Source organism: Dipodomys spectabilis, unplaced genomic scaffold (genome assembly GCF_019054845.1).
Source record: "Dipodomys spectabilis isolate Male_0828 unplaced genomic scaffold, ASM1905484v1 ptg000365l, whole genome shotgun sequence".
In the NCBI taxonomy this organism is placed as follows: Eukaryota; Metazoa; Chordata; class Mammalia; order Rodentia; family Heteromyidae; genus Dipodomys; species Dipodomys spectabilis.
In genome coordinates, this window is record NW_024871042.1 from 7,996,913 (window position 1) to 8,140,100 (window position 143,188).

At 41.9% G+C, this 143,188-nt stretch overlaps 6 protein-coding genes and 1 pseudogene across 9 annotated transcripts; 6 read left to right on the forward strand and 1 right to left on the reverse strand.

Moving 5' to 3' along the window:
- The first annotated feature begins 2,857 nt into the window (after window positions 1-2,857).
- On the forward strand, window positions 2,858-7,214 carry Nxt1 (nuclear transport factor 2 like export factor 1). 2 transcript variants are annotated; one of them, XM_042666447.1, is made up of 3 exons: window positions 3,110-3,206; window positions 5,851-5,956; window positions 6,452-7,214. In XM_042666447.1, exon 3 carries the CDS (start codon window positions 6,494-6,496, stop codon window positions 6,914-6,916), a length of 423 nt encoding a protein of 140 aa, XP_042522381.1. In that variant the 5' UTR covers window positions 3,110-3,206; window positions 5,851-5,956; window positions 6,452-6,493; the 3' UTR covers window positions 6,917-7,214. The 2 variants fall into 2 exon arrangements, with proteins under 2 accessions (XP_042522380.1, XP_042522381.1); XM_042666446.1 differs by lacking the exon at window positions 5,851-5,956 and having other exon boundaries at window positions 2,858-3,207; window positions 6,456-7,214.
- An 8,386-nt stretch (window positions 7,215-15,600) lies between these two features.
- LOC122096105 lies at window positions 15,601-16,385 on the forward strand (annotated as a pseudogene).
- Window positions 16,386-22,320: 5,935 nt separating this feature from the next.
- Window positions 22,321-33,314, forward strand: Gzf1 (GDNF inducible zinc finger protein 1). 2 transcript variants are annotated; one of them, XM_042666484.1, is made up of 6 exons: window positions 22,321-22,363; window positions 24,318-25,744; window positions 27,466-27,560; window positions 29,114-29,281; window positions 30,530-30,687; window positions 31,189-33,314. In XM_042666484.1, exons 2-6 carry the CDS (start codon window positions 24,339-24,341, stop codon window positions 31,528-31,530), a joined length of 2,169 nt encoding a protein of 722 aa, XP_042522418.1. In that variant the 5' UTR covers window positions 22,321-22,363; window positions 24,318-24,338; the 3' UTR covers window positions 31,531-33,314. The 2 variants fall into 2 exon arrangements, with proteins under 2 accessions (XP_042522418.1, XP_042522419.1); XM_042666485.1 differs by lacking the exon at window positions 22,321-22,363 and adding an exon at window positions 24,128-24,183.
- A 4,308-nt stretch (window positions 33,315-37,622) lies between these two features.
- Napb (NSF attachment protein beta) lies at window positions 37,623-76,838 on the reverse strand. Of its 2 annotated transcripts, XM_042666486.1 has the most exons (11): window positions 76,714-76,838; window positions 61,628-61,707; window positions 57,035-57,151; window positions 54,580-54,626; window positions 54,355-54,432; window positions 48,250-48,305; window positions 47,993-48,077; window positions 40,120-40,224; window positions 38,891-38,959; window positions 38,471-38,521; window positions 37,623-37,873 (listed from the first exon to the last, which is right to left on the reverse strand). In XM_042666486.1, the coding sequence occupies exons 1-11, from the start codon at window positions 76,809-76,811 to the stop codon at window positions 37,763-37,765; spliced, it is 897 nt and encodes a 298-aa protein (XP_042522420.1). In that variant the 5' UTR covers window positions 76,812-76,838; the 3' UTR covers window positions 37,623-37,762. The 2 variants fall into 2 exon arrangements, with proteins under 2 accessions (XP_042522420.1, XP_042522422.1); XM_042666488.1 differs by lacking the exons at window positions 54,580-54,626; window positions 61,628-61,707; window positions 76,714-76,838 and having other exon boundaries at window positions 57,035-57,112.
- Window positions 76,839-97,181: 20,343 nt separating this feature from the next.
- Window positions 97,182-101,322, forward strand: LOC122096005 (cystatin-12-like). Its single transcript, XM_042666363.1, has 3 exons — window positions 97,182-97,385; window positions 100,152-100,262; window positions 101,242-101,322. Exons 1-3 carry the CDS (start codon window positions 97,191-97,193, stop codon window positions 101,320-101,322), a joined length of 387 nt encoding a protein of 128 aa, XP_042522297.1. The 5' UTR covers window positions 97,182-97,190.
- Window positions 101,323-106,919: 5,597 nt separating this feature from the next.
- Window positions 106,920-113,869, forward strand: LOC122096034 (cystatin-8-like). Its single transcript, XM_042666425.1, has 3 exons — window positions 106,920-107,150; window positions 110,524-110,637; window positions 113,786-113,869. The coding sequence occupies exons 1-3, from the start codon at window positions 106,920-106,922 to the stop codon at window positions 113,867-113,869; spliced, it is 429 nt and encodes a 142-aa protein (XP_042522359.1).
- Window positions 113,870-125,008: 11,139 nt separating this feature from the next.
- On the forward strand, window positions 125,009-132,724 carry LOC122096123 (cystatin-13-like). Its single transcript, XM_042666537.1, has 3 exons — window positions 125,009-125,236; window positions 131,068-131,181; window positions 132,641-132,724. Exons 1-3 carry the CDS (start codon window positions 125,009-125,011, stop codon window positions 132,722-132,724), a joined length of 426 nt encoding a protein of 141 aa, XP_042522471.1.
- The last annotated feature ends 10,464 nt before the right edge of the window (window positions 132,725-143,188 follow it).

Here is a 143,188-nt window from a genome sequence, read left to right on the forward strand (position 1 = left end):
CCCTTTAAAGGTGACAAGTCGGGCTGGGAGGGTGGCTCAGTGGTAGAGCACTTGCCTTGCATGCTCGAGGCCCTGGGTTTGATTCCTCAGCACCACATAAGCAAAAAGAAAAAAGCCAGAAGTGGCGCTGTGGCTCAAGTGGTAGAGCACTAGCCTTGAGCTGAAGAGCTGAGGGACAGCGCCCAGGCCCAGAGTTCAGGCCCCACGACCGGACCCAAAAAAAAAATAAATAAATAAATAAAGGTGACAAGTGACTGTAATGGTGCCACTACATATCCAGAAGGGAAGAGAGAAAAGGTTTTTTTCCCAGAATCTGCTAGCAGACACCTTCTCTGGATTCTGTGGCCTGAGCCTCCCACCACCTTCAATTATGCTCAGGGTCTACATTCCTAGTAGTAAGTCCCAGATCTAGTGGTACCTCTAGTCTACTCAAACTCAAAGGCAAAAGAGAGAATAAATCCCAGAATTTCTTCCAAAAGAAGGCTTACTTCTGCTATAACTTTACAGAGCAATGATTTGAACTCAGACTTTTGATTTGTTCAGACAAGATTTATTGAGCCTTTGTTGTGGCCAGATACAATTTTAGTTACTGGGGGAAAAAATCTGAAAGTTACCTGCCCTCCTACCCGTTCTGCTGTGGCTCTGTGGCCTGTCATGGTTACAGTCTTACTTCCTTACAGTCCTAGGAGCTGGATAAATGATCTCTTAACCAGCTTTTCTAGATGTGAACTGACTCTGTGACTTTCAATCTGATTATCTAATTTGTCTGTCAGCTTCCTTCTCTATACAAATCAGGATAACAATACATTGCCAAAGAGTTATGAGAAAGAACTGGAAAGAGGATGGGACACATTTAAAACAGGACAACATTCAGACTATTGAATGCTGGAGTAAGTGTGCAGTAAGTCAACCATCATTCTAATTTTCTGTCCATTGATGCTTTCATTTGGATTTTAGACAGGAAATCCTAATATCACTCCCCTAGGGGTTACCTATTTTGGTGTGACCACTGATCCAAAGACACTCATTCTCCCTTTCAACTTAGCCTTCAATTAATTTTTTAAAATACATTAATTGTACAAGGGAGACTTGCTTGTGACATTTCTACAAATGTATACAATATATCTTCACCACTTCTATCACTCTCCATTACCCCACTCCCTTATTAAAAGTTTTAAGAGTTCCATTTTCATACATGTAAATTAACTATTTCCATGTTATTCATCCTTCTGCCTACTGTTAGTATTTATCCCTACCCACCTCCATCAGATTCTTTTTACCTTTCTATTTGTCGGTGGTGGGGCTTGAACTCTGGGCCTGGGCGCTGTTCCTCAGTCCTTCAGCTCAAAGTGAGCTCTCTACCACTTGAGCCACAGTTCCACTCCTAGTTTTCTGGTGGTTAATTGGAGATAAGAGCCCAGGCTGGCTTTGAACCACGATCCTCAGATCTCAGCCGCCTGAGTAGCTAGGATTATAGGCGTGAGCCACCAGAGCACAGCTGTTTTACCTTCTTTTCACTCATTTTTTTTCCTCAGTGTATATAAACTAAATCAAGGGGTTTCAATATGGTATTTCAGATGTATATATTCTGCCTAAAAATACTCTCTCAATTACTTTCTCCTCCCTGGCCTGTGTGTGTGTGTGTGTGTGTGTGTGTGTGTGTGTGTGTGTGTGTGTGAACTCAGGGCCTGGGCACTGTTCCTAGCTTCTTTTGCTCAAGGCTAGCCCTGCTCTACCACTTTGAGCAACAACTCTACTTACAGGTTGGTGTTTTGTTTTTGTTTTGTTTTGTTGATTAGTTGGATAGAATAATCTCAATGGCTTTCTTTCTTGGGTTGGCTTTCTGAGATTCTCATATATTAGCCTACTGAGCAACTAAGATTACAGGCAGAGCCACTGGCACCCACCTACTTGACTGGAGTGGGAAGTAGCCCATATTTAACAACCTGAGTGGTTTCTTAAATTGTCCTGTAGTCTCAGAACAAGGGTTCTCAATGTCAATAAAGTAGAGGTTTGGAAACTAGGATGTAGCTTAATAGTAGACCACTTGGCTAACACTGGGTTCGATTCTCTGCACCGTAAAGAAGGAAGGGAAGGAGAGAGGATGAAGGGAAGTTAAGCTATTTTACTTAATCAGCCATTCCCACAGTGCTCTTCCAGCTCAAACCAGCAGATGAACTTTGTGTTGAAGAAGCTATGTTGTTCTTCCTTTAATTTACATTTCAGTTTCCTGAATCTCCACACTAAATGGTTCTATCTAATTTAACATAGAGTAAAACTTTACCCCAGTTCCAGTTTCCCTCTTCCCCGCCCCCACCCCCACCCCCCCCAGCCGATTAGGATGTCAACTCTAAACCGCTGAAACTAAAAAGGGGTGTGATCAGCTCTGGTGCTAAACCAGGTAGATTTCCAAAAGGTCCCCGCGGGCTTTGATCTGCGGGCGGATTCAACATTGCTGTGGCCCCACGTCTGCCTGAGAGCCTTAGTTGTACGGTGCGGTCGGCAGTGAAGGCGTCAAGCCAAGAAGTTTCACGAATCATCGCTGGAATCAATCCCACACAGGTGATTGGAGAAGGCAGAAAACACCCTGCCACACCCCAGCACACCTTCTCCAGCTTTCTTCAGCAAGCTCCCCACCCCCTCCCCACCTCTGCTGAAAGCCGACCCTACTCTCAGTTCCGGGGGCGGACTCTGGGATATTTCACCCAATCAGAAATAGGTTTGAACCGCTTCGACCAATGAAAACTCGAGTATGGATTTGCTGGCGTCGTCTGAGAAAGAGCCTGCCCCGGAAGCCACTTCTTCCCTCCAGCCACACTTGGGCGGAGCTAGCTTTTGTCCCTCCGTCCCACTGGCAGATCAAGCTGCCCATTACCGGGAGGCGGGAGCGGCCGGGACGCTCGAGTCGGCACCGGTGCGTGGCAGGCCGCGCGCGGGAACCTGCGGACCGCACCGCGGTAACGTTCGTTCCCCGCCGCTGGGATCTGGGCTCCTCGGGCGGAGCCTCCTGGGAGGAAGAGGAGGGAAGAAAAAAACGCTCTTCCCGAGCCCCGGCCCAAGGCGAGCGGTGAAAGGTGCTGAAGCGTCGGTAGGCCCACTCGGTGACCTTCGGGGGCTGGTCCCCCTGAAGAGCCGCGGCCCGCGCGGGGGGCGCCCGGACGCGAGTGGCCGCGGCTGGCGCCGATCCCCGGGGACGTTACGGCGCAGGTAGGTTACCGCCCGGGCTTGGGGTATCGGGGGGCGGGGCGCCCCCTCCCGCGGAGACCGGCAGAGCGACCCCCGCAGCCCACTCCCACGGAAATCCGTTCGCCGCCCCTCCATTGTCAGTTAAGACTGGGTTCTGTCCGTCCGTCCGTCCCCCCTGCCCCCCCCCCTCCCTCTCAGCAGTTGTAGGTGAGGTTTTTTTTTCTTTCTCTCCCCCTGTTCGAAACGCTGGCGGTGCGTTTGCCCGGCCGGGAGGAGTAGAACACTTCGGGGACCGGAAGACGGCCGGGGAGAGCGTGCTCCCGACCCGCGTCGGGCTAGTTCATGACTCGAGGCTGGAAACGATGGCCTGAGCTACTGTTGCAGCTTCTCTGGCCCCGCTTCAAAGAAGTTAACGACTGGGATCAGAGAGATCTTTTACATTGTTTCGGCCTTTAGTTACCCCCCCCCCCCCCACTCCCCTACTTTTCGGATTTCCCAGCTGGCCAGGTGTGGTAGGTACCTGGAGAACCTGAAGCCGGCCTCTTCATCTGCGGGTGGCAGATCGTTGGGTTGGATTGTATTAGGGAAAGGGAAATGAATGGGAGCTGGAAGGCGAGGGGGGTGTCAGAAATCGGGTGGAGAGGGAAAGACGAGCATATTAGGGAGAAGAGTGATTTACAGGGCTTATAGCTGGAGACATTAATGGTTGCCCCTGGGAGGAAATGTTTAATGAAGTACCCTGGAGTTTTCACATTGGTTCTCCAAAGCGCAGGAACTTATTTTAAAAAAAAAAAACATACAAGAGCAGTGGGATCTTAACAAAAATTTTAAGGCCCCTCTGTGGCCACGGAAATGATAAATCGGGAGTGTGCCAGTATGCCTTTTCTTGCTTCTAAAATTCTGATAGTACTACCCCACTACCCTTTCTCATCCATTTGTGACAAATGAGGGAAGTACAGTGCTTCAATACAGTCCCAAGTGTTTGCTGAGACCTCACTGAGGTCCTTGGGGAAAGAAAGAAAAAGACTGGATCTTAATTGATAAACATAGCTATAATAATAAAAAACATTATTTTTGTTGGCTTAACTTAAAGTTTATCAGGTCTTCTCATTCATTCATTCCTACTCCTCAGATTATCCATATAACTGGCACCATGTTTTCAGGGTTCTAATATAAAACATTATCTTTAGTCCAAAACAACTGTTCTACTTATTTCTGCACTAATTATTGGAACTATTAGATTGTTTATTCAACCAGTAGAACAAATATTACAGTAAACCACAGTTTAACTCAGTAAGTTGGAGGAGCAACCTTAGTTATTTCTTCAGTAAGTATTTGAGGGTTGTTTTTTTGTTTTTTGTTTTTTTTCTTGCATTTATTATGTAGCTGGGTATTCACATTTTTCAAAAGCACTCTACTCACTGAAATGTGTGATTTATGTTTGGGTATGTTAGAAGCACCTAACAGCTGACTTTGCCCTACCTTAGACAGTTTCTAGGCCCGCTCTCTTCCAGCTCTTTACCCTAAGAGTACATGACCTAACCCTTGTAGAAAATTCTTTCATAAACTCATATTAAGAAAAAAAAGTTGGCTAGTCACCAGTGGCTCAGGCCTGTAATCTACCTAGGAGACTGAGATCTGAGGATCACAGTTGGAAGCCAGCCCAGAAAGTCCCTGAGATTCTTATCTTCAATTGACCTTTAAAAAACAGGAAGTATATCTGTGGGTCATAGTGGTAGAGCATTAGCCTTGAGTAAAATAGCTCTGGGACAGCACCTACACACCCTGAGTTAAAGCTTCAACCAACAAAAAGAAAAAAGAAAAGTTAATCACTGTTTTAAATTTCTAAATCGGGGCTGGGAACGTGGTTCAGTGGTAGAGTGCTTGCCTTGCATAGGCCCTAGGTTTGATTCCTCAGCACCACATAAGCAGAAAAAAAAAAAAAGCCAGAAGTGGCGCTGTGGCTCAAGTGGTAGAGCACTTGCCTTGAGCTGAAGAGCTGAGGGACAGCGCCCAGGCCCAGAGTTCAAACCCCACGTCCGGACCCAAAAAAAAAAATCTAAATCTATACATCTGCTCTTTTGTAATACCCACCCTCATATTTTGTGCCAGTATTGAGGCTTGAACTTGGGACTGGCTTCTGTCCCTTGGCTTTTTTGCTTAAGGCTATCTACCACTTGGGCCACAGCTCTGTTTTTTTGGTGTTTAATGGAGTCAGAAGATAGACTTCAATGCCATGGCTGGCTTCAAATCTGTCTCTTCTAAGTAGCTATGATTACAAGCATGAGCCACAAGTACCTGGCTCAACAGGGTTGTTTTTTAAGTAGATTATTTTAATTGTAGGGGAAAAAATAATTAGTTGTACTTTTAAGGAAGAAACAGATGTTAGTATTTATGCTTCCAAACTTTTTTTAAAAAAGAAAATGTGACATTTCAGACACATAAAATTCATGTGTCTCCCTCCAACTTCCAAGAGATCTTTGAATTCTAGGTTGTGTTTCTTTTGTGCTTCTTTGTGGCTACACTGCACTTCACCTGGGGTGCCTTATAGTGCCACAGAAGCTAGGCATTCTCCCTTCTGATTCCACACATTCTTAGGTTTGCTTCTTTAGCTTATGTGGATTTGTAACCATCATTTAAATACTCCCCTCACGGTGTTTGTTCGCCTGCCTTCCTAGCTGGGCGTGGTGGCGTTCAGGAAGCTGAGACATCTTTACCCACCCAATCCTTGTGGGTGTGCCATGCTAATCTTTCCCAGACTCACCTAGAGACAGACAGGTCTATGCTGTTTCTCTGTTTGACCTTTGTTTTTTGCAGTTTGGTCCTCTACTCTTACCCAGGACTAAAACAACTGTCTGAAGGCAGTTGTACCTATTCCAAGTTTCCAGGAACTTGGGTCAAATATCCTGGGACTTTCAAAAGTCATAGTAGCCAGGTGGGATGGTTTCAAAGCCAGCCTGGGCAGAAAAGTCTGGGAGATTCTTATCTCTTGTTAGCCATATGTTTAATTAAAAAAAAAAATGCCATAGTATTGTAAGCATGTAGGTCTCATGCTTTTTAGCACTTGATATATACTGTCCCATTTTATTCTATCACAGCTGCTATAGTAAGGTAGTACCATTATACAATGAGCAAACTGAGGCTTAGTGGGGTCAATTTGAATTTAAAGCCATCTGTCTGTGGTTTGTCACCAACAGAAATGGAAGATGGTTAGGGCAGAATGTACTTGAGCACTCACACATGATCTCTTCACCCTTCCTACTTCACAGCCTCTGAGTCCCCCAGGGGCCACCTCCCACAACTTGAGATGGCATCTGTGGACTTCAAGACCTATGTGGACCAGGCCTGCAGAGCTGCTGAAGAGTTTGTCAATGTCTACTACACCACCATGGACAAGAGGCGACGGCTCCTGTCCCGCCTGTACATGGGCACAGCCACCTTGGTGTGGAATGGGAATGCTGTTTCAGGACAAGAATCCTTGAGTGAATTTTTTGAAATGTTGCCTTCTAGTGAGTTCCAAATTAATGTCGTAGACTGCCAGCCTGTTCATGATGAAGCCACACCAAGCCAAACCACAGTCCTTGTGGTGATCTGTGGAACAGTGAAGTTTGAGGGCAACAAACAACGGGACTTCAACCAGAACTTCATCCTTACTGCCCAGGCCTCACCCAGCAACACAGTGTGGAAGATAGCCAGTGACTGCTTCCGGTTCCAGGACTGGGCCAGCTAGTAGGGGCAGAAGGCCTCTTGGCTTCAGTGACAGCTCTGTAGAGAAATTTGTCTCAAATCTCAGGATGTGATAAACACAAGTTCAGTTCTGTCTCTGCAGCAACACTGCAGTCCACACTGTGCTGAAGTTGAATTTCGTGTGTGTGGTATGTGTGTGTGGATCCTAGCACCCCTTTTCCTGAGTATATACTCATTTGTCATAGTTGCCTTTTAAAAGTAGTAAACTTTTTCTATTTTTCTACTTATCCAGTAGAGACATTGATTTGGAAATTCTGACAAATAAAAAGTATACAAATGTTGTTCTGTTCGTTTGCTTGATATGTTCAGCTAGGTTTGGAGAAGGGAGAAGGAAGATTAAAGGCAGAATGTACACTAGACAGCACCTGCAGAACTTAGGTCTTAAGCTGAGCTCTTTACCTCCTGTACTTGTGCATATACAGGTGACATAGAGCTCTGTATCTATGCAACTTCTATATCTATGAAACGTCTAAAAAGAAAATAATAGCATTGCTTTTAAGAAACATCAAAGTTAGGATGGACATTTGAGTTCAAAGTTCCTCTTCTGACCCTAAAAGCTAACTCTAATTGTCAAAGACAGAATGGAAAACACTGGATTCCACCAGTAGGTAACATCTCACCTTCTTCCTCAGTTAAGGTTTGTTGTTTGTTTGTTTGTTTCTTGTAATAAGCTAGTTTGGGGGTAGATTATAAGAATATTGAAATAGAGAACTGAAAAGCTGGCAATGTCCTGATGTCCCTCCCCTTCTAAACCTACTATTTTGAGAGACAGAACCCCTACCTTAAAGACTTGGTTTTCTAGTCCAATATACAGCTTTTTTGTATTTTTGCTGGCACCATGGTTTAAACTTGGTACTTGATCAACTTGCTTGTGTGGCTGGTACTCTACCAATTTGAGCTATGCCTCCAGGTTGGCTTTTTTGCTGGTTAATTAAAGATGGAATCTCCTGGACTTTCCTACCCAGGATAGCTTTGAACTTCAGTCCTTGGAATCTCAGTCCCTAGAGTAGCTAGGACTACAGGCAGGAGCCACTGGCATCCAGCTATAGCTAGATTTGACATGATCAATCATGTCAATAAAGTTTAAGGACAAAACTAGTTGGAATTTTGTTTTTACCCTGCTGCCTGGAAGCAGTTACAGTGGCTAGACCACCACCCTGGCTCCATCTTGGGCTATAAGAACAGCTTAGCTGCATTCTCCAGATTCATGTTAAGCTAGGTCTGGTACCTTTGTGATGATGGAGCTGCCAAAATAGCTCTAGATTACATACCCTGAAACTTTCCAAATGAGAAATGAATCTGATCTTAACTATCAGCTGTGGCTATATGTCATGGACTGTAACAATACTTCTAAATGAGGAAAAGAGATTTGTAAGAAAGGCAGAGTGGTTTATTACATGGCACCCTGGGGAACCCAGGAGGCTTAGGTGTCTTCCTGGCACTTTAAGAATTTCCTAATTAGGAGATATTGAATAGGCAAATTAAGTATAATCTGTGCCCCCTACCAGTGTTTCAGTCAATTCTGGGACTGGTTCCAGAATATACTGCCTTGTGTTTAGGGTAGTCTTAGTTGATGTTCACATAAAATGAGAAGATGCCCCATTGCCCTATCATTAAGCAAGACTTGACTGTAAATGTAGTTTTAAAGCTCCATCTAGAGAGTGGTCAGACAAGTCCTACAGATTTGTACATAACAAGCTGACTTAGCCATTCAGCAGAGAAGCTAGTAACATGAGATTCCAAATCAACATGCAGACTGTCTTGAGACTTATCTTGAGAACACAACACTATCCCACAGTAAGACACCATGGAAAAAGTGGAGTAAGGTAGGAAGGTTATGATTTGAGGGAGAAGCTGTTCTACTTTTAAGTCTCAAATGCCCCAACCCCACCCTAAGAGTGAGATAGATCACCATTTTTTTTCTCACCTAGGCCTGGTGATGTCAGAGAAGCCCCTGAGACAGCACAGTCACATTGTCCCTAGAAGCTTCTAAATAACAGGTCCTTAAACTCACTCCAAAAGTTCCAAATAAGAACAGAATGAGTGTGCATCATCTGAGTAAGGAACAGATGAAATTCTGAATCTTCCTAAATTCCTGGTACTTGAAATATCTGAATTTAACAAGTCTCACAAGTACTCCTTAGCTTTGCTCAATATCCATTTCACATCTCACCCCACTCCCATTTCTCTTCTGCTAGAATCCTAAAACACTCTGCTTCAGCTTTGTCCTTGCCCCAGACTCCAGACCTTGTCTCTCTACCCTGACCAGTTTTGCCTCTTTTTCCTCCTGCACCTCAGCCTTCCCCTGCCAGCCTCTGACCTGCCCTTGAGCTGACCAGCAGTGGGGAATTGGAGTAGTGGACTTGAAAAAATAAGGAGAGAGGAGGCTGCCTTCTCTTTTTCTTATTTACATGATCTGTTTGTTGTTGGTTTGAAGCGGGTAAGCAAGTGTTGTAATGTCATGGCCAAACTCAATCCTAGATCCTGCTGTTACTTGTATTTTGCTTTCATAAAGACATGAGATGTCTAACAGGCTTCCTTACAGGGAAAGTGCTGAAGCAAGCTCATTGTTGAGTCCTTGTCTGCAAGTGCCAGATATGGGGTTCCAAACACAGCACAGAAAAAAAAAAGTGCTTGCTGAAAGCATTCTTTAAACAGTATGATAAAAATTAAGGGCTGGGAATGTGGCTTTGTGGCAGCATGCCATGTGCCTAGCATGCACGAAGCCCTGGGTTCCATTCCTCAGTACCACATAAACAGAAACGGCTGGAAGTGGTGCCTGTGGCTCAAGTGGTAGAGGACTAGCCTTGAGCAAATGAAGCTCAAGGACGGTGATTAGGCCCTGAGGTCAAGCCTCATGACTGGGGGAAAAAAAAAAAGCAAGATTAATCTCCAGGAACCACTTTCTCGTACCTCACCAAGGCCGCATTTCTTGGTTGGGCCCTGTCTCTGGGGTGTCTGGTGTCTCCTATGGGCAAGGGTCTGTCCTCCCATGCCCTGCTGGATCTCTATTTGCATCTCCTCAAGGAAGAGTAATGCCTCCACTTTCCTTTCTGTTAATGGGTACTATTTGTACTTTATTAGACATTTACTCATTTTAAATTTCCTCCCTCCTTTCCTTTTATCACTCCCTGTTTTCACTTTCATCTATTTTTAGAGAATCTTACTATGGCCTCAAACTCTTTTTTTTTTTTTCTTTTTTCTTTTGGTCCGTTTGTGGGGCCGGAACTCTGGGCCTGGGCACTATCCCTCAGCTCTTCAGCTCAAGGCTAGCGCTCTACCACTTGAGCCACAGCACCACTTCCGGCTTTTTTTTTCTTTTTGCTTATGTGAATCAAACCCGGGGCCTCATGCATGCAAAGCAAGCACTCTACCACTGAGCCACTTTCCTAGCCCTGGCCTCAAACTCTTGATTCTCCAGCCTTACTTAGCCTCCAGAGTGCTGGGATTACAGATATATTCCACCTAGCCCAACATTTTATTGACTTTTCAAAGAGCAGTTTTAGCATTAACTTTTCTCTACTGTTGTTTTTTTCTCTTTCTGTTCTCTTTGTCATTTCCTTCATGCTTGTTTGGAGGTTGTATTTTTCTTCTTAATATCTTCAAGTAGATATGTAGATAACTGATTTGAATTCTTGTATTACAAGTATTTAATAATAAGCATTCTTCTATATAATCATGACTGAACTTCAGGGCTAACAGATATGGAAACAGAAGCAACTTCACATAGCTGAGTCACATGGCCAAAGGCCAAAATACCAGAAGTGGAGCTGTGGCTTAAATGGTAGAGCACTAGCCTTGTGCAAAATAGCTCAACAACAGTGTCACAGGCTCTGAATTCAAACCCTACAGCCAATACCAAAAAAGGTAATTAATTTACCATTTAGACCAATACTTAACATCCATAAATCATAAAAGGCATAACAAAATGGAAAATTTGGAAAAGGACTTAAACATGCACAGAAATAGCCCCCCATTGTCAAATAGGTGTCCTCCCTGACTTCATTTTCACGGTGTATAATACAAACAACTGCAGAAAATGCTGTGATGATTGTACTATAATCCTACACACCGCAGGTTTTCAGGGGATCAAACCCATCTCTAGGATGGACTGTATTACCCTTGCAACATTAGCTGTTTGAGGGACCTGCAATCATCCAACAGAACTAAAGAGCAGAGGGAGAAGATTGGATTCTTGGTGGATTTGGTGCAGAGATGGGAAAGATAACAGTTTAAACTACCCTGGGCAAAAAATGTTAGACAACACTTTCCCACTCCCATTTTAGTCAACAAGCTAGGCATGGTAGTTCACATCTGTAATCCCTGAAACACAAGAGGCATAGATAGGATGGGCAGTGACTGAGGCTAGCCCAATTCAATTAATTTACTGAAAATTAATTGAAGCATCCAATTCAGGTATGTGGCTTAAATGGTACTATATCTGCCAGCAAGAAGCTCTGGGTTTAAAACCCAGTACCATCAGAAAGCAAAAATGGCCCACCTTTAATATGCTCTGAATATAAACGATCTTTAAGGTTCACTGATCATCAGAAAAACATGTAAATTCCTTGTAGATTAACACGAACACCATCCCAAGAACTGTTCAATGTGTTCTCTACTATTTGAATCATATTACACGAGGAAGCTGATTTATAACTTTTAAAAAGTTTCAAACCATGCACCGGTGGCTCACACAGATAATCCTAGCTACTCAGGCGGCTGAGATCTGAGGATCTCAGTTCAAAGCCAGCACGGGCAGGAAAGTCGGTGAGACTCATCCCCAATGAACCACCAGAAAACCGGAAGTAGTGCTGTAGCTTAAGAGGTAGAGCGCTCACTTTAAGCTGAAGAGCTCAGTGACAGTGTCCAGGCCCAGAGTTCAAACCCCACTACTGACCAAAGAGGGAAAAAAAAAAAGGTTTCAATAGGCTTACTATGTATGTACAAACTTTCTGGAAGCAAAAAGACAGCTGTCTTAAGAGGCTGGCTTTAATGATTTTAATGTGGGGACAAGGCATTTGCTACCGGAATACCTTCACTTTATAGGGTGCACATCTTGCTTTTTCCAAGACAATTTCAAGAAAGAACGTAGAATGTACTTTAAGAATCAAAGGAAGAACACTCAGGTTGCATGAGGGAAAGAGAGCTGCCGAAAATGCCCAGTGGACGTTTCCAGGTAGATGTTTTACTAAACACATTAGACTCTCACAAAGATATATTCATCTTAAAATTGTTATCACAAGCTTGTGAAAAATGGTTTATCTTAAAACTGTGGTAATCTGCCCAGACTTAAGGTAGCTAAAGATATGTGACAAACTCAAGCTATTGACCTGATCCTTAGGTCGCCCTATTCTTTTTTTTGCATGTATTTATTGTTATTGCAACGGTGATATACAGAGGGGTTACGATTTCGTAAGTCCAATAAAATGTACATTTCTTTTTGAACAATGTCCCCAGTTCCCTCGCTCTTTCCCAGTGTTTTTCCCTCCCGTCCCCACCCACAAGTTGGATAGTTCATTTTCAACATTAGTGGCTAGTGCGTATTACAGCTGCATTGGTTCACCCTTTGTCCCACCATTGCTCTAAATAGTCTTAACTGGACCCGCTGGAATGAGGCCTAGCTTGCGGCGTTTTGGAGCATCAGAATCACACACGAGGGGAAGTGTCCCAAAAGGACCCTCCGGTGTTCCTCTACCGGAGACACTGCCCACCGCCGGCGCTCTCTCCCTCGCCGGGGCGCACGGTGAGCACCTCGGAAGATCTACTCTCCTCGGCAGAATTCCGCTTCCCTCATGTTCTTCCCCTTGCCCGGGCCGCCCGCGACCGCGACTCACACTCCCAAAGCAGCTTCAAACAGCCTGAGCACAGTTCCGGCGGCCGCGCCACCCGCGCCGCCAAGGAGTGGCTACGTCATAGCACACGTCATCACGCGGCGACTACCCAGCACCAATTGAAACACTCTATGGGTTTTTTTAGGAAAACGCGGCGCAAGCACCACGTGATTCCCAAGGCCCAGCTCCGCCTTCGGTTTCCAAGGAGATCTAAACAGCGAGCGGAGCTCCACGACAACCAATGGGCGGAGACTGTGGCTGTACCTGTGGTCTCGCGAGAGCCCGTAAGGGACGTGGCCTGGCCCATTGGATGTTGAGGGCTGGGGCGGAGCCTCGGATGGCGCTGGTTGAGCAGAGGTTTAGATCAATCAAGGGTTGCATGTGCCCGGTGTTGGGTGGGCAGGGCCCTGTGAGCGTCGGGCTTCGGGGCTGTGCGAGCTTCCAAATGTGTCCTCAGTAAGAATTCAGTACGGTGCTTTCAAGCCTGTTTCTGTAGCGTTAGTTGTTGTTCAAATCAGATCGGAACTCACGTGGGATAGCTATAGTAGGGTGAGCATTTCCGCAAGCTATTAAATGCTGTTACGCTTTTAAGAATTACTCTTTAAACAGCTTGCTGGAGCTGGGCGCTGGCTGAGACCTCTGAGGATCGCGGTTCGAAGCCAGCCCGGGAAAGCAAAGTCCACGAGACTCTCCAGTAAACTATTCAAAGAAAAAAACAAAAAACACAGAAGTGTAGCACGCTAGCCTTGAGCGAAAAAGCTCAGGGACAGCGCCCAGGGCTGGAGTTCAAGCCCCACGGCCGACCAAAAAACAAACAAAACCCGAACAGGCTCTGTTGGGGAGAGCAGGTACCAGGGACAGTGGGTGGGCCAGCGAGAAAGGGTGAGTGAGACTGAATATCATGTCAATACTTTATATGCATATATGAAAATAAAACATTGAAACCTGAAAAAAATTACTGTGTATGGATAGACCCTCTGTGAGTGTGTAGATTTCTTTCTCAAAGTTTCACTAAGAAAAGTGCATTGCAGTGAGTATGCTTATATAATTTTATACACACACATATGCACATATATGTATTTGGTATACATATGTATATGTATGCATATTTATACTATATATATAGTATATATAGTATATGCATATATTTGGGGTTTATTTCCACTTGCCTCTGAGATTGCTTTTCTTCTGAATGCTTTGCAGCATCAGGCATTGTTTAACGTTTTGGTCAGTTCTATGGATGCTGTTTTGTCACTTTTGTTTGCTTGTTTTTTGTGCTGATCTTGGTGCTTGAACTCAGGACCTAGATGCTGTCCCTGTGCTTTTTTTTTTTTTTTTTTTTTGGTCCAGTCGTGGGGCCTGAACTCTGCCTGGGTGCTGTCCCTCAGCTCTTCAGCTCAAGGCTAGCGCTCTACCACTTGAGCCACAGCGCCACTTCCGGCTTTTTTCTTTTTGCTTATGTGGTGCTGAGGAATCGAACCCAGGGCCTCATGCATGCAAGGCAAGCGCTCTACCACTGAGCCACCTTCCCAGCCCCTGTCCCTGTGCTTTTGAGCTCAAGGCTACCACTTGAGCCAGAGCTCCATGTCTGCCGTTTAGGTAGTTCATTTTAGATTAAATTGGAGTTTCATGGGCTTTCTTGCCTGGGCTGGCACCACCAGTGCCTGACTATTGTTTTTATAGTGTTCTGTGTTCAGTAAAGTTTTCCATTCCTGCTCTAAGAGGAATACTATTTTTATTTATAATTTTTTCTTATTGATTTACTGAGGCTCCTTGAAAACAATATATTTGCCACCTTGGAAACTGCTAGTATTTTTAAATCTCTAGTACTTATAAAGGTAATAGAATATAAAATTTATGACAGTCATATGCTATTTCTTCTTTAGGTCAAGCATGAAGATGCCAATGGCTCATGCCTATAATCCTAGCTACTCAGGAAGCTGAGATCTGAGGATCACAGTTTGAAGCTAGCCCTGGCAGAAAAGTCCATGAGATTCTTAATCTCCAATTAACCAACAAAAAACCATTGGTGGATCTGTGGCTTATGTGGTAGAGTGCTATCTTTGAGTGAAAAAGCTAAGGGACAGCACCTAAGTCCTGAGTTCAAGCCCACTACTGGTATATGTGCACAAAAAAGTAAAGAAGTCCATTCCACACTAAATGAACTAAGATGAGCATAATTCTCAGCCTAACCTTTTTCAAGTATCTTGTTTTTATTTCCCTCTCTCCTTCCTTTCCTCTCTCCCTCCCTTCCTTCCTTCCTTTTGTTTGTTGCAGTACTGAAATTTAAACTTGGGCCTCATGGTCTCACTCAAACTTTCTTTCTTATGGCTGGCACTCTACCACTTGACCCATGCCTCCAGCCTGTATTTTGCTTTAATAGGAGATGGAATCTTACAAACTTCTCTAGCCAGACTGGCTTCAAATTTCTGTCCTCCAGGTTTTAGCATCCTGAATAGCCAACAGGGACCCACACTTAGGACATTTGTAATACTTCTTATGCTCTTTGGAAGCTCAGATGTGGTCCTTGATACTTATTGTAAGACTACATTGTGACAAGGTTTTTGTTTTGTTCTGTTTTTGTTGAACTCTGGGCCTGGGCGCTGTCCCTGAGCTCTTCATCTCAAGGCTAGCACTCTACCACTTGAGCTACAGTGCCACTTCCAGTTTTCTGGTGGTTAATTAGAGATAAGAGTCTCATGGACTTTCCTGCTGGGGCTGGCTTTGAACTGTGATCCTCAGATCTCAGCCTCCATTTGTTTTTTGTTTTTTTACAAAGTTCTATGTTACTGATTCTGGTTTAAAGGACTGTGTCTTTTTCTATTCCTATACAGCTATGGCTGGTGGTCCCAGGAAACATCCAAAGCAAGCATCAACCCCAAAGCATTGGATGTTGGACAAGTTGTCTGGTGTGTTTGCTTCTTGTCTGTCCACCAGGCCTCACAGGCTGAAAGAATATCTGCCTCTCATTGTTTTCCTAAGGAACAGACTTAAGCATGCGCTGACAGCAAATGTAGTAAAAAAGCTTTGCCTGCAGCACTTCATTAAGATTGATGGCAAAATCAGAACTGATATAACCTACCCTGTGGGTTTTATGGATGTCATCAGCATCCACAAGATAGGAGAGAATTTCACGTTTGATGTATGACACCAAAGGTCACTTTGCTGTTCATCAAATTACACCTGAGGAGACCAAATACAAGCTGTGCAAAGTGAGAAAGGTCTTTGTGGGTGTGAAAGGAATCCCTCACCTATTGACCCATGATGTCCACACCATTTGCAACTCTGATTCTCTTATTAAGGAAAAGGACACAGTTCAGATTGATTTGGAGACTGGCAAGATAACTTATTTCATCAAGTTTGACACTGATAACCTGTGTATGGTGACTGGAGGTGCTAACTTGGGGAAAATTAGTATGATCACTAACATAGAGAGACATCCTTGATGTGGGTTATGTGAAAGATGCCAATGACAAAAGCTTTGCCACCCGGCTTTCCTACATTTTTGTTATTGGCAATGGCAACAAACCTTGGATTTCTCTTCCCCAAGGAAAAGGAATACACCTTACCATTGCCAAAAACAGAGACAAGAGGCTGGCAGCTAAACAGGGTAGTGAGTGAAATGACTCTAGGTAATATATTGGAAAACATAAATTAAGTGATTTGACTAAAGATAATCTAGCAGGAATAAAAGAAATCTTTGTGGCCATATTAAATTACCCCAAAGTAATGCTCAGAAATGAGAGTATTTTTGCATTTGTACCTTTTAATAGAATCTAAATTCTTCCCAAAACAGTGTCATTTGTTAATATGTCTCTTTATTTCCTCACCAATTATAATACAGGTTTTTCTTGCATATATTTTACTTAAGTTTATTTGGAAGGCTGAAGCCTATCTCAAAAGGAAAAGTAATTCTATTTTGATAAATAAAATATTGTGCAACATCTGAGGGAAGCTAGGAGGAGGGCACAGAACCAGAGGGAAACGGGAAAATGTACAGCAAAGGGGCCAATTAGCTGCACATTGATGAAAATGAACGAAGCAACTCAAATGCAGTGATGGGATTGAGGGAATGAGAGGGAGGGAAAGAGGGAACAGCTTACACTAAGCAAGAGGGAAGAAATGCATGTATCACCCAATGTGGAAGTAATAGTTGTATTGTCAAAGCTCATAGAATTCATAGACCATGATAATGACAGTTTTTCTTGTGAAGGTTGGAATGTGTGATTTTAAGTATCACTGTCCAACAATACTGTGAAATTTATGTAATCACTTAATCTCAATAAAAACTATTTAAAAATTGCCTGTGTGTATGAATCCTGTGCTTTACCATGTTGTAGTACAATGGTGAGATGTGGAAAAACTGCCAACCTGTCCATTGCTGGTGGAATGTAGAAGACGCAGCTTCTATTCTTTATTTTGTTGTTTGGTAGTGGTGCTTGAACTCTGAGCCTGGGCACTGTCCCTGAGCTCTTCAGCTCAAAGCTAGCACTTTACCACAGATCCCCTTTGATCTCACACCTGGTACATTTAATCATTTTTGCGGTAACTTTTATCAATCTCAAGGTTTGTCTGCTTATTAACTTTGGTCATTAATGGCATAGACATTTGAACATCCTGTTTTATTGAAAAAAAAATAAAGCATGAGTTGTATCAGATGTTCCTTTAAAGTCAGGTATCCATTCTTTTTTTTTTTTCCTCTATCAAATGTGGTTTTTATTCAACTGACAAGCACTTTTCTACAGCTGCACTTGTGGAACATCACATGGCAAAAACAGGTTGTTTTTTTCTCTAAGCTTTTTTTCCCCTTTTTTAAACCTTATTAAAAATGAGATTGGTCCTAAAAATATAGAAAGAAAGAAATTTAAATTCACAAAAAACTGTACATTATCAAAAAGTCACTAAAACACCACATTTGGTTATATAAAAAGTCAGTCCCTTTTGTTGTAAAAGGAACATTGAAACTTGGTGTTGATGGTGTGGTTTTTTAAGCTGTTACCAGACTAATGGGGAGGGAAACAGAGGGACTGGGTGTGGCCTGTCCTTTTACCTTAACCTGCCTTCCTTAACAAATACACAATATGGAAAATCCACCTAAAAGGTATCCATTCTTGAGATATGAATTCATCATTGCTAATACTTTTTATGCTTAGAGGAGTCAGTTTTAGAAGTGTTTTTCTTTCTGAACAAATATCTTTAAGATACTTTTTCTCAGTCCCAGGACATAGTATTTATTTGGACACCCTACCCCGTTTAATTCCTTTGACTAAATGTAGCTTATCAAGGGAGTATGAGGCTTAGAGACTGCCTGAATACTTTAATCAAGTTTTTAATACAGTGCTAATCTCTGATTCATTTTCCCTGATCTATTTCTGCCTCAAGATGACTAAAGAAAATGAGGGGCATACCTGTGACAGAATAATGAACCTTTAAAGGGAATAACATTCTGATACATGCTATAGCATAGATAAACCTTGAAAATAAATGGTATAAGTCAGACACAAGAGGACATGTGTTATTGTTTTATTGATGGTGCCTAAAATCAATGAATTAACAGATATAGAAAGCAAAAGCATCAGGCACTGGAGTGATGAATAGAGAATGGTTGTTTAATGCATACAGTTTCTGTTGTAGATTCTAAAAAAAACAAGTTCTAGAATTGGCACGCAGGATAGCTGTACAACATTGTGAGTGTTTTTGTTTTTTTTTTTAACGTGTTTTTTGTTGTTTTTTGTTTGTTTGTTTGTTTTTAGTTGGTCGGGGCTTGTAATCTGGGCTTGGGCCCTGTCCCTGCACTCTTCAGCTCAAGGCAAGTGCTCTACTGCTTGAGTTTAATGTGATTTTTTTACATGGGACTTGAACTCTGGGCCTTCAGCTCAAGGCTAGCACTTTACCGCTTGAGCCACAGTACCACTTCCAGTTTTCTGAGTGGTTTATTGGAGATGAGAATCTCATGGACTTTCCTGCCCGGGCTGGCATTGAACTGCAGTTCTCAGATCTCAGCCTCTTGAATAGCTTGAATTATAGGCATGAGCCACCAGCACCCAGCTGTGAATGTTTTTAGTGCTATACTTGCTATACATGGTCAAAAATTGTTAATCTTTCTGGGTATGGTGTTAGACTCCTGTAATCCCAGCACTTGGAGGAAGAGACTTAGAGGGAGGCCATGATTGATTACATCATGAGACCTATCCTTAAAAAACAAAACCAATACAACAGTAAGTTAAATTGGTAAATGCCCTTATATATATTTTTCCATAATTTTAAATTAGGCAAGAACCATCATAAGGTATCTTGAGAAGGTTTCTAAGGATAGTATCTGCAGTTTTAAAATATGTAAGAGGCAAATGGCCTTTTCTAGATCCTTCCATCTTTACTGCTTAGTTCTCTTGCCACATGGAGGACATGCACCTGTCACCAGAAGGCTGAAAACATGCTGCCTCCATTCAGAGTTCTTGGCAGGCAGGAGAGGAACCATGTGAGCAGATGTAGGACAGGTAAGACCAGGGAAGAAGCTGGTGTCAGCCATAGTTCACCTTCTTTCAAAACTGTCTGGCATATCAAACCAAAATCTTTTTGAAAACAAGATGTAAGATACCAGTGAAAGATCTGTGTCAAAATCAACTCCTGCTGACTCAGCTTTGCCACTAGGAAAGAGTATGTTAGTCATCACACGCAGGGGTTGGCAACAATGTGGTCCCCTGAGACAGTACATTGCTTCGAATTTGGAGATTGTATAGGTTAAGAAGTAAGCTCATCTGAAGGGGTAGTGAACTTAGTTCTAGATGTAGCATTTTCCAAATATTCCAATCTCTAATTGATGATCTCTGGAGGCCTGTGGAAAGTTGCATTTTTGTCTTTGGATGAGGGGTGGGGGGGTAATTTTTTTGTACTGGTCTCAGGGCCCAGGCACTGTCCCTAAACTTTTTTTTTGCTCTAGGCTAGGGTTCTGTCATTTGAGCTACAGCTCTACTTCTGGCTTCTTAGTGGCTAATTGTCTTTGAACCACAATCCTCAAATCTCAGCCTCCTGGTGTTGGATTACAGTTGTGAGCCACAGGTTCCTGGATGTTTCTTTTTTATTAATAAAAAACCAACAACTGAAAAACATTCTTATTAATTGACATACGGTGCTGGAATTGAACCCAAAGTGTCACATATGCAAGGCAAGCACTCTACTACTGACCCCTCAACCCCACCGCCCCAATATGTTCTTTAGCATTAGGAAAATGAAACAAATTTGATAGGAATTTTACTTGTTTAGTGTGTCTGGACTTGATGTGTCCAGGTTGAGGAGGAAATGCCCATTTGCAACCTTGTAGTTGTTTCTAAATTGACCTTTAGGTTTTCCATATCCCATATCATCAAATATGGAAGCAATGAGAGGTAAGGCTGTTAATAAGATAGATCAACTTGGGCAGAAAGGTGCAACTGACAGCAGGCTGAAGTTGCGTGGCCATTGTCTAGTTTTCAGGAAACTTGTTTCATATAGGGAAGCTAGCAGCCCAACAGCCCTGGGGACCCTATGGAGAAGAAAGAAGAATGGTCATGTATTCATTCATTTCATCATGCATTTATATGGGCTCAATCCTGGTCAAAGTGCTGGAGTTGACTTTCCTAGAGAGTAGATAATTGAATGAAGACTGAGGCTATATGCAGGTATTAATTACAGAACAGAGGGGAACAGAATGGGATGTTCAAATGGTCTGTGGTAAGGAGCATGTGGCCAATGCCAGATGAAAGTCAAGATCAAATGGTATAATCAGGCAAGTACTGGCCAGATCTGTCCAGCTTTTGCAAAAGCCACCATTACATCTAGCCCCACCCCATTTATTCTTCAAACACACTTCTCCACAATCACTTTTGGATGTATGAAACCAAAGACATGCTTCTTAATCAGAATTCCTATTTCATTCCATATATATTACTCTATCTGCTAAGAAACAGCTCCTTTGTCTAATTGGAGAGATGTTTTGTTGTGGGCAAAATCAGTGGTCTAGGAGTTCAAATCTAGGTTCTGTGCTTTCTAGGATTCTCTTTGCGAGAATCCTCTCTATTAAACCTCTGTATGCTTCTGTTTTCTCATCTATAAAAGACAGATACTGCTCCCTTTTAGAGTTTTGAGAAATGAGTGACACCAGTAACATTATAAGCATGGGGCCTCATTCACTGTAAGGCAGAAACATGTTGTTCTTGTTTTCTTTTTCATTATCCCACACTAAATTAGTTTGGAGATAGTGACAGGAAGGGGATAAGCTTACAGGAAGGCCTTGGATTGCTCCTGGATTGTAGGAAGCAAACAGATCTTTCTTGAGTCTAGAAAAAATACTTGGGACTCAACAAATGGAGAATGGTGCAAACTGCCAGTAAGGCTTCAAGGCATAAAAACAGAGCAGGCAGGAGATAAAGAGCCCAAAGATGTGAGCTTATTTGAGGCATTTGAAGATTTTTTTTTTTGTCATCCATCAGGGGCCTGGAAACCAGTCCCCCATAAATATTGAGAAATGACTGCACCTATAAATCATTTACCTAACAGAGGACTTTTAATCTAAAATGAGAACTACAACTCAATAATAAGACAAAACATAATCCAATTTTAAAATGAGCAAAGGGGCCAGGAGTGACTGCTCATGTTTGCAACCCCACCTGCTAGAGAGGCAGAGGTCAGGAGGGTCACGGTTTAGGGCCAGCCAGGCAGACCTCATCTCAATAAACGGGTCATGGTGGTGTGTGGATGTAACCCCACCAATTCAGGAGGCACAACAGGTAGGAGGCTTGTGGTCTAGGATGTCCCTTCCCATCTCCCCTAACACCCTCCCCCTTTCCCCAGACGCTATTCGAAAATTAAAGCAAAAAAGGGCTGGAGAAGTGGCTCAAGTGGCAGAAGGCCCCAGCATTCTGAGTTCAAGCCCTAGTACTTCAACAAGAAGACAAAAGGAGTAGGATACAAAGGGCTTGTGAGTTCACTCCCCACGGGAGATGTACAGATAACTAGTAAACGAAGGAAGTTAATGAGGCAGATCACTTTTGGGAAAGGCGCACCCAAGTAAAGGCTAGTGCAGGCAGACGGTTTCGGGCCCACGAGGCTAGAGAAGCGGGAAGTTGTGTGCAAGGCTGAGTGTGGGGTAAGGTTCAGGTCCCGGGGCGCCAGGGCCTCCGCCGAGGAGGCGCCGCAGCAGAGCAGCGCCAGGTCGCAGTGCCCCAGCCACGGGATCCACGCCAGGCCGCGTCCCGAGTCACTGCGGTTATGTGTCACGTCCCCGATTAGCCCCGCCCCGCTCTGCTGGCGCCGTGGCTGCCTTCAGCGCAGGCTCAAGCTTCGGCTCTCCGCAGGTGACGTGTCAGGCGCTCCAGTCAGACGCCCCGCCTAGCTTACGTCAGATCACGTAACTTGTCCGGACAGCTTCTGCAGCTGGACGTGCGCGCGCAGCCCCCCCCTTCACCCTGGAGGAGGTGGGGCCCGCAGGGGGCGGGGCTGTGCCCGCGGGGGCCAATAAGCGGCGCTCGCGCTGGACTTCTCCCCGCCCCCACCAGGCCGGCTGTTCCAGTGGGCCTGGTCCAGCGGATGGTGGCGAAGGTGGCGGGGGTACCGGCAGCGAGGTGAGCGCGCTGTGGGCTGGACCCTGCTGGCTTCTTTCTTCACCGCCGCCTCCGGACTGGCCGGTGTGGTCGGCTGTCCGGAGGAACGGCGAATTGGGGGTTGGGGGGGGTGGATGCAGTAGAAGCAAGGCTGGGGATCGCCCGGGCTGAAGTCCAGGCCGGATCATGCGGTCCCGGATGCCTGCGTTAGGGAGGAGGTTTGACCCTGGTTGCAGTGATTTGTTCTTCCTCCCTGCGGTCCTTCAGGGTGCTGCGGGGGGTCGGGGCGCCGGGGGCTGCGGGGTGGCGGCGGCGGCGGCTGACTCGGGGCGGGCGTAGCGTGGTCAGCGCGGCGACCCAGGCTTTAAGCCCAGCAGGAGGACCAGGCTTTCTCTGCGGAGGGCGGGAGTTGCGGAGAACCGGGTCTTCTGGGGGAGGGGCCTGGCCCGTGCACCCCGGGACTCTGGGGGCTGCCCGCTGACCCCGAGAGGCAGCCAGAATGCTAATGAACTGCAATGGGACACACACTGCCGGCACCAGGCCTCGGGTAACCTCTGCTGTGACCTGTTACCTGCTCTTTCAGGCAAGAGGCAAACTAGGAAACCGTGCTGAAAACTCACTTTGTGAATTGAGAAGTCGCTGCCAGGCCACCTGTAAGGACTTAACGCCCTCTCCCAGGACTGATGGCAGAGAACTGGGGAAGTCGGGACTGGCGATTTAGGGCTTAAGGCTGAGGGAGCCATCTGTAGCCTTTTGTTGCCAGGCTGCTGTGGGATCACTGAGAGGCTGTTGGCTCCCCGCCCCCGCCCCCACGGTGTCCTTTGATTTGGGCTTCCTCAGTGTTAGGTTTACTAGGGAGTGAGTCTCCTTCAGGCGACATTGCTCTGGCCCCCTAGGTGCTCGTTCTCCATCTGCATGCCAAAGAGGCCATGTTTGGGGGCTAGTGGGATCAGAAATGGGTGGGGTTAAGTTTTCAGAGATGTTGAATCCAAAGTCATGTCTAAAATCGGGATGGTGGGTAGCAGTGTTTGGGATGGTGGAGGAACCAAAGCTAGACTTGCTAGAGGAAGGCAGGTTCTGGGAACTGAAAGTCAGGATGAATCTTGAGGGGGAAAACTGGTTCTCAGGAAAAGCACAGGAACGAAGCGGGGGTGGGGCATGTGTGTGTGTGAGATGGAGCCCAAGAGAGGAGGTCTTAGGATGCATGGAGACTGCCTGCTGTAAAAGTAGCTCTGGGCATATGCCAAGCAGAGGTATACTGAGCCCAAAGAGTCTCACCAGGCTCAAGCTTCAGTCCTTACAAACTGCTTGTAGTTCCTCTTTTCCTGTGTGTAGGAAGCCAGCAAGTTTCAGGCACAGTCGTACTCACTGAGGTGCTGCACTCTAATTGAATCCTCACAGTAACCTGTGAGCCTTCGACAGAGGTGGAAGCCAAGGTCCAAAGAGGTTGAACTTGTAAAAGTTATGGGACCACCATGCATTATTTCAGTAGAATAACTAATTCGAATTATAATGTGTTTAGAATTATGATGGATATGGGAAGGTTTCCTCCTTGAGGGGACAAAGTTTTATCTGTTTATTTCAGTGACAGAAGTGATTAAGTTTTATTCCCAGACAGTGGCAGCTATTTGTGTTTCATTTTCATTATCTGGTTTCCTGATCAAAGAATGAGATAGTAATGTTGCCATAAGTGTTTGAGTCAGTGACCTGGATAAGCAAATGACTGCTTTAATGTATTTTACTAGTCATTTATATTTATCACTGGGGAAAATCTTGCCAATTTGGATGCAAATGTCATATGAATATTCAGGAACTTTCAGAAACCTGCTAAGAAGTGGAATGTGATTTGAACCTTTCAATGAGAAAATCTAGGTTGTTAATCCCTTGAAGAACTGAAATAAGTTTAACAGTTTCTAGCTCTGTTACTCCTGTGGTTGTGAATGCGTGAAACAACACTTGTTTTTGTTTTTTAAAGCTGTTCGGGGGAAGAAGAAAGATGGAAAGTGGTGCAGTTCTGCTGGAATCAAAGTCCTCGCCTTATAACCTTCTGCATGAAATGCATGAGCTGCGCCTTCTGGGCCACCTGTGTGACGTCACAGTCAGTGTTGAGTATCAGGGCGTCCGGGAAGACTTCATGGCCCACAAAGCAGTATTGGCAGCCACCAGCAAGTTTTTTAAGGAGATGTTCCTTAATGAGAAGACTGTAGTTGGTACCAGGACTAATGTCTACTTAAATGAAGTGCAAGTTGTTGACTTTGCTTCATTTCTGGAGTTTGTCTACACTGCCAAGGTACAAGTAGAAGAGGATCGGGTGCAGCGGATGCTGGAAATGGCTGAAAAGCTGAAGTGTTTGGACCTATCAGAAACATGTTTTCAGTTAAAGAAGCAGATGCTAGAGTCAGTTCTCTTAGAATTGCAGAATTTCTCAGAGTCTCAGGAGGCAGAGGTGAATAGTGGCCCCCAGGTCACTGTTGCCCTGGGCTCTAGGACAAATGCTGTCACAGCCAGGGACTATGCTCACTCCACTGGCCTTATAGATCCCACAGATTACCCAGTGGAGAAAGTCAGCAACGGCCAACCCCCAGATATGCCACCCAGGAAGGCCAAGGAGAAACTTGAGAAGAAGAAGGAGGTGGCTAAGCCCCCCTACCCCAAAATCAGAAGGGCTAGTGGAAGGCTGGCTGGAAGGAAGGTATTTGTGGAAATCCCTAAGAAGAAATACACAAGACGCCTCAGAGAGCAGCAGAAAAGTGCTGAAGAGGAAGTGGAGGACTACAGGTGTCCCCAGGACCAAAGCGCAGACCCTGTGGGCGTGGAGATGGGGCCTGTGGTACAAAACGAGGGTTGCAGTGCTGGCGAGGAGGTGGAGGAAGTGCTGCCCACAGCCTCAGGGGAAGGGGAAGAGGAAGAGGAACGAGATGGGGAGAGAGAAGGGGAGGACGGGGAGGGGGAGGAGGAGGAGGAGGAGGAGAAGAAGAAGAGCAACTTCCAGTGCACCAGCTGCCAGAAGGCGTTCCTGTACGAGAAGAGCTTCCTGAAGCACATCAAGCACCATCACGGCGTGGCCACCGAAGTGGCCTACCGCTGCGAAACCTGCGGCCAGACCTTCGCCAACCGCTGCAACCTCAAGAGCCACCAGCGCCACGTGCACAGCAGCGAGCGCCACTTCCCCTGCGACCTGTGCGGGAAGAAGTTCAAGCGCAAGAAGGACGTGAAGCGGCACGTGGTGCAGGTGCACGAGGGCGGCGGCGAGCGGCACCGCTGCGGCCAGTGCGGCAAGGGGCTGAGCTCCAAGACGGCGCTGCGCCTGCACGAGCGCACGCACACCGGCGACCGGCCCTACGGCTGCACCGAGTGCGGCGCCAAGTTCTCGCAGCCGTCGGCGCTCAAGACCCACATGAGGTACCCGGCACCAGGGCAGGGGCCGGGCGGGGGGGGGGGGGGGGGGGGCGCTGGTGTCTGTGCCGAGAGACTCAAACCGTTCTGGACTTTGAGGTCGGGACCAGTGCTGGTTCGTTTCGGGTTTCCTCTAGGGCCCGGGAGGCTGGTTTTTAGGTAGCTTTGGAGGTCGGGGTTTAAAGAGATGGCTCCCCCAACTTCCCAGAAGTGTCTGTGGCCACGGAGGCCGTTGCCCCTCCTGGCTGACGCATCCAGGCCCAGAGGCCGGGACACCCAGCAGAGTTGCCCAGAAATCGCACTGTGAGCTCGCATAGGTGGCAGGCAACACAGTAGCTACGAGAGAGGCTCTCCATCTTTGGGGAAGAGTTGGGGCTACTTACCCTACCTCTTCATTGACAACCTGCCCCTCTGGCCACTGGTACCCACCGGTCCATAGTTCACTGTGATGACACTCCTGGTTTCAGGAGGTCCCCGGTGTTAACCTTTTAGTTCTGAAGGTTGTGACGATTGTGAAGTGGGTAAGTCTAATCTCCACAGTCACAACAGATCATGTTTTCTGTTCATTTACTTTAAATTGCTCCATAGTTCTCTTATAGACGTGGGAATTCCAGGCAAGCACCTGAGTTTTTCTATTCTTCTAGGTCTGCCTTTAAATTTAGGCTAGCCTTCAAGGAGGTAGCATGGTGTTCATCATCATCTTTTAGTATGGGGAAGTTTAAGATACTTGTTCAGGAAGCTGGGTGCAAATGACTCATGCCTGTAATCCTAAACTACTCAGGAGGCTGAGATCAGGAAGATTGAAATGTGAAGCCAGTCTGGACAGAAAAGTTCATGAAACTCCATCTCCAAAATAATAAGCAAAGAGCTAGGCTGGAGGTGATCACTAGTTAGGTCAGAAAGCTGAGCAAGCATGAGGCTCCCAGTTCAAACTTTTGTGCTGGCAAAAACTAATCAATCAATCAACCAATCCAATCAAAGCCACGTGCTGCTGGCTTACACCTAAAATCCTAATTACTTGGGAGGCTGAGATCTAAGGATTCTAGTTCAAAGCCAGCCCAGGCAGACAAATCCTTGAGACTATTTCCAATTAATCATCCAAAAAAAAAATATCAGAAGTGAAACTGAGGCTCAAATGGTAGAAAGCTAGCCTCAAGTGAATAAGCTAAACAAGAAAGCAGGGCCTTGAGTTCAAGCCCCACCCTCAGCACACACACATAGGCACACATCTGACTAACTTGTTTAGTCAAGCTTGGCTTGATGGCCTCATCACGCTGGTTGTGATTAAAATGCTACTCCTCAGAAACCAAGTTCTTTCAGCATTTTGAGATTTTGAAAATAGCCGTCTTTTCCATACTGGTTAAGTCATATTGTGGAATGATGTAAAATATTTGATCATGTGGTACTTTGTCAGCAAGTTCCTGACTTTTCTAAATGAGGAAGCTTTATAAATATTAGTGTTTCCTACTATTTAGAAGGAATATTCAAAGGCATAGTCTCTTATCTTTGCCTATTCAACAGCATAAATATGGCTCAGGTGTGTAGATGATTACACATTATCTTGCACAGAAACTCATTTTGGGGGGGATAGAGATCATAGACTCTTCAGCTGTTCTGTTGGTTATTTTCATCGGGAGTAAATGAATTTTTGTAGAACAGAGTGGAAATTTTATTGCCAAAATTAGCTTTGAAATACACCCTAAATTATGTGAATGTTGTACTTTCAGAATTCATACAGGGGAAAAACCTTTTGTCTGTGATGAATGTGGTGCAAGATTCACTCAGAACCATATGCTGATTTATCATAAAAGGTGCCACACAGGTAAATACCTACACTGTTGTCATTCAGTGTCTTCCCTAGCTGTAGAAGGAAAATGTCATTGGCTAATTTAGAAGTTGGCGTCTGCTGAGGTGATGAAGGTTCAAGTCATGTTGTAGCTTTTCCATCTAATAAGAACTGATGGTAAGTCCTCCTGCTGCTCACAGTGTCACGGCCTCTACCCCACAGTACAACTGGATCTGACAAATGGATCTTAGGTGTACAGCTGTGGGAAATACTTTGTACCATTTTTAGCTTGAAAGTACATTTCCAACAATCTGCCTTAAATAAAATCTATATGTTATTAGTGATCTTCTTGCTATTTTTAATAAGATAGAATTGGAGACATCACAAGAAGTGACTCAGTAAACTGATAAAAATCTACCTCCTGGCTCATGACCTAGTCAGAGGAAGGACTGAATGTATACATTCAGTAGATGATGAATTTTAAAATGTACAACTAAGTATAGTTAATTCTAATTGTACTGAAAATCTTCTCATAAAATCCAGAAGAAAATAAATTATTTATGATAAATTATCATATTAATGATAGTGATGGAATTAGCTTCCTTCTTTCCACATTTTTGGTGACATGATCCTATCTATAATGGGGAAAATTGTTTGAGTTGGCTTGATTTTGGTTCAGCACAATAAGCTGAGCCAAAACAAAGCCAATTTAAGTTTTCATGTGCACTAATGATCAGAATCTGTAAATTGTAGTTATCCTAAACCAGTTTTTCCTCTAAGAACTATTTCAATGGCCTCAAGTTCAAATGCAAGGGAGAGCTGAGTTATTTAATGATGTGAATATCTAGACTGCAGAATGAGTAGAATTTGTGTTTAATGGAAGTTGCAGTTAGGGACAATGTAGTATTTTAAAGGACGGCATTAGAATTGGTCATTTGATGAAAATATTTATGATTTTACTACTCAATACTTTTAATTTTTTCTAAATCATAGGTATGTCTCTTAAGTAGATGTGTTCTGGTTGTGAGAACAGAGGACTTAAACTTCAAAAGGATAGTATTTAAGATTGTTCTTTGCCTTGTCCTACAGTTGAGTTGGAGCTGCTACTCTTGAAGTTATCTATAATAATCCATTTAATCTTCTTTCCAAGAGGGACTTCAATTCTGATAAAGATCTACAGAAGCAATTTAAAAATAATCCAAGTCTTCCAAAGAGAAGTGAAATTATTTTCTTGTTTGAAATGACTAAAGTTCTCAAATGTGAGCTGGCTGACTGTAGTCCAAGAGAACGTTTTACACTAACTTTCAGCAAAAAGCAAGCATCTTGCTTGATAGTTTTAATTAGAAAGATCATATCCTCCCTATCAAGGGTGTTACGAATGTGGATCTACCCTTCCCAAGTGTTTTGTATTCTTTTTTATTTATTTATTTTTTTGTCGGTTGTGGAGCTTGAACTCTGGGCCTGAGGGCTGTCCCTGCGCTCTTCAGCTCAAGGCTAGCACTCTACCACTTGAGTTACAGCACCACTTCCTTCCCAAGTGTTTTTTAATGCTTGTCTTGCTTTTAATTCTATTTCATCTTTTCTTGTAGGTGAAAGGCCTTTTATGTGTGAAACGTGTGGCAAGAGTTTTGCTTCTAAGGAGTATTTAAAACACCACAATAGAATCCATACTGGATCAAAACCCTTTAAATGTGAAGTATGTTTCAGGACTTTTGCTCAGCGGAATTCTCTTTATCAGCACATTAAAGTCCATACAGGTATGGCTACAGTGTCCTCAGGAAGACAGTCCTAAAAGTATTTGGAAGCATGTGGAGAAAAATGGCCAAACTTTGTATGCCACTATGGTATTTTTTTTTTAACTTTGAGTTTCTAGTTTATTGTTCTGAGAGCCTGCAGAATAGAAGTACTTGTGTACATATGGAGGACAGCTACATCCCTTTGGGGTGTGGAGTTTTCTTCCTTCCTTCCTTTTTCTTTTTTCCTTCCTTCCTTCCTTCTTTCCTTCCTTCCTTCCTTCCTTTTTCTTTCTTTCTCTGTCTCTTTCTTTCTGTCTTTCTTTCCTTCCTTCCTTCCTTCCTTTTTCTTTCTCTCTTTCTGTCTCTTTCTTTCTGTCTTTCTTTCTTTCCTTCCTTCCTTCCTTCCTTTCTTCCTTTCTTTCTTTCTTTCTTTTTCTTTCTTTCTTTCTCTCTCTGTCTCTCTCTCTCTCTCTCTCTGTCATGGGGCTTGAACTTAGGGCCTGGCTAGTCCCTTTTGTGCTCATGGCTAGTGCTTTACAACTTTGAGCCACTGCTCCATTTCTGGTTTTCTGTTGATTAATTGGTTTCATAAACCTGGCTTTGAACCATGATCCTCATATCTCAGTCTCTTGAGTAGTTTGGACTATAGGTGTGAGCCCCTAGAGCCCAGCTGGTATGTATAGTTTTTTTTGAAACGGTCAGATGACATTGTCTGTCATGTGTACATTTAATGTGTATATGAATTCAAATTTTTCTCTTCCTTCATCCTTCCCTCCCTCCCCTCCCCTTCCCTCCCTCCCTCCTTAGTTCCTTCCTCCCTCTCTTGTCTACTTTTCCTCTTTTAAATTATTTTTTTGTTTTCCAGTACTGAGGCTTAAACTCAGGGCCTGGGTATTCTGTAGCTTTTTTACACAAGACTGGTGCTCTAGCTCTGAGCCACAGCTATACTTCTAAGGATTCAAATTTCTTAACTCTATGTTACTTATAAGCATACATGCACACATGCACTGAGTTACTATGTGACTTGGAATTTTTACTCCATTATTGTGGTAAACATATCAACTGCAAAATTTTGGCTTGCTGTTGGTGTAGGTGTAAATGCTTGGCATCTTGGGATAGCTTGATTCTTCCCATCAAGTTGGCCTTGGAGTTGTTCCCAACACAGCCTCCCCTAGGTGGGAGTGCTAAGACTTTCCAGGAGTTTGTACTCTGACTTAATACCGTGAGCTGAAGACATCACCTACCTGTTTTCTTCTCTTCCTGCCTCAGGAGAACGGCCCTATTGTTGTGACCAGTGTGGGAAGCAGTTCACCCAGCTCAATGCCCTCCAGCGCCACCATCGCATCCACACAGGAGAAAAGCCATTCATGTGCAATGCATGTGGAAGGACGTTTACTGACAAGTCCACTCTCCGGCGGCATACCTCAGTGAGTGATGGAGGCCTGTGTGAGAAGGAAGTTTGAAACCCTGCTGGTCCTTAGATACATGACCCTGAGCAGCCAGAAATGCCTGTCATCATTAGAGGAAGCAGCAGCTGTTTTCTCCTCAGGCATTCTCTATAGTCCCTCTACCCAGTGAATAAAGTGAAGGTCCCAGGCCAGCAAAGTCCCTGTTAGACACCTTCTAACAGTGGCAGTGGTAATCAGATGTTTGACAATTAACAGAAAGGGCTTTCACTGCAGTAGTACCAAAATTAAGTTGGAGAGAGACTTTTTTGGGGGTGGGGTTTAGTCTTACAACGTAGCACAGTCTGGCCTCAAACTCAGTCTTCCTGCCTCTGCCTCCTGAGTGCTACACTAACAGGTGTGTGCCACCATGTCTGGCTCCAGAGAGACTTATTTTACAAGCTGTACTTGTTATTAAATATAGGTAAATTGCGAGAGTTACAGAGACAATTATGGTGACTTGTATTTGTGTTTGATTTGTAGATACACGATAAGAATACTCCATGGAAGTCTTTCCTTGTTATTGTAGATGGCTCACCCAAGAATGATGAAGAGCACAAGACGGAGCAGCCTGATGAAGAATATGCATCCCCCAAACTTTCGGATAAATTGCTGTCTTTTGCAGAAAATGGCCATTTTCACAACCTGGCCACGGTCCAAGGTGGTGTACCCCCTGTGCATGAAAATAGTTCTGCAGACACCGCCTGCAAGGCAGACGACTCCCAGGACACACTGCTCGCCACCACCATCAGTGAGCTCAGTGAACTGACTCCACAGACAGACTCTCTGCCCACACAACTTCACACTTTGACCAACATGGAATGAAAGCTTGCAGTTGTGTACCAAGATTGTGTGTGATAGCGATATTCTGGGTAATTCGAGATTAGCTGAGACAAAGAACTGTGTGCAGAGAGGTGGGCAAGGATGACCACGTACAGATGTTCCTAAACTCCACTCACTTGCATGGCTTTATCACACCACTTTTAAAGCTTTCCTGTAAAATTTCTGATCTGCATGATCTCAGCTACACTTTTTATCAGCAAACAGGGCAGTTAACATAAGCTCACTTAGTGCTGCTGTAGGCTGTGTGCATCAATCATTCTAATGCTCGATTCTCTTGATATTTAACCACTGCTTGTCTTAACTGCAGAGTACAGAGCATTGACCCAGCTCATGAAATTGCTGTTAATGGTCTTCCTGGTCTTGCCCTGCCTTATACTTCCATGAGTGTTTACTTCTTTGATCCTCTAAGGTATTTTTCTAGTAAGCTGAAATTAGACTGGGTCTACCAATTTTCAGCAATTTCTTCCTTGTGAGTCGAATCATATCAGCTTTGCTCTGGAGACCCTTGAGTGGGACCGAAGAAATGGATTATTGCAGTCATTCCTCCCTACCCCCATTTATAGACACTAAAAAAGGAATGACAACTTGAACTCTTATGAGGCATAGTATCTCTACTCACAGCACCTGTGTAGCTGGGGAGTTTGTCATAAAACCACCTTTTGAATTGAAATGTGGTTGTTCAGTTTCATTCCTAAAAATCAGATTAGGTAAAAGCTGTCCTACCAAAGAGTCTAGTAAAATTATAGTATTTCTTTTCTTTTTCTTTTTTTATTTTTTTTGCAAAAGACCTGAGAAATGACAAGGTATTAGCATACTTGGGTAGTCATTTTATTCAGAAGTAGCAAAAAGAGGTGACTGGTAAACTTTAGATTTATTAGTATTTTTGCTAGTTTTATCTCTTGAATTCTCTAATTTCCAGAAACTCGAGACTTGTTCATGTCCACACTGAATGGTTGAAAGTCTAGTAATTGCCACAATCTTCTTTGGGAGCATGTAAGAATCTTTAGAAGGGACCAGAAGCCTCAGCACACTCATCTCTGACTTTGCCTTAATAAGTGGATCATAAAGAACCAGTTACTTTGTCTTAAATGCTCCTTTGGCTATACCACACTGGACTTAATTATTGCTCAAAATAATTCACAATGAAAAAAATTCAATTTTACTTGTTCTTCCTGGCGTTTGGTTCCAAGGCCTTGGTGTGGCTGTGCACTTGTGCAATGCTCTGATTCATGTGTAACCCTTCAACAGACCAATTTTAGAAAAGCGCCTTAAAGGGAGAATTCTTTGCTAGTTACTTTTTTCCCTCTTTTTAATTTATTAAATATTCTGTGAGACACTTTGATTTTTTAAGAGGAAGGTACCTTATCTTTAAATTCCAGGATGAAGACATGGCCACACTGAGACAAACTGAGGTAACTTTGACATTTAAGAGACTAGAGAAGCCACTACCAGGTGTTTTGGGCACTGATGTTTCACACCTGCTCTTGAAGGTCATAGGACTCTGAATTATGACCTTGTCATTGAATCCTATTTGTGTTTACAGAACAAAACAATAGTGATGGTCACACTACCATTTGAATCTTGGTACAAGTGAACCTTCCCAGCAAATGATGTACTGTTTTATGGAATAAAGTCATCTTGGTGAGAGAGAATTAAAACAAAATTATTTTGTTATTTACTAGAATTTTTGTCTTGAACTTGTTTCTTTAGAAGTTCTACATAAAATTGTTTAATGTGTTAATAAATGTCTGCTTTGTCAAAGTAAATCTGTAAGTCTGTTTACATTATTATTATTATTTTATTATTTTGTAGGACATGGGGCTTGAACTCTGGGCTTGGGTGCTGCCCCTATGCTCTTCAGCTCAAGGTGAACACTCTACCGCTTGAGCCACAGTGCCACTTCTGGTTTTCTAGTGGTTTATTGGAGATAAGAGTCTCACGGAGTTTCCTGTCTGTGCTGGCTTTGAACCATGATCCTTAGATCTCAGCCTAGCTAGGATTACAACCATAAGCCACTGTAATTTATTTAGTTTGTTTACACTATTATTAACAGAGCTGAAGAAAGATGATTCTTTGTTGGAATAAGCATAATGTGCTGAATAACATGGATAATCAACTGTAAAAGCAAGGTCTGTGAGTCTTTACAGAATGCAGTACAAGGTATGATTTACCAGCTTGGATTCCACAGAAGTCTCCAGCAGGGGGAAATAGGAGAGGGCAAACAGCCCAGCTCAGGCACAGCAGTCTGGAAGCCATGCTAAAAGGTATAAGTGTAAGTGTGCCCCCTGCCCTTCTCTTCACTATAATACCAGCAGGCACTAGGCCATGTCAACTATATATATTCTCTGGCTCTTTCCAAGAGGGTAAGGTTATCTGCAAGAGCAGAGAAGCCAATGAACTTTGTAAAACACTGACTGCAGAGGAGTTTGTGAGATGCCTTTTTAGTTTCTTTGAAGTAGTCATGCTGAATGTAAGGCCACCCTGAGCATGTGGGTCCCAATCATGAAATAATGGTGCCTAGATCAATATCCTGCTTCTTGCAGGACATCAACAAAGATCACCAAAGAGTTGGCCTGGTGGTGTTCTAACCACTTTGTTAATACACCAAAGTGCTCTGGTGATTTTGCTGTTGCTAAGTATCCAAAACAAATGAAGGAGAGTTTCAGTTTTAATCTGTTCAATGTTATTCCTTGTCACACTTTTTGGGAACCAAAGGAGTGCTTGTCTATCTAACCATACTCAATGGTACTCATTATATTGGAAGTGATTTTCTAGCTGGAGGAGGGCTCCCATAGCAAAGGACCTTTGTTCACATACAACTGGACAGGAGCAAACAAGAATGAGAGGCCACACAGGACAATCCAGCACACTCTGGCAATCTACATAGGCTTCTTATCAAGACATACAATGGCAGGGTTTGATTTCTCTCTGAAAAGAGACAGTTCAGTAATTAGACCTTCAATGACTAAAAAAGTACCTTCATTTTTGGATTGGGATAGTCTGTGCTGCCATTCATGTTTGAATTTTCTAAAGTAGTCTGAATACATATTTTCATCAGAATCAATGCTCTGACAAGATATATCCAAACTACCTCCCCATGTAGGTCCTCTTCCTAGAACCCAAGTGGTTCATGGCTTGATGCTTCCCAGGGCATTGACTATCCCTGGGCAGACCCCAGAGAGTAAAATGTCCACATACCTAATATTCCTTACTTTCAGCCTTAGGGGTTACTGGCCTCCCAACAAATCAACCACCTTTCAGCAGGCACTCCTCCATCTAACTTGCAAGTGACAGCAGAGTGCAAAAGGTTCCAAGGCTGAAATGAGTGAATTTGGCAGTTACCATGCACACTCAGCAGACTGCAGCAACAAAAAGCACCAGGGTTTCCTCTAAATCTCTGCCTACATGACCACTGTAGTGCCCTCAAATTCCCACGGCACATGATGCCTAGAGAACTGCAATGTCACTAACTGAAGATCAGGTGAACAACCTCAAGGAAGCTACATTTGCTCTGTGTCAATTAGGCAAGACTAGCCAAAAGATTACTCACAATGTTCACTTTATTTACTGTACAAGTTCACATAAAACATTCTGCTAAGGTAGAATTAATGTTATAAGGTTAGTTTCCTTGGGACTTGGCAGGGCAGGAAGCCTGCTACTGGTTGTAGTTCACACTGCGGCGGCAGCGGCAGGTCATAGGGCATGCTGTGCTGCCAGGTCCTCCAAAGTCACAAAGGCTTGCATTAGGGGGTTTAATTGTATAATACCAGAGGAAACAATAAATCACAAGGGCTGGTGCATATACTTTGGTTATAATGACACTACCACACATGGTCACAATTGTGCAAAAATACTGTTTTCAGATCATTAAATAAAAAAGGAATTCACATAAGCTATAAAAATGTTGCCACAAAAAGCAAAGCTTTCCTGTAAGAAATTTTAACTGACCTCAATAGTGAACCCCAGATTTGCTAAAGTACAAGAAATATAATATAAATGTTGATTATATTTGGTTCATATATAACATTCTACCAATCTTTGAAGCTTACCTCCTAGATATCTTGAAATACAGCACTGTCCATCTGCTGAGGGGGAGGGAAGAGATGAGTTTATACTTTTGTCTGGGCTTTTTTTCCTCATCCATTATCTTCTTGCCATTATAATTACTTTTACTTTGTACTTAAATTGTACTTTGATCTAGGGTCTTACTATATACTCTAGGCTATCTTTGTACCGATGATCCTTGTGTATCAGCTTCCTAAGTGCCAAAAAACCATTAGTTTTTAACCCAAGGACCAATCTCAGCTTTTATTTCAATAAAAGCATGGAAGTCTGACTGACATAGCAAAATGGCAATAATATTACTTAAAAAACAAAACAAAACCAAACCCACACCCCTTCTTCAGACACACAGAAGTCTGTTAGGGAACCATGATAAAAGGCAAACAGACTTGCCCTAAAAGATACCATGTAGTTTTTACTTCAGATAGTCAGAACAGAAGATTATTTGTGTGTGTGTGCACATGCATGTGTGTGAGCATGTGTGTGTGTATGTGTGTGCCAGTACTAGGGCTTGAACTCAGGGCCTGGGCACTGCCCTCTACTTTCTTTATTCAACACTAGTGCTTTACCATTTGAGTTTACAACTCCACTTGTGGCTTTTTGGTGGTTAACTGAAGATAAAAGTCTCATGGACTTTCCTTCCCAGGCTGGCTTCAAACTACTATGCTTAGTTCTCAGCCTCCTGAACAGCTAGGATTATAGGCATGAGCTACCAGCAATTGGCTTGAACATTACATCACAGTGCAAACAAATTTGGTGAACTAGTGGTGACAGCACACTGGCTAGCTAGTTTTCAAATGTCTTGTTTTTACAAATATGTATAGCTAGTGGTATAATATAGTAAGTAAAACTCATTTTAAAATATGATATTTTAGTAAGAGTCAGGAGGGATCAATTGGGCTCCATTTAAAAACTAACCTTCAGTGATGTCTGGCTTTCAATTAAGAAGGCCAAAACTTTGAAGGGAAATGGAACCCTCAGCAGATTCCCGGGCTTAACCCCTTTACCCTACCAGTTAAACTGACATCACTGAGATGCTTGCTTCTCCAAGGTCTCCGGCACACTACTGTTATACCTTGACTGGGCCAGTGAGTGCTCACCACATCTGATACACCTCTAACATCTGCCCTCCCAGGGTCTTTTCACTTTGTTTCCTTCTATTGTCCTTTACCCCAGATGAACTTGACTTTCTTACTAGTCCTCAAACCATCTTCACTCAGCCCTTAACCTGACACTGCATGACAATATCCTACAGATTCTAATCCACAGCCTTCCAAAAGTAAAGACTACATTCCAGTGCTACTTACCACCAGACACAACAGAAATTTTCATTATCTGTCACTAACGACAGCAGTACAATTTAGAAAGGACTGAAAGTTACATTGGGACATGCCAAACACTGTGGTGCCAATATAAAGGGATTTCCACTCTAACTCCAAATGGAAACTTTCTCTAGGAAAGGGAAAGTTCTGCTCCTTGCAAATCTTACCTGTGTGTGTTTACATACAAATCAATGCAATCCATTTTGACATTCATCAACAAAAGAAGCACATACTGCCAGGAAGCTTGTTTTCCTCAAAATGCAAGTTATTCTAATGGATCCCAACAGTTCTCAAATTTCCATGTACACGTGAACATGGAGAATAGTACAAAAAGCAAGCAAATTTGTCACTAGCACCATCAAAATAATCACAGAAGAACAAAAATAATTTCCAATGAAATTCTACACTCATAGTTGGCAATCACTCTGAACTAAACACACACACTTAAAGAATATATCCAGATGCCAATGTACAGGGTCTCTGCAAAGCATCTATGAAAAATAATGGGTCAAGATTTAGAATTCAAGAGGAAGAACATTGAAAAAAAAAGTGGCAACATTAAACATGGGCTATTTCAGTATCAGAAGAACAAGGATATGATTTGAAAGTACTCAGAAAACTCTGGGGACTCTGATAAGCCTGACAAACGTCCCTTTCAACTGCTTCACAGTGACACAGATGTGGTGCACACGCACTTGGACAGTACATGGGTTGTGTGGCTCATATGCAACAAAATTAAGCCATTAAATGGGCATCTCATAAAGATCCAGTGGCCCTAAGACAAAACTAAAGAGACATTATTAGCTGCATGCCACAAGGACAGAAACATTTCACTTTAAGTCTCCATCTCCTTCTCCATCCCCTTGGATGGACTTTTTGATACGAAGCAACATGGTGGTTAGCCACTGATCCAACCGTGATATTGAGTCAAATTCCTTCACCTAATAAGGGAAAGAGGAACAAATTATATTCCAAGGAAATATATTATAACAAGAAACAACAGTGACCCCAACTGTGTGAAATATTTTACAGCAATATCCATCAAATTCTTGATTAGAAATTATTTAGACCTATCTTTATGCCTGTCTTCTTTAAAAATTTCTGCTTTTCATGATCTGCTGACTATTTTGATGTTAGTTGTGATGGGTTTCTGTGCTTTTAATATCATTCTATAAGTTAAAAGTGCACAACAAAAATTCAGTTCTGTTATGACAATTAAAATTTGCATCTAGTGAGGCAGAGGAAATTCAATACAGCATAAGACTAGGAAGGAATATGGAAAACTACAATGTACTGAATATGGTAAGATATAATGGAACAATTAGGAGGCAGGAAGCAGAAATCCTTATACATTTTAATAAAAAGCTACTCTGATTTGATATCTAAAACATGACCCTGAATGGAAAATACAACTGAATGACACAATGCTATGCCAGAATAACTAAATGTTTAGGATTTACCCTGTGAGAAAATGAAAGAAGTTTCTGAAACTTAAGCCTTGGAAAAAAATATAACATATCCCAGAAAGTTTAACTTACTGCTTCAGTGTAAGCTTCACTGTTCTGTTCTTCATGAGCTTCTAGAAGTTTCTGCAGCATTAAAAAAAAAAAGAAAAAATATTTTGATTAAGGCCAAAGAGTTATGTCTGAGTGAATTCTTTAAACATAGAGACAGCCTAGTATCACGTTAATTGATATTGCTAAGTATCTCATAAAACTGGGGAAAAATTCACATTATCCTACTCAAGGGTCTACTGTTCGTACTAGTATTTCTGAACTGCCTGTTCAAAACATGGTGCTCATGTCCCTGACCCTTTTGGCCTTTGAACACCTACAACAAACAAGCAGACAAAGACTGGATCCCCTCAGTTGGCAGACCCATTGATTAAAACACACTGTATAACCACTGAGGCGTGGTCACCTGATAGGCATTTTTCTTTGAAGTTCAATTCTACTTACTTTCAGTAATTTACATTCTCTTGAATCAGTAAATGCTGGAAACATTTCCTCATACTTCTCAAGAGCAAGCTGAGGAAGGAACACAACTAGTCAACATCATATTTAACTATAAGAGGAAATGAAAATATTCAACTTTCTATTAACTTCAGAATACATATCACTATCTGTAAGTGTTTAAGTATGCTACTAAACTCAATGGCAGGACCAACACATTTTTGAACATTTAATTTCAATTAAGAAGAAATTTCTAAACTGATTTTTAGAATCAGATTCTAAAGATGTCATCTGAAGATGACACTGCAAATAAAATTTAGTTCTTAAAAAGCCATTGCCATATAGCTGTAATTTATCTGTTAAATGGAGAAACTCTTCCCTAATATCAAACTCTTCCCAAATATCAAATAAATCAAAGCATTCTAAAACACTTTTCTTTTGGACTTAGTTTTTTTATTTTTTTATGGCTTTTTAGACACTGGCAACACCAAAGCTTCCCAGTGCCCAGAAACTTGTCTTCCAACTACAATCTAGCTATGCTGCCAAGGTTTTTTTTCTTTTAAATTAAAACAAAGAAGGTATTAGTCTAGCCAGGCAAAGTGATACATGTCTATAATCCCAGCACTGGGAGGTTCAGGCAAGAGGATATGTTTAAAGCCAACCTGGGATACAAAGAGACCCTCTGAAAGACTCTGTAGAGAGACAATACAAAACAAAAACAAAACAAAATAATTATTGTACCTTTCCTGCCCTCTCTTAGTTTGCTAACATCTTTAAAGCAACTACTAAAGGAAAAATCTGTAGTTATTACAAAATTCCAACTGGGACATGTCACATTTTTTTAATGTTTCCAGTTCTGACACTACCATGTATATGAATGACATCAAGAATGACCAAACGAGCAGGGCACTTGTAGCTCATGCCTGTTATCCTAGTTACTCAGGAGGCTGAGATCTGATGATCATGGTTCAAAGGCAGCCTAGGCAGAAGAGTCCATGAAACCCTTATCTCCAATAAACTAGTCAGAAAAAGCCCAAAGTGGCACTGTGGCTCAAGTGGTAGAGTGCTAGCCTTGAGCATAAAGAGGTTCAGGGACAGTGCCTAGGCCCTGGCTCTGGGATCAGGAGAAGGAGGAGGAGGAGAAGGAGAAGGAGGGGGAGGAGGAATGACAAAACATGTATTTGTGATATTTGTTCTTAAGATGTACACCAGAAAATGAGCACAGGCCTCCTTACCTTGGCATTCAACTCATCTACTATGAAGTGACACAGGGCTGCTTTGAAGAAGTAATCCTTTGCACTGTACTTCAACAAAGGATTATCCATAGTGTTAGCCCCCACCTAGGTATAGAAAAGAGTTAAGTTGAAAAACATATTAGGCAAAATAATTCCCTGCTCATTCATTACCCTTTAGAAAATACTTACTTACACTTGCATTGGGTCAGCTATGGAATATATTCTTTTAACTCAATACCATGTATCAAGTGGAAGCCTGTTAAAAATGATTCCGAAAACCTGCTTCCAGGAAGAGGGAGAAGGTATATTTTCCTCCTCCTTGCTAAATACAGGGGAAAGTTCTGCTCATCATATTCAAAGCAAACCTCTGTGAAAGGTAAACAGATGGGGTCAACCAATGAGAAGCCTGAGAAACAGGGAAAACATGATGGTGAGGGCTACTGGGCTTCCCTTCTTTCTTCTTCCTCCTCCCTCCCTCTTCTTCCTTCTTCTCTCCTCCTCCTTCTTTTATTGCCTAGTTTTTCTTTGTTCTTTTTAATTTTGTTCAGTTTCATTTAAAAAAAATTATCTGTAAGTAGTTGTACAAAGGGGTTTCAATTTAAGATAACAATATCTTCTTTATCCTTTCTAAATTCCTCATACAGAATTAGTGACACAGAATGCTAGCGGGCATGGATCAGAAGAGATAAGGCAAAAGTTTGTTCTCTCTAGCCAAAGGACCGGGAAAGGGGCAGAGTAGCAAGAGCAGTGCTTAGACAATTAACAGCTCTACTCCAGCCCAGGGAATGCTAGGTCTTTCCATTTCCCAGCTAGAGTGGCAACAGAAAGCTACCAAGGGTGAAGATTTCCATTACCAAATGGTTACAATCACTACTCTAACATGGTGTTAGCAGAGACTTGACAGGGAGTAGAGATACCACCCACCTCTGCTCATGAGGGTCTAGTGGGAAGCCTGAACTTCTAACTTTACCAGCATTCCCACTGCCCCCACTCCATTCCCTAGGCAGAGGGGAATCAAAGGATTCTAGCTGAATAAGAAGTTTAAATAAGGTATCAAGCCTTCTAATAATAGGACAATGCTGTTTTCAAGTGAAAACCATTTGTAATACTAAAAACAAGGCAGATTTGAAGCAGAATACAAAGAGACAATAGACGATTTGCAAATAACAGAAATGTTAGAAACCTAATAAAGATTTTTAAAGAAGCCCTCATGACCAAATGCTTCAGCAGAAATTACAAAAATGTCTTAAAGGAAGAAAGGAAGAAGGAAGAAGGGAGAAGGAAGAAAGAAGCAAGCAAGCAAAGAAGGAGGGAAAGAAGGAAGGAAGGAAGGAAGGAAGGAAGGAAGGAAGGAAGGAAGGAAGGAAGGAAAGGAGGGAAGGCAGGCAGGCAAGCATCAGGACTGCTATATTTTGCAATGGTGACATATTTGACTACAATGAATAAAACTCTAGGTTAGGTTACCCACACCAAAAAAGAAAAAGAAAGAAGAAAAAAAAAAGAAAAATATCAACAAAGAAAAAAATGTCACAGGAAAATACCCTAGAAGATATCAAGCAAACATGGAGATTACAGAACTAAAGTTCACAATAACTAACGTACATAAACTGGCTGAGTTCAATGGCAGAATGGATTGGTAAAGGGAAGGGATCAAAGAATTGCAAGGCAGAAGAACAGAAATCAGACTGAACAACAAAGAAAAAAGACAAAATAAATAAGCAAATAGAGCACTGTGTGCCCATGCAACTAAGACAAGGTATAACATTTGTGTTTGAGTCCTAGAAAGACAGGTCAAAGAGAGAAAGGCTAAAAAGTACTTGAAGAAATTATCACCAAAAACTTCTCAAATTTGGCAGGAAACATAAACCTACAGGTTGCAACAGGATAAAAGCCAAGGCATTCATCCTGAACCATATTATAATTAAGGAAAACATCAGAAAAGCTTCAGAAAAATACTAGCCTATGTGGGAAAAGAAATCTAGGTATCAATAGATTGCTCATCATAGACCAAGGAAGCTACAGACTGCACATGTTCAAAATATGTAGAAAAAACTATTAATCCAGAGTTCTACATCCAGTGAAAGGATGTTTCAGAAATGAAAAGGAAGTCAAGATACTCCCAGATAAAAACAAGAAAATGTGTTGCCAGGAGACTTACCCTTAAACAATGACAAAAGTATGTTCTCTAAATAGTAAAGAAACAATTTTAAAAGAAGAGTCCCTAGAACAGCAGGAGCAAAGGAAAAATAGTAAGCTAAACAATGTAGAGCTGAGGCCCAGAGTTCAGACCCTACGACTGGTAAAAAAATAAAAATAAATAAAAAAAGTAATACAGCAGACTTTCCTTCTCTTGAATTTGTAAAACTATGTTCCATGGTTAAAGCAAAATTCTATCACAGACAGTTGTGGTTCTAAATGTATACACAGGAAATATTTAAGATAATTATATATTGAAGAAGGGTAATTAGAGAACTTAAAATGAGTCAGCAGTTCTGTATTTCGCTGGAACTGATTAAAATGGTGATATCATTAGTCTGTCATCAGCTATGTAAACATAATATCCTCGAACACTGAAAAGAGCTATTCAAAGAAATACATTCCAAAGCACCACATCAAGCCAAGTAACCCCTCAAGAAGCCAGGAAAAAGAAAACAGAGAAACAAACAAACCAAAATCCAGCAAAGGTAGAAAGCAAAACATACAACAGCAGAATTAAACTCTAACACATCAGTAATTACATGTATCAGAAATCAGCTAGTTGGAATCCCCATTTTTGGCCAGACAGAAACTGTATGTAGACAGGAGAAAGTCCTCCAGTTATTCTAGGCCCTAATAGATGTTTGCAAGCCGCAGCAATGGGTGACAGCAGGCAATAACGGACAGCCCAAAGCCTTTGACACCTAGGGCAGGGCTTGACTTCTGGGTCTCTGGGTTTGGTTCTGAGGTTCAAAGTGTTATATATCTCTTGACGTTGTGTCTACTTCACTTGGAGGAAGGCTCTTCATCCTGCTGCTGCTGCAACCTCCCCCATTTTCCTCTGCAGCACCCTACATGCAGGCCCTGCCAGCCACCACCTGCCTAAAGTTACATGTTGAAGATCCCCGATGCTCCAGAAGTCCCCTTGCTGCCACTCTTGCCAACACAAACTGATTCTAGTGTTACCAGCTATTGGCCCAATGCCCTTCCTGCCTATGGCTCTCACTGCCCTGCAGATGCTGCTGCTGCTCTTCTCTTCATCTTCCTGGCTCAGCTGCTCTACAAGTGATGAGACTCAGAAGTGTAGACAAGGCGGGCCACTCAAGAGAAGGCTACTGGATCTGCTGCAGCAACACCAGGGGCCAGTTACCAGAGGGTGTCTTTTAGATGTTCACAACCAGCATATAAGGCCAGAAGGGATGTCTGCACCAAGCATGGCAGTCCCTTCATGCAAATGTCCGTATCATTCTTAGATCTTCTTTTGGGCCACCAGGAAGTTAATCCCTCTGGTTTGGGTAGGAATAGCTCTGAAGATTGTGGTGGCAGAAAGTCCAGTTCAAGGTACTTGCTGGGCAGTGTGGTTTGGGTGCTAGCATGATGACAGTCCAGCTGCCTGGCTGGCTCAGGGTAGCCAGGGACTTGGGGAAAGGGTCTAATGGTTGTTAGTGAGATAGTTAAATCTCCCCATCTCCTAACATTCAACATTTAGCACATTTAAATGAAAAATAAACTTTCAAGAGGGTGTTTACATAAACCATTAACAGTATTATAATAGTATTTAGCTGTACTCTAGCAATGTGTAACTCCTGCCTGTTCTCCAAGAGACAAGTGGGTTCCTTCTATCTGTTAAATTCATGTATAATCTAAATTCACTGGTTAAAAGGGACATTGATAGGATAGATTTTATTATTATTTATTTATTTTCCCAGTCCTGGGGCTTGAGCTCAGGGACTGGACACTGTCCCTGAGCTTCTTTTTCTCAAGGTTAGCACTCTACCACTGAGCCACAGCACCACTTCTGGCTTTTTCTGTTATATGCTACTGAGGAATCGAACTCAGGGCTTCATGCATGCTAGGCAAGCACTCTACCACTAAGCCACATTCCCAGCCCCAGATAGATTTTAAAATATAATCAACTGTAAGAAACTCAGGAAGTTTTCTTCAACTATGATATAGGCAGACTTAAAAAAGATAGAAAGATATACATATATATACATATATAAACATTAATCAAAAGAAAGTACAAGAGACCAGTAAGTAGATAACTTCAAAGCAAACACAATTATCAAACACCATGAGGTATATTAAGTAATATTAAAAAGGTCAACAGACTAAGAGCAGTGTTCTAGTGCTATAACATATGAGAAGCAAAGACTGACAGAATGAAAGAAAAGATGAACAAGCTACAATGACAGCTGGAAACTTCAAAATACAGCTCTTATAGTGAGGACTAGACAGGAAATAAGCAAGAATATAGAACCCAATATTCTATAACACAACAGCTCGAAGCAACATCGAAGAGAACAGACCAACACAAAGCATTGGTGGCTTATGCCTGTAATCCTAGCTACTCAAGAGGCTAAGATCTGAGGATCATGTCTGAAGTCAGTTGAGGCAGGATATTCTTAATTCCAATTAACCATCAAAATAGCTGGAAGTGGAGCTGTGGTTAAAGTGGTAGAGTGCTAGCTTTGAGCAAAAAAGCTCAGGGACAGTGCCCAGGATCTGACTTCAAGTCTCAGGACCTGGACAACCACAGCCACAACAACAAACCAGACCACCCTACAATAGCAGTACCTCAAAACACATACCAACACAGACTATATTCTGAACCATAAAATAACCCTGAACAAATCTGTAAGACAGTTACTAGTCAAAATTTATTCTGGATGTATTCTAGATAAGATTAACATCAGAATCAGCAGAATGCATAAAGCAGATTATACTCCCTAAAGTAGATGGTTCTACTTAATCTACTGACTACATAAAACAGAGGGTAAGTAAAGAACAATTCAGCTGGGTGCCAGTGGCTCATACCTGTGATCCTAGCTACTCAGGAGGCTGAGATCTGAGGATTGCGGCTCAAAGACAGCCCGAGCAGGAAACTCCATGAGACTCTATTTTTCTTTTTTTTGGGGGGGGGAGGGTCTGGTCATGGGGCCTAAACTCTGGGTCTGGGCGCTGTCCCTCAGCTCTTCAGCTCAAGGCTAGCACTCTACCACTTGAGCCACAGCGCCACTTCCGGCTTTTTTTTTTTCCTTCTGCTTATGTGGTGCTGAGGAATCGAACCCAGGGCGGTAAGCATGCAAGGCAAGCACTCTACCACTGAGCCAACTTCCCAGCCCTCCATGAGACTCTTATCTCCAATTAACCACCAGAAGACCAAAAGTGGTGCTGTGGCTCAAGTGGTAGAATGCTCACCTTGAGCTGAAGAGCTCAGGGACAGTGCCCAGGCTCAGAGTTCAAGCCCCATGACCAACAGCAACAACAAAAAGAACAATTAATATTCAATGCCTGACTGGCCTAGAGTTGAAACACTGGTCTTCTCCTGCTTTTGGACTTAGACACAGACTTGGACTGGAACTAACACCATCTGATCTTGATCCTTAGCTTGCTGACTCAAGACAATGGGCCTCATCAGCCTCCACCAAGAGAGTCAACTCCTTATACTCATCTTTCCCTCTCCTTTCTCTATGCACTGTGCACATGCATGCACACATACATCCGTATTGGCTCTGTTTCTCTAGAAAACCCTAATAAACTCTTTTTTAAAAACTAGTATACGGTAATCAGTCAGGAGCAGATATCATTGTGACATTTCCATGCATGTTTACACTGTATTTCAATCAACTTTCTCCTATCTTATCACTCTTCCTTATCCCCTCCTTTCTAAAACAATTGCAATAGGTTTTATTTTTCTATTTTCAGACAGGCAACCAATCTACTTGGACTACTGCCCCACCTTTAGTATACTCTTTAACTACACATTCAGAAGTACTATTAAAATGCAAGATGACTTCTTTGGAGAGATTAGCAAACTGATTTGAAAATCTGTGTGGAAATGTTAAGATAAAGTCTAGCTCAAACAATCTTGAGAAAAAAGAAAAAATTGTAAGTAAGTTCTTGATGTCACCATTTCTATAAAGATACAATGACAAAAAGTACAAAGATAATCAGACCAATGGAGTAGAAAACCTGGAAACAAGCCCTTATAGGTTGGGTTTCAGTAAGGAGCTCAGGACCATTCAGCAGAAAATAGTCTATTCAACAAACAAAGTGAGGTAAACTGGGTTTCTACATGCAAGAGAATGAAGCTGTATGCTTATCTAATATGCACATAAATAAAATAATTCAAAATGTAATAAAGACAAGCCTAAGAGCTAACACTAAAAAGCTCATAGAATAAATCATAGGGCGAGAGTTTTATAACATTTGATTTGGCCGTTTTCTTGGATATCACACCAAAGGCAAAGAAAACAGATGATAAAAACAAACTGGACTTCAGGAAACTTAAAAATGTTTGTCAGGCAAAGGACATGATAATAGAATATAAAGGAAACCCAAAGAATGTGAGGAATTATTTCCAAATCACTTATCTGATAAGGGACTAATATTAAAGATAAAGCAATCTTAAAACTCAACACTGAAAAACAACTCAATTAGAAACTAAGAGAGGACTCATTACCAAAAGCGTGAAAAAGACAACCTATGCAAAGAGAAAATATTTGCCAATAATAAATCTGATAGGGGTTAATATCCAGAATATATAGAAAGTGCCTACAGTTCTACAACAAAAAGAGAAAAACCAATTAAAAGATTGGCAGACACCGGGCGCCGGTGGCTCATGCCTGTAATCCTAGCTACTCAGGAGGCTGAGATCTGAGGATCGAGGTTCAAAGCCAGTCCAGGCAGGGAAATCCGTGAAACTCTTATTTCCAATAAACTACCAGAAAACCGGAAGTGGCACTGTAGCTCAAGTGGTAGAGCGCTCGCCTTGAGCTGAAGAGCTGAGGGATAGCGCTCAGGCCCAGAGTTCAAGCCCCACAACCAAAAAAAAAAAAAAAAAAAAGATTGGCAGAGGACTTGGATGGGTATTTCTCTAAAGAAGAAGAAACTGATCCATAAATACATGAAAAGATGTATCACTAATCATTGAGAAATCCAAACCAAAACTGCAATGACAACACTTCACGCTCATTAATATCAAATTAATATGAAATTAATATAAAAAATAAAGCAAGTGTTGGTGAGGATGTACAGAAACTGGAGGATTGTATATGGCTTGTAGAAATGCTAAATGATGCAGCACGGGAGTATAATGGTTCCTTAAAACAGCAATACGGGGCTTCCCACATAGGCCCAGCAGTTACAATTCCATCCCAAAGCATAGAATAATGAGAACAGAAAACGCATCCTTATAAAAATCTAAATGCAAATGTTCCTAATAGTATTCTTTATAGCTCTAAATGTCATCAATTTATGATGAATATATGATGGGTATTATTTGAAAAGCAACAAAGTACTGATACACTCACAGTACTAATGAACCTTGAAAATGTCACATTAAAGAATCCAATCACACAGGACACATGTTGCATGATTTCACATATATTTAAGGTTTAGGAATGGGAAAATCCACAGAGACAGAAAACAGGTTGGTTTTCAGGGTCTGGGAGGAAAGGGGAATGGAGCAGTGGGCTTTTGTGGGGAGTGATGAAAATGTCGTAGAATTAGGTAGTGGACATGACTTAATGAATATAATAACGGCCACTGAGCTTACTCACTAGAAAGATGAACTACATGAAGTGTGTATTCTCTCAATTAAAAAAAGTTAAATAAAGCACTGAACATGAAAGAACCATCTGGTTTCTAGCTGAGGGGATAGCAGTACCCTCACCTGCTCGTAGATTTCAATGGCTTTCTGGTACTGCTCCAGTTGTGCGGCGTAGGCTGCCACCTTCAGCAGACACTTGTTAGCTGAGCTAAAATTAAGGACCAGAGCAGAGTAAGCAACAACCCACATGAAAAATAAGAGACGACTGTTCATGGATCCCAGGTACATGAGGATATTTGCATTTGGTACAAAAACAGATGACTTGTCTTTTATCACCATACTAAAACTCATTTATTAATATTAAAAACATGAATACTTGCCTGTTAGACTCTTCTCCTTTGTAATAATCAGCAGATTGTTCATAATGTGCAATAGCCTGAAAATAAATACACTTCATTCACAAACAGTTCATTTGAAGAGCTGCATTTAAAACTATGTTTATAGCCCAGTGTGGTTGTTCAAGCCTATAATTCTAACTATTTGGGAGATGGAGGAAGGAGGTTTTCCTTTAAGGCTGCCCTCAAAGACCAAGACCCTATCTGAAAAACAAACTAAACAAAAGCAAAAGGATGAGACATGGATCAAACAGTAAAGCTCTTGCCTAGTGAGTATGAGGCTTGGAGTTCAATCCTCAGTCAGTACTGTCAAAATAAGCCATTACATTTGTGCAGCTATTTCTTTATTTCTTTTTCTTTTTTTTTTTTTTCGGTTGGTTGTGGGGCTTGAACTCAGGGCCTGGGTGCTTTCCCTGTGCTCTTCAGCTCAAGGCAAGCACTCTACTGCTTGAGCCACAGCGCCACTTCTGGTTTTCTAGAGGTTTATTGGAGGTAAAATTCTCATGGAGTTTCCTATCCGGGCTGGCTTTGAACTGTGATCCTAAGATCTCAGCCTCCTGAGTAGCTAGGATTACAGTGTGAGTCACTGGTGCCCAGCTCTTTATTTTTTTGTCGGTCATAGGGCCTGAACTTTGGGCCTGGATACTGTCCCTCAGCTCTTCAGCTCAAGGCCACCGCTCTACCACTTGAGCCACTTCTGGCTTTTTCTGTTTATGTGTTGCTGAGGAATCGAACCCAGGGCCTCATGCATGCAAGGCAAGCACTCTACCACTGAGCCACCTTCCCAGTCCATGTGTATATATTTCTTCTAGAACTCAACCCTATTCTAGCAGTCATCTTCCACAACTTGGCCTACTTTATTTAGTAAATACAGGGAAAGCATATACCTCTGTAAACCTATAGTGCTAGAATGCTCCCTATTAATCAAATTTTTTTTTTCTTCCCCACAGCAAACACCCAGTTATACCATCTTCCTAGCCTCCACTGTGGTAAAGGTGGTCAGGTGGCTAGTTCTTTTTCATGGAATATAAACAGCCATTTTCAGGCTGGGGATACACACACATCTTACTCTACACTATTCTTCAGATTTCTGACGATTCCCATAAGCTAGAATGGCAATAACCAACTCTAGTGTAATATTGGAAGTCACAGATTTCTAAATAATCTCAGCCTGCCTTCTAAATAACCTCAAAGGTCAGAATGTAACCTAATCCTAGTGTACCTACCACTATAAATGCACAACAGCTACACCAGATGGTATTTCAGAAAGGAGTGAAGCACTGCTAGACCTGCAGCACTGACTGCTCTCAAAACCACAGAGGTTCAGGGAAACCAAGCAATAGGACAAGGTAGAACACATAGCTGCTGGAGCTGGAACTGTGCAAAGCAGCTGAGAAGAGCTGCATGAGTATATTTCTGTTTCCAGCTACATTTTATGGGGAATGAATGCTGGAAGGGATTAGCTGGTTTGCAAGCAGGTATGAAAGGCAATAGGCCACATCTAGAGATAAGGGTCTCATAAAATTGGAAAAAAACAGTGACTGCTATATCCCACATGGGAAGAGGTAAGTAAGTCTGCAAATGCTTTACGCCAGAAATCTGGAAAACTTCTGCAACAGGTCAGATAATAAGTATCTTGGATCTTGTGAGTCAAATCATCTCTGTGGCAGTGCAGTCCCCGATAGTATGGCCATGAACACAAAAATGATTATGGCTGCATATAAGGATACTTTATTCTTGAACAATGACATTTCAATTTCACATTATTATTATTATTATTATTGCTTATGTGGTGCTGAGGAATCGAACCCAGGGCCTCATGCATGCAAGGCAAGCGCTCTACCACTGAGCCACCTTCCCAGCCTTCACATTATTTTTATGTGTCACAAAATGCTTTTTCTCTAAGTGAAAAAAAACAATGCAAAAACTATTCTTAGCTTGCAGGCACAAAGATACAAGGTTGGTAGGCCCTTGCTTTAAATTACAGAAGTTTCTCAATAAGCCCCAGAGAGAGCTAGCAGCATACAAAGATCAGATTAAAGGTACTAGGCACAGGCTCAAGAAAACAGTAAATAAAAGGCTTGGAAACTATGTCAGAATACCATTTAGGGCTTTGTTTCCTGCCACAAGGAATGGACTAGAAGCAAATAAGGGTTGGCCTGTAGACAGTACATAGACAGTAGCAATAGCCACCAGAGCAGCACCATCTCTGACGTCACAGGAAGAAGGCAGAAGAGCCTTCTGTAGTGCGGAGTACCTACACCATTCAACTTTGCACACTTTTATAAAAAAAATAAAAAACAACGGACATGTTTACTGTTTTGGAAAGATCGGGTTCACTTAAGTCTATCCTAATTAATATGCAAATTATTTTTACCTGACAATGTGCATCTTCTCCTACTGAAACGCAGGCTCTATAAGGGCAGATTCCAGAACTGCTGCTCACCACTACAGCCCTGAGCCTAGTTTATAATGCCTAGCATAGGGTAGGTGCTGAGTGAATAAACATAAACAACACCACAAATGAAAAGCCCCCTACTGAACTACTGCCAATATTTTGATTAATTTGGAATGTTAGGAAAAAATGCTTTTCAATGTATTGATGGTTACTTAAGAAACAACAACAAAAAACCCTTCTTGGGGCTAAAGATGTACCTCAGTGGTAGAGTATACTTATTAACATACACAAGTCCCTGCTCTCCCCACCACAAAACAACCCCTTCTTTGAACTGTTCTCCTGCTCTGAAGTATGTAGTATAGTTTCCCATTGTAATCAAACACAGTAAAATTTTTGAAAAGCAAAACATAACAAAAAATCATTCTGTAGAGTAAATGATTATAAAACCTCTTCTGGAAGAGGTTAAATGTCCAATGGACTCTTAACAGGAGGTGAAATCTTCCAGGCACAAGCAGGCGAATGCTCTGCTCTACCTGCTGTCTCTGCTTCTGATGCTTTCATGCTTAAGAGTCCGCTATGTAGGTGAAATAGCCTCAAAGACCCCTTCCATGGGAACAGTGCTTTTAGAACAAATGCTCTGAGACAGGATCTAATGGTCAGCCTGTCATATATGTCTAACCTAGCTTTAGTAGACAGTTTTAAATTATGCTCTTCAACAGCTGAAAAGAAAATTGAGTCAGAGCTCCCCTGGATCATTTAAAAACACCATCTAAAGAGGATTCATATGGCTGGGTTTACCATTTTACCTCATGAAATTAAAAGTAGAAACTGAGTTCATGAAATGTCACACTTTACTGACCAATAGCTTAACTCTGAATCAGGGAATAAGCTCTGGGTAGTATTAATAGAGAGTCAATCTATTTGTAATAAATCAGATACAAGGTAACTTGGTGAAAGTGATTTTTCAAACATAAGCTTCATATACCATTGATCGCATTTTTTTTGGAAGAAGGAAAGAGATGGCAATGATGTTTGTAAATAATGCAGGAGCCCAAAATAAGGAAACATAATGAGCTAACCCAAGTGTATATGTATAGTAATATGCTTGAAAAAAATTTTTGAGGCTGGTTTTACTGTATAGTCAGGCTGACCTCGAACTCCAAATCTTCCTTCCTCTACTTTTTGAGTGCTAATATTACAGGCATGTACTGCCACTTCAGGTCCATGCTTTCTAAAACTTTAACAGAACAGACCACAGGAGTGAAAATAGTGCCACCTACTGGCAAAGCATAGAATGGCAGAAACATGAGGGGTATTTTATTTTATTTTATTTTATTTTTTGGGTCTGGTGGTGGGGCCTGAACTCTGGGCCTGGGAGCTGTCCCTCAGCTCTTAAGCTCAAGGCTAGCGCTCTACCACTTGAGCCACAGTGCCACTTCCGGCTTTTTTTTTTTTTTTTGCTTATGTGGTGCTGAGGAATCGAACCCAAGGCCTCAGGCATGCAAGGCAAGCGCTCTACCACTGAGCCACCTTCCCAGCCCACATGAGGGGTATTTTATTTTATTTTATTTATTTATTTTTTGTGTGAGGGGTATTTTAGAAGCTGCTTTGACAAATCAAAGGGAAAAAACATTGTGTTACAGATAATTATACTCTGGTGGCAGAAATGACATGACACTGAGGGGTCTGGACCCAAGTGCTCTTCTGATTGTCATGAACTAGAAAACTAATCCAGGAAGACATTGGTGCAGTGTTTGTCTCTGAAAGACTCACTCAACCTCAATAAAGGTACATGCCCATCACAGGCACTCTGACCAAGCAAAGACCCCAGACACACCAACTCGGTATCCTTGTGTTCCATCACTAGGCCCACACCAGAGAACAACTGAGGGTTCTGCTCCAGGCTCCTTTACCTTTACTCGGGATCCACAGATAACCCCAGAGGTTATCTCAGGTTATCTCAGAGGCACATGCCAGGGCACGGGTCACGGTCTCCTCAGCAAGACATGACATGGCAATGGGACAGGGACAAACATTGAGTAGGGTGTGATGAGTAGGAGCACGTTTTGTGCTGAATAACAAAAGGTGGTGGTCAGCATGTCAAAAGGGCCTCCATGTTAACCATGGGGCTCCAGACTTAGTGCTGCCTCAAATATGAAATGGGGATGTGGTCTGCTTATTCAGTTGCAATTTATTTAGGGCCCCCTATCTTCTGGGACCTTAGTACCTATCAGAGAAATGGGGGCAAATCTCTCTACTGACACAGGCACCACATCCAGCAGAGGGCAAGGGACACAAATACTAGGAACAATGAGCAAGTATATACTAACATATGATAAAAGGTGACACATGTTGCATGATTAGAGAAAAAATGAGTGAGGTATTCATGTGTGGTGGAGAAATAATCCTGTGGGTTATGAATTTAACTGTACAGCCCTTATAGGCCTCAGGGAAAAGGTGATACAATGAAGAGAAACATGGAAAAGTCAGCCACTGGGACTTGGAGGTTGTGAAGTTAGCCATACGGACATGTAAGGTGGCTGAGTGGGCAGAGAGACAGATGGATGTGTGGTGCACACCTGTAACCCCAGCACTTGGGAGGCAGAGGCAGAAGGATTTCAAATTCTAGGGCAGCCTTGATCACATAGTGAGAGTCTATCTCAAAAACAAACAAACAAAGGTCCTGGGGGGTGGATGTTGGGGATTTAAGCTCAGTGGAAGAGCACTTGCCTGGCAAGGCCCAAGTTTGATCCTCAGCTCTAGTGGAGGGGCAGGAGCCCATCTCGCATGTGTACAAAGCAGCAAAGAAGCCATGGTGGCAGGAACAAGGGACAGCAAGGAAAACTGATATACAGAGATGCATGAGGAGCATAGACAGGGCGGGAGGAGCAATCCAGTGGGGTGACAAAGGCTGATTACATGGCTCCTTCTGCTCCTGTGAGCAAAGGTGGTGCTAATAAGAGCTGGAAGCAATGCAGAAACTGCATCTTCACAGGATTCACAAAGTTCATGCTGGTTTCTCAGTTACAGAAGGGCTTGGCATGGGCAGGGGGAACGGAAGTGAGGAGACCAGGTAGGAGGCTCCTATGGTGATGTAGTGAAGCTGGAACTGAGAAGTGCTGAGACTGAAGAGCAGGAGGACAGCCCACAGAAACTGCTCACCTGTTGGATGAAGAGTGGGGAAAAGACATGGTAGCCTGGCATTTGAGGGGGAAGATTGAGGTGGGTATGGCACTTGAGCTCTTACCCCAAGGCCTTGAGATGACAGTTGGACCTAAGTGGAAAGGTGAGCAGGTGGGTGGGTTTCACCGGGAGTTTGGAGCAAATCTGGGCTGCAGACAGACTTGCATTTCGCTGGCACACAGACAGAAAAGCAGCACCGCCAGAGGTGCTTCACCGTCTTCCCAGAGCCTCAAGAGACCTTCACTACATGACTGAAAATTACTTTGGTCATACTAATGTTCTGATATGAATTAGTGTACAAACAGTGGCTGAATTTGGTTAAGTCTCAACAGCTATCTTGTCTTAAACACTCATTCCAGCAAAGCACCCCTACTACCCAGCCAGCCACTCCCAGAAGTCTCAGGAGACCCCCATGATACTGCAAGCATTCAATCACTGAAGACAGGGAAGGCCCCTGGAGTCTTCCTTCCACTTTCTTTGCCACTTGCAGAGCTGTGTCCCACACTTACCTTCTCGATGTCCACGAGCTCAGTCTCATAGATCTCAGCAATAGTGATGTGGTGCTTCGCTGCAATTGTAAACCTTCCCTAGGAGGAAAAATCCAGAGTCAGACATATGTTTTACCTATGTGAATGCCAAGCAGAGTTTTGAAACAGAAAAACAATCAAACATAATGACTCTAAGCCATGTTAGGGATTCCACCCCATAGCCACTCAAGCAAAGCAACATCTTACCATGTCTGTGTAAATGTCGATGGCTGCATTTAAGCAGTTGATAGCCTCTGAAGCGTAGGCATTTAAGAAAAACAATGAAAAATCCATTCAGTCAAAGAGGGTTCAGGTGAGCCTGTCTTCTTGGCTGTTATTAGAGGGTAATGAGGTACAATTTGGGTAGGAGGATGGGCAGGTCAGTTAATAAAGCAAACACAAATCATGCACAAGTCCAAGTTCATGAGCATGGCTTTGTTCCTAGCAGCTAAAGGCTGATTTAAGGAAATGTGGCTGGAGTATTAATTGGCTCAGTGCTCTTAACCTTAAAGTGAAAACTGCATCCAAGGAGGCAGACTGTGTTACAAAGACAACAAGACTATGGGGATTGTCACCAACACTGATACACCATGTCTGCTAATACATGAAGTAAATGTATTGTTCATTAATGTCATGTGAATATATATTAATTTTAGAAGATGGTGTTGCTTAATAAGAAAGGCCAGTTCAATCGATTCTACCATTTACGTGGCTGCAATCAATAGAGATGCTTGTTTAGACAGCTCAGACACGTTCAAAGGTGCTAACTTGTGGTATACTAATGTATCCAAAAAAAGGAAGAAAAAAAATCTAATAAATGATCATGTTAATTAATCACATTAATTTCCTGAAACAGTAAGCCAAGAAATTTCCTGTCACCAAGTAGGTATTTATACTGCTGGCCTATGACGGACAGCTCCAAGTTAATTGCTTTTGGTTTGAAAGAGGCACAATGAGGCAAAGCTTTACTTAAGAATTAGAAAGATATCTACAACAATAACAATTAAAAGCAATTTCCCTTTAAACTATATAAACTACATGAATTCACTGTTACACCTTTAAAAATACAGGGAAAAAAAACACCCCAGAGTAAACATGATTTGCCTCTAACTCTACAGACACACGGTTAAATGTAGGAATCGGTTTTTCTTTCTATGTTTTGGATGCATTTCTATGTGTACATACTTGTTTTCTGAAATTGTAATCATTCAGTCTTATGGGGTTCTTTAATAACCTTGGGAACATTTTATTAAGTCATGAAGGGCCTTTGAAACCAGGGATTTTTTTTAAAGACAAGGTCTTGCTGTAGAGTCCAAGCTGTCCACTGTCCTGCTTGTTTCCTGAATGTTGGGATAATAGGTGGCACCTCTACCTGAGGCTTGCAGGCAGGGATTTTACTGCCCGCGTCATGTTCTAAAATACTGATCCACTACAACCATACCATTCTACATCTCCTTCTCACACGGACTATATCATTTATCACTTTAGGAAAAAAAAACTGTGATTAATCTTTATATAAAAGCCCTCGAAATACCGTATTTCTGTATGACTTATTCATAAAAATTGGGACTTACGTGTTAAACAAAATGAGCTAGAAGCAAACAAAAATAGAAAGAAAAATAGGAGACTCAAACGTATTCATGTATAAATGCGAGAAAAAGATATGAATACTTTTAATTGCAAAGTAAAATTACCTAATGAAAACAATGATAGTTCTAAATTTTCACCACTTTACATATCTAATTTTATTTTTTTCTCCTTAAGATACTTTAGAAAAATACTTCTTAAAAGTGAGGACAGGCAGGATGACTTAAACCTGTAATCTCAGCTATATGAAAGTGGAAACCAGAAAGATCACCGGTTCAAGGCTAGCCTGGGCAAACATTTGTTGAGATCTTGTATCAATAAGCTGGGCGTGGTAACATATACCTGTGACCCCAACTATGCAGAGACTGTAGATGGGACTGTCTCAGTCTGGGTAAGGAGTTGGGGGAAGCAAGACTTTTCCTGAGAAATAAAGCAAAAAACACTGGGGACATAGATCAAGCGAGACAGCACCTGCCTAGCAAATGTGAGGCCATGAGTTCCAACCCTAATACCACCAAAATAAAACAAAGCAAGATCAAAATGAGTGCTAGGTGCCTAAGGCATGTTTTTAACAAGTAGATATTACCATTTCCCACTAAGTAGGTCTTAAAATTCAATGAGTATTTAGGAGGAAGGGAACACTAGAATTTTCTTGTTAGTACAGGAATATATTTCATAAAATTGAAATACAGGAGCCAGGTGTGGCTGTCATACCAACTTGGGAGGTAGAGGCAAGAAGACCACAACTCCCAAGATCAGCCTGGGCTACAAAGTAAGACTTTGTCTTAAAAAACAATAGATATAAGAAGTCTTAGATAAAATTAAAGGTAATTTACACAAAGTTCTCTATAATTCAACAGAAAATTGAACTTAAGAAAATGGTGTTGACAACTAAACAGCCAAGATCAAATAAAGCATTTTCCTAAAAGCCCCCAAAGTTCCTAAAGTTCTCTATTTTACCAAAATACAAAACTCTCATTTACTAGGACTCAAATGGACCACACGCATTGATCGACCTTAACTCTGAAGAGAACACTGGCTAGTCAATTACACAGAGAGGGAGGTGTTGCCCTACCTTGAGGGTCTGCTTTCTTGTAGGCATTTCCGGCATCCACAAAGCTGGTAGCAGAGTCATGTTTGCTCTGAAGCTGCATGTGGAGCTTGGCGGCTTGACAAAATGCATTTCCTGCAGCTGAAGAAGAGGCCACAGTTAAACCCAGAGGAGTAAGTCTCCTGAAGAACAGGCCTGGCTTGAAGACTGGCCCTGACTAAAAAGCTAACAGTTCCCTGAGATAGAGCAGTCTAGTAGGAGGTTTCTGCAAACATGGCCAAGTGCATATGCTTTTCCATCAGTCCCACAGGGCTTGTCAATGGCCCTAGACACCCTTTTCTGGTCCACCGTTCAATGTCAGTTCTATCCCATATTCATAAAACAAATATCCAAATTTGTTTCCAGCTATAAATAATTAAAGGAAGGCAAAACATTGAAGCCAAGGATACTTGTTTATACTTTCAAACCTGAGTATCCACAGGACCTATTTGTCATCATTGAAGAAGCTGATCTGTACTGGATAAAAGCATAATTAAGAATGTCACAGAACTGCCAAGCATGGTGAGATACACCTATAATTCCGATACTTGGTAGGCTGAGTCAGGAGAAAGGAAAGCAAATTAAGAGATCTTCCTCAGCTACATAGTGAGGCCCTGTCTTAAAAAAGAAAGAAAGAAAAAAAGGAAGTTCCTAAACCTTAAGGCTTATTTTTATTTTATTTGAGCTCAAGGTCTGGGAGCTGTCTCTGAGATTCTTTTTACTAAGGCTAGCACTCTTGCACTTGAGCCATACCTGTTTTTAGTGGCTAACTGGAGATGAGTCTCAACAGACTTTTCTTGCCCTGGCTGGCTTGGAACCATCATCCTCACAGCTTCAATCCACCATCCTCAGATCTCAATCTCCTGAGTAGGACTGCAGGATTGCAGGATTGAGACAACAGGGCCTGGCTTAGGTCTTTTGTTTTTGTTTAATTGTTGTTATGGTTTGGATATCTAGTAACACTCCCCCTTCAACCCTCACAAAAGACTCTTGTATTAAAGGGCTGGTTCACACCTTGTGATGCTATTTTGAAAGGTTATGGAAATTTCAAAAGTAAAACTTTTGACCAGAGGAAGCTGGTCCTAGGGGGCTCTATCAGGGAAACCTTCTCTCTCTCCCTTTCTCTGCTTCTTGACTGCTAGGTGGTAATGAACCTCCTCTTCCACATGTTCCTGCCACCATCATGTACAGGGTCAGGCAATCATGAAATCAATAATCTCTTCCCTTGTTAGGCTGTTCTCTCTGTATTTTGTTCACAGCCCTCACTAGCATGAACATGAAGTGGCACCCACTGCTATGCTAAACTTTTGCTTTAAATTTATTTGTAAAAAATATAACATCTGGGGCTGGGAAGGTGACTCAGTGGTAGAGCGCTTGCCTTGCATGCATGAGGCCCTGGGTTCGATTCCTCAGCACCACATAAGCAGAAAAAAAAAAAGCCAGAAGTGGCACTGTGGCTCAAGTGGTAGAGCGCTAGCCTTTAGCTTAAGAGCTGAGGGACAGCGCCCCAGGCCCAGAGTTCAGGCCCCATGACTAGAAACCCCCCCCCCCCCCAAATAACATCTAATTTAGTTTAAGCTTCAGCTGTGCTCTTTTTGTGGTTCCCATCTTCTTCCCCAGGGATGAGCACTAGCTCCTTTCCCTTAGGTTGAGTTTCTGAACTTTAACTGTTCCCACACTCTGCACAAAAAACTCTGGAGCCAGGCTATCAGGTTCCATTCTTGCTCTCTGCCTCAGGTTCTGTGAGAAGGAAGCAGAGAGCAAGCTAGCCCTGAATCTGCTGGCACCTTGACTATAGAGTTTTTAGCTTCCAGAATGGTGAGCAATGCGTTTCTGGTTCCCATCAACTACTAGGCTTTCATAGCAGTAGGATAGGACCAAGAGACACTCAAAACTGGAACTGGAGAACCCCTGCTGGCCACTGGAAAATCTGAGGGACAACTGGTCCTGAGGAGGGACCAAGACTACTGCCAGGATAGGGATGGGCAGGAACCTGGGTACTTAAGGCAACAGCTAACTACTAAGTGGTAGTTTGGCAGTATGCTAGCTGTAGAGTAGCTTTGAGGGACTCTACTTCAGAAGGATGTGGTACTGGCTTAGACTCCTAAGTGCTTAGAAGGGTCACAGATAGATAGATAGATAGATAGATAGATAGATAGATAGATAGATAGATAGATAAATATTTGTTATTGTAAAGGTGATGTACAGAGGGGTTACAGTTACATAAGTCAGGTAATGAGTACATTTCTTTTTGAATAGTGTCACCCTCCCTTATTTTCTCTGTTTTTCTCTCTCCCACAAGTTGCGTAGTTCATTTTCAACATAGTATCACTGCTGCATTTGTTCATCCTTTGTCCCACCATTTCTTTGCTCCCTTCCTAACCGTCCCCAAAACAGATAAATTTACATATAAGACAAAAGGTACAGAAATAAAAAACAGTGACAAAGGAGAAAAGAAAAAAACAACAAGAAGCAAAATAACATAAAACCTCTTCATTTCAAACATCATTTTATGTGATCATATGCCCATAGCTATTGAACCTTTGTGATTCTTTCCTAAGAAAATCCTCCTTTGGTCTCCTCGTGTGAAAGTCTAAAGTCCTGTATAATTTATCATGGCCCAGTATATTTTTCTGTCTTTTACTATCCAATGCATTTACTTGTAGATTTGGTAAGGAAATGGAAAGACTTGGAAAAAATTATATTAAGCAAAGTAAGCCAGACCCAAAGAAACATAGGATGCATGGTTTTCCTCACTTGTTTTAATGAGAAAGTGCTAAGAAGGGTCTTTCTCAGGAACTGGTTTTAGACATTGTTATTCATGCAGCTTTATCCTTGGTTCATTCCCACATCTTGTCATGTTTAAAACATCACCACTTCATTACAACTTGCCTACTTATTCTCCTGCCAGGATTTCATTTTTGGTGCTTTATGTTTATGATCCCAGAGCCCATCCTTTCCTTGCTAAATGCAATATTACCATAGGCCAGGGAGAGCACTTGAACTATACATTTTGTGCAACAGCTTTTTCAAACCAGTTGCTGGCTTACTTTTCACTCTAAGCACTCATTCCAGTCATTACCAACAAGTGCCATCTTAATATCCTCAGACCCGGAAATGTCTTTAAAGGAATACATTAAACTCAATGGCCCCTGGAAGTCACCCAACTTCTCAGGCTAAAGTTCCTTAATGTGAAAATTGATCGAATGCTGGTAAGAATTAAAACCATTAGCTCAATCACAAGGTAACTTCAAAACCATAAAGAGCTGTAATGGTGTTAGGATCATCACCACTGCACCATAGTATAGAGCGAGAAGGACCTTTCAAATTCATCCTGTTGAAAGCATTTTCTCCTTTGAAATAACTTTTAAAGTGTGTCTGTCTTAAAGGCAAATGAGGAAACAGTTTACAGAGAAGTCAGGGGAGACACCCCCATCACCTGGAAGCTGTGAGCAGAACTAGATTCACATCCCTAGTTCTGGTCTAATATTGTCTCCATTTTTACTTACTGGGTCATGAAGTCTCTTTTTTGGGTAAGAGGCATTTATTATTTTTTTGCAAATCAATGTCAAAAAGGCATTTTCTGAGAAAATAACTAATGAAGTCAGGCATGGTGATACACACTTGTAATCCTAGCACCTTGGGTGGCTGTGGCAGAAAAATGGTTGAGTTCCAGGCCGGTCTGAGCTGAATAGTGAGATTCTTTCTCAAAATTAATAAAATAATCAATAATAAAATAATCTGCAGGAGCTGATGTAACAATTCCCTCAGGGTGTCAGCTCTCATGATCTCTCAAGCTCTTATCTCAGAAGTAGGGAAGGGTTAGCAATTTTCAACTGATATTTAAAGAAAATCAGGCATTTCTATGTTTTCCTAGTAGTTTGAGTTTTAAGACTGTAAGGTTCGACAGAAAGGAAACCACCAAATGGCTCAGGCAGAAAAGAGTTTATTGGGGGTGGGGAGAGAGCAGACTTCGGGCCTGCACAAGATGGAGGCACATAGAGACAGAGGGAAAGGAAAAAGAAAAAGAGGGGACTCATGTTGAGCTGGATTATATAGGGAAAGGTGGGAGGTGGGGCCACAGCAGATGGGGAAGTGATCTCAGAGCCTGGGAAACCTCTCACTGCCCCAGGGTGGCGTGACCAGGGCAGTTCAGGAAATGACCTCAGCGGATGAGGAAGAGACCTCAGAGCCTGGGATCCTTCGCTGACACACAGTCAGGTGATAGACAGTCAGGTGATTACTGGCTTTAGGCAGGTGAAGAGGAAAGGGAAGGGGCTGTTCTCCAGGGCAAACCTAACAAAAACAACTTCCATTCCTTGTGGCACTGTATTTATCTGACAACGTCAGTAAGAAGCAAAGCTTATTCTCCCTAATTCCAAGTAATTTTAGCTTATTACTTGTGAGTCTAATGCCTTAGGGACTGCTCAATTCTTTTCTATCATCCTGCAATTGAAAGATACCTGTCACCAGGGCCACCACTCTCATTCTTAAGGGCAACACAAATGTTATTTCTTCCTACAAACTGACTTTAACATATCTGTCAGAAAAGCAAACAAGTAAAACCTTTGTACATACCACTCCAGTTCTTAGCCATCTTGAACATATTTGCAGCTCTGGTATACATTTCACAAGCCTCTTCTATTCGTGTGTTTCCTCTACAAAAAAATTAAAACATGAGGTTATATTTTATTACAACAACCACCCATATTCTCCATCTTCTGGGTGCTGGTGGCTCATGACTGTAATGAGATCTAAGGATCACAGTTTGAAGCTAGCCTAGGCAGGAAAGTCTTTGGGACTACTATCACTACTACACTACCAAGAAAGCCAGAAGTAGAGCTGTGGGCTCAAGTGGTAGAGCACTAGCCTTGAGCAAAATAATCTTAAGGACAGCACTCAGGCCTTGAGATCCAAGCCCCAGCACTGATACAAACAAAAACAAAACCAAAATAATAATAAATGGTTTTTGGTAGTACTGGGGTAGTACTGGGACTTGATTCAGGAAAATAATGAACATTTAGTGAATACTTACTTGCTATATGTCAGAAAAATGGGAAATACTATTACTGTCTCCATATTCCAGATGAGAAAACTGAAGTATATAAAACTGAAGTCACCAACTACAACCACATAGTATAGCTACCATAGAAATGGGACTATAATATTCATCTGGCTAAGTTGGGAGTTCTCTTCCTTATAAGTTATATATATATATAAACTAAGTTTTTGGTCCAGGTAATTAGAAGTTTATTTCTCAAAGGAGGTTGAATTTGAAGGACAAAGATGCCTTTACCTTGTTTTTCAAGAGTTTACCACTATCTCTGTTCAGACTTAAAAATAAAACCTGAAGGCTAGTCATGGTGATACATACCTGCAACCCCAAGCTTCTAGAGAAAGAGGCAGGAGGGTAAGGAATACAAGCTTAGTTTAGATTAATATTGAATTCAAAAGCCAGACACTGGTTGCTCATGCCTGTAATCCTAACTACTTGGGAAGCTGAGATCTGAGAACTGAGGTTCAAAGCCAGCCCAGGAAGGACCATGAGACTCATCTCCAGTTAACCACCAAAAAACAGGAAGTGGAGCTGTGGCTCAAAGTGGTAGAATGCTAACCTTGAGCAGAAAAACTCACGGACAGAGCCCAGGCCCTGAGTTCAAGCCCATAACGATAATAAATTCAAGGCCAGCCTAAGCTAAATAGTAAGACCCTGTCTCAAAACAATAAAATAAAAACAAAACAAAAATCAAAGCCTGAATCCAGAGCATCTGGTAGAGTGTCATACTATTCTACTTCGGTGTTATGTCAGCTCTGGCCAGGGCAAGCCTTTGCCTCAACATAGGTGGGTGTTTAGAGTGCAGCCCTTACTCAGTACAGAACAGGGCACCAATTGCTAAATGAATACAAGTAGTCCTGGAAAGGACAGTGAAATTCTACAGGGGGCAGCTGATTCCACTGAAGGACAGCTATAAATGCTCAGTTGTGAGAACCTGAAAATCCAAGCTGTGAGACCCCAAAAGGATTGGGAGTTTGGAATGCCTTCTCCCAATACACACTTGGAATGCTAAATTTTCTGGGAAAGGTCAATCAGTCCAGGCTTAACGGGAACTCAGATTCCACCCTAAACTGTGTGTGAGCCTAAGGGTAGACTTAGGTTTATGCAAATTGTCCCTTGTTTACTGTTTGGCTCCCCTTCCCAGAACATACCACTTGTATATAAACTACTGTCACAAGTTGAAGTTTGTACTTTACTTCCTTGCCTGAGACCAATAAAAACCTTGGTTAATGGAATTCTGGGATCTGTTATCATCAGAAGGCTACCTGTCCCCTGGTTCCCAAACCTCAATTCCTAGGTACAGTCTCCATTATTGTATTGGTTCCTGTTATGGTGGATTAAGGAGCAAATGTGGGTTGCAACACTCAAACACTCAATTCATACACAAAACCCTTGGGTTTTGAAGACTTTCCTGAAGACTTTCCTAAAGACTTCCCTAATGCAAGATTGCCTTTTCTAAGCCAAGGTCTGTCTACAAAAGGCATTTTATCTATGATGTCTATTAACACTATAAATATAGAATAAGAGGAAAATCGATGGGGCTGGGAAGGTGGCTCAGTGGTAGAGTGCTTGCCTTGCATGCACCAGGCCCTGGGTTTGATTCCTCAGCACCACATAAGCAAAAAGAAAAAAGCAAGAAGTGGCGCTGTGGCTCAAGTGGTAGAGCGCTAGCCTTGAGCTGAAGAGCTGAGGGACAGCACCCAGGCCCAGAGTTTAGGCCCCACAACCGGAACCCCTCCCCCGCCAAAAGAGGAAAATCAAGACCTGGGAGAGACTTCATTATGTGTAGTTCACATAATGAGGAATTCAGAATAGATCATGGACTCAAGGACTCAGAAACAGGGAGACTTCACACAATATGAATGTGAATGAGTGCAAATACCTGTTCCAGGAACTGGATAAAGCTGAGCTGCAGCAAGGGGTATACAGTTACTTCTATGTCAATGAAAGCTATGCACAGTTGAGGCTGGGCACAAAGTTAGGCCCAGGTGTGAGTGGGGCTCAAGGTTTGACCCTCAGAGAGCCCTTTAATTTCTCCTCTCAGATTTGTGTATGTAAATTATGGATATCATCTATACTTTGGGTTTTTATGAGGATCAAAAGAAATCACCCATCGATAACTGCTGTGTTAATTGATGCAGAGTAGGTCCTCATTCAGGACAATTACTATAATTAGATTCACGCACAGAAAGCATAAAACTCATGTTGAAACTTAATTATAATGCAACAAAGTTGGAAGGTGGGGCCTAATGAAAGGGATTTGGACTTGTGGGAGTAGATTTTCTCTCTCTTTCCTCTGCCACTGGACAATACACATTCTCCCTTCAGACTTGTCATGTGAAGACTCAGCAGCAAGACTCAGATACCAGGTGCCAGTGCTTTGATCTTGCACTTTTCAGCCTCCATAATTCTAAGAAACTTGTTCTTTGTAAATTCGGGTCTCAGGTATTCTCTCACAGTAGCAAGAAGGAGAATAATATATCCAGACCTGAAAGAGTATTGAGGGAGCATGGAGGGGTAATAATAGCTAAAAGGACATTGTTTCTGTCTGGGGTGAAGATGTTGTAAAATTGTTGTGATAGTTGCGCAGCTCTAAATATACAAAAAAAAAAATCACTGAATTATAATTTGGTGATTTATATGGAATATATATATATATATATATTTATATAATGAATTATCTGTCTGTCTGTCCCTAAAGAGCTGTTGCCTCCACCCATTAAAAAAACAAAACAGCGGGGTGCTAGTGGCTCACGCCTGTAATCCTAGCTACTCAGGAGGCTGAGATCTGAGGATCCCGGTTCAAAGCCAGGGCAGGAAAGTCCATGAAACGCTTATCTCCAATAAACCACTAGAAAACCAGAAGTGATGCTGGCTCAAGCAGTAGAGCACTTGCCTTTAGCTGAAGAGCACAGGGACAGCACCCAAGCCCAGAATTCAAGCCCCACGACCAACCAAAAAACAAAATAAAACAAAACAAGCAAAAACAAAAATAACAAACCTTTGGGGGTTTTGTTACAGTGAATGACAGAATGGCAAGAAGTCATACCAAAAAAGGAAGCTGAAGAAAGTAGAGCCTTAATCTTATACACCTTTTCTCTTCTTTAAATTTACATTTTTACCACACAATTTGCAAATAGGCTTCCCCAGTGGAAAATTCTTAGCATGTGAAGCTTCTTGATTATAGACACATATCCCTGGATCTAACAAGGGTTGTCTACTTTCATGGGTCTTGTTTTTCTAAAATGTACCAAGAATTTTAAACTGTAATTACAATGCAATTATTCTTATTAAAGGTTGCTAAATAAAGCTAGTTTAATTAAAATGTACTTCATCCTATTATTTTCAGAGATATAGACATAGCTAAGAATAAGAAAACTCCTATATTTCCATATGTCATACCATTTTCAGTATAACAATCATAAAAGGCACTATCTCTATTTAACAGAAAAGAAAATGGGATCTGGAGGTCAATGGCTTATTCTTGTCACCCAGCCTAGGAGAGTGGTACAGCTGACTCCTGACTTCTTTAGTGATCTTTATAAACACTGAAAAAACCCCAGCTAGACCAAGAGACTGCACCTCCTTGAAACAACACCACAAATACTCTCATTTATAAAATTCTAAAAACTCCTTTGCTATAAAGAGAACACAACTGTAAAACTTCATGAAAAATTACATTTCAGAAATCATACCAAATGCTTACCTGTATATAAAAGTTAATCGTCACGTTTTAAGGATATTCAGAATTCACATTTAAATTATTCAAATGATTGCTAACCAGAGTTTTCAATAGAGACAGAAGTTTCTTGAACACAGAAATCAGATTCTGTGATATTATGTAATAAAGTAATACAATAAAGTACATGTCACTAAGCTGATAGAGCTAAATTCCTATTTTTTGGTTATTATGGAATTCAGGACCTTGAACAGCCAAATGCTTTCTCTACTATAAAATAAAATACTGGCCAGCTGGTAAAAGAACTGCTACCACTCTTTGGCCCAAGCTGGACAAACTGTCTCACTGCTAGCAGCAAGGTGAAATCCCTCTTCCTGACCAAGAAAAAATTTGTTGATGTCAATATGTGCCAGAAAACACTAGGAAGAGATTATATTGCCCACAGGAAGGTTAGAATGCTGCAGCAAGAATATCAAACCTCAGGGATGGAAGAAGTCCAAGACAGCACACCCAACGCTACCATATCCACTGAGGTCAAAATGCAACACATCCAAACATCAGAAACCAACGAATCCTCACACAATCTGAATCTTGATTTGCTCAATCCTGAATAATCACTGCTTTGGAGCATTGCACCACACTAGCAATGATAATACAGACTATTTTAAACTGTAGGTGGGAGGAGGGAGGTATCAAAGTAGACATGTGGGAATTAATGGCACACACATCCTGAGATACAGCTGAAAGAGGTGACAAATACTAGGGCAGAAATAAAGTGCCTTAAAATTACAAGATATTATAGTAGCATTATCTCCAAAAGTTACAGTGACAGTGACAGTGTTGTAAAGATGTACATGCAGAACTGGGGGTGGGGTGGGAGAGGAGGAATCCAATTCTATCATCAGAATATTCTTATGAAGTTTCAAGCCATATCAATGGACTGGAAAATAAGTCTCACTATTGTTAGTGCTTAAGTCCATGGTGTGCATCTCACACACAGGGCAGTGCTGCCACTGCTGCCTTTACTGTTTCTTTTCTTTCCTCCTCCTTCCTCTCCTCTTTCCCCTCCTCTTCCCCTCCTCCTCCTCCTTCTACCCGCTCTTTCTCCCCCCCTAATCCATCTCCTCATTATTTACCAGCACTATCTCCTAGTCATTAACTTGATCAGAGAAAACATAATACACAATTAATATAGCAAAGCAGTGTGACAGTTAAAAAAACTATCATATCAATAATATTTTAGGTCTCTTCACAAAACGAAACTCAACTTTGTTCTCAATATGAGAGATTAACTAAAATAAATCTATTCTGAAAGGCTTAAAATAGAGATAGTTTAGGGCTGGGAAGGTGGGTCAGTGGTAGAGCACTTGCCTTCCATGCATGAGGCCCTGGGTTCGATTCCTCAGCACTACATAAGCAAAAAGAAAAAAGCCAGAAGTGGTGCTATGGCTCAAGTAGTAGAGTGCTACCCTTGAGCTGAAGAGCTGAGGGACAGCGCCCAGGCCCAGAGTTCAGGCCCCACAACCGGACAAAAAAAAAAAAAAAAAAGATAGTTTAAAGAATAGCAAATACATAAACCAATAAATGCTAATTTGTCACTACCACAAACAACCCTGACATCTCCAAAAAGTTTCTCTTGCTAATTTTTACCTGATACTGCAGACTAGTTCTTTCTCCAAGTGTCATCATTCACTCTTCTGAAATGGAAACTCTCTCTGGGATGGCTAGTCTCCGTTCCTTTCCCTCCCCTCTTCCTTCCCCTGCGGCCCCCCCCACCCCACTTCTCTCTCTCCCTTTCTTACTGAGGCTTGAATTGAGGGTCTCAGGCTCTTTTTGCTTGAGGCTGAAGTTGTATGACTTGATACAACTTCCACATGCCCACTTCCAGCATTTTGCGTGTTAATCAGAAATAATGCATCTCACAGATGTTTTAGTTAATTAATTAATTAATTAGTTTTTGGCCTGGGCTGGCTTCAAACTACGGTCCTCAGATCTCAGACTCCTCAGTAGCTGGGATTATAATATGTGTCACCAGCACTAGGCCCTCTTATTTCTTACAGAGGGAATACAGCCATGGAAACAGCAGGGGAGGGTCACTACACTTTTGTCTAATGGAAGCACGTGTCCCTTTCACTTGTACTTCCTCAATGTTAGCCATGTGGCCACCACAGGCTCAATAGGGGGCTGTGGAACACAGGCACAGGCACTGGCTAAATGTTTAATCCCCTTACATAATACAGTTCTAAAGCAGACACACAAACAACAAGTAAGAAGGGATTGCTATCCTAGAATCAAACAAAGTAGAATTTGGGCTCTAAGTACTCAATATGTTAAACAAGTATATTTTATAGTACAAAAGATAAAATTCATAATGAAATTATATAGGTATAAATATCTATGTACCAAAAACACAGCAGAAACCTTTTGAAAACAGAAACTATAAGAGATGTAAGAAGGTAGAAACACAGTTAAAAGAGACATTAATGGGCCCCTCTTGTTGTTCAAAGCAGATCAAGTGGATAAACAAAGAAATACAGACACAATATAATCAGTGATTACATTTTATAAATACTACCAAACCCTGTTAAGAAAATACCTACTTTCTTCTAAAGTATATATGGGCAAAGAAAATCTCAAATTCCCTGATTATAAGGAAAAGTAGAAATTAAAACATAAAAAAGGAGATTTTTGCCTATGAAGCTGATGAAGTTTCAGAACATTTTCCTGAACTCTTGGATCAAAAGGAAAACAAGCCCAAGCCAGATGTGATGACTCAGGCCTGTAATCCTAGCTACTCAGGAGGCTGAGATCTAAGAACTGATCTTCAAAGCCAGGTTGGGCAAGGAAAGTCCATAAGACTATTATCTCCAATTAGCCACCAGAAAACCTGAAGTGCTGCTGTGGCTCAAAGTGGTAAAGGGCTAGTCTTGAGCAAAAAAGAGCTCAGGAACCCACAAATGATTTTTCCCCCCAAAAAAGGAAAATGAGCTAAAATAAAATCCCTGTCTATATGTCAAGAGCCACAGTGAGCCGTTAAAACAGCTTTAAAATTTATCATCTTAAATATTTGGTTTATACAAATAAAAATGGAAATAACAAACTACCCACTCCTCCCCCAAGAAGCCAGAGGGAAAAACAAAAGGAAAGTGAAAAGAAAACAATAAAAGTAAAAGTAGAGATTAATTAAGTAAAAACAGAAAGCAGAACAACTAATAAACCAAATTCTGGTTGTTAAAGAAAATGAAAAGAATCAAGGGAAAAGGAGAAAGTATAGATACAAACCATGAAGGAGGTAACTACAGAAACAAACAATTTTGTACAGGCCATAAAAGACTGTTTTGTGCAACTCTACAAACAAAAATTTTTAAACTTGGCTGAAATTAATAACCTCCTAGGAAGATAAATTTTACCAAATACTGGCTTCAGTACAAATAGAAAATTTAAACACTCCAAATTCTGAAGAGAAAGTTATCAAAGGAAGACACACCAAAAATTTCCAAAACTTTACCATAAGAGGATTCAACATAAATTTTCAAAGAACCTGGATAGTTCTTTGATGGTGTATGTTCCGAATGGTATATGCCTTGTAATTTCAGTTCTTAGACAGAAGGATAGCAAGAGGCCAGCCAGGGCTACATTCATAATGAGATCCTATTTCCAATCCCTTCTCAATAAAATCTAATCTTAAAAAAAAACCTAAAATAAAAATATAAAAACCTTTCAAAGACCACAATCTTAAAGGAAAAACTCCAAAATTCATTTAAGACATACTTATTATCAGGCACGCGTGATTCACACCTATAATCCTAGCTACTCAGAAGGCTGAGATCTGACCAGTGAGGTTTGGCATCAGTCTAGGCAGGAAAGTGTGTGACATCCTTATCTGCAATAAACTACTCAGAAAATGCCGGAAGTGGCACTGTGGCTCAAGTAGTAGCCTTGAGCACAAAAGAAACTCAGGGACAACACTCAGGCCCTGAATTCAAGTCCCATGGCCCACATACACACACAAAAAAAACACCAAATAAACAACAAGAGAGATGCCTGTTACACCATTAGTAAAACTTGATAAAAGCCTATACATAAGTCAGGTAATGAGTACATTAATTTTACAATAAAATAAAAAGAAGCATAAAAATAACAAAAGTGATACACATAAAAGAATTTTAAGTAAAACAATTCTAAGTGAAATATATAAGAACAGAGTCTAAAGAGCTTATTAAAAGATAAAATAGCACAGAGATAGGTGCATTCCTGTAATCCTAATGCTGAGAATGCTGAGACAGAAGGATTCAGAGTTTGAGGCCACCTTGGGCCATATAGCAAGCTCGGTCTCTAATCATTGTCACTACATCATCATCATCATCATCATCATCATCACTATCATCATTACCATCATCTACAGAGGTATAATCAGGAATGCAAGGATAGTTCAATATGAAGCCATTCACTGCTGAACACATTAATAAGTCTAAGGATAAAAATCATGTTTATCTCCATAGATATTGATAAGATCTTCAAAATATAACACTAACTCACATTGAAAATACATGGTAAAATTAGAATTGAGATACTTTCTTCCCATGATAACTGTCTCTATTCACGGTTGACTTATTAAGCTGTTAGAGTTTAATTAATTTATCATTACTTGCATAAAAGACCACATAAACTCCAGCAAATTCCTCAACATTTCCAGCAGAATCCATAGATATGGTTAGGAAATCAGAAGTGTCCTAGAATTTTTTAGAATTATGATGGTAACTATTAGGAAAACTAAAAAGAGACAGTTAAAAACTATTTCTTTGGACTGGGCACAGGTAACCCTAGCTACCTGAGAAGACTGGGAAGATTATGGCTGCAGGCCAGTCCAGCAGAAAAGTCAAGACTTCATCTCAATGTTAGAAGCATGTCAATTTATAGGAAGCCTAATGTGGCAAACTGTAGTACATACAGGTTCCTGGGGAGGAAAAGGGATAGTTCAATGGTAGACTACCTGCCTAGCAAGTATGATGTCCTGAGTTCAAATCTCAGTTTCCTCCCTGAAAAATCAAGATATATTACTTTGGGGTGGAGGATGACTGGAAGAATTTACTGTCCAACTAAAACTCTCTGTATTCTCTGTACTTTTCTACTATGCATGAAACATGTATAGTATTTGTTTATTGTAGCATTTGTTTAAAATAAATGTTTAAGTAAAACACAGAAGAAAGTAACATGAATACCTCTTCACTTATTACACCTTTGCTCCTTTTTTTGGGTGTTAATTCTGGAGCTTGAGATCAGGATTGGGGGCTGTCCTTGGGTTTTTTTTTTTTTTGCTCAAGGCTAGCATTCTATCACTTAAGCCACAGCTCTACTTTGAGGCTTTTTTGTTTGTTTGTTTTGGTTTTGGTTGTTAATTGGAGATAAGAGTCTTCTGGAATTTCTGCCCAGGCTAGGTTTGAACTATGATCCTGAGATCTCAGCCTCCTAAGTAATAGGATTACAGATGTAAGCCACCAGTACCTAGCTATACATTTGCTCTAAAAAAAAAAAAGACAAAAGTAAACTTAAAAAAAAATCAGGATTTGTATTAGTGTTAATATATTGTTTCCCTACCAGCATTCACCAGCTTCCTGCTGCATGCCTCTAGCTGGGTAATGTGTTGGACCATAGCAACAATACGGAATAGACTCCCAAAGAGCCACCTACCATGTGTTCCTACTCTTCTCTAAGTAATTCTCACAAAAATGACAGAGTGAATACATGATGAACTCTGAAAAAAATGCAAGCAGAAAAAGTCCAGGTTGGGTGTTATATCATTTGACACCCAACTGTAATGACCTAAAACTAGAATACAGAATGATTCAAACTAACCATAATACTGCTCTGTGCAGTTGAATAAGCATTCTTACATCTTGACACCCCATTCAAGCCTAGCAACTCTGCCCATTTGAAAGTTAAAACAAAAGTCCCCTGAGAATGACTTTCTTGATTAGCTATGGTCATCAAACTGTAAATGAGAGAACCAGAGCCACAAATACCATTGCATTTGTTTTATATCACATAATATCTGAAATAATTATCCATAGATTATTCTAGTTCTTACATTACAATATACATTTTTTAATACATATCATTTGTGTCTATCTGTAAAGCTTACCTTAATAGGCTGGGTTTTGTTTGTTTGTTTGTTTTTTGGTGCTAGTCATGAGGTTTTTGAAGTCAGGGCCTTGCACTCTTGCTTGGCTTTTTCATTTAGAGATGGTGCTCTATCACTTAACGGTCAAGTCCTTATGATTTTTCTAAAAGTTTAATCTGTAGTGGAATATTAAATTATAGCTGGGAAAATCCTAAATGCCTTATGAAGGCTATCACAGGACAGTACATATTTAGGCAAAATGTAGACACATCTTTACTGTAATGTACAGGTACCTGCACGTACCACAATTTGCCTACTTTAGGCTTCCTATAATATGGCACATATATGCCACCATGCCCAGCTTCTAATGTTGAGATAAGTTTTGAATTTTCTGCTGGATTGGCATGCAGCCATAATCTTCCGAGTCTTAACAAGCATGAACCAACAGTGCCCAGCCTATTCACTTTCATCTTCACTGAAATAAAGCCAAATGAACTCTGATAATAGCCTACAGTGCTTAAGAAATATTTCCAGCTTTTATAAATAGCAAGTCATGGGGCTGGGAAGGTGGCTCAGTGGTAGAGCGCTTGCCTTGCATGCATGAGGCCCTGGGTTCCATTCCCCAGCACCACTTAAGCAAAAAGAAAAAAAAGCCAGAAGTGGTGCTGTGGCTCAAGTGGTAGAGCGCTAGCCTTGAGCTGAAGAACTGAGGGACAGTGCCCAGGCCCAGAGTTCAGGCCCCACGACTGGACCAAAAAAAAAAAAAAAATAGCAAGTCAGTTGTAGATTCATGATAATATCAAGATAGGCAATCGGTCCCTTCACTAAATTTACACTGCCACAGCCAGATTTCTACCTCCTTTATAATCTGTCATTCTTAAGCACCTCTTTCTTAGATGGCACTGTACAGGTTAACCTCGGTTTCTATCTTAGCAACAAATGGAGCTAACAATAAGGAGGTCTTTGAATTTCAAAACTATTTTAAACCTTATTAAGATCTAAATTAAAAACCTGAAATTACTACAAAATTCTATAGCTCATTCATGCCAAAGAACAAAATGACAACACAGCTTTTGGAAGTAGTTTTTACTATACTATACTATATCATACTATACTATACTACAGTGATCCCTCACCTATCACGGGAGTTATGTTCCAGAGACCCCCATGGTAGGTGAAAGTCTACCAAATAGCAGTGTCATATAGTCATCCCTTGCTATACTGTGGTTAACTTATTGCTACTTCGTGGATTTTCACCTAACACAGGGTTCTCTGGAACATAAATGCCGTGATAAGTGAGGGATAACTATTTACATATTTTTGACCCATGACACAGTGAAGCCCTGATAAGCAAACGCAACATAGTGAGGGACAACTGTATATCCTTCAGAATAAGACTTAATTTTATCTACAGCTAGAGAAACACATCACTATTTAACTAACCAGCAATCACATAGGAAAACAAAGCAGAAGTAGAACCTCTCTTCCTGCAATGTTTATATCACTTTCCAGCTATTTTCTTGTGGGAAAGGGCTATGGGAGAAAGGTATGGTGGGAAAGTACAGTCACCTGTTCTACCAAGCAGACAAAGCATGGAACTTGTGCCTAACAATCTGAAGAAATATTGACTAGCCCTTTCTTGTGAATATGTGTGAATATTTTCATCATACTGAAAGCAACAACAACAAATAAGAACTATCAAATAATGGTGAGCATACAATATTGCCACAAAGCCAGAGTGGGTGGGAGATCAACAATGAGAAAAGAAGAACATAAACCCATGACAGGCTTTAATCTGCAGTCAGGGTATTACAAATGTCTGTGATGTAAAACATCTGCAATATACCAAACACCTCTTACTGGCTACCATATCCTTAAGACAGTACCATCTATCCCCTTGTAAACATTAACTGTTCAGCTCTTAAGTTATGTGAGCTCCAATTATATTGAGGTATATGTGTATCTTGTTAATTCTGTGTTGTTAATTCAGGAGTCTAATGTGAGTATAGACTACACTACTTTAAAGAATTATAACTGGAAGAGGATCAGGGTAGAGTAACTTGTACTCCAGCCTAGAAAGGTGATGGCAGGTGCATGTGATGCTACCTTCCGAAGACAAGGGATACTAACCATCTAACATGGATAATAATAATAAAAAAATCTTAGTCTTCTCATCGAAATTAACAGCAAATTGTTTTTTTCCTTCAAATGATATATTATTGTTAAACCTCACAGTACTCTTAAGTATTCTTCATTCTCTAAGTTTTCCAGAAGCCAAGTATTATGGGAAATAACGCAGTCCTCAAAAGTATAAATAATGCTTACATGGCATTTTAATAAATTACAAACTCTTTTAGGTTATTTATTTCATTACAAAACCAATGATCAAGTGTTTGGCTCCAAAACCCTAGAAAAGCTACTTAATTCATTCTCTCCTCAAACCTTATTGATAAATAACTGGAGCTGACATTTTTTAAGAATATGCAAATTCGGGCTGGGAAGGTGGCTCCGTGGTACAGCGCTTGCTTTGCATGCCTGAGGCCCTGGGTTCGATTCCTTAGCACCACATAAGCAAAAAGATAAAAGCCGGAAGTGGCGCTGTGGCTCAAGTGGTAGAGCGCTAGCCTTGAGTTGAAGAGCTGAGGGACAGTGCCCAGGCCCAGAGTTCAGGCCCCACGACCGGACCGCCCCCCCCCTAAAAAAAAGAATATGCAAATTAACTTCTGATAAGCAGCATCTCCAACATCTGTAATCCTCAATGTTTCACAAATATATGTTCACTAAACTCTCCCTAATTATTGGAAGCACTATTTAGCATCCTACTATAACAGAGGAGAATGAAACTCAGGGAAGCAACACTAACTTGCCCAAAGTTCTAGAAGCTAAGATAATAAACTGAGCTCCTATATCCAGGATAGACCTAGATACAATGACTTATGTGCAAATGGAGTGTGAATAAAGCTGATGTATGTCCTGTCAGTGATGTAGGGCAGCAATAATCAAAAGATATTTCTTTAAAAGCAAAGATTTCTCAGAATCCTTTCAGGATTACTGCCCCTAAATTTGACCTACTTTAAAAAAAAACAAATGTCTCTTGACCAAATGGAAGTATCCAGAGCTGTTTCTTCCCTCTCTGCCAATTAAGATTTTCCCAAGAAGTACATCCTGATTTGAAATGCAATGTAACATTAAGATCTCCTACTGGCATGAAGAATTTATTTGAATGAATTTTAAACGTCTTGTGAATCAGACAGAGGAATTTCTGTTTAGCATTAGCATTAAATACTAGACAAAGGCCCTTGTAACTTTTGTATGGGAAACAAGGCAAATCTTTGAGCCATATGTCATATGAGAAGTTTAGAATTCAGCTGTAATAAATGCCTTCTGTGAGGTCCTTGAAGATAGGCACATTATCTTCATACATCTTTGCAGCCCACACTATCACACCCTTTTGAAACTTATTCATAAGCCTTTCCTAGAGAGGTATCTATAAAGGTTTACCATTAAAATATCTCATAATACTTCAATGTTATAATTTGTAACCAAAAGAATGAACTTCACAAAACCAAAAGTTTACTCATTGGCTGTGTTTCCTGAACTAAGAGACAAAACTGAATTTGTTCAGAAATAAAATTGTGTCAAACAATGCGATGGTTTAGTATGTGCCAAGTATCCTTCTTGAGAAGAACATGGTGCTCTTGGTGACAACAGAGGACCTTCAATTTCAAAAAGAAAGATCGAGATTTCTTTCTTTCTCATCACAAACAGCTGAATCATTCACATAATCAACAGCCCAGCCAGCACAAGCTGTCAGTGCAGGCTCTGCTTTTTGAGAGGTACGAATTAAAAAACAAAAAAAGACATTAAGGACGACAGGAAATTCCCCGAAGATGTTGACTTAAAACGTTATCTTTAATCAAACTGGTGGCACTGGTAATAAACCCACCTCTGGCAGAGGAAAAACACAATACTGAGGAAATGAATTCCTTTTATCCAGGGAGTATTTAATAAATGTCTACTGGTCGCCAGGGCCCTGGGCCAAGGCCAGAGTGCCATTCCCCGATAGGGAATGGGGGCGGTGGCCTAGCACTCCCCGCGGGCAGCCAGGCACCAGGCTGGATCCCTGGACAGCACCTCGCACCCCTCATCCAGCAACACGGGTCTCCTGGAACGCTGTGGACTCCATCCCCATGAAAAGCACAAATCCTACTCGCCAGGCCAAGGGGGACCCCACAAGCAAGGTTTAGATCCAGGTGTGGAACCCTTATGATTCTGACAAAGCCAATGCTGGGGGGGGGGGGCAGGAAATGAGGGAGACCTGGGTGTCTCTGGAGGACGGTAGTGGCTGAGCGCCCCTGGGGCCGTTCTGGGAGTCTCTAGGGGAGCTTAGGGGGACTTCTGGAGGTCGCACGGAGGCCGAGGGCTCCTCTAACGAGGTTCGGGGGCACTCCAGAGAGGTGTGGTGAGGGATCTGGAATGCGCGTGGGGACTGGGAACCCCAAGCACTTCCTAAGGATGCAGAAGACACTGGGGACCTCGGAGGGTACGTGGGGGGCTCGCAGGCCTCGGACGCTGTTCTAGAGGACCCCATGGGGGTCTGGGAGCCCAGGAAGGTCTCTGGAGAACACACGGGGTCCTCAGACACAGCCTGGGTGACTCAAGGGTGGCCCTGGGACCTGAGGGACGCTAGGAGGGTTCAGGGGACCCGGAGGGTGTTCTGGGGACCGTGCAAGGGCAGCGGTTTGCGGGGGGAGGGGTCTAGGGGGGAGTACGGAGAACCCCCTGGGCACGCACACTGTGGCGCTCACCCGAACAGCCCTCGGAGGAAGGAGTGGGAGGCCTTGACTCGTTTCTCAGCCTCCGCCATCAGCTGTACCGCTTCTCGCTCCTTCCCTGCGTTGTCCATTTTGCCAGCCGCCGCTGTCCACCGCTTCCTCCGCCCGTTCGAGAAGCTCTCGAGTGCCTCGGCTCTCCCGGTGGTGGAAGCGCAGGTGCGCGGCGCGGTGCCTGCTGGGATTTGTAGTCCGAGAGGCTATCACGGCCATTTGGATACGAGAGATACCCACTACAACGCCCAGAAGACCGCTGGGCAGGGCCGGGAGGGGTCTCCGCTCGGACTCCCCAGACTCTGGCGTAGGGGGCGTGGCCCTCTATAGGGGTCTTGGGCTAAGGTGAACTAAGGCTTTTAAGTATGGGAAGTTGGTAAACGACTCTTGGCTTACAATAGCGATCACCCGGAACATGCAGCCTTAGGAATCTTTGTTGCATACGACTGACACATAGCAATGGACCGATGGGGATGTAACAGATTGGAATGTTCAACCAAATGCAAGTCTTTTCTAACAGAATCTAATACAGCCACTGAGAGCAGTTTCATCAACCATGTGAGGCCCTCCCCCACTCTCCAAAATAAGGAGCAACAGCTGGTGGGAAGAGCTAATTTTAATCTCTGGGAGCAAGATGTTTAAGAATGCATCATCTCCCCCAATATAAATTCAAAGTCATTTCTAAATCTCCCCAAGCTGCAACTTTCTGCTGGTCCTCTTTTTAGTACAAGTGAATTGCATGTGAGCCAAACGCACATAATCCACCCTTTTTTATTGACTGAATTCTATTAAATGAATGTGAGTCATTGACCTGACTTATCCCTTATATAATACTGGCCACAGGGTGGATCTTCTAGGGCAACATTTTTGTATGCCAGGAAGACTTCAAATCTCTTAAGAGAACTATCCATAGATAGAGGCAGTCCTGTGCCAATGATTTCCAGAGGGAATTATATTTTTAATACAATGTCTAGACCAGTTGTGGTTGGCAATGCTAACACAGAGGTGATGAAGCAAATACAATCACTGCCAAATGAGAACTTATGACAATTTATAACTATTAATACACTGATTAGCAAAACAACCCTAAGAAAAAGAAACTTGTTGTTAGAAACAAGGCAAAAGGGACCAAAATCCTAGAAAGAAAGGTTAGTAAAGCCTCCATTAAAGAGTCCATACATTGTAGGACACTCAAGAAAGAGGAAACCTCAGGGCATTGTGCACTGTTGATGAACAATTATTGTATATATTTGTATCATTTTAAAAAGCTGATTTGTATTTGTAGAAGTTTAGAGAAAGAAGGGAGGAAATTGAGGGTGACAGTAATGCAGGAAAGAAGAGATGAAAAACTGCAAAAACTGGACATAGACCCTGAAAAGCAAAATAAACTATGGTGATTAGATTGAACGGACCAACTTAAAACTTCTAATTCTATCAAACTTGATGCAATACAGAAGTTCTGTAGGATGTTCAAGAAATACAGATCTCTAGGCCACTAGCCTAGAACTTGGTGTTAGAATCTCCTTGAACTGGGATCTAGGAAGTAGACCTTTAAAAAAAGAAAAGAAAAAGAAAAAGAAGTCTTCACTCCTTTCTCTTTCTTTCTTTCCTTCCCTCTTTCTTTCTTTCTCTTTCTTTCTTTCTTTCTCTTTCTTTCTTTCTTTCTCTCTCTCCCTCTCTTTCTTCCTTTCTTTCTTTCTTTTCTTCCTTCCTTCCTTCCTTCCTTCCTTTCTTCCTTTCATGGGGCTCGAAATCTGGGCCTGGGCTCTGTCCCTGAGCTCTTCAGCTCAAGGTGAGCACTCTACCACTTGGGCCACAGTGCCACTTCCAGTTTTCTGGTGGTTAATTGGATTTCCTGCCAGGGCTGGCTTTGAACAGCAATCCTCAGATCTTAGCTTCCTGAGAGCTAGGATTACAGCTGTCAAGATAAGAGTCAAGATAAGAGGAGGAAGCAAAGAAGAGAGCCAAACTTTACAAAATAAGGACTGACTAGATTGAGAGATAAGGGATCAGAAGTGAAAATAAGAGGAATGACCCCTTAATATGGGCCAGGGATGAAATGGAAGAAACTCAGGTAGGAGCTGCCCTGGAGAAGATTCAGGGATCCATTTACTTACATTACGCTCTCTAGGATGGCCAAATAGCAACTTTACATTTAAATTCAACACTATTAAATAAAATATAACCTCTATTTCTTAGTCACAGTAACAACATTGCAAATGCTTAATAGCTACACATAGCTAGTGGCTACCATTGTTATGCCAAGGTTGCAGGACCCCCCACAAGAAGACCACCGAGAGTCAGACTCTACAGCTGTTTTATTTAAACGGGCTGCAGCTTGGGCCTCGTCCTACACTCCGACACAGCAGAGCCTAGGAGAGCCCCAAGCTAAGGATTTGCAGGTCTTATATAGGAACACAATCAACCAGGTGTTTTGATTACCACTATGTGTTGCTTTGCTAGACAGAAACAAGCAACCAGTGGTGGTCACTGTCTCAAGCTTTAACCATTCACCATGATGAAGTATATGGATGTAGAATAATCCTGTCATTGCATAGAGTCCTAATGGATAACACTGGATTATATTCACCATATGAATTAGTTAGCCTTATATTACTATAATGGGATGCTTAGGGCAATTTACTTATAAAGATAAAAAGGATTATTTTAGCTTCCAATTCTTGAGTTTCCACTATAAGACTGGATGGCCCTAAGGCTTTGATCCTCTTTTGAGAGTGGAATATCATAGTACTAACACAACCGTTCTCATCTTGAGCCAAGACGTGTATGGTGTTGGGGGACAGAGGGAGTATATGGGCTGTGAATTCCACAATCCCATTAAGAATGTAATTCCAATGAGCTAAAGATCTCCCACTAGTACCTAATTCCTAAGGTTATGTATAATTTACCCAAATAGTACAACCCTGAGGACCAAGCACATAACACTAGACCTTTGGAGGACACTGATCTGAATCATATCAACTTGCCTTTCAGGGGCTCTGAGAACTTACTAAGAAAAGAGGGAAATGATTCCAGGCATGTTTTTAGAAGGTAGATTGTGAGTGTTATGGCCTTCACTCTGAAATAAGACCTGGGTCAAACAGATTGCTGGCCTTTCTCTAACAGAAAATCCAGAGGACACATGGACACCCAAACCAATCAGTATATCAGAGTCTACACTAGAAAGTTAAGTGTCCACCTCCCTATCAGAGAGAAGGGCACAAAGGCAGGGCTGAAGCCCCATGAGATTCCTCAGCTCTAAAACAGGCAGAATCAGAAAATGACCTTGTGATAAGAAGGTATGGCCTTCTGCATGTTTTCCTAGAAGGGGAGGGAGAATGTTAGATCGAATAGGATCACCTTTTTCATAACCTGCTCTCAAAAGTAATGGAGCATCACTTTTCCACACAGAAGAAAAGAGATAAAGCTCATTCATTCATGGGGAAGGGTGCCATGTCTCGATGGGAGAGTCTCAATAGATTTGAAGACAGTTTATAACCACCACTAATGTTAGGTTAGAAGTGATTCCACACTCTGGTCCATTCTGGTTACCCTGAACAAGTTGTGATACTAGAGGCTCTAGGCTGAGGAGAAACTCTGCCTCACATGGTCCTGAAGCAATGAGGGTCCTGCCTAGGATTTCAGCTGCCCTCTTACAGGACATTCTAGCCTCAGTTCTGCCTTCAAGGGTCAGAGTGGTTCAGAGGCACTGGATAGAGCAGTCCACTTCTAAAGCAATGTGCTCTACCTTAGAAGGCGGGGACCAATGGAGACATTCCAGAAATCTCTTCACCAAAATCATTAAGCAATGTAGTAATGAAAACAAATATCCTTCATTCCTGTGAATAAAGTTGTGCACCTTTAGGACCAGAATTTAATTGCTCTATTTATAGCGATTCTTTTCAATTTCCTCATGGACTTGCTAAACCCAAGTACATTTGAACTTTTCCTTTTAGCAATACTGCAATTTGAACTCAAGGCGTCTACTTGCAAGGTATGATTTGAGTTGTACCCCAGCCTTTTGAAACCCAAGAGAATTTGATCAGTAAATTTCAGAGAAATAATTAGTTGTGTGTTTGTTTGTTTCTCCCATTGGAGACTGTGACTTGAACTCACTATCTGATGCTTTATACTCATTGGCAGGCTTCCTACCACCTGAGCCATACCTCCAAGCCCTAGTTATGTCATATATATATATATATATATATATATATATATATATATACATTTCAAAACAGCATTAGTTTATGGAGGGAGTTCCATTTCATACCACATTAAAGTTGCTACAAATATTCTCAAATATGGCTTTTGAAAATACAATCTAATAGTTTCTTAAGAAAATGCTCTTTAAATTTTTGATAAAAGTTAGAAAAGAAAGAATTAGACATGACTATCTGCTTGGGAAAAATATTAAATAGTAAAATTACTAATTATGAGAAAATATATATTACTTATATTAGGGTCACTAGTTAATGTAACTTTTTCACTAGACAGTTGGAAAATGTATAGAAACTTTTTTTGTTGTTGTTGGTCGTGGAGCTTGAACTCTGGGCTTGAGTGCTGTCCTTCAGCTCTTCAGCTCAAGGCCGGTACTATACTGCTTGAGCCACAGCGCCACTTCTGGTTTTCTGGTGGTTAATTGGAGATAAGAGACTCATGGACTTTCCTGCCCTGGCTGGCTTTGAATTGTGGCCCTCAGATCTCAGTCTCTGGAGTAGCTAGGGTTACAGGTGTGAGCAAACGACACCTGGCCTAGAAACTGTCTTAATTAACTTTTACTTTAAATTTCAGCAAGTGGACAAGCGACACAGTTGAAACTTAGACCTTTCTCATCTGTGCTTAAGATAGATCTATCAAAGTCATGGTTTTGTGCTTGAAACATAATTGTTGAGAGAAATAGATGATTTCTTTCTTTCATGCCCTTTAATTCCTTTTCACAAATTGCTATGCAATGAATATAATTCAAAGACATTTTGGGAATAAGATATTCTCTCATAATTTAACATGTGTAACAAAACTTTTATTTTTAATATATACATGTCTCTAATCATCAAACTTTCAAGTGCAAAGATGTGCTTGGTTTGTACAGGTTTGTAGTTTGCATTTTTGTTTGTTTATGAAACATGTTTCTATTTTTGTAACTACAGTTGTGTGCTATATAATGACTTGAAGTTTGGATTTGGAATGACTCCTGAAAGTTCATGTATAAAAAAGGCTATTCTGGTGGCTCACACCTGTAATGCTAGCTACTCAGGAGGCTGAAATCTGAGGATTGTGGTTTGAAGCCAGCCCAGGCAGGAAAGTCCAATTAACCATCAAAAAAGCCAGAAATAAAGCTGTGGCCCAAATAGTAGAGAGCTAGAGTACATAAGCTTAAGGACAGCGCCCAGGCCCTGACTTTAAACCCTAGGACTGCACCAAAAAATAAAATAAAATAATAATAGATCAAATTAAGCTGAATTTTTGCACACCTGTTCTGCATCTTAATAACTAACTGAAAATACAACCAGTCTTTACTATTCATAATTTCCCTGTTTAAAAATTCACTTACTTACCAAAATGTATTTATTATCCTCAGACCAACACTTATGGTGTTTTCGCAGCCCCTAAGGGTGAACAGTGTGAACTTCCCCATTCATAAATTCCAGTGAGGGTTGAACACAGTGTTCTAGTTTCCTTACTGTTAGTAAGTGTCCCTTTCACAGCCTGTGTAGTGCCACGTATTGCATTTTTATGATTCTATAATGGGTGTTTTCCTGGATCTCTGGTTTGTAAATGACAGATTATGTACCTCCCAATCTCTATAATCATGTGAACCAGTCTCTCATAATATATCTTTACATATATACACATCCACATACGGATAGGGAGATGTATATTCCTACTGGCGTGTGACTCTGAGAAACCCTGGTATACTTGTCCCCATGCTACCTTCTAACCCAGGACACAACCCAATAGGAATTCCATCAATGGGGCTCCTGTGACCTATGATTCATACTTGTGTTTGACCAATGAGGTAAGGTCCCTATTGCATGAGGTAAGGAAGGATGGAAGGTGAGTGAGGATATAGCATTTGATCCCCAAGCCCTCAACAAAGTGGCCAGCTGATATTCTCTGACTCTAAATTGTTCTTGTTCTTGTTCTCATCCTTCAGGCACCGCAAGCATGACTGCTCTTAGCTTCAGACAACTGCTTTGTTCCCTAGGCTCCAGAGTACCCTGGCACCTTTCTATTTATATTCACATCCCATTGGTAAGTCCTTCTAAGTTTTTTCATTGTTGTATGCCTCTGTTCACGGCAGAGCTCCTTACTTACATGATCCCAAACTCATTGTATGACCAATACGACTTTAAAATCTGAACCAGGAATATGGGAATATGGGAAAGGACAGCCATATGCCCTTCATGCAGACTATACGTACAAAAGATCTGAACTAACCATTAGCAAACGTGCCATGCACAAAAGCTAGATGGATTATGGACAGAAAAAGATAGTGTCAAACTTTAAAATGTTTGGAAGAGAACACAGGAAATTAGCTTTGAATAGCTCTATAACCTTGAGTTCCTAAGTAAGACATCAAAAGTATAAACCAGAAGAGAGAAAAATCAATATATCCATTCCATTATGGTTAAGAATTTCTTTTCACCACTGTGCCATAAATAGAATAAGAAAAACCACCATCTAGAAAGATATTTGTACCACATATACCCAAATCAAAGTAAGAAAAAAATATCAAAAATAGAGAAATCATATGAAAAATCAGCAAATACAAATAACCGAATAGAAAAATGGGCAAAGACCTTGAACTTTCAAATTTAGAGAATGCTAATAAATACTCAACCTTCTTCAACTGTTGTTGCCCCATTGCTTTAGTGAAACGATCATCTCCTCACAGAAAGATGGAAAGAGGGTGGCAGAAAGCAAAAGCCACTCACACAAACCACTTCCATTTTATTTGCTTTCATGGTGGAGGGAGCTGATGGGATCATGCAAAGTCTGTCTTCTCACCATTTGGAGATAAATATGAAATTGCTGTAAATTATAATCACCTTGCTATATTATAGACCAATAAAACTTATTATTCCTATTCCTCTAAATTACTATTTTCTTTTCTGTCTTTTTCTGTTTCTGGCACTAGTGTTTGAGCTCAGGGCTTCACACTTGGCTTGGCTTGCTTATTCATGGTTGGCACTATACCATAACTCCAGCCATGCTTTTTGCTGGTTATTTTGAAGATGGAATCTTATGGATGTTTTTGCCCAGGCTGGCTTCAAACTATGATCTTCGAGATCTCTGTCTCCTGAGTACCTAGGATGAGCAGCATAAGTCACTGGGGCCTGGCTACTCTTTTTTTGGGGGGGGTCTGGTCGTGGGGCCTGAACTCTGGGCCTGGGCGCTGTCCCTCAGCTCTTCAGCTCAAGGCTAGCGCTCTACCACTTGAGCCACAGCGCCACTTCCGGCTTTTTTTTTTTTTTTTGCTTATGTGGTGCTGAGGAATCTAACCCAGGGCCTTGAGCATGCAAGGCAAGTGCTCTACCACTGAGCCACCTTCCCAGCCCTCTTTTTTTTTTTTTTTAACATTAAGTTCACCTTTCATTGTGGAAAACACCTCCGGGAAGATGGGCTGTCATCATTTCCTCCCCTCCCCTGCTCAGGCATCCTCATCCATCCTGTATACCCCTGGAGCAGCACTCTGTAGACTGAGGAGACTTTTTCTGAACCTTGTGTTTCTCGGGTTTCTTAGTCTGGAAAAGAAAGTGTACACTGAGCCCCTTGTGACAAAGCCAAGTGGAGCCATCTGCAGCACCACCTTGTCCTGTCAACATTTTGTGCACCTGCTGCTGGCCTGATCTGCAGCACCACAGGGCATTTCTAGTCAAGGTCAGCCATGTCTGTTTGCAGCAGCTCCAGGAATAAGGGATCAGGGCTGCAGTGAGTGCTGCCATGGGTGGTCTGAGTGCTACATGATCTGTGCTACATTCACATGTAGGATACTCAAGCAAATCACAGACTATAGATGCTCCTTCCAGGCCAGCCTTGGAAGAGTGCCAGGCAGTAGGATGGATCTCAATAGATTTGCTTCCTGCATGGAATATAGCCAGTTTGGTAGCCAGTCAAGACCAGAATTAATTAGGGGACAAAAGAACTTACCAAAGAGTGCTATATTAAAAAAATAAAGGCTAGAGGAAGAAAGCAAATAAAATCAACCCTTGTAGCTGGATGCCGGTGGCTCACACCTGTAATCCTAGCTACTCAGGAGGCTGAGATCTGAGAATCACGGCTCAAAGCCAGCCTGGGCAGGAAAGTCCCTGAGACTCTTATCTCCAATTAACCACCAGAAAACCAGAAGTGGCCCTGTGGCTCAAGTGGTAGAGTACTAGCCTTGAGCTGAAAAGCAGAGGGAAGCACCCAGGCCCAGAGTTCAAGCCTCATGACCAACCAAAAAACAAAAACAAGATCAGCCCTTGTCATTTGCAAGCATTAATTTGTTTCCACCCTCCAGTGGGGAGAAAGACACTACAGATAGCAGGTATAGAGATTGTTACATTGTGACCCTTCTCCCAGTCCAGATGTCATGTCTATCTGCAAAAAACTGTCCATCAGTATCCATGGGAATAGTTCCAAGGCTTTCTGAAATAGTTAAAATAAAGTTTATAATACCTAATGGAATATAAATACTATGTAAGTACTAGTTATTCTGTATTATTTAGGGAATAATAATAAAAAATTAAAAAATATAAACATATTTGGTACAAACTCAATTATTTTTTCATATATTGTCTGTGTGAGTTGGTTAAATCTGTAGCTTCATAAGTCACAGCTGAGTCCATTGTACTGTCAGCTATGAAGAAAGGGGTAAGTTCACAGGAAATAGCATAAAGCCAGGGAAATTCCTCTTGCCTCACTACTAGGTTCCTTCCTTCTCTCCCCCTCCCTCTTTCTCTCTTCTTTCTTTCTTTCCTGTATTTTTGTTTGTTTAAAATAAGTTCTAACTATGTAGCTCATGATAGCCTCGAACTCACTGAACAGTTCAGGCTGGACTTCAACTCATAATACTCTTGCCTTGGTGCCCTGAGGCTAATTCAAAATCAGATGCAAATTTGAGCTTTGGTTTCTCCAGGCATCAGCAGGACTCTCCCCACGTCTTCTTTTTCTTTCTTTCTTTCTTTCTTTTTTTAGTCGGTTGTGGGGCTTGAACTCAGGGCCTGGGCGCTGTCCCTGAGCTTTCCAGCTCAAGGCGAGTGCTCTACCACTTGAGCTACAATGTCACTTCCGGTTTTCTAGTTGTTTATTGGAGATAATAGTCTCACAGACTTTCCTGCCCGGGCTGGCTTTGAACTGATCCTCAGATCTCAGCCTCTTTGAGTAGCTAGGATTACAGGCGTGAGCCACCGGTGCCCAGCCCCATTTCTTGTTCTTTCAGATACCTGGGGATTATTCATGGAGAGCCAAGTAATGGTGATACCCAGTGAGAAGCAGCTTCCCTTGGGACAGCAGCATTTTAGAGTTCCTCAAGCTCTGCTGCCTTCTTAGCCAAGCTGCCGAAGGGCTGGGGACCTGCATGAGACTTAGCTCCCTAGCTCTTAGTTAAAAGTAAGTAAATTGTCTCTTGAGGTTCTCAACACTTCTTCGTTGGGAAGGACTTAGTTTCATTGTGATGTCAGATCATACCAAACTGACAGCAAATGAGGGATGATTTTGTTTTCTTTCAGGGTCTCCTTTGACAAAACGCAAATATTCTTTGTGGTACTATTTCCCAACAATACTTTTTCAGTGTTCAGGGTTAGAAAAGTCTGGATAGACCCTTAAATTCACTGGTCTTTTTGGAGGAAGGAATGGTGGTGGGGAATAAAGGATAGGCTATAACCAGGTCGCTTCTCTTGTTCACTTTCATGAAATAAAGCAACTGAAGTACTATAGAGAAAGGAAAAGCTGTTTGAAAGTCCAACATTCTCTCAAGGTCAGACAGTAAAATGTGTAAGTTAGAGCAGAGACTGTATTACATCTTATCCAAATTTGGGGGAAAATAATTGATTAGGAGAAAATATATCTATCCAGAGAGAAGGGTGAACAGCTGAACCACAGAAATAGTAAGAGGAGAGGACATGGGGAATGGCCCAGGATGTGTTAGTGTGACATCTAGAAAGCTCTGCACCAGTGCAGACATTCCAGTGGGGTGTCTCCGTTATGAACGCTTACCACAAGATGGCAGTACTCTCGTTTGGCTTGTGCTCTTGGATCAGTTTTCCCAGGATAAAGCTGAGGCATTAGAGCCGTGAAATCAATCCCCTCATGTTAAGTTAGTTGTCAAAAATAAGTTTATGAGGCTTTGAGGGATGGCTCAAGTGGTAGAGGGCTTGCCTATCTGCAGAATGGGTCAGAATTAGAATATAGCACAGTGCCATCATCCAGAAATTCAGAAAAATATCTGCAGCTATTATGACCATTCCTATTCTTAGCATTCAAAGCTAACAGGAAGGAAGAAAGCACTTCTCATCCTTGCATATTAGTTAAAGGTATGGCCAGTGTAGCGTGTTCCAGTGTTAGCTTTTCCCCTACATCATGCAGCGTATTAGTGGTTAGACAGTGTGACAGTGCCTGCCTGGCACAACTCTGCAAGTTGCCAACTCACAGGCAGATAAACCCTTTCCCGACCAGCAGAGAGAACCAGCAGAGTTACCAGTTTACAAAGGCACACTTACACACCCCTGGGCATACTTGTACAGATACCCTCACTCTCACACACTTGCATAAACTCACACACCAAGCACACAGGCACATACTTCAGCACACTTGGCCCACAGCTTCCCCTTCCTGCACTCATGTTCCCTCACATACCTCTCCCACACATCAGAGGTCTTCAGGGGTATAAAATAAGCCAATGCTGATTTCTTGGGCCCTTCATGGTTTTTTTACCCTTAGTCCCGCTCCTCAGTCTTTCCTACCCCGCTGCCCCCAATCCCTGCCTCAGGTTTTCCAGATTCAAGCCCATCCCTTATCTCTGATGAGAGATAAGTCCTGCCTCTGTACATGAAACAGTGACTCACAAGCCACAGCAATGAGTCTGGGGTCCTCAAGAAGAAACACAGAGTGAGTGGTTCACTGGAAGCTCTCATAGGACACAATACATAGTCATATTCCAGACTGAGGCTCACTACAGCCAAAGGACACACAGCACAATTGGGAAATGAAAGATGTGTGGGTACAGTTCAATGAGAGACAGGCAGAAACTTTTAGCATCTTCTTCTAGAAGCAGCCATACAACGTGTGCTTAATATTGAGCAGTGAGCTGTGAAGACACACTAGGGAAGTGTTATTAAGAGACTCAGTGCCCAGATTTTTGTTGGTCTGGTTATGAAGGTATCTCTGCAACATGCCTGGTATATACCATATTCCAAACTCCAAAAGGAGAAATATATTCATCCCAGCCTTACTGTTTGTACAGCATATTTGTACATGCTAAGATTTCTTCTCAAGTAGGGTCTTCATCAGCATGGGGGCTAGTTTGTGCTTGAAGTCTCCAGACTATACTCAAGCCACAGTGAGCCATTGAGTTGCCCAGGTGCTAGCTGCCCTTCCAGAACTTCCTCCTGTCATTCACAGTCTCATAGAGAAGGTGCACACCAGCCTGCCACTGCAGGCTGGAGGATGGCAAATAAACCACTTGACCACTGGCCTCTTCTCCAGGCCCCAGGGCCATCAACACTGTCATAGGGCAACTTGCAAAAAGTATTAGTAGAGGAGCAGTGAGGAAAGACACAAGCAACAGCCTCAGATTTGCTGAGAGGCCTGGAGAAGAAAGGAGGACACCGGAAAAGAGTGAAAGGAGTGTGTGTGTGTGTGTGTGTGTGTGTGTGTGTGTGTGTGTGTGTGTGTGTGTGTGTGTAAAATATCTATGCAAACAGGACCAGAGAGCTTGTCAACCAAGTCTGATCACCCCACAGCAGCCTTTTGCTCACTCTTGTCGCATCCAATCATCACAACAGCCCTCTAGAAGGACAACTGTAACTACATCTGCACATTACAGATAAGGAGTTGCCAAAGGCAACCTCGTCCAGATCCTCAACCCCCTAGCTTCTCTCAGGCTATTGAAGTTTTAGAAATGAAGCCATACAATATATATTCTCATTTCTGGTATCTTTTTTATTTAACATAACAGTGATTTTGTGTGTGCTTGTAGCTAGTTCTCTCTTATTATAAAGTAGAATTCTGTAGCATAAATATACCATTAACTATCCATTCTCTGAAATGAACTTTGGAGTAATTCTCTTTCTCCTCCTCCTCTTCTCCCTCTTCTTCCTCTTTTCCTCAATTCTATCCTATACTCTGGAAATGCAGATTGTGCTAGGCTTCTCCCTAAACCTCCCTCAGCCTGACCCTAGACTCCTGGCAGTAAAATCTGAGCAACCATGGGACCAATGACTCTGCCAATCTCCATAACTTGTGACATCTCTTATCCTCCTCACTCTTCTTCAGAAATTCATTCTTCCTTTTATGTTAGATTCTAAGCTGCCTTTAAATCTGTTTACTTCCTGAAATATCCTGTTGAATTGAGATTTCATTAAATATCCTACCAGTTTGAAGAAAATATTTGTATAACATTAAGCATTATATTTTTATTTACTTATCTTTATATCTCTTGAAGGCTTTTAAAATATGTCTTCACATATAATTGCATCTTATTAAGTTGATTTCCTAGGTATTTGTGTTTTTGTCCATTGCAAATAGAAGATTCCATTATATTTCCCCATTGTTACCCAAAAGCGTAGATGTTGTGTGGACTCAGGCATGTGTTTGAGTATGTGCTGAGACCTCACTAGAGTAGCTTCAGCTTATGAACACACCTGGATCAGGCTTTCTGCTCTACCTATTGCATTGGCACCTGCAGCACCTGCTCTTGAGTGTGTTGACTATGGAGCCTTTACCTGTTTGAGAAAGGACAACTTGATTCTATGTACTTCCTCTGTGTGTGTGTGTGTGTGTGTGTGTGTGTTTCTGGGGTTTAAGGTCAGGGCCTAGGTGCTTTCCCTAAGATTTTTTTGCTCAAGGCTAGCACTCTACCACTTGAGCAACAGCACCGCTTCCAGCTTTTTGGTGGTTACTTGGAGATAAGCATCTCAAAGTCTTCTCTGCCTGGGCAGGCTTTGAACAGTGATTCTCAGATCTCAACCTCTACTCAAGACTATAGGCATGGGCCACTACTGTCTGCTGTACTTTCTTTTGATGGCTCTGAGGACTTGGCTTAAACCAGAAATGCTCCCATGAGCATTGCAATGGCTTTGCCTCTCTGCGTTTCAGCTTTCTCACCTGCAAAGAAATGACCTTGGTCTGAATTTGAGAAACTTCAGCCATAATAATGTGTAATATTTCTCTGAAACAAAAAACTTCTTCCTTGTGATGAATCTGCAGAGCAAGAGGTGCTGCTCAGGATGAAAGATGTGCCCCATATAAGGAAATGGTCAGCTACCAACGAGCTGTGACTGACTATTCTATCTGTTGTAGACTTATTGAAACAGTCTTAAGATATATACAGCCACAAGATGAAGGAAAAAGAAAAAGAACAAACTAGTAATATTCATAGTGAAAGTTTTTAAGGTTCTTATATAAACAACATAAAAAAGATAAAAAATAAAACCCAAACTCTATAAAATCAAATATCAATAAATTTAAAGTGTGAACAAAATGATCTTTCCACATAATATTTACCTCTCTAACTAAAAGTGAAGATTATAATTTTATTTCTAAAAGCATAGAGAATATTGTCATATTCTGAACAATGAATCATAAGTCTCAGCCAGGCACTGGTGGCTCACATCTGTAATCCTAGGTACTTAGGAAGCTAAGATCTGAAGCTACCTGTTTCAAAGTGTGTACTGTCAAGAAAGTCCAGAGACTGTTGTCTCCAGTTAGCCAGCAAAAGGCCAGAAGCAGAGCTATAGCTCAAGTGGTAAAGCCCTAGCTTTGAGCTAAAAAGCTCAAATGCCTCTGCTCTGAGATCCAGTCTAGTACTGGCACACACACACACACACACACACACACACACACACACACACACACACACACACACACACACACACACACACACTTCAACAAGTTTTAAAGAAGGGCAATAGTAGAGTGGATGTTCTCTGGCTATCATGAAGTTCAGCAAAAAAACTGATAAGAAAATAAACTCCTGCCCATTGCAACAATGAGAAGTACAAGTTGTCATGTCGAAAATGAACTTTACAACTTTGGTGAGGGGGGGGAGGATTGGATGGGGGGACGGGGGGAGGCTGGGAAGGGATGGGAAGGGGAAACAAAGAGGAGGCTACAATGCTTGATAAGAAATGTACTCACCATCTTGCCCATGTAATTGTAACCCTTCTGTACAGTATGTTCACAATAAAAAAAATAAACTACTGACTGGAAATCAAACAATTCAGTGATTTTAGAACATGAGTCAAAATGAAACAAACAAACAAAAACACAAAGAAAAACACCACCAGTAGAAATGAAAGCAGATTTGGAAATAAGGGAAACTTCTAATTGGCAGAGAAGACTAGAAGGATGGAGCCAGGTAGACTCATAGATGAGGGGCAGGGAAGCAGGGAGCTTGTCCTCACCAAGATAACACCTCCTCCACACACACACAGTGTTAGACACATAACCTTGTGCTTCCCTGAGTTCAGCTGGTGGATGAGCTCCAGCCAAGGTCACAGGCAAGCTTGGCAGCTGTTTGAAACCTCCCCCATCCCTGGTCCCCAGGCAGGGCTCACCAAAATTCCCAGAGCTCCTATGACCTTCACAATCCTTGCAAGCACTATGTGAAGACAAGTAGAGAGGGCATCACTCTAGGTGTGGGGCTAGCAGGTGGAAGCTGCCTTGAGAGCTCTCTGTTAGAGCTTGTAAGAGCAGCTTTGGACAGCTACAGGAAAACGGGTATGTTGTGCCTGCCTATTGGTCCAGGGATTGTGTCATTGGGGCAGGAACCTGTAGCCTCCTGTTCTGCTTTCTGCTTGGGACTGATGGGAGGAGCAAGGCAGGACAACGCAGATGAAATGAGTGTATGGAGTGTGTGGTTGCTGTGTGCAGGGCATACATGTGTAGTTGATGTGTGTTGGGTAGAGTGAACATATGGCTGGTATGTATTTGACATGGAGTGAGTATTTATTGGTGCCTTGTTTATGACTGTGTATGTTCAGTGTGTGTCAGGCACGGATATGGGAGTGGTGTGTGTCAGACCTGAGTGTGAGTGCATCAGGCATGGATGTGTGAGCATGTGTTTGGTGTGTGTTGGGCATGAGTGTGAGAGTATGTGGTTTCTATGTGTCAGGAGTGTGGGGGGTATCGGTGTATGAGTGCATGGTTGATGAGTTGTATATGAATGTATGCCTGGTGTGTCAGGCCTGGGTGGGTGTCATTGGAACCTGCATGGATGGATTCCGGAGCCTCTAATGGAGCCAGCTTTCTGGAACAATTTCCAGATCCATGAATGGGATTTGTGACCCACTCTGGTAAGATTTCCTAGCGGAATTTGCTTTCTCTTTTTTTTGTTAGTAATGCCTTAACTTTCATGGACCTCTATTTAAAGAAAGGAGAGTCATTCTTGATAACTTTGCACTGGAGTCTAAGAAAGATTCACAACTGCCCAGCATACGAAACTGACCTCAATGTTTGAAAGATGAGTGTGTCATGCAGTCAGTGTCATGAGAAAGACAAGATCCATAGCCTTCGGGGCTCTCACGCTCCAGTCTAGACTTCATCCCCCAGAGGGAGAGGGCCACTTGGCTTGCTAGTAGCAAGTGGAGTTTTACCCATCTCCTGCACTGTGTGAAGGGAAACAATCAGCAGAAACCTTTGGGTCTGGCTGATGTTGCTCTGGCACGCATTGGAGAGCTGTCATATGCCAGGTGTGGCAGGAGCTCATGTACGATACTACTGGCACAGCCTAAATAGCATTACCCAGGCATGAACAACTGTCAAGGGTAAATGTCTTAAGAGAACTCTTGGGCACATTTCTGTCAACTTGGAGACATTGGATGCGTATTCTTTTCTCTTTGAAGAGGACAATACTGGGGCTCTAAGTCAGGGCCTGAGTCAGACTGTCCTTTAGCTTTTTCACTCAAAGCTGGCACTCTAGCATTTGAGCTTTCAGCTTTTGGTGGTTAATTGGAGATAAGATTCTCATTGGCTTTCCTGTCTGGGCTGGCTTTGAACTGAGATCCTAAGATGTCAGCCTCCTTAGTAACTATGATAGGCCATGAGTCACCACTGTCTAGCGTGTCTATGTATTCTTATTTGCAGGCACCTGACTACTCAGATTTGGTTTCCTCTTTGTTTTTACTCACCAAAAAACCACAGAATTTAGTAGCCGTTTGCATGATTTCTCGACAGATATGGACAATGATATTTTTAATGGAGTTGGAAATGGGCCACACAGTTTATACAAAACAAGATGGAAAGTTTGACAATTGTCCTATGCAACAAGGCTTAGGAGCAAAAAAGGTTTCAGAATAAAATCAACCCCAAGTATCACAAGTTGTTTGGGAATGAAAACTGATGTTAAGGAAGATGTGAGGAGAAGCTTAGGAAAGATGTTGGGGGGGGGGTAATTATGGGGTAGAATGAGGGTGTCTGATCTCTCTCCTGACAGGTCTCAGGAATCCCCCACTGGAGGCAGGAGGGGGTCATCTTAAACAGAGACAGGCTCACAGGACAGCTGGCTAATCACAGGCAACCAGAATAAGTCCATGTGGCCTTCCTCCATCGATGGAGTCCTCCCTTTGGTCCCAGCCATGCACTTTCCTGAGACCCTGGAAACCCAGGAAGATGATGTTCTGACTGTAATGTCCTTGGGGATCAGGAGGGTTCAGTTCATTTGCTCAGCCAACGTTTCCCTCTAGTTTCTATGTCATAAGGATGATTCCTGGAGTGCCTGCATTCTGACATGATCACCATATGGGTGACATGCTATCCATGGGATCTGGGAGCTTCAGAGTGGTTCTCTGTCAAGAGGGGGGTATTTATGGATGATCCCACTCCACAACCAATAGCCTTGGGGGCAGCTTCTTTTGGGGCGGGGCTTGTACCTTTGCTTAGGTAGATGAAGCCTGGCAAGGCCATCTCTGTGGGGCCCCTCAAACCCTTGAGTGGAGACATTTTATTTGGCATCATATATTTTGGGAAGGCTGTGAGTGGACAGGATGTCACAGGGGGTAGATTATGGTTCCAGCCAGATGGGGGAATTCAGCTACTTCTGTTCTTTGTTTGTGGAGAGCAGTGCTTTGGGTGTACATTTGGTTTAGCTTTTATTTTTCACTTCTTTTAAAATTCATTTTTAGCACATCTTTTTTTTTTTTTTTTTGGTCAGTTTTGGGGCTTGAACTCTGGACCTGGGTGCTATCCCTGTGCTCTTCAACTTAAGGTGAGCACTCTACCACCTGAGCCACAGCTCCACTTCTGGTTTTCTGGTGGTTAAGTAGACATAAGAGTCTCATGGACTTCCCTGCCAAGGCTGGCTTTGAACCACCATCCTCAGATCTCAGCCTCATGAGTAGCTAGGATTATAGGTATAAACCACCAGCACCCGGCTCATTTTTAGCACATCTTGAAATATGTTATGCCCTATGATGTAGTTGTGTTACAGTTCTCTAAGTCATGTGTTACACTTGTTACAGCTTTTTAAATTCATGTGTTACAATCTATTTTTAGATATACTACACTTTTCAGGTGGATACCCTGCTGTGGTTTTCCCAGTTCATCATCCTTCACAGCATATATAATGATAACACAAGGAAGGACAGGCCCTTTTGCCACCCACAGAAAAAAAACCCTCTTCCTCTTTAGTGTGACAGCCTATAGTTTAAGGTCTTATAGCACCAGCACAATTAAAGGCATCTCAGTCCTGGATTTTGTACTCTTCTGTATCATGTACTTACTGTGAAAGTCATTGTCTGTGATAAACAATAGAAATTTGTTGTCATTATTATTAGCAGCTTTCCTACGGTTCCAGAGGGCCAAGTCAATCAGACCTCTCAGTTCATGTGAGAGGACTCATATAGGGGCTCCATTGGTTGATTTGTGTACTCATTCATTCATTCATTCTTCCACTAATTCTTTCACATGTTCGTGCATTCAGTTTCCAATTTCCCCATTATTTCAGGAGGAATGCATAAATCATGTCTTGTACTCTTATAGTCTCAGCTGCCCCAGATGTTAAAGAAGGAGGATTACTGGAGCCTGGACAATATAGAAAAACATCATCTCAAAAACAAAAAACCAATCAACAACAACAAAAATAGTGCAGAATATTTCCCCCAGCGAGCACCACCTAAATTCCCTGCACTTCCATTTCAGGAGCCAGGTTACCAATGGGTGCCCCTTCTACAGAGGGACCAAGCCCAGGTTCAGGGGTAGAACTATAGCAGACTCTGTCCTCATGGTCACTGAGGCTGCTTGGCAAGCCTAGAAGGAAACCCAAGATCCTAGTAGGAGACTTTTAATCACTTTTCTCAGTAACTGACAGCTCCACAGAGTAAAAATCACAAGAGACATACATAAATTGAAAAATCTATTAAAAGAATTTGAATTATTTTAAATAGAGCTTTAACTCAATGACTTCAGTTACATGCATGCCGTTTTGAACCTGTGAGAGATTCATCAAAACTGAATGTCTTCTGATTCATACGAATTCATGAATTTCAAAGAATTGGCACCACACATTGTTCTCTGACTACAGTGAATTTAGGCAGAAATTAAAGAGAAAAGTACAAAAATCTTGCCAAACAACTCTAAACTTCTAAGTAGCACTAAGATTAGAGATGTAATCCCCATGTAGATTAGGATTCTCTCTCTCTCTTTCTCTTTCTCTTACTCTTTCTCTCTCTCTCTCTCTTTCCCTCCGTGTGTGTGTGTGTGTGTGTGTGTGTGTGTGTGTGTGTGTGTATAAAATTAAAACATTCTGAAGTAACAAGCATGTGTTGACCTGGGGCTTCAAGAAACATTCTGTAGATATAGAAATGTATAGTCTGGCATCGATCTCTATCTTCAAAACCAAAAATTTTCCATCTGAACCTAGATAAAATAGCAGGGGACTATACCAAATATGCATAAAAAGACACAGAAAGAACAGAGATGGATAAAAAGAATCAGGGAATCCAATGATCAATTCTTTGGAGGGCATAATAAAATTGCTGACCCTTAGCAGGAGAAATCTAGCATTGAAAACAGTCACAATTTATGCCAGTAACTGTGGCATGGCAATGATTCTGCTCCTAGGAATGGTGAAGATAAAGACTTGGGAGCCTGTATTTTCCTGGGTAGGAAAACGCAAGGGACTAACACATACTTTGAAGTATGTATGGTGGTACAAAGATCATCAGCATTCTTTATATCTCCATGCTTCCATCTCCTCCCTCCTCAAAGCTTCAAAAGAGTGTTCACAATTGCATCTGTCATTCTGTCCATATCCCCATCTCCTGTATCTGATCCAGTTCTGCCCTTACAACCAGTCCCCAAGGCTGTGGCCAGGTCTTGGCCTCTTTGTGGAGTTATTCAAATTCAGCTGTCCCAATACTCCAAGGAGGGAAAATTGTTTCATTATGAACATCCTCTCTCAACATCAGTAGCCTGCAGACCTTCCCAGCATGCTCAACCTTTGTGTTTACTTTCCAGCAACTTTCCCACGAGGGAGATAAGGTGTGGGTCAGATCACACATGAGGGCTATGGCACTGCCAAGAGGTAGAGCTGGGTGAGGATGCATCTGTGGATGCTTGGCTGCGGCCCTTTCTCCAACTCCTGTTCCCTTTTAGTTTCATGGCTACCTTCCACATCCACCTCTGCAGAACTACTGCCTTGCACACTGCTCCCCTCTGGCCCTAGGAGTCTTGCCACTAAGCACAGGCCTGCCCAGACCTCAAGGAAAGAATGTCGGAAAATTGGCCAGCAGAAAGCAGAGGTTGAGTTCTCATGCTGGCCCCTCACGCTGTGCCCTCCTGGGACTCCCTGAGAAGAATATGGGCTACAACCAAAGTAACTAATACTCCAACCTTTGCTCTTATTAGTTCCCGTGGTCCTACCAGTCCTGGGATGCAGGGTTATGAGGTTAAGCCAGGAGGGCAGAGACCCCTACCCACATCTTATAAGGGAGGTTATGAGGCTGCAGCAGGCAGCCCCAGAGATGTGTGGGCAATAGAGATGTTGCATTAAGGCTTGTGAGCCCAGGGCTTATGTTACCAGGGGGCAGAAAATGTAATGTCCTGCTCCACTTTCTGCTTAGGGAATATGGGAGGAGCAAGGCAGGGGGGAGTTGAGATAAGGCACTGGACAGAAACACTGGCCAAAGGGAGGCTGTCAGCAGCAAGAGGCCTCTAGTGGGCAGGGACATGTGGGGTTCAGAGCTGGGAGGGTGCCACCCACAGTAGCATCTGCCATTATTCTGTGTCCCTAGCCCCTAGAGCGGATTCTAGAAACAGCCATGTTTCAGAAGGTGTTCCAGCTGGTGGGGCTCATAGTGTTGGGGACCCATGTCTGTAGTTACCAATTTAATAACATTGACAAGCACATGAAATATTTTGCCATTTCCGTGGAGTATGTCGTGCATAAGTTCAATGAAGACCAGGATGATGAGTTTGCCTACAAGTTTCTGCAAGTGTGGAGAAGCCAACACCAGGTGCGTGACCTAATGTCCCTCGGAGGTGTCCATATTTGAAAGCTAGCAGGGTTGGGGGAATCTTGGATCTGTGAGAAAGAGCAAGTGAGTTTTTGATTTGGTGTTAAAAACAGTAACAGCAACAATTTGTAACACCCTCCACCCGCCAAACAAAAGCTATTACTAAAGGAGCTTTGTTTTATTGTCTTAATGAGTGTGGCTCCTGAAAAGCAGACAGAAGGAAGGAAGGCTTACAGAAAGGAGGAATCAGCATCTGAACTTGACATTGGCATGTGGGAGGAACAAGATGTGCTATTTCTTCATGTGGAGAGAGAAGAACTTGTCCCCGTGGGTTTCTGTACTAGTAGAAGACAGAGACAAAGTAGCCCCAAATTCATGAATGAAATGGTGGGGAGTGGGTGATATGAAGGTCAGTACATTGATTCAAGGTCACAGGAGGTAAGGAAGGTTAGAAGCTTGTAGCTCCTTGGGTGAGTGCCCTCTCCAGTGGGTCTACCTGGTAGGACTTAGCCACATAGAGGTTTGGGGAGCAGAAGTGAAGGCAGCCACTAAGAGAGGTCTGGACTAGGATGAGCCAAATGTACTCAGAGAAGGAGGTGCTAAAGTAGAGGTATGCTGGGGAGGCAAAACGTAAGGATGTGGGGATGCTAAGCTTGGAATGTCAGGAATGCATTGTATGGTGTTTCCCATATGGATTGATAAACACTTCTTCCGATGCTTGCAGGATGTTAGTAGCCAAAATTGACAGGCCTGGACAAACTTGAGACCAGACCAGGGACAAGAGTGCCCTGGTCACTGGGAGGTGGGCATTGGGTAAGATGTGAATGAATATATGGATGGTGTGTGTAGCATGGGCGTATATGTGGCTAGTGTGTCAAGCATGGGTGGATATCATTATCACCAGAGTGAATTCCTGAGGCCCTAATTGAATGGGCTTTCTGAACAATTTCCCAGTCAGTTTGTGGGAAGTATGGCCTCAACCTGGGAGCATACCCTAGTTTGTTTTGTTTTCTCTCCATGTTTGGGAGTTATCATGAATCTCTATTTATGAAATGGAAATAACTTTTATGTGTGTGTATGTGCTGGTCCTGGGGTTTGAACTCAGGGCCTAGGCATTGTATCTGAGCTTTTTTGCTCCAGGTTATTGTGCTCTACCACTTGAGTCATAGTTCTACTTCTGACTTTTTGGTAATTAATTGAAGATAAGAGTATCATGGACTTTCCTGCCTAGGCTGACTTCAAATCACAATCTTCAGATCTACACCTTCTGAGTAGCTAGGATTACAGACTTGAACCACCAGTACCTGGCATGAAAATAACTATGAAAGGTGAGCAGAAAAAGGAGTGATAGAATGCCTGCCCAGGAATTACAAGGCCATGAGTGCAAGTTCCAGTCACTGCCAAATAAAGAAAATACATTTTAATGATGTTTTAGGATCCTAATACACATTCAGAATCACACAGGGCACTTCATATTCACCCCATCGAGTGTTTGCAAGATCAAACTTCTGGGCTAACTGTGCCGAGTGAACGATGTAACTTCCTAATCCCAAGAGGCCCACTTGGTTCTTTTTGTTAACTTACCTGATGGATTCCTGTGGTAGACAAAGGGAGCCATTTAGCTAAACGCAGTGTCTGACACTCTTGTGAGAATTGTTATATCGGTTATATTGTCAGGTATAGTTGTGGTGTGGCAGGGCCTTTGCTGTGTAGGAGTGTGTATGTGTGTGTATGTGTGTGTGTGTGTGTGTGTGTGTGTGTGTGTGTGTGTGTGTGTGCCAGTCCTGGGACTTGAACTCAGGAGCCAAGTTTCTGTCCCTGAGCTTCTGCTTTGCTCAAGGATTATGATCCATACTTGAGCCACGGCCCACTTTTGGCCTTTTATTTTTGGATAGGTTATTGGAGATACTAATCTCACGTACTTTCTTGCCTGAGCTGCTTTTGAACCACGATTCTCATATCTCAGCTTCCTGAGTAGCTAGGATTACAAGCATGAGCCATTGGCATCTGGCTGTGTAGGTTTTGTTTTGTTGTTTTTAGAAAAGGTCTCCAAAGGTTGTGGCTAGCTTAAAACTCTCTGTAGCCCAGGCTGGCCTCAAACTCAAGATCCTATGCTTCAACTTCTGAGTGCTGGTATTCTATGTCTGCCCTACTGTGCCCAGTAATATACAGGATTTGGTTGCATTAAGGTGTTATACCATGAATATTCGTTGTCCTGGTATTAATTAGCCAGTGAAAAGAGTACTGAAGAAAGATCCTAATGCATGTTTTCCCAAAGAAAATGTCCATTAAGTACACATTAAGAAAACATACTTGGAGAATGTTGCTAAGCACATCACTGATCTACACTCTCAGCTTAACAAATTTTTTGAGGAGGAGTTAAATGGAGACATGAGGAGAAAAACGGACAGACATAAATTAGAAAGCAAGGTGCCAGATATAAAGGTAAACACCTATAGATCCAAGAGTGAAGAGGTGGAGGCAGAGGCAGTAGGATTAGGCATTAGGAGTTAAAGGCCATTTGGGGATTATATAGCTAAACCCTATCTCAAAAACAGATCGAGAGATGGAGCTACAGACAAACACACACACACACACACACACACACACACACACACACACACAGTGACAGAGAAACAAAAATAGAGAAATAGAGAAAAGAAATGACAATGATAAGTATATCTTTATTGACATACATAAGTACCTTTGTATCCTTATATCATTAGAAGAGTATTGCATAACAACTTGTAAAATTTCTCTTCACAGAGGTGGACTTGGATATTTTTAATAGACTTAGAGTTGGGCCGTACAATTTGCAAGAAATACGAGGAAGACATTGACAGCTGTCCATTGCAACATGGCCCAGGAGCGAAAAAGGTTTGAGAATAAAATCAACTTCACAGTATATTACAAATCTTTAGGAATGAAACTGATACTAAGGAAGGTCTGAGAAGAGGCTTAGGAAATGTGTTGAGGGGTACTCCTGGGTAGAATGAGGGTGCATGACCTCTGGTGTCCTACCAAATTTCATGAATGCCCCCACTGAAGGCAGGAAAGGATCATCTGCAGCAGACCTCTGCTCATAGCCAAGCTGGCTGACCATGGGCAACTAGAACATCCTCATGTGGCCTTCATCCATGGAGGGAGCCCTCCCTCTGGTCCCAGCCCCATACCTTCCTGAGACCCTGGAGGTCCAGGAAGATGATGCTCTGTCTGTGGTCCTTACCCTTCCTTTGCTAGTACCCTTGGGGATTGGGATGGTTCCATGCATTGACTCAGTCTGCTTCTCCCTCTAGTTTCTATGTCATAAGGATGATTCCTGGAGAGCCTGAGTTCTGACATGATCACTTTATGGGTGACATACGATCCATGGGATTTGAGAGCTTCAGAGTGGTTCTCTGTCAAGGGAAGGTTGGTCATGGATGATCCTATTCCCCAACCAATAGCCTTGGAGGCAGCCTCCTTTGGGGGTGGGCTTGTGTTGTTGTTGCTCAGGTGGATGGAGCCTGGCAAAGCCATCTCTGCAGGGCCCCTCAGACCCTTGGGGTGGGGACATTTTATTTGGCATCATATATTCTGGTAAGGCTATGAGTGGACAGGATGTTACAGGGATAGATGATGGTTCCAGCCAGATGGGAAAAGGGATTCAGCAATCTTTACATTTTGTCTTGGTGAAGCCCTTAGCTATATCCATGAGGATTGTCTTTAGGTGACTGCTTTGCTTTTCTGTTCTTTACTTTTCTATTTTAGTGTTTAACTCAAGATATCACGCAAGCGATGATATCAAATATTGATAATGATAATATCAATGCATATTGTATTTTTTGAATTTGTCTGTTACTATTATTTTTTTCAGGTTCGCTGCATTTATATTGTGGAGTCTCTAGTCTGGATTACCCAGTTCAAAGTTATGAACAGCACCTGCATACAGACTTAGGTGGAATGGGGTCTTGGGCCACCCACAGCAGAATCCCCCTCTCCCTCTGTATTAGGACAGTCTGTAGTCCAAGGTCTATGCAGCACCAGCACAATTAAAGGCATTTCACAGCATCTTCTGTGTCCCTGAGCAGTTTCGGGCTTTTCTGCCTTGTTTGTCGTATATGTCACAGTCAGTGATAAGCAAGAAAACGTCATTATTATTTGACCTTGCCTATAGGTGCAGAGTGCCTAGTGAGCTTTATAAAGCACCCCATCCTTCATGTGATGCTTTCTTTCATTTGTTCTTCCCTTGTGTCATCCATTTATTCTCGTTTCTCCGTAACTTTCACTCATGTACTCAGAAGGAATGCAGAATATTTTCACGACAGTTGTAGCCTATAGTCTCACTGTTCCCATCTCAAGGACAAGGTTCTTAGTGACCCTTCTACAGAGGGGCCAACCCAGACCCAGGTCTAGGAAAGGAAGAGGGTAACTGATATTTATAGGAGGCTTTGCCTTTATGGACAATGCATGTTGCCTGACTAACAAAGTCATCCTCTCCAGGAACAAGAGCTTAAGAATCAGTGGTTCTTGTATTTATGTCCCCACCTGCTCCTGCTGCCTGTGCTCCCTATCTGGGACTCATCCTGGCTTTTTCAGCTGTCAATATTACTCCTTGTCCCTGAGAGACCATAGTGTCAGATCTCCACCCTGAGGAGCAAGTCTTTCTCATCGTATCTTGGTGGGGCGAAACCTTAGAGGGGCAGAGAGACAGGAGAATGGAAGTAGGGTGGCCAGGAAAATGGCAGAGAGGCATTGGTCATGCTGTTTGGAAGAGCACTGGAAGAGTGTTCCTCCATCCTTGGTCTCTGTGGATTCAGTGACCCTTGATAAAAAGTTGAGCCCTTTCCCGGCTGACTTGTGCTCATGATTTTGTCATTGCCTTGGTGGGACAAGATGGAAACAGAAGTATTCCTGGATGGATCTTTAGTCACAATGATTGTACTCTGCCCCAGCATTGATGCTTTGACCTAGTTGTAGGATTTGTAACATCACCCACAATCTGGTAGTGGTATGCTTATATTTCCAAGTGCAAATGTGTGGTCAGCAAAGCTAGTTTGTTACTGGCCTCAGACTCAGCAAGGTAGAGTCCTTATTCATGATCCCTGAGTTCTTTATTCAGGGCTCAGATGTTCACATAGTCCAGGCCTGTTGTTCATAGATCTCATGCCAATTTCCATGACTGACCATCAAATATATCTTGTGTTCTTGGTTCATCAGCCTTGTGTCCATTTTCATAGATGTCTTGCAATATCCCTAACACATAAAACATTAGTTAACTGGCTTTGTGACCAAAGTTGTAAAATAGTTCTTTGGGGAACTCTTAATATTTTAGCAATTATATATCTATATCTATATCTATCTATCTATATATATTTCTCTGGGGAATTTTAGCAATTGTGTGAATTATTGCTAGTTTATTTTGTCTAAGACTTGTGTCTGATCTCTGAGTCTAGCTGTCACAGAAATAACATGCTCCTACTGTGGACTTCATTGAGTTGATGCTTAGAACTGATGCTTAGAACTGGGTAACAGCCATCTGTTGGGGTGCTAAATTTTGTGCCTTGTCATAGGATAAATACAAATTAGTAGGTTAACAATGAAATCAACATGTTGAAGAGATATTTTACTCCCAGCATCTCTTTAGCACTCTTTGTAACAAGTAAGATATGGAATCTATTAAAGTGTCTAATTACAGATGAATGGATAAAGGGAATATAGTACATACATAGTGAAAGATTATTCAACCATGAAAAGGAAAGTCTTCCATTGGTGACAGCATAGATAGACCTGAGGATAATATACTGAGTGAAATAAGACAGATACAAGAAGACAAATACTATATGCTCTCCGTAGTAGGTACAATCTAATAGAAAATTTAACATTGTAACAGTAGGATGTGGAAAAATGTAGTAATAGAAAGATGATAACACCAGGAGTTATGTGGTTAGAGATACTTATGCAAGAGTACAAACCTTTAGTTGTAAGATGAATGAGTTCTGCAGATATGATGATTACTACAAATAAGAATGTACTACCGGATGTGAAGGGTAAACAAAGGAGGAGGCTGCAATGCTTGGTAAGAAATGTACGCATTATCTTGCCCATGTAATTGTAACCCCTCTGTACAGTATGTTCACAAATATAATAAAATAAATTAAAAAAAAAAGAATGTACTACCCAGGAGACTATCAAAAGCCAGTCCAGGCTGACAAATCTAACTGACTTTTATTTCCAGTTAATCAGCAAAATCCAGAAGTAGAGGTGAGGCTCAAGTGTTAGTGCCAGCCATGCCATGTTTGGTTATTTTAGGCTCAGCACTAAAGTAACAAAAAAAAAGATGTGAGGTAATAAATTTGCTAGAAATGGAACGACTTGGAAAAAATTATATTAAGTGAAGTAAACCAGGCCCAAAGAATATAGGTCCCATGGTTTCCCTTATTTGCAATAACTAGTATATGTCTGAGACAAGCAGAAAAGGTCAGATAAGTTGATGTTAGTTGAAATGAACCCCAAGATAAGGATTCAAATGTTCTTTCTTGCAATTGTTTCTAACGCATTTATAAGATGATTTCTTTGTTGCTTTGTATGTCCTTCCCCCCATGGTATAACCCCTGCTTTCACCGTATTTGATGTTGGTATAATTTATGGAGGGGAAGGGAAAAAACAAATCATTTAAATAGGGATACAGGTGGATCCATTGCAACAATGAGATGTACAAGTCGTTATGTTGAAAAATGAACTTTACAACTTTGGTGGGAGGGGGGTGGGGAGGATGGGAAGGGATGGGAAGGGGAAACAAAGGAGGAGGCAACAATGCTTGATAAGAGATGTACTCAGTATCTTGCCCATGTAATTGTAACTCCTCTATACGATATTTTCACAATAAAAAATAAATTTGCTAGTTAGTTTGATTATGGTGGAAATGTAATAGTTTACAGATGTGTGAAAACATACCCTTTAATATTTTTATCAGATATATCTCTAAAACTGTAAGAACACAAAAACATAAGAACCATGTAACTATCTATTCTACCTTACAAAAGGACACATAATAATCCCCAAAGGGGAGAAAAGAATAAAAATAGAAATTTCAAGGCAGATTTTTCTAAAATTAAAGGGAGAATTTATTTGAAAATAAAATATGAATAAATTCAGAAGAGGGAGGATACATCTTGCTTCAGATATTTACAATAAAATGTTAATTGCTCAAAGTTCTTCTAAGATTCTTGAAAGCCAATAAAAAAGAAAAGGAAAGGTAATACATTAGAAAATAAGTAGGATAATTGACAGCAAATGCTCTGAGTAAAATTTGGATATCTTTAACCAATGCCAATATTGTGAATCAAATCAATACACTATAATTGCTCTTCTACCTAATTGAGTTAGAATAGCTGGGCTGAAACAAAGTGGTAGGAAGCAAGCATTATCATTCAACATTTCCCAACTCAAAACCATGACCAGGAAACCAGGAGCATCCATATCACCTTGGAGCTGGTTAGACATGCACTGTCTTATGCTTTACCCAGACCATCCAATCAGCATCTGTGTTTTAGCAAGATTCATAGAGGCCTCATGGACACATTAATTCAAAAAGCACAGGTGCAGTGCACTGATTCTCACACTTGGCTGCACTTTGGAACCCCTGGGGGAATTGAAATGTTGGTTTCCTGAACTCTCTGAGAGATTCTGCTTTGTATTGATGAAGTCTATGGCCCAGGGTCTTAAAACTCCCAAGTGCTAAAATTGGAAAGTAGTGACTACATCATTAATCAGTGACTAGCAATAGATTCTAAGTTTCTAGAAAAGTTTTGCAACAATTCCTCAACTAGTCTTTTGTAAAATCCCTTAAATATATTGAAAAAATATTCAGATTGATAACCACAGCCAAAGACATCAAACCACTAAATAACATCCAGTAGAAAGACAACTTAAATAGTGTGATGCTTTTCACAACCTGCCTGGAACACTTATATCCACATTGCCACTTCTCATACAGGCTGGAGCAAATGCCCAGCTCTTGTGTCTCCAGGAACTTGATGCATACTGATTTTGGGTTTTCACAGAAAACAGGAACTGTAAGAGCTTGAGGGGTCCATGTCCACCTTCTGTCTCTCTATGGCCCAGTCCCTGGACAGTGGAAGAGACAATGTTGTACTAAACAAGTGGAGTCCAGAGGATAGACATTCATTAGGTCAGGTGGACAGCTGTTATCCACAGTCAACTCTATGGAAAAGTGGAGGTGCTTGGTTGTTGACTGAGTCTCTTGAGAGCTGCTTAGACCTGAATGAAGGCCAGAGGCCAATAGATGAGAGGTGACTCCCAAGGCAAGGTCACAGGTGCTTGATTACATCACAAAGTGTGTCCTCCCTGCAGTTTCTGGGTTCAGTGGATGAAGATGGACCAGAGATCAGGACACATAGAGTCTCCTGACCACACCATAAGTTTGAACTGAGAGACCTGGAGGCCCAGGAGAACCTCAGGCTGGTACAGCCAGCTAGGGCCCAATTCCACAAGAAAGAAGGGGCCAAGCAGGAGGAGCAGGTTTGAAAGTCACAGTGGGTTTGGGGCCAAGACACCTTGGGTCAGAACAATTTTCACAGTCCCATACTACAGTGGGTGGTGGGAGGCATAGGGCCAGGTAAGACCGTGGCAGGTTCTACAGAGGGAGGAAGTTGCTACTAGAAATACAGACTACACTTAGGATAAAAGGAGTGGAAGACTGGTGGAAGAGACTAACTAGGTTGTCAGGTATGAGGAGAGGGGTCACCGTAAAGGGTGACCCTGACAGCTTGGTCTTGAATCCAGATAGGCCGATACTGAGAAGGCAGTCTGATATGATAAGATCCTTGAACTATGAAATTGACTTAGAATCAAACTGGAATCATTTTTTTGTCAAGATTTAACCCAAAGAAGTAAATAACTAAAGCTGGAAGGTTATAGGGGAAGGTACTTTATGTATATGAGCCTGGTGACAAGAACTCTTCATGAAAGACAGCCAGCACCACAGCTTAAATTAAAAAAAAATGTGTCATCATCCTTAAGCAGTCATGCAACGGGTTTCAACTCAACATGTCAGTTTCTGAGTAATGCATCTTGATCAATGTTACCCCTTTCATCATTCTGCCCCCATCTCTCCAGACTGCCTGTAGAATCCCAGTCTCCCCTAAAGCTACCAGTCTTTCAAGGAAATACTTTTGCAAGGACATCCATCCCATGCTGTCTAATTACCCTGGGCAGATTCCACCCTATTTATCAACCCATGTTGCCAAAGTTTTGTTTAAAATGTACTATGTAATCCTCATTTCACCTTTAAGACCATCTTCTCTTCTTATTCTCTTCAAATATACTTAGGGCTTACAATGGCATGTATATTCCCATCACAGGATTCTGATGTTCCCAGCTAAGTGCAATCAATCTTTAGAGAAACATTGTGTGATAAATCACTGACCAGTTCACCAGAGGCATCAGCAGCAGCCATCATTTCACCAGTACCAGCCCTGAGAGGATAGGAGGATACCATTTTGTGCCTCTTGACTCTGAGGCTCTGGGACCATGACCAGAACCTGGTGGTTCTTTCTGTTCCTCCTCACCCTTCTTGTGGCCATGGGAGTCAGCATAGACCCAGCCAAGAATAAGATGAAGGTGTTGAGGCCATTCACATTTGTCAATGTTTCAAATGCTAACGTGAAGCAATGTGTATGGTTTGCAATGCAAGACTACAATGAAGAGAGTGAGGATGAATTCATCTTTATGGTGGTCAAGATAGCCCGTGCCCAGATGCAGGTAAAGATCTTCTCTCTAAATGGGACATTGACATGTGGTTGCACAGGTAGAACTGAGAATGAAAGAACGGACCTGTGAGAAACAGGTTGCTATGGCACGTAAGTGTGCATACACACTACAGAGTAACAACAGCAGTGCACACCTAGTATGGTCCATTGTTCTAAGTAGTCTGCATAAATCAGTTCATTTAACTGCAAACTTTGCAAAGTGTTTATGCTTTTTCTAAGGTTGGGAAAAAATCAAGGAGAAAAATCAAGCACCATGAATATTTTGTAATAATGCTGCCCAGGCCACAGTTGAACCTGGTCTTCAAAGCATGGAAGGTGGAGTTAGAAAGAGGCATGTGGCACTGCTGAACTTGTGACTCAGTAGTGCCCTCTCCACTGTTCTTTACCTTTTCTTTTTCTCTTTTTGTCAGTCATGGGGCTTGAACTCAGGGCCTAGGCACTGTCCCTGAGTTTTTGTGCTCAAGGCTAGCATTCTAGCCATAGCTCTACTTCTTGTTCTTTAACTTTTCAACCCAACATTTATATAATGGATGTGGAGGCACATTGATTTCATTTATAAAAGTGTGTCACTTCACATGGTCATGAGTCGCTCAACTCTGTCTGGCAGGTATTATTTATATAAATTCTGATATAAATTCTGTTGGAGATGAGTGCTTCTTGGAATTTTCAGCCAAAGTCCCTCACGGTTGGACTGAAGCTAACTGCAAATAGCAATCGCAGCTGGGTGATGTGGCTAGTAATTATACCATGAAACTTGGAGGAAGATGGAGTTGAAGAGGTATTCAATGGATAGGTCAGCACTCACATCCCCGTGCCTTGGGAAAGTGTTTAATTACTATTGCACTTCCAAGATATGATGTTGGCAATATAGAATCCTTCATTGATTGGGAATTCTTCACAATCCATCTCTGAATGTGGCTTCATAGTGGTTCTTTGAGATAAAGGAAATGACCTTGTCATGTTCCCAGCCTCTTTCACACTTCATTTCCTTTAGTACTCAAATAGTAATTCAGGAAGTTTCTCATGAGCCACTTTTGGAATAGTTGCTGTAGATAGGCTGGTGAGAATGATAAAAAGGATCAAAGTCTTAGAGGAGCCAGAAATCCAGTTAGTTGAAAGGAAAACTAAAAAATCCCTTTAATTCAGGAATTGGAGCTATGTTGTCTGTTCTAGTGGCATTGAATATGGGGATGCTGAATGTCAGGGCAAAGCTTTCTTAGGCAATGTTTCTCAACTGGAGAGAGAACATGTAAATGTCCTACTGCAGGGCTATACTATTACTAACAAAATGAGGCCCTTGGGTGGGACTTAGGTCTCAGTAGGTATTAAAGACTTTCAGTGTGATCATGGTGCATAATCATTGCTGAAACACACCACTTTACGAGTGATATTTAAAGACCTTAAGACAGAGCAGGAGTAACGTGTGAAGTGGTGAGAGGCATTTTATTTTGGATTATCCCAGAAATAGATCCTACTGGTAGAATTCAAAGGCAAGTAGTTTATTTGGAAGACCATATCAGGAAGTACCAAAAAGACAGAGGAAAAGGAAGACTGGATAAGGAGAAGGGCCAATGCAAGTTAAGTAAGTGAAAAAGTAACCACCATAGGCGGCTGGTTCTGTCTTCCCAGAGACCGCAGAGATGGATAAAGATGTACAAAAACCACCTAGGCCAGGCACCAGTGGCTCACATCTATAATCCTAGCTACTCAGGAGGCTAAGATCTGAAGATCACAGATTGAAACTAGCCTGGGCAGGAAAGTCCATAAGACTCTTGTCTCCAATTAACCACCAAAAAACTGGAAGTGGAACTGTGGTTCAAGTGATAGAGAACTTTGAGCAAAAGAGCTCAGGGACACAGGGACTGAGCTCAAGCCCCAGGACCATCATTGTTAGAGTAGATTAGACTTTGCCAGAAAACGATGCAGATATCCAGGTACAAAGAACATAGAAAGGTTTATTGTTAGTAAAGTGACCAGCAAGAACCTTTTTCTTCTCACAAGAGAGAAGTGCTGGCTATTTGTTTGAGGTGACTTATATAACCTACTGAGGTTAGGAGGGGCTAGAAGGGGCTAGGAGGTAGAGATCTTGGTGTGGACGTGAGGCCAGGAGCTCTGCCATGACAGACTAGGATTTATGGCTGCTACCCAAGTAGTAGATAAGGGGTCTTGCAACTGCCTAGACCTGAAGGTCACTCTAAAAGGGCTCTTGCTGCCTTATATGGTGGTAGCTGCCCCAGAGGAGTGCCATCTCAAGGTAAAAGGGGGGGTTGAAGGCTGATTATTTACTGCCTTTACTACATGGGCCTAGTGTTGCCAAGGAAAGAAGCATGCTAAGCTATGGAAAGGGAGTTTATTGGGCTAATAAGCACCAAAATAAAGAAAACAAAACAAAAGCCTACCTAGGAGTTAGGCTACCTTACAGTTGAGGAAGCTGAGTTGTTTATTTACCTACTCCCATCTGTCATGGATTGGGAGTGGCTCTGGACCCTTAGATTCTGTTGAAGGGAGAGAGCCCCAGGAGCTGGTGTGGGTTTGGAAACGATGTGGGAAATGGGGTAGGGCCCACAGCATCAGCTATAGTAGGGAAACAGGGAGGATTGGAGAGTACAAGGATGAGAAAAAGCAGTCAGACATCCTCGAGTACTCTTACGAGGCTCTGCTGTGGCTGGCTGCAGATAAGGGAAGAGACTATACGATGGTGAACCTTATGAAGCATGGCCAAGATTTTTTTTAAAGTTTATTTTTAAGTTTATTTTTTAAGAACAGTAAAACGTCAGAAAAATATTAGGTCAGAGAGTGCTTGGGCTTCCTGTAGAGACCACTATGTTCACTCACTGTCACAGGGCAGGATGTAAACCCTGGAATTTGGATTCAAGCTAGAATTAGGTTTGACCTTCAAGAGGCCCCTGTGTGTATCTCCAGGAATTGAGTAACTCCAGGAATTGAGTAATGGTTATTATCCTTCTCATAAAGATATGTCTGGCCTGGGAGAAGAGGACAGAGAGACAGAATGAGAGGAATTTTGTGTTTGTCAAAACTTATAAAATTTAAAATGGAATAGTGTGTGTGTGTGTGTGTGTATGTGTGTGTGTGTGTGTGTGTGTGTGTTGGTACTGGAGCTTGAACTCAGAGTCTGGGTGCTGTCTCTTTAGCTCTTTTGCTTAAGGCCAGTGATCTACCACTTGAGTCATAGCTCCATTTCTGGCTTTTTGCTGGTAACTTGGAGATAAGGGTTATATAGACTTTTCCTTCTTCAACTGTGATCCATAGATCTCAGCCTCCTGAGTAGGATTACAGGTGTAAACCAACAGCACCCAGCCAAATAAAACATTTTTGAATAAAATTTCACCACGGCTAATCCACAGATCACAGATCGCCTGGAATACCTTATTGATGTCAGAATTGCTCGCAGCGATTGTAGAAAACCCTTAAACAATAATAAAATCTGTGCTATTGAAGAGAAGGCCAGCCGAGAAAAGGTAAGTGGCAAATGAGTCATCTATAACAGGCCTGGTGGCTCCCAGCCTCATGTGGGTTGATGAAGGTCTCTGGGTGAACTGGAAAACCTGAGGATGCCCAGATGCCTTTGGAGATAAAGTTGGCTCCCAGTACTCAGCCCCAGATGTCAACCTTGTGGCTTGTAGAGGAGATAGGGCTTTGATTGTGGACTTTCCCTGCCCCTCCTCTAGGGGCAAGGTGCTGTCAATACCACACCTATCTCATGCTTCTGGACTTTTGATGCAAGAATGCTGACCTATGATCTCTGAAAGTCTGTCCTCTTGGACCCAGACTAAACACTCAGCTGTTGTGGAGCCTAGTTGCTCAAGCCTGTGTAGCAAAAAAATCCATTTATTTACTCCTCTACTCGTACAAACTTACTGAGCACCAGTTGCAGGTCAGAGCAAGTATTTGACATTAGGCAGTATCTAGAACCAGATGGTCTCTTTCCTTTTGTTCAGAGCCCATCTCAGTTGGATAATTGCATGCAAGGAAACAGGGTTATTTATCTGACTCCCATCTATCATTGGCTGAATGCTACTTCAAGAGCTCTTGGCTTATACCCTCCTTGGCTTAGTTAGCTCTTGCTGAGCTGAGCGAAGTTTAGTATGAATGTCAGGGAACTAGCCAGCCAAAGGCTTAGTTGGTCTAGACACCTTTAGTCTTAAACCTGTGAACTATTTTATTTGGCAATACAAGAGTAAACTCAGGACCTCGAGCTTCTTAAATAAATGCTTTACTATTTGAATCATGCACCCAATCCTTTTTGCTTTTTAGTTTTTTTTTTCTCATATAGAGTCTCGCTTTTTCCTGAGGGCAGCCTAGGACCAGAATCTTCCTACTTACCCCTCATCTGTAGCTAGAATTACAGGCATAAACTATCTTACCTGGCCCTAAGCCTATACATCTTGACCTCAGAGTTGGAGTAAAGCCCAGGCTGTTCATGCCTGAGCTTAAAATTGAGGAAGTAAATCCCCAACTGGACAAGTTTGCCCAACAGATGTATATTGGGTAATTTTCATGTCACCAATTAGTATTAATTAAAACAACAGATTCCCTAACATCAAACCGTAACATCGACTTACTTTGTCTGATTTTGTGGTGTAGTGGTTTTACTACCATTTGTTAGTGGTTTGTTCTTATTCGCATTACCTGTACAGGTTTGCGAAAGTTGGGACAAGTACATAGTAACCTCCATGTGGAGTTTGCCTGGTGAATCTTTAGCTTTGGTCTTTTCTGGATGAAGACACCAAATACATGAGGATGGTATGAGGTTTGGGGGACATTTCCTGGTTGCTTTGTCCCAGGCAGCTTTGTTCAACTTGGTTCTGATGTATATGTTTGTGTTCCCATCCCCTTCATGACAAACTTCCAGATGCCTCTCAGTGCTCTAGGCCATGCTTCTTAAAAGATGGAAGAATGGGTCAGGTGCCGGTGGCTCACTCCCGTAATCCTAGCTACTCAGGAGACTGAGATCTGAAGATCACAGTTCAAAGCCAGCCTGGGAAGGAAAGTTTGTGAGACTCTTATCTCCAATAAACCACCAGAGAACTGGAAATGGTGCTGTGGCTGAAGTGGTAGAGTGCTCACCTTGAGCTGAAGAGCTCAGGGGTAGCGGCCAGGCCAAGAGTTCAAGCCCCACGACCAATCCCCACCCCCACCCCCAAAATGGAAGAATGGCCTCCTTATTTTACTAGATAAGTTGTGGTTATACTTTGTTTCTCCATTACATTTAGTTCCTGAATTTTGCTAGTCTGATGCAGGAAGATGAGTTCTTTCCTTCTTCCTCCTCCCCCACAGTCTGAATTAATCAAAAACTGAGTTTGCCTTAAAAAATACTGATTTGGCCCCTTCATTTTTCTATGCCTCTCCCCTTGCTCCCCCTCTCTTGCATATACCCAATTCCTGACACCAACTTTGTTGGGCTTTAGCTTCATCTTTCTAAAGAATTATACTGTTTGTGCTCTTCCTAGAGTTTATTATACCTCAGTTAATTCATTTCTAACCATTTGGATACCACTCAGTGTGTTTACTTCTAGATTTTTATAGGCACATTCTAGGTACCCACAAGGGAGGAAGGGTAGAAGAATGACCAGGGGAAAGGAGTAGAATGTAGGCAAGCATGCATTGTATATACATTGAGAAGAATAAGGATAGGGGTGGGTCTAAGGGGGGATGAAGGTATTAAAGGGATGACAGAGATCAAGATGCACTGTATACATAAGTTGCTTTTTTGAATGGCAAAAATTCAGTACATAAAAATTAAGAAACCTAACCTAAAAATTAAGAAAGGTGAGGGAAGGGTTGGGATGGATGGGTGAGAATGTTTGGGGTAATGTTGATCAAGAGATCCTACATTCATAAACTTCTCTGTAGAATAGCAACTCTTTTATATAATTGCCTAAAGAAAAAATATTAAAAATATTGATTTGATATTTTATATTGTATATGTCAAATAAATAGTAAGCAGCAGGGACCCCCAAAGAGATAATAAACTGCAGGGACCAAACTACTTATTTCTGGCCCCTCTGCCTCTTATCTCCTATATGTGACTCTGTGATTCTCACGGTCAGGAATACAGTTGTCAGTCTGCCCATCCACCCACCTATCATCCATCCATCCATTCATCCATGTGCCCGTGCCTCCATTTATTACATCCATAGAATATTTAGTCATTTCCATAGGATTTTTAAAGGGATAGAACCCTTTGGTACAAAAGGTATGTTAGGCTCTAGAATCTTCTAATTTATTCTTATCCTGATTGGTTAAAACAAATGGATATATTTAATCATTAAGACAATATATATTAGTCTCGGTTTAATAGAGAAATGCTTTCTTTCCATTGTAGGCAGTATGAAAAAGAATTAAGCCAAGTTTATGTGTGACTTACTATCAGAATGTTAGGAGTGCTAACACTTGTTGTCTACCTGTGGTCAATATGGGCCAGAGCTACCTCTGTAGAATTGCTGGCCATTGGTGATCCTTAGCCTCCAGCTCTTCAGATTCTTGGGGGCAGTTCCTCGAGAGTAGAGACCCAGCTAACCCTAAGCAGACACCAAGCAACAAGATATTTGTTTCTCCTTTTTGTTTCAGCATACTACTAACTTACATTGTTACTATCTTTTTCAGGCAGTACATTGCACCTTTTTGGTAGGAGCACTTCCCTGGAATGGAGAATTCAATGTGTTGAGCAAACAGTGTTTTGATGTCTAATTGTGTCTTGGAGACTCATCTATCACTGATCAACCTTTCTCTGTGATAAAAAGCATCTGCAGACATAAGAGTATGACCAACGTGTTTTCCTCATGCACACCTTTCTGCCTACTGTTCAACTGTTTTATTTTCATAGAATGTGGGGACAAAAGATAAGGTCTTCCCTGGCAAAAACTCACCCCAGGAATAAGTTTGTAACTGAAAATAAAGAATAGAGTGAGGGCTTTTTCCATTTCCCCATGACAGATGGAAAGTGGAATATATTTAGATTGGATAATAGTCCCTTACAATGGGTGCTAACAGATTTCCTCCCAATGCTTCCTTGGCCCTGATGTTTCTTTCTGAGAGTTCTGATTGGACATGTCTCCTGACTTGGAAGGAATTTTTACTTCTTCTATGAATGGGAACAACGGTCACTGAGCATGTAGTCAGTCACTTTTAAAAACATGTTTTTGGTCTTTTGTCAGTGTCTGTTTTATTTCATTAGAGTAAATGTGTTCTGGATGTAAGTGCAAAGCATTTTTTTCTGACCAATCATAGTTATAGACTATACAGTATAATTCAATAATGAAGGAGTAATTAACCTCTAAACCCCCCCCCCCCAAATAATGATCACAAAGCAAGAAGGTGAGGGTAAAAATGTCAGGAGAGTGACTGAATTATCATTGTGTTCCTGTGTGTGTGTGTGTGTGTGTGTGTGTGTGTGTGTGTGTACATGTGTGAGAGAATGACTTAGAAGAGGGAGAAGAAGTATGCAAACAGGGACCATAGTAAGAAACAATTCTTTTTCAAAAAGTGATTGACCATAAATGTGTTTAATGAGAATTTATTTAATTATTGAGAATTTATTTAATGAGTAGAGAGATTCAGTTCTGCAACATGCAAAGATTCTGGAGATGGGTTGTATAATAATGTATTATAATTGATATATTTGAACTTTACCTTTAAAATGGTTAAAATGGCAAATGTACTGCACCACAATTTATAAAAGAAACTTTCACACACACACACACACACACACACACACACACACACACACACATTTTTCTTTGTGGTGCTTGAACTCTGAGTTAGCTCAAGGCTAACACTCTACCACTTGAGCCACAGTGCCACTTCTGGTTTTCTGGTGGTTAATTGGAGATAAGAGTCTCACTAACGCTCCTGCCTGGGCTGGCTTTGAACCATAATCCTCAGATCTAAGCCTTCTAAGTAGCTAGGATTACAGTTGTGAGCCTCCAGTGCCCAAGTGGCTTATTTTTAATTATTTTTACTTTTTTGTGTTGGGCTTCATGAGATGTCTCTCTTTTAAACATAGTGTTGGGGATGATTCAGTGGGGCAAGTGTGTTTCAAATGTACACACACAAGCCACATTTTACTTTCTGGCTTGTTAGGCAATGAAGGTTTTACTCTTTCTGCCCTAGGAAAAGAACAAGGTCACAAAACTCAAAGGCATAGGGCCTTGTCCTCTTAACTTAACCCATTACCTGGGTGAGTATCAGGACTTCCTGCCCCTGAGTGGCTGGGTTGAGTTAGAGGCAATAGATGGGTCTGGGTTTTTTCTTTCTGTGTACTTGGCACATGTAGACATATCAGATACATTTGTCATGTCTAGGAGCTAGGAACAGGTAGTCACTAGGACCTGGAGACATATGGCAACTCCTGTAGGTGTGACCACCAAGTCCAAGGTATGGCTTTCTAGTTACTGTTTTTGCTTGATGGAAATTGGACAGGACCAGTTATAACAGGGCTAAACTCAGGGCTAAACTGCTCATGAAAAGGGCTATTCTGTTCCTAGCCTCCTGCTATGTTCTATGTATTTTGGTCTCTGTGACTTTGCAATAAAAGAGATTGCTAACCTGACATTTGAAAAATGACAAAAAAAAAAAAAAATCTGTGCTTTTTTTTTTCCCATTCTGTGGCTTGAACTCTGGGCCTGGGTGCTGTCCCTGGGCCATTTTTGCTCGAGGCTAGCACTCTACCACTTAAGCCACCACTTCCAGTTTTTTTCTGTGATTAATTGAAGTTTCCTGCCTAGGCTGGCTTTGAACCACAATCCTCAGATCTCAGTCTCCCGAGTAGCTGGGATTACAGGCGTGAGCCACCAGCACTTGGCTAGCATGTGCTTTTAAAGCCATGTTGTTTTCTTATTTGAATATGTTTTACTCTTTCTGTAGCCCATCTGTCTTCTGCTGGTGATGGGCCCATGTGCAGCCTCAAGAAAGAAGGCACACAACTTTCAATCCTGAATAACAGCCCTCCACGGATATTGTAGATCTGGCTCCCACCCCTGCCAATCTCCTCTTCCTCTTCCCATGAGGCTTGCCACCTTCCTCTGCCTTTAAAACATGATCCAGTCACAAAGGAAGAATCTCCACCCTAGGGACAAAATGTCCTTTGCAGAGACCTTTAAAATACATATGTACATACACATCAGTCCCTAATTCTAGGGAAATAGGGCCATTCAAAAGTAACTGTGGTTTCCCACCTTCTCTTGTAGCCACAGTAGGCCCTAAGCCACAGGAATCTGGGTAAAATGGGTAACAGAGGGAGCTTGCAACAGGACATGCACAGAAGAGCCACAGCCAGAGTTGTTACTCTTGGCAATAGGACTGGCTTGTGCCATAAAAGGCAGAGGGGCTGAAGAGTGGAGGGAAGCAGGTATGGCATCTTTTCAGGCAACAATGTCCACTGCTGCAGAGTAGTCCTGGTTAATGACTGTCTTTCTCTGCCATGTTGGAGCACATGGCAAGTAAGTTTCAGATCTTGGCTGGCACTGGAAATCAGGTTGGTGACTGGGCAGTGAGGTTCAAAGCAGAGGTAAGTTCTGTGGGATCTCTGAGTATCTAGGCCTTACACCCTCCCAACTCCACTCAAAGACAAAGGATACAGCCAATGGCTCACAGATATGAGATTTTATCTCAACCCTGCCATTTTCTGGTTTCAAGATCTTTCCTAACAATATCTAGTTGCACTCCAGTATTCTGAATGAACACCATCCCTTGCTTACTTCTGACATAGCAACCAGGGTTCAGGAATTGGTAGTAGTATGAGCTGAGCTGCTTCAGTATCCTTTGCTTGCTTAGGGCTATTGGTGTTTGGAGACTTGCATTTGGAGTCAGACCAGAGTACTGGGAATGGATGACAGAGATGGGGAGGAATAGAGTTCTGGCTGGGGCTACCTCCTCCCCCTGTTTCAGCTCTTTGGAATAGACCTTGTCCCTCAAAAGAGTTGAAACATATTACTCCTAAGGCCGTATTTTTGTTTCTAAGCTGACACTGATTGTTCCAACTTTTAACTAGGCCAAGGACAAAGAGACTGCAAATTTTTGGTTCAAAGAATAGAGGGTTCTCAGATGGGGTGGATGGGGAGGTTTCAAGTTGGCAGCCCCCAGGCTCCATCTCAACACAACAGAGCAAGCAGCCTTCCAACAGTGGTACCCTGAGTGTGAATCTGGGGCCAGCGTCATGAAAGCCCTCACTGGAGAGTTCTTGTCTTCCTGGCCTTTACTCCCTATCTCACACTGAAGTGATCCCTCCTTCACCTCCCCACCTGATTTTTATTTTACTTTTTGTTGGGCTTGAACTCAGGGCCTGGGCATTGTTCCTGAGCTCTTTTGTTCAAGGTTAGTTCTCTACCACTTTGAGCCACAGCACCGCTTCCTGGTTTTCTGTTGGTTCATTGGAGACAAGAGTCTCACAGACTTTCCTGCCTGGGCTAGCTTTGAAGCGTGATCCTCAGATCTCAGCTCCCATATAGCTAGAATTACAGGCCCCATGCTTCTTATTTTTTTACCTAGTGAGCTTAGCCAAACATGTATGGAGAACAGTTTTGTTCTGCTTTCCAGCTCTATTTGCTTCTTCTGGCCCCAAACCTCAAGTAACCCTGCAGAAATCAGTGTGTCTGAGTGCCTGTTGAACTCACTGGAGTCCCTCCGCACTGCCTCACTTTTTTGGTGGAAAAAGAGGAAGAGTGGGGTCCTATCCACGGCAAAAGTGAGGAACTTGATCCTGTGGGGGGAACTTTCTACAACTTAAACATTTGCAGCAAACTTCACTCCTGAGACAGGACCCAGTGCCAGGCTGCAGATCACATTCTCGAAAGTCCTGCAGGTAGGCTCTCCACACTTCCTTGTGCCAAAGGAAATCTGTGATGAAATGAGGAAACTATCTGAAGGGTTTTTCCTGATCTAGCAATCCTGGAGCCAGATTTGAAGAATCAATGAATCAAACTACAGTTATTGTGTACCAGGTAAGGATATCAAGTCAGTGATGATGCCCAATGTTTTCTCTCACATGTGAAAGTTAGATCTAAATCATAAACATGCATGAAATCTTATACGGGGTCATATGCAATATACACAAATTGACTAAAGTATGGTATGTTCAGGGGAGGATTCTACCTGTGTAGCTTCTTTGAACAACTAATTGTTTAACAAAATGAATACAAGGAAGTGGAAACGTGTTGTCGGGAGAAGGGGACAGGTTAAGAGGAGAGAGGGAAAATGAATGGAGAGAAGAAGGGTGGGAAAATACAGTCATGATACTCAAAGTACATATATGAAAAATGGAAAGGGTCAGGTAGGGTTGGGAGAGAAGGGAGAATAGTGAAAAGGAGTGACATCAAGATACGCTGTACTAAAAAACTGACATATTGAAATGCTTTTGTACAACTACTTATTAAAAAATGATGGTGCTTATATAGAATGGATCTCAGTAGATTTATAATGGAGTTGAACAATTCCTACCATCTAATGATGTTACTGCTATCCTAACTTTGTAGTTTCTCACATTTTTAAAAACTGATTCTGGTTCAAAAAAAATGTGCTGTTGGTGGTATAAAAGTATAATGTCTAAGCTGGGCTCTGGTGACTAACCTATAATCATAGTTACTCAGGAGGCTGAGTATCTGAGGATTAAAGTTTGGAGCCAGTCAGGGAAGGAAAGCCCATGAGATTCTTATCTTCAATTAACCATCAAAAAGGTAGTAGAGCTGTGGCTCAGTGGTAGAGCACTAACCTTGAGTGAAGAGAGCTAAGAGGCAGCATGTGGGGCCAGAGTTGAAGCCCAATGTTTTAAGCTCCTAAAAGTAGGGGACTTTCTGGCCAGCCAAGCATTTAAACAGAGAAAGAGGGAAGAAGGAAGTTCTAATATGTGAACTAAATCATCACTATCCACTAGCAGGCTCTCAGTACCCTCTATACATCCTCAGAAATGGAACTGAGAGGTAAGGAGGGGTGGACACTGATTTTTGTCATCTTATGGCTTCCCTACATCCGATTTTCATAATGGAAATTTGGACCTTTACTTTTTTGTGCTGGTCCTAGAGCTTGAACTCAGGGCCTGGGTAATGTCCCTTATTTTTCCATTCAAGACCACTTGAGCCACAGCTCTGTTTCTGGCTTTTTGGTTGTTAATTAAGGATAAGAGTCTCATGGGCTTTTCTGCCTGAGCCTCAGGTCTCAGCCTCCTGAATAGCTAGGATTACAGGTGTGAGACATTCACACCCAGATTGACCTTTTCAATAAAAGCAGTTTTTCATTAAGAAGAGGTCCAATACTATGAACATAATTAATTTTGAGGGTGGCCTTCCTGCATAACCCTTCTCCTCAGATAAAAGCCTGTGAATGGTTCAAGACTCCCAGATTTGCTTTCTTTTGAGCTTAACAAATTATTGTCTTTGTTCCAGATACTTCTTTGATAAATCTCTCACAACCTGTTTATAACACCTATGTATAGCAGATCTCTTTTCCTTCAGGAAATGCACATATTTTAAATTTCATTTAAAATTATACATGTTTTACATAAGTTTACTACTGATAATATACTTGAGTTATTTCTCTCTATTAGAAACTATGTCGCATGAATTTATTTTTGCCAACTTTGTGCAGATAGCAAATATTTCTGTGGACTAAAGTCCTAGATGCAGAACATTGTGTTGACAAAAATGTAACTTTTATATGTTTAGTAGAGATTGTTAAATCAATGGCTATGAGGATTGTTGGATTCCCTCTCTCTAAAAATACATGAAGGTGATTCATAAACTTGGCCTTGAGATTTAGTTTTTTTTTCTGCAATGTGAAGGAGAATAACATTTTATTGATTGCTAATTTGGACTTTTGTCATTCAAAAAATTAAGCATATTTCCCCTTGTGTATTAGCAATGTATCTTCCTTCTTTCTTTCTTTCTTTCTTTCTTTCTCTCTCTCTCTTTCTCTCTTTCTCACTTTCTTTTCTCTTTCCCTCCCCCTTCTCTTTTCTTTTCTTCCTTTGTCAGTTGTAGGGCTTGAACTCAGGGTCTGGGAACTGTCTCTGAGCTCTTTCACTAAAGGTTAGCACTCTACCACTTTGAGCCATAGCTCTACTTCTGGTTTTCTGGTGGTTAATTTTAGATAAGAGTCTCATTCACAGACTTTCCTCCCTGGGCTGTCTTCAAGCTGTGATCCTCAGATTTCAGCCGCCTTATCAGACCCACCTCTGTCTCTGTCTCTGTTTCTCTGTCTCTCTCTCTGTGCTGGTCCTAGTGCTTGAACTCAGAGCTTCGTGTTTCATCTAGCTTTTTTTGCTTAAGGTTAGCATTATACCACTTGAAACACAGCTTCATTTCTGTTTTTTTCTTTATTGTGGTTAATTGGGCATAAAAATCTCACAGACATTTTTTGCCTAGTCTGACTTTGAACTCTGATTCTTAGATCTCCATTTCCTAGAAGTATAGGCATAAGCCATTAGCCATTAGCACCTGCCTATTTCTTTTTTCTTTTATTTGTGTAGTCATTACTTTTCTCTAAGTTTTCTGTTGGACTTCTCTGTATTTAATAAATGACTTGTAAGAGCTCTTTTTTATAATGGAAGTTAAAATTTTCTGTGACACATCTGTCAACTCCTTATCATTTGTCCCACTTCCAAATCACTAGGATGGCTATAATAAAACAGACAGTTCATGTTGGCAAGCACATGCAGAAGCTGGAACTCTCATTCATTGCTGGTGGGACTGTAACGTGGTACAGCCACTGTGCCAAAACATCTTGTAGCCCCTCTCAAGTAGTTTACATGATCCAATAATTCCATTTCTCAAGAGAAATAAAAACATATCTCTAAAAACTTGCATAGGCATGACCATAGCAATCCTACTTGTTATAATCAAAAGTAGAAACAATGCCAAGGCCTATCAATTGGTAAATGAACAAGTTAAAAAGTATGCTACCAATATTTTTATTTGTATTATTTGGTGATCAGAAGGAATGAAGTAACCATTTAAGGTGCAACATAGATAAAACCTTGAAAATATACTAAGTAAAAGAAATCCAAAGCCAGGTGCCAGTAGCCTATAATCCTAGCTTCTCAGGAGGCTGAGATCTGAGGGTCACAGTTCAAAGCCAGCCCAGGCAGGAAAGTCCATGAGACTCTTACGTCCAATAAACTTCCAGAAAACTGGAAGTAGCTCTGGGGCTCAAGTGGTAGAGTGCTTGCCTTAAGCTGAAGTGCTCATGGACAGCACCCATGCCCAGAGTTCAAGCCTCATGACCACCACCACCACCAACAAAACAACAACAAAACCAGACACAGGTGATTATACATAATATTATTCCATTTACATGATGTGACCAGTATATGCACACCTCTGGGAAAAGGAAGTAGACTAGTGATTTCCTAGGGCTGAAAGGGGATGGGAAAATTGGGGAGTGATGACTTAGGACCTTAGGGTTTCTTTCAATATAATGAAAATGTTCTAACATTGAACTGTATAGCCATTGTATTGAATTGTATTGAGTAGTCCTTGAATTGTATATTCCAATGGGAGAATCGTAGGAAGAGTGAATTATATTTTAATAAAGCTATTACAAAACTTCCCTTCTTATGAGTAGTGAGCCCATTTCCAGACACTTTCTTTTTTACTTTTTTTTTTTTTGTCAGTCAGGGGCCTTGAACTCTTAGGCCTAGGCACTGTCCCTGAGCTCTTCAGCTCAAGACGAGCACTCAACCACTGGAGCCACAGCGCGACTTCTGGTTTTCTGGTGGTTAATTGGAGATAAGAGGCTCACGGACTTTCCTGCTGGGGATGGCTTTGAACTGTGATCCTCAGATCTTAGTCTCCTGAGTAGCTAGGATGACAGGCATGTGCCACTGGCAGAACCACCTTCTCCAGATGCCCTGTGAAGTGTGGAGTCACAATACCTGTTTACTTGTCTAGATCTTAGAGGTTCACTGTGAAAAATGTGGGTGTCTGTGATCTTTGCATGACTTCCTCTGGCCATATGTTCTATTTTGGAGGCAGGATTTCAGGTGGGAGTGAATGTAGAAAAACAGCATGGCTAGGAAGTCAAGGCAAAGACACACCCCTCTAGAAGTTCGGCATTCCCACCATTGCCTTGAGCAGGCCCTTGTGTAGGCCTCTAGGAATCACATCATTATGGCTTTGAGCAGTCTTATGTGGCAGGACCTGGGTATCAGGTCAGGGCCCATTGCCCCTGGAAGACTTGCATATGAACAGTGGACTGATTGGACCCTAGAGGTGTGCAGTTGGAACTAGCACCAGTCAGAAAGGCTAAAGAACAGAAGGAACATGGAAAGCTCCCACAGGCAATGCAGAGCCTCTGTGATTGGATCTATGGACTGCTATGGTCCATAGGCTGTCCAATGATCTTGAGAGTCACACAGCTTTCTTCTAGAGGCAGCTTATAAACCTCTACACATTTACCCCAGGTCGCATCCTCCCTTGAGACCCCTCCTATCTAGTGGGAGCTATCCCTATCTTTTTCTTCAATATTCCTCCTTCTATGTCATAGATTCATTCTCTGAGATCATAGTGACAAAAGGACCCAATACAGGTGTTGTAGGATTTTGGTATCAGGAGGTGAATCAATGGGCACAATTGGAAAGAACTCAATGCAAATGCAGGCCATTTGTCTTCAAACAACTGATGTGTGACCAAGTATATTGTCTAATATATATTGTCTACTGTATATTGTCTACTGTAAGTAAGCTAGAAAATTAAGAAAATTGCCTGTCTTTTTTGGCAAAGTAAAGAGATTTTTGTTCATAAGAAGGAATTAAATTCTTTGGCTGATCTTTTCCAATAATGTATGCTGTGTTTCATTTTTGACTTTGTGGGAGATATGTGCATCCCATGTCAGTGTGTCTGTGTGTGTCTGTGTGTCTGTGCTGATGCAAAATGTATAATCAGGTTTACTATTATTTTCCATGGCCTCTGTGTTGTGTACTTAGTTTAAATATGAAATTCTTATTTTGATCATTTAAAGGGATGAGTTTCAGTCTGATCTTCTCTTTGGGATTTTATCTCAACTATGATATGCTTTTTGTGCTGATCTATATTGTGTCTTGGAAGGATAAATATTAAGGTGTAAAATTCTGAGCTCTTGGGCACTCCCTCAGGTGTGGCCTCCTGAGGACTGAGGGGTACCTGTCAGAAGCACCCTCACTTGAACAGGTAAGAGGGGCTGGCTGACCTCACAAAGGGACTGCAAGTGTGTGACTCCCTGGCTATTGAGTGGAGCCAGAGGGCAAAAGTGCCCCGTAGCTCAGGCATCTCTAGATTCTCGGCCTTGAGCAGGAACATGAACTGAGTGTGCTGGTGACAGAGACCAGCCAGGGACAGAGGCCAATTAATTCAAGGCCTCAAGACAAACCAAGATTCCACCTGTGACTTAAGGCCCAACAGCCAGGTCTGTGAGTAAAAGATTGCTTCAGAAGTGGGTCTGTGGTGTACTTGAATATAGGGTAGCTGCTAAATAGCTTCCAGAGAAGAAATTCAGAGGTCAGGCAATGGAAAGACATAGCATTCTATGTTAGCTGGAAAAATCTCTCTTTAACAGAACAGTATAAAACATGGAGCAGAAACAGGGCAGTGAGTTGGAGCAGGTTACCACACTAATAGTATGGACCAAGTGGGGCAGAGGTGGAGAGATCATGTTGCTTGGACTGACCCCAGGTCACATCTGCCCCTACTGTATCAACTCCCTACTGATATGAGATAAAAGGGACCACAGTGGAGATCCAGTAGGCAGAAGGTATTTGCCAGTAGTAATCCCTCTGATCCATGGAGGATGTGTCCCAAGATTTCCTGTAGGTACCTACATTTTGGAGAGTATTCAAGTTTAGATATACTGTGTTATTTTTCCTACACATATACATAATGAAGTGGAATTTAAATTTAGACATGGGAAGAGATGAGCAACAATAGGTAATGATCAAATAGAACAATCCTAATATGGTATAATAGAATTATTTAAGCTTATGAATTATTTCTGGAATTTTCTATTTGATAATATTTTGGACTCCTACTATGAGTAAATGATACCAGGTAACCTACTGATAGGATGTGATTGCTGTACATATAGACTCACTTACAGAACAGATGCATGTCTACCTGGCCCAACTCTGCACAGATAAGCCCAGATAAGGCTTCTGCACAGCAGAATAATTCATTTGCATACATGGGGCCAGGATGAGGTCACCAGACTGTAGTCCTATTAAGATCTCATGAATATTCTAGATGTATGAATCACATTCATACTTAGTGCCTGATAGATGTCAGAGTCTCTTGGTTTTGCCTTCATGTTCTCTGTCCAACTTAGATTTAATCTACATTCCTCTATGTCTCATAAATTATTCCCATGTCTCTAAGATACGTGTATATATGTGTATATATATTGATACCACAAAGATTGATGAAATGATCAGCCATTTCTGATGAACACAATCTCTGGCCCCTCAAGATCAAGAAGGGGCTGAAAAGCCCAACCCTCAAGTCCACGGTTAGTTCCTCTGGCTACAGGCTCCATCCAGACATTATCTAGGAGCCAATCAAGAGCTTCTTCCTCAGCATGAAGCTAGATGTGGCTGAAAAGGGATAACAAATAAGATTCTCCTATTTTACCTTATCATTGGGAAATCTCAAGCGTTTTAGTTTTGTGTGCTTGAAACTGAGGATGCAGATCAAATACATGTTTATTATATTATCATAGAATCAAAATGATGTTAATAGCAGTTCCTTTCTTTTAGCCCACAGCCATATCAAGAAACGTGTGTGTGGAAGGAATCCAAGCTCTTGCAGAGTCTTCCAAGACTACATCCACCCCAGCATAGACAGAGCTTAGTGGGCGCCCCATGGCTGAGAGGCCATGGCCAGACCCTACCATGCCCTGCTGCTCCTGATGGTCACTCTGGCCCTTATATCCAGGAAAGTCCAAGCCTGGGGCTCACCGGAGGTGGTGAGAGAGTTCCAAGACATCCCTAAAAACTATGTCTATGTGCAGCAAGCACTCTGGTATGCCATGAAAGAGTACAACAAGGCCAGTGGAGACCAGTACAGCTTCAAAGTGCTAAAAATCCTGAAATCCCAGGAGCAGGTCAGTGGGATATTTACTCCTTTATTTTCAGTGGTACTAGGGTTTGAACTCAAGGCCCTGTGCTTTGCTAGGCCGATGCTCTACCACTTAGGTCATACCTCCGGTCCCTTTTTGTCTTTTTAATAGAGTCATCTATTTTTGCTAAGAGCTTGTGTTGGACTGTGATCTTCCTACCTATGTCACTTGCTAGGATTATAGGCATACACCATCATAACTGCCAGGCTTATTGATTGAGATGAGGGTCTCAGGAGGGTTTTGTTTGTTTGTTTTTGTTGTTGTTGAGTTGGTGTTAAACTTTGAGCCATTTCATCTCTGTCTCCCAAGTAGTAGTGAGGGTAAAAGGTATGAGGAGCTGTCTTATTTGCCTGGCTTTGCTCCAGCTAGTATTTATTCTTTTTTTGTACTGGTCTTGGGATTTGACCTTAGGGCCTGAGCACTGTCCCTGAGCATTTTTGCTCAAGGTTAGTGTTTTACCATTGTGGCCATAGCTTTACTTCCAGATTTTTGGTACTTAATTGGAGGTAGGAGTCTCACAGACTTTCCTGCCAGGCTGGCATTGAATATAATCCTCAGGTTTCAGTTGCTGTGATTACAAACATGAGCCACCAATGCCCATCTGGTATTTGCTCTTCTATTCCCAGTCCTCAGCCAGGGAAAAATTTGGTATAGTGATTGCAAAGTGGGCATGGCAAACATGGACAAAAGATAGCTCTAGCCAAAATATGTTAACCCTAAAGGTTTTTGAATGAAAATTAATTCTAGTTCATTTTTAATTCAGAGGTGGAGATGAATCATAAAACAACCATTAAAATAACTTAAAATTGGTTACAGTCACATAAAAAAGTAGACTTCAAAGTCCAGAAGGCAGCTTGTTGGGGCCAAGTTTGGGGCAAGTATGTTATTGACTACATAAATAATGACAGGAATGAATTTTAACACAGAGAACAAGCAAAGAGAAAAATGCCACTCAGAGCTAGAAAAGAAATGGCATGACTAGAAAATCACCTGCCACCATTACGATAAGCAATTCGAGCAAGGATTGCCAATGAATCCTACAATCTCTCACTGAGAGAGGGTTCATTGATTCACTGTAGGGCTTGATTACTGTAGTCACATGTTGCTTAATGATGGGAGCACATTCTGAGAGATGCCTCATCAGGCAAGCTCATCATCATGGGAACATCACAGAATGTACTTATCCATGTCTAGACAGGCACTCATCCTCAAACACAAGATGGATGAGATGGCTGCCAGCATCACACAGCAGATTGCTTTATATGAAGTAATCTTTCTTTAGTAAATAAAGGGAGGATAAAAAAGATCAGAAACACAGCATAGCAAATACATAACAAAACACAGTCTTTATTAGTATGATTGAATACTATGTACTGCATGTCATTGTATGTGTTATGCTTTATTATGACTGGCAGCGTGGTAGGTTTGTTTACACCAGCATTAATTCTAGTTGAATGCAAAAGGAAATTTTTGACTCTGTTGTAATCTTACGTGATACCTTTGTAAATGTGACCCATCTTTGTGGGACATACAACTGTAGTTACAAAAGGGGAAGAACATCCCAATAATCAGGACATCTTCCGAGCACTGTTCTCTTTGAACAGCCATGAAGAGCATGGAGACCAACTGGCATCATGCTCCCTATGATTCAGTGTGTGGAAAGGGCACTGCAATGCCTCTCCATTGTGAGGAGCACTCCAACAGATCCAAATTGTGAGACATTCTATATCAGAAATATCAATATATTCTGTATTAGAAAGTTCCTATGCCCTAAAACATATATCCTAAACAACAAGAGCAAAAACAACAAAACCCATGACACTCTTTTCCATGGAAGGACACTTAAGAATCCTAACAACTCAAGTGTGGTCCAGTGCCATTTCTTGAATTTAAAAGGAAAGACTATAGCTCAAGACCAGTGGCTCATGCCTGCAATCCTAGCAACTGAGGAGGCTGAGATCTGAAGATTACAATTTGAAGTCAGACCTGACAGGCAAGTCCATGAGACTTTTGTCTCCAATAAAACTACAAATAAATAAATGCCAGAAGTGGAACTTTGGTTCAAGTGGTAGAACATTAGCTTTGAGCAAAATAAATTCAGGGACAGTGCCCAGGCCCTGAGTTCAAGCCCCAGAACCAGGAATGAAACAGACAAAACAAAATGGAAAGACTATAAAAGATATTATCAGTAGAGGTGAGAAATTTGGATGTAAACTGTATAACAGAAGAGAGCCTTTCCAAGACATGTAGTTATATTGCGGTTATCTAGGAGTCTGAGATAGCACATGGAAAGAACTAAAATTAGTCCAGCTTGTCTGGACTCTGATCAAGGAAGGATGGCAGAGGTGAACAGGAAGACACTGGGCTAGAGTTGTGACTTTGACACCAACTGCAGAGTTGTCTTGCTATTTGCCTTCAGTTACATGTCTCCTGCCCTTCAGCCTTCATTTTCCATTTCCCAGGTTGACAAGCACCACGGACTAGTTTCCTACTTGGGCAGGAGAGAAGGTTCATTTGAAGCTACATCTCCATCATGATGGAGATGCCATCTTGCTGCCAACTGTAGGATTTTGGCTCTCTCTGGTTCTTTGTGTGGCTTGTTAGGTTTTTTTTTGGGGTCTGTTTGTTTTGTGTTTCTTAGGCTGAGGACATTTGTGGCCAGAATGTGTCTCACTAGGATGACATCAAATACCATTTAATGGTAATCAAAATTCATGGGCTTAAACTGCTTCAAGTGTCTCAGTGTCTCAGATACCTATGGCATCTGTTCTTAGTAAAGCTCCCACCTTTGCCAGGTGCCAGGTATTCATGCTTGTAATCCTAACTACTCAGGAGGCTGAGATCTGAGGATCAAAGCCAGTCTGGGCAGGAAAGTCAATGAGACTTATATCCAATTAACCAGCTGAAAACTAGATGTAGCGCTGTGGCTCAAGTGGTAGAGCACTGGCCTTGAGCTGAAGACAGTGTCCAGGTCCAGAGTTTAAGCCTCACAACCACCACCAACAAAAGATCCCACCTTATTTTTCTGTTGGACCCATTCCATTTTCTAGGATTTCTTTCTATCAATGCTTTCCTCCTTATACTCATAAATAGAGAATTTTCTGCTTTTACTGACAGATGTCTTAATAATACAATCAACCTGTATATATCAAAATTACGTATCATTTTATATTGCTTTTGGTTTTCTCATGGATGACGTACATTTTCTCAGTTTGCTGTAAACTCTTGGTCAGAATCAGAAAGAGTCAGAAATATGTTTGGAAGGAGGCTACAACTCAGGCATTTAAAATGCTTTGCAGTTGTACTTACACACTATTGGAAAATATGGAGACAAAAGATAAAATGAAAAATGCTCAAAACAGAAGCAAAACAAAAATATTATTGCTGTCAATTCAGATTAAACTTCATCACCTACACATAGGTTTTATATAAAGGAAATAGCCCTATCTTATTGGTTGAGCTACGCTAAAAGGGAAAATGTCTGCTTTATAGCTTAGCCAAATAAGCCCACCTGTATGCTTTTGTTTGGTCAGCAATTGTGATGAGAGACAGGGTGGCCTACAGAGCCTTAGATATTTACTATATGGACCTTGAAAAATACATTTGCAAGCCCTACCCTATTTGTTTTTTATTCTTTTTTTGTATTTGAAGGAGTTTTCTTTATTTCTCTCAACATTATGGATGTTCATTTATTTTGGAGATATACAAGGTGATTTTTGATATACGTGTACATTGTGTAACAGGTAACAGTTGCACAATCAGACTTATTAACCATCCATCCTCTCACATAGTGTTTCAGTGTATATGTGTGTGTGTGCATGTGTGTAGGAGATATTTGTCATTTACTCTCATCTCCAACCTTGAGTGAAAAAGCTAAGGGATAGCCCCTAGGCCTAAAGTTCAAACTCCAGCACCGGCACAAAACAACAACAGCAACAACAAGAAGAATAAAAATCCAAGCATTCATTTTTTAACTTGTATATTGAAGATGTATCACATGATGCTCTGATATTAATATAGTGAAATGTTTATGGTAAAGTAAATTAATATTTTTATTACCACATAGTCATCCGTGTTTGTGTGTGTATGTGTGTGTGTATATGTGTGTGTGTGTGTGTGTGTGTGTGTATGTGTCTAGAGTATCTAAAGCCCACTCTTTTAGGAAAAATCCCAAATATGATACAGCATTAATAATTCTAGTTCTCATGTTGTAGATCATTTTCTGGGGTTGCTTGCTTTTTATATCATTTGACTTGCTTCTTCCCATGCCCCTACTTACATTAAGTGAAACAAACCAGATGCAGAAAGAAAATTATATTACCATCTTATTTTCATGTAGAATATTGAAAAAAGAAGTCTGTTCTTACTGCTGCATAGTATTCCTTTTTTCTTTTTTCTTTTACCTTCCTTCCTTTCTCTTTCTTTCTCTTTCTTTCTCTTTCCCTCTCTCCCTTCCTTCCTCTCTCCCTTCCTTCCTTCCTCCCTCCCTCCCTCCCTCCCTCCTTCCTTCCTTCCTTCCTCTCTCTCTCTCTCTCGTTCTCGCTCTCTCTCTCCACTCCTGGCCTGGGCACTGTTCCTGGGTACCATTTGAGCCACTACTCCACTTCTGGCTTTTTCTGAGTAGTTTATTGGATATAAGAGTCTCATAGACTTTCCTGCCTGGGCTGGCTTTGAACCATGAACCGCAGATCTCAGCCTCCTGAGCAGCTAGGATTACAGGCATGCACTACAGGCACCTGGCTTGCATAGTATTTCTGTAGGTGAATATACTGAAAAATTTTGTCTTTTCTAATGTGGATTCTTACTTAAGTTGCTGTGAAGCTGTAAATCCTGACATTATGCATATATTTGTTCATATTTACCTGTGAAGTTGGGTAGAAATCTAGAGGTAGATTGCTAGACCCAAGGGTATACAGATTTCTGCCTATCTTCATCTCTGAATTTAAATACTTCAGAAGGTAAAGCCAAGCCCACCAGGTGAATCTCTTTATCTTGCATTTAGCGATGCCTTAAAATTGAATGGAATTTGAAATCCAATACAGGGAAGATATGTCATGGGGTGGATAACTTGGGGGAAATTTAGAATTCTGCCTTCCATATTCATTTTGGTCAATGCCCAGCAAATGTTTCTAGCACTCCTAAATATGTATTCCATGTTCATTTATTCCATATTTATATTTGATTCTTCTGGGAGCAGTTTTTATGTTTGATTTGGTCACTCTCTTTCATATATTCTCTCCCCCAGTCTCATAAATCTCATTTTCCAGTAATTATAAAAACCTATATTCCATTCTGTGCAGTGACTTTTCCCCATGAGGCCCTCCATGGACAGAAAGGATATCTGAGCTCAATGCAAGCAGCCAAGCATCTGAAGGCTATATCATATGGGACTGCTAAAACTGCCAAAGAATTGAAAGCTTTAGAATGAATCGATATGCTTTTATGGAAGCTTTGATTCAGAAGCAGGTCAATATCCCTTCTATCTATTTTGAGTGTAGAAATGATAGAAACTTTGCTATTTACTTCTCAAGTCTCCAATATGTAAACAGTTCACTTCCCAACAAACATTCTTAGGATTTTTTTTCTTACTCTATCATGAGATTGGTTATCATTACTTTAAGATCAAATACATAATGAGAAAGATATTGAGACAGAGAATCCTTTTAAATTATATAAAGACTGCTGGTGAAAAACTGTAAAACATGGAATTGTTGAAATATAGCCTTCCCCTAAGAGATTAATGGCATATTTATCTTCCAGAGGGGAAAATTGATGCTGTTTTCTTTTATGATGCTTAATTAATTACTTATTGGTAGATCACAGATAGTTTGGAGTACTACCTTGAAGTCAACATAGCCCGAACAATGTGCAAGAAAATTTCAGGTGAAACTGAAGACTGCTTATTACATCAGGATCCTCAAATGCAAAAGGTATGTGGCTAAGACAACAGGTAATGAGGGTCCCATAAAATTTTGTATAGTAGACAATAGAAAGCTGGTAAGATTGATTCTGTTTTATTTTTTAAGCGTCCTTTTTAAACAGAATTACATTTTGTGGACACCATCCTTTTGAAAAAATCATTTTGTGGATATCTTCAAGACCAGGTCTCTATGACCTTATATAAATTGATATAGAGATCTTTATTATCTTTCCTTTTTAAACTGCTGCTACACTAAGCATTTTGATACAATTCCTTCCTTCCTTCCTTCCTTCCTTCCTTCCTTCCTTCCTTTCTTTCTTTCTTTCTTTCTTTCTTTCTTTCTTTCTTTCTTTCTTTCTTTCTTTCTTTCTTTCTTTCTTTCTTTCTCTTCCTTCCTTCTGTTCTTGCTTGCTTGCACTCAGAGCCTGGGTGCTAGCTTCATGGGGTGAACTGCCTGCATTGAGCTTCTTTTGTGCTCAAGGCTATTGCTGTACCACTTGAGCCACAGCGCCACTTCCAGCTTTTTTGGAGAAGTTTATTGGAGATAAGAGTCTTATGGACTTTCCTGCCCAGACTGACTTTGAATTACAATCCTTAGATCTCAGCCTCCTGACTAGCTAGGATTATAGGTGTGAGCCACTGGTACCTGGCTCAATTTCATTTTTTATTCTTTCTTTTTTTTATTGTGAAAATACAGAGGGGTTACAATTACATGGGCAAGATAATGAGTACATTTCTTATCAAGCATTGTTAGCATTGTTGCCTCCTCCTTGTTTCCCCCTCCCATCCCCCCCCCAAAGTTGTAAAGTTTGTTTTTTGACATAACGTCTTGTACATCCCATTGCAATTTCATTTTTTAAAACTTTGTTTGGTGCTGTCATTCATGTCTACACTGATATCATGAGGGTATCCTTTATATTTTTAGTCTATTTGAATAACAGAGAGATGAGAAAAACATTGTGCTTCTTGCCCACTACAAGTGAAATCACACTTCTGTTGTAGGACTCTGGGACCAGATCATTGTGTCTTCTCTCAGAAATCCAGCTACAAGCTTTTACTTGTTTAGTCTTTGGCTAAATTTTAAGCCCTCTCTTTGAAGTACGCAGAACTCAGTACTATTCTTTATCTGTTGTTTTCTGGAAAGGACCCACTGGGACCTTGGTGTGTGTCTCAGGGTAGTAATGGGTATGGCTGGAGATGAGAATTTCCCAAGGATAACCAGTTCCTGAGCTCAGCCCTAGCTCTCCTTAAGACCATGGCAAGTGAATTGATGAGGGACTATCCTGCTGAGTGAGGGTAGCTCCTCTGCTGGGAGGTTCAGGATTGACTTATCTTTGGACTGTAATGGGCCTGGTTCATTCCAACCACTTTGCAGATTCCTGGGTCCTGGAAATAGGAACATCTTATTCTTCCCCACCCTTTCTCTTTTCCTTTCATATGAACTAATTATTTTTTAAATCTTTTTTTAGATGATTTTTTGCACTTTTATCGTTAGCTCCAAGCCATGGAAATTTGAACTGACTCTGCTGAAGATGAAATGCAAAGATATCTAATTGTCTTCTTGCACATTCTGCGCACTCACTTCCATCTTAAGTAAAAATACTTGTAAGATGTTTGAACAGCACAGTTGGCTCACTCCATTTTTGTGACTTCTTCGCTTTACTGTGTGGTGGTGTTGGGCCCCCTCCTCTTGGTGGCTGCTTCATCTCCTAGTAGAGACAATCTGCTGCTAATGAACAAAAACTATATCTACAACTTACCAAGAATAAAAGATTTTCCGCGGACAACGCTTTCTGGAAAAGTAACCTCAATTGCTTCAAGCATGCTCGGTACTATATGTTAGAAGGTCTGAGTGACTGACAGTATCCTTCCATGGATCTCTGTAGATAGTTCCCTTCCCCAGACTCCTGGAAAAACACCATCCAGTGGCTCCAAAATGATGTTTTACTTTTTAAAAATTTCTTTGGTTTTGCTGGGGAGATGAAACCCAGAGCCTTCCACGATGCTGGGCAAGTGCTCTACCATTGAGCTACATATCTAACTCAGAAATAGTGGTTTTAAACTCCAGACCCATTCAGAAATACAGACGGGCCATTTGGATATTGGGTTGCTTTTTAATTGAAGCAGAAAATGTCCAAGAGTAAGGGTGCTTGGAGAGTAGGTTGTGTGTGTGTGCACGCACATATGTGTGTGTACATAGTTGTATGTCCACAGTTGCAAATGTTAGCTAGCTACTGCTGAATAATAAATCATCTAGCCTTTTATTGTCTCAAGATACACATACATGCATGTCTACATATATATGTATATATGTGTATATGTATGTGTGTGAATATATATATATATATGTATATATATCTCTCACATGATATCTGTGCCTAAGGAATCTTGGTTTGGCTTGCCTGAATGGTTCCATTTACTCAGACATTGGCTCTGCTATTATTATCTGAAAGTTTGATTGACTCTGGAGAGTCTTGATTGACTCATTCACATAGCTGCAAGATAGCAGTGACTATTTACCAGGAAGCCTTTTTCTCTTCCAAGTGAGTCTCATCACAATGCTACACAAGGCTGGGTGAGGCAGCTGGCCTCTTCCATTTAGTGCTCCAAGAGATCAAGATAGAAGTTACAATATCCTCGTTGACCAAGCATAAGACATCACACCATAGCTCTAATTTTTGTCACTTAGACTAGCCTTGGCCTATTGTGAGAGGGGTTTTGTGAGGACCAAGAGATGAGAATATACCATGATGGATGTGTGCATTTGTGCATGCGTGTACATGCATGTGTGTGTACATATGTGCATATGGATATGCAGATGTGAAGGGAAAGAACAAGATGCTGAACAAGGACAGCAGGACCTTTATAATACTCAAATTTGGAAGCTAGAACACTCAGTGTTCAGAGAAAGACCAGTCAGGGAAATGTCAGCAACGGTGGGGTCTAACTTAGACAGAAAGAAAGAAAGAGAAAGAGAGAAAGAAAGAAAAGGAAGAAAGGAAGGAGAAAGAAGGGAGGAAGGAATGAAAAGAAAGAAATAAAAAAGAAAAAGAAAAAAGGGGAGGAAGAAGGAACAAAAAAAAGTAAGGAAAGGAAAGGCAGGAAGGAAGAAGAAAGAAAGAAAAGAAAAAAGGAAAGGAAGAAAGGAAAGAAAGAGGAAAGAAAGAAGAAAGAGAAAGAAAAAGCAAGGAAGAACAGAAGGAAGGAAAGAAGGAAAGGAAAGAAAGAGAAAGAAAAAGGATGAAGCTGGAAGGCCACCTAAGTTAACAGCTCTACCCCAGGGTTGTTCTCGCATGGGAATCATCCATCTGGACCTGAGCATTTTCGTCTGCCAAGGAGCGGGGTGGGGAGAAGTGCCAGGTGCCAGTGGTTAGGCAGTGATGAAGGCTGGAGCAGGAACACCTCAGTATTCTGACCCGTTAAGAGGCCACCCTAAGTTGTCAGCCCATGCCTTAGGAATTACCCAGAGTATCAAGCCCTGCTCACCCACCTTGCTCCCTGCTCACCCACCTTGCTCCCTGCTCACTCCCATGCTACTTCTGCCCATTCCCTATACCACTATTCTTCTACTGTTTTCTGGGGTCAGCTCAAACTAAGACATGTGTATTTAAAGTTTTGTGTCAAGCTTCTACAGGCCTCAACCAAAGAGTGGAGCTCAGGTCCAGTGTATGGGATACACTGGGGCCATCTGGTGCTTGCTTGCAGAGGACTAGGCAGTGGACACTTAGCCAATCAGCTTTGCTCTGGGGTGTGCAGGTGAAGTGGTTCTTGTCTGTAGCCTGTCTTGCCCTAGCCTTCTTCTACCCTCTGTGTGCTCAGAGTTCTGGGGATATAGTCACAGCAGGTCTTGTCATGTTCTTTTTCCCAGTTCAGGATAGGGCTTGCTATGTTCCCTGCAATAGTTGTAGACTATCCATTTCCTGCTCATCTCTGCCCCTCAAACCAAAGGACTATGGAGGTACAGCCTGTGCTGCTAGGCATAGGTTCTCCATAGCTCTTAGCAGGATGGAGCTGGCCACCCTTGCCTGGTTTTATGAGCTCTCACAGAGAAGAGCTGTCTGTGCTGAGTCCTGACAGTGTGGGTGAACATCTGAAGGGACCTGAGGTGTTCATTCATCCCAGACTGGTCATTTCCATCTTGCTTATAACCGTATGGGTTCTGGCTTGGGACCCACCGGATCTTACTGTCCACATTCCAAAACTGGATTAGAATGCACAGAACTTTGATTTAGACTCAACTCTTCCAAATTACCTGATCCTAGGGCCCCGTTAAGTCAGTAAGCACAAGGAATTGTGCTTGACTCTAGCAGTTCAGGAAGCTGAGATCTGAGGATTGCACAGGCAGTAAAGTCTATGAAATTCTTATCTCCAATTAACCACCAGAACATTGGACGTGGCTCTGGGGCTCAAAGTGGTAGAGTGCTAGCCTTGAGCAAAAGAGCTCAGGGACTGTGTCCAGGCCATAAGTTCCAGCCCCACAACTTACAACAACAACAAATTTGTTTTTAGTGACCCTGAGTTGTCAATGTTGGTATGTGACCATGAAGGTAATTGGAATGAATGCACACAGCAACACCTGAGAAACCTTGAAGGTTGGCTCTTTCTCTGTTAGAGCTCATTAGCCTCCATCCCAGAGGGGCAGGTGCAGCTAGTGTGAGGCACAGTTCTGATTTCCTGCTATTTCCCCCTCCTCTACTGAGATCTTGCTCCTAAGATGACAACATGATTGACAAAAATGTTGGCTTTATCATCATGTCATTCTTTTCCCTTAGCTGAATAGTTGTTGTTTGTTTTGTTTTGTTTTTGTCAGTTGTGGGGGCTGAACTCTGGGTCTGGGCGCTGTCCCTCAGCTCTTCAGCTCAAGGCTAGCTCCCTATCTCTTGAGCCACAGCGCCACTTCCAGCTTTTTTCTGGTTTTGTGGTGCTGAGGAATCGAACTCAGGGCCTCATGCATGCGAGGCAAGCACTCTATCATTGAGCCAACTTCCCAGCCCCAGCTGAATAGTTTCTAAAAGCAAAAGGTGAGTCTCAAAATAAGAAAAAAAAGATATGAGTCTGCAAAGTCCTCTCAAGGATAGTCTTCCCTGTTTGTGCTCAGTCCTATGTGAAGTATTCCCAAGATGGTATCTCAATCTTAACATCATGATTACATGGGGATACCCAGGGCTGGAGTCCTGCCAGCATCTACTCCCATGCAGCATGCACTCTGCAACTTCCTTCCATTTTCCACTGAAGGGCTAGGTGGTCTGTGGAAGTGTCCGATGCCATTGATGTACTTGGGGGACGCACAGAACCACGGAGTGCTGAGCCTACTAAAGCTGCTGGGTATGATGAATCCTCACTGTCCCCATCCTCCCCTCTCTCCCTCTCTTGTTTTCCATCCGATGGCTTTTTGTACCTTGTATCAGAAAGGAGCAGAGTTCTTTAAGATACCTGGCCCCACTCAACTCAGTCTTCCCCTTTCCTTGCTCTTTCCCTAACCATGATTTTGTCCGCAGAAGGTACTCTCTTTACCGAAGTAATTTCAACAAGTGTTTTCCAATGACCAGCTCCACTCATTCCATTCCAGCACTTATTCCAACACGGTTTGCAGAAGAAGGCTTCTCAAGGGTCAGACCTCAGGTTGTTTCATCTCTATTTCCTAAGTGAACAGGCCTCCTCTCTTGGTCCCAGGGGACTGGAGCCCACAAGACAGACCTCCAAGGGTCTGGATCCTGCTAGGATCCAGACTGATTGTTGTCAGACCCTAGAAAAGGGTCTCCCTGAAGTCAAACACTCATCTTGGTTCGTATGGTGTCCTCAGGGTTCAGAACTGAGTGTGCTAAAGGCTGGGTATCTGGGGTTTGTTTGTGGACAAGTCTAGTATTAAGGATGACCCTGGACCTTCAGGAAGGCCTCTTCTCCTCACCCTGCCCATGTCTTTCTGCTCCTAGAGGTGGATACTTAACCCTTTCTCCTCTTTCTTGAGTCTGCATAGCAATGGGTGAGGGAATTATGGGCATGAATGCTGAATATGGCCATAAGATGTTCCTGTAGGAAAATCCTATCTATCCCACAGGCTACAGCTGGACATATTCTGTGACCCCTCATTCTGAACCATGCGTGGAATGTTCTCCTGAAATTCATGTGTCAGAAACTCATCACTGATATGCTGGTATTAGGAGATGGGTCATGTAGACAGATTACCAGGAGCCACCTCCTCCCTTGTGCCTTTGTTGGGCAGAGTTGATTGACTTGGTTGCTCCTGAATCAGACACTTGAAAAACATAGGCAAAAGAGATGGCAGTGGAAGGTGATCTCTGAACCTGCCAGTAGATGGGGATAATGAGTCAGGAAGGGATGTGGGAAAAGTGAGTGAGGAGAAATTACTGCTGCTCAGTTACTCTGTTTATTCTAGAACTACAGGATGGAGCAGGGGAGGAGAGTCTTCTCACCTAGCATGATATCCTCAGAGTGTCTGGGCTCCATTGTGCCCTCAGCCTTCTCACCACCACACACTGGGAAAACCTCACTGGGTTCTAGAGGATTGGAGTATCTGGAGTTGAGGAATTCCAGCAGCAACAGTGCTGTGAGTAGGCTCATTTTCCTGATTCCAATTTCTTAGCCTAGGGATGTGCTGCCCTTGCTGCTCCCAGCATCCTGGCTGGTGATGTAAATGCATTCCTCCACAGAGGCTGAACAGAGGGGTAGCCATTTGTAATTAGAGATTATGAAAAAGACAGGGAGGACAAGTTTTCCCAATTGGCTGAGGTGTGTCTATTTAGAAGTTACTGGTGCCCCCTTGTGGTCAGAATGGTCACAGTCTTTGAAGTTGCTGTGTAGAGGCTAGGCTAATAATCTCCGACTCTAACAGTAAAGGGACTCACGTAAGTTTTTTGTTTTGTTTTTGTTTTTTATTTTGTTTTTGTTTTTTTTTTTGTCGGTCTTAGGGCCTGACCCCTAGGCCTGAGTGCTGTACTTTAGCTTTTCACCTCAAGGTGAGTGCTCTACCACTTGAGCCACAGCACCACTTCTGGCTTTTTCTGCTTATGTGGTGCTGAGGAATTGACCCCAGGGCCTCATACATGCAAGGCAAGCACTTTACCACTGAGCCACCTTCCCAGCCCTCACACAAGTTATAATAACACATCTACTAGACAAGACTTGTCCCTGTGAAGTATGCCTTTAGCACCTGTGTAAACCTACCTGTAAACTTCAAGGTCCCAAAGTCTTTTATATGTCCTTTTACTTTTTCTGGGCCAGTACTGGGCCTTGAACTCAGAGCCACATACTCTCACAGTTTTTGCTCAAGACTGGTGCTTATCACTTGAACCACACTTCCATTTCCAGCTTTTTGCTGGATTTGTCTATCTGGGCTGGCATTGAAAACCACTTTTCTTTTCTTTCTTTTTTTTTTTTTTGGGGGTCCAGTCATGGGGCCTGAACTCTGGGCCTGGGCGCTGTCCTTCAGCTCTTCAGTTCAAGGCTAGTGCTCTACTACTTGAGCCACAGCACCACTTCTGGCTTTTTTTCTTTTTGCTTATGTGGTGCTAAGGAATCGAACCCAGGGCCTCATGCATGCAAGGCAAGTGCTCTACCACTGAGCCACCTTCCCAGCCCTGAACACCACTTTTCATATCTCAACCTTCTGAGTGGCTAGGATTACAGGTGTGAGACACCAGCACCTGGCTCCTTCTATTTACCTGTTTGGCCTGCAAATGATCAATATACAAAATGGCCCCGAGGAGAAAAAGAATGTTTCCTACTTCTAGTAAACATCACTTCTGCCAGAAGCTGTCCTAGGTTTTCCACAAGCATGGACTCATTCTTTGCACATGGAGACAATGAGCCGAAAGACAGACAAATTTAAGATAGGCTTGACGCGCATAGGGAAAATAGAGGCTGTCTGCAGAGTGTCTGGGGTTGAAACAACCTCAGAGTTATATAACAGATGGCTATCATGGGACACTAAAACAATAGTCACAAGAAAAAATTCACTGGGACCAAGACAGCCAAATCAAACAATTGTTAACTGTCTTTTCCTTCATTATAATAAACATCCCATATAATTCACCTTGCAAAATTGTCTGCTACCACCTATGTGTTTGAAATCATGGCCCATTTGAAAATCTTTAAAAAGACAGAAAAGGGAAGTAAATAGTATTCTGGGAAAATCTTCAATAATGTTTTTCCATCATAAGTGGATTAACTCATTTATGGGATTAATGAGTGATCTTGAGAGTGGTTCTGCTTTGAGAGCCAGCTTAGATAGATGTCTGGAAAATCCAGTCCATTCCTGGAATTTCCCTCAGTCTTTCTGCATCTTAAGTCTTGGATAATCTTCTTCTCTACTAAAGCTTGCCCATGAGCTGCTATCCACACTGGCAGTGATTAAGCCACCCTTGAGAAGCCTGCACACCCTCTTAAGTGTATGCCTTTGCCCTGTAATAAAACTTCCTTTGAATTCCTTACTTTGCCTGTTTCTGGATTCTTTCTTCTAATGGCAACAAGAGCCAGAAAGCCCTGGACAGAAGCCTCAATCTGCCAGATCTCTGAGATCTCCCAGCCTTCACCACCACCAATAGGTTGAGCATCCCTAATCAAAAATCTGAAATCTGTAACATTTCAAAATCTGAAGCTGTGAGTACTGAAGTGGAAAATTCCACTTCTGAGCTCAAGTGATGATGCCTCACGTGCAAAGCACAGGTGCACAAAAAGGATTACTTAAAGTTGCTTTCAGGATGTGTGTATACAGGTATATAGGAAACAAATGAATTTCATATTTGGACTTGGATCCCCAAGATATCTCATTATATATAAGTAAATATTCCAAAATCCCCAGAAATCCCAAATCCAAAACACTTTTGGTCTCCAGTATTTCAGATAAAAGACAGTCTGTGGAGTGTTAAGGTTCTATATTTTTTAACATTTTGCACTAATTACCAAGTTGATATTTTCACTCCTATTGTAATCATGAGAGTCAGTGTTGGCATTTTTAGATCTTGTTCCTTATTTATCCCTGTTTTACTCCATTTATGAGAACATGTACTAGCCAATTAAATCATTCCCTACTGAGATGATTCTACTCTTTCCTCTTCAAATTGGGTGTAATGGGCAACCCAGTCTGGCTTTTATGTGCAAACCTATTAACATTTCCTTTCCAGCATGTGGGGTAATCTTTAATTTAGCTTTATTTGGGTCATTATGCTAATGATTTTTATTTACTAGACTGATACAAAAAACAGACTGTTTACAAATGTCTGTAATCCCAGATACCCATGAGATGGAAATAAGAGGGTCATGGTCTAAGCCTGGCTCAGGCAAAGTTAGTACATGATCATATGTGAAAACAAACTAAAGGCAAAGGGACTGTGCGAATGGCTCAAGTGGTAAAGCATGAGGCCCTGAGTTCAATCCTCAGTACTGCCATAAGTAAATAAATAAATGGCAGTGGGAACTACCTCATGCTGGAACTACATTCAATCCTTCAAAGGGTGAAGCCTCCATCTTTACCTATCACCTAATCCCACCACTTTTTTTTAACATCATCAGGTTAAAGATCAAGCTTCAACTTGAGTCTTGGTGGGACACACAATACCCAGACTGTAGCCATGAGATTTATTCTTGAAAACCTTTTTTAGGATTAAAAAAAAAAAAAAAACCCAAAAACTTTCCAAGGAGTTTACCTTCCTGGGACACTGGAATTTCTTTTTTTGAGACAAGCAAGCTAGCATTTGCCTTGTAGAATAAGGTGAGGAACTGGGGTGCTCATCAGCATGTGGGGTGGGCAGAGCCGAGAGCCAAGTAAGAGAAACATCTTGTTTGATTATAAAGAAACTGTTGCATCACTGGATCTACTTGTAGAACGAAGAATTGTCAGATGACTTCTCTGTTCAGTGAAGCAGGCAAAGCAGGGTTGAAGAGATCTTTGGAGATGAGCACGCTGGAGTTCAGGTCTCATTTGCACCTCTTGCTAATTCCATTACCCAGGGCTTAATTTTATTTTCTGTGAGCTTCATTCCCCAATCATAAAATTGAGAATTATTTGCTATTGTTGGAAATGTCTTCGGATGGGATGTTGTGTAAAAATGAAAACGTCAGCTTGAAAGGAGCTCAGGCAAGGCAAACATTACTTCCACACAAGTGTTTGCTACTGACAAGAATCCAAGTGTGCAAGAGTGCTGGACAGGAGATCTGCCCAGGTTTTTTTTTTTTTTTGTCGGTCGTGGGGCTTGAACTCTGGGCCTGGGCACTGTCCCTCAGCTCTTCAGCTCAAGGCGAGCGCTCTACCACTTGAGCTACAGCACCACTTCTGGTTTTCTGGTGGTTTATTGGAGATAGGAGTCTCAAGGTCTTTCCTGCCCAGGCTGGCTTTGAACCGCGATCTTCAGATCTCAGCCTCCTGAGTAGCTAGGATTACAGGCGTGAGCCACCAGCGCCCAGCTCCTACCCAGGTTTTAACTCTAATGAAGTACTGCTGCTCATTTTGATTGGTCAGAACTTAGGCTCACTTAGAATTTGCCCAACTGGGGGGCTGGAAAGGTGGCTCAGTGGTAGAGTGCTTGCCTTGCATGCCTGAGGCCCTGGGTTCAATTCCTCAGCACCACATAAGCAAAAAGAAAAAAGCCAAAAGTGGCGCTATGGTTCAAGTGGTAGAGTGCTAGCCTTGAGCTGAATTGCTGAGGGACAGCACCCATGCCCAGAGTTCAGGCCCCACGACCGGACCCCTCTCCCCCAAAAAAAAAAATAAAACAAGAACTTGCCCAACTGGATAGCTAGAAGAGAGTTAAGAATGTTTTTTTTTTAACAGGATATGGCTTAGTTAACAAAAACAGATGTCTTAATTAACAGGAACAGGGTGTAACCATAATGTAATCTACCAGGGACAAACCACCTAGCCAAAGTAAGAACATTTCAGAAAAAATTAATTTCACAAGGTTGATCTACAGGAAGCAACCACTTTGACAAACAAAATTTTAGTTCCTGCAGTATTTCCCTTGAGAGGCTCAGTTATGAAAATGGATGTGATGGAGTATGTAGGACATTGGAAGAATGGCCAGAAGGACTAGGCATCTCATAAATGGCACCTGGTGGGCTTATAAGGGATATGACTATTGATTATTGAGAAATTACTCCTTGTGAGCCATGTTTGTTTATGACAATCCTCTCATCTGGCAGGCACAAGTAAGCTAACCAATGCTTCACATACTGGACTTTCAGAACAGGAAAGTTCTGCGGAGGGTATGTGTGTGTGTGTGTGTGTGAGTGTGTGTGTGTGTGTATGTGTGTGTGTGTATGTGTAGGGGGATACGTGTAGAGGATCAAGGGTTTCTATGGCTTCAGCACCACATACCAGGTCCCCTGGGATGCTGTAGATACAGGCACAGAAATGGAATTGTATATTGTCATTTGACTTTGAGTTTAGCTTTGTGCTAAGATTCAGATTGAAACCAGAGTTCAAGACGACACATTCTGGATAACTAAATATGATGGTTGTCTTCAAAAGATTCTCTTAGACAGCTTTCTGTTGCAGCTCAAATACTTGAGATAAATGACCTGAAAGGAGAAAACTGGTTTACTGTGGTTCTCAAGGGTACAGTCAATGGTCACTTGGCACTATTACTCACCTCTGGTGAGGCGGAATGTCACCGTGAGGAGTGCATGGTGGAGCAAAGTTCACAGTGGCTAGGAAGCAAAAAGAGTGAGAAAGAGCAGGGTCCCATTATTCCCTTCAAGGGCAGGTCCCCAATGACTTAACTTACTTCTATTAGGCCCTACCTCTTAAAGGTTCTACCACCTCTTAATAGCACCACAGGTTGGTGACCAAAACTTTAACATGTGACCTTTGGAGGATATTTATAATTCAAACTGTAATGGTTCTAACAATCAAATACTTTTTGAGCTTCAAAGAAAAAAAAATTTGTGCTGGTCTTGGGCTTGAACTCAAGGCCTAAGCTTTTGTGCTCAAAGTTAGCACTTTACCACTTGAGCAAGAACTCCCCTTATAGCCTTTATGGAGGGGGGTAGTTTGTTGGAGA

Bases quoted from the DNA above. Each gene is read 5' to 3' on its own strand.
- Gzf1 (XM_042666484.1), top strand. From the start codon at position 24,339: ATGGAAAGTGGTGCAGTTCTGCTGGAATCAAAGTCCTCGCCTTATAAC. The intron at 29,282-30,529 runs GTATGGCTACAG...TTCCTGCCTCAG, and splicing joins GCACATTAAAGTCCATACAG to GAGAACGGCCCTATTGTTGT. The intron at 30,688-31,188 runs GTGAGTGATGGA...TTTGATTTGTAG, and splicing joins CTCTCCGGCGGCATACCTCA to ATACACGATAAGAATACTCC.
- LOC122096005 (XM_042666363.1), top strand. From the start codon at position 97,191: ATGTTTCAGAAGGTGTTCCAGCTGGTGGGGCTCATAGTGTTGGGGACC. The intron at 97,386-100,151 runs GTGCGTGACCTA...TTCTCTTCACAG, and splicing joins TGTGGAGAAGCCAACACCAG to AGGTGGACTTGGATATTTTT. The intron at 100,263-101,241 runs GTTTGAGAATAA...TATTTTTTTCAG, and splicing joins ATGGCCCAGGAGCGAAAAAG to GTTCGCTGCATTTATATTGT.
- Napb (XM_042666486.1), bottom strand. From the start codon at position 76,811: ATGGACAACGCAGGGAAGGAGCGAGAAGCGGTACAGCTGATGGCGGAG. The intron at 54,433-54,579 runs GTAAGATGTTGC...TTTTCCTCCTAG, and splicing joins TCGACATTTACACAGACATG to GGAAGGTTTACAATTGCAGC. The intron at 48,078-48,249 runs GCAAGTATTCAT...CCTTAATTTTAG, and splicing joins AAAGGAGAAGAGTCTAACAG to CTCAGCTAACAAGTGTCTGC.
- LOC122096034 (XM_042666425.1), top strand. From the start codon at position 106,920: ATGACCAGAACCTGGTGGTTCTTTCTGTTCCTCCTCACCCTTCTTGTG. The intron at 107,151-110,523 runs GTAAAGATCTTC...GCTAATCCACAG, and splicing joins TAGCCCGTGCCCAGATGCAG to ATCACAGATCGCCTGGAATA. The intron at 110,638-113,785 runs GTAAGTGGCAAA...TATCTTTTTCAG, and splicing joins AGAAGGCCAGCCGAGAAAAG to GCAGTACATTGCACCTTTTT.
- Nxt1 (XM_042666446.1), top strand. From the start codon at position 6,494: ATGGCATCTGTGGACTTCAAGACCTATGTGGACCAGGCCTGCAGAGCT.
- LOC122096123 (XM_042666537.1), top strand. From the start codon at position 125,009: ATGGCCAGACCCTACCATGCCCTGCTGCTCCTGATGGTCACTCTGGCC. The intron at 125,237-131,067 runs GTCAGTGGGATA...ACTTATTGGTAG, and splicing joins TCCTGAAATCCCAGGAGCAG to ATCACAGATAGTTTGGAGTA. The intron at 131,182-132,640 runs GTATGTGGCTAA...ATCTTTTTTTAG, and splicing joins AGGATCCTCAAATGCAAAAG to ATGATTTTTTGCACTTTTAT.